The sequence below is a fragment of the Balaenoptera ricei genome, chromosome 10 (assembly GCF_028023285.1).
Source record: "Balaenoptera ricei isolate mBalRic1 chromosome 10, mBalRic1.hap2, whole genome shotgun sequence".
Taxonomy (NCBI): Eukaryota; Metazoa; Chordata; class Mammalia; order Artiodactyla; family Balaenopteridae; genus Balaenoptera; species Balaenoptera ricei.
Genome location: NC_082648.1, coordinates 26,716,480 through 26,860,658, shown reverse-complemented (window position 1 = coordinate 26,860,658; position 144,179 = coordinate 26,716,480). Strand labels below are relative to the sequence as shown.

Genomic DNA, 144,179 nt, shown 5'->3' with positions numbered 1-144,179 from the left:
GTGTTGTTGGATTCTGTTTGGTAGTATTCTGTTGACGATTTTTGCATCTATATTCATCAGTGATATTGGTCTGTAATTTTCTTTTTTTGTAGTATCTTTGTCTTGTTTTGGTATCAGGGTGATGGTGGCCTCATAGAATGAGTTCGGGAGTGTTCCTTCCTACGCAAATTTTTGGAAGAGTTTGAGAAGGATGGGTGTTAGCTCTTCTCTAAATGTTTGATAGAATTCACCTGTGAAGCCATCTGGTCCTGGACTTTGGTTTGTTGGAAGATTTTTAATCACAGTTTCAATTTCATTACTTGTAATTGGTCTGTTCATATTTTCTGTTTCTTCCTGGTTCAGTCTTGGAAGGTTATACCTTTCTAAGAATTTGTCCATTTCTTCCAGGTTGTCCATTTTATTGGCATAGAGTTGCTGGTAGTAGTCTCTTAGGATGCTTTGTATTTCTGCAGTGTCTTTTGTAACTTCTCCTTTTTCATTTCAAATCATTTCACTGATTTGAGTCTTATCCCTCTTTTTCTTCATGAGTCTGGCTAATGGTTTATCAATTTTGTTTATGTTCTCCAAGAACCAGCTTTTAGTGTTATTGATTTTTGCTATTGTTTTCTTTGTTTCTATTTCATTTATTTCTGCTCTGATCTTTATGATTTCTTTCCTTCTGCTAACTTTGGGTTTTGTTTGTTTTTCTTTCTCTAATTCCTTTAGGTGTAAGGTTAGATTGTTTAAGATTTTTCTTGTTTCTTGAGGTAGGGTTGTATAACTATAAACTTCCCTCTTAGAACTGCTTTTGCTGCATCCCATAGGTTTTGGATCATCGTGTTTTCATCGTCATTTGTCTCTAGGTATTTTTTGATTTCCTCTGATTTCTTCAGTGATCTCTTGGTTATTTAGTAACGTATTGTTTGGCTCCATGTGTTTGTGTTTTTTACAGTTTTTTCCCTGTAATTGATTTCTAATCTCATAGCGTTGTGGTCAGAAAAGATGCTTGACATGATTTCAGTTTTCTTAAATTTACTGAGGCTTGATTTGTGACCCAAGATGTGATCTATCCTGGAGAATGTTCCATGCACACTTGAGAAGAAAGTGTAATCTGCTGTTTTTGGATGGAATGTCCTATAAATTTCAGTTAAATCTATCTGGTCTCTTGTGTCATTTAAAGCTTCTGTTTCCTTATTTATTTTCATTTTGGATGATCTGTCCATTGGTGTAAGTGAGGTGTTAAAGTCCCCCACTATTATTGTGTTACTGTCGATTCCCTCTTTTATAGCTGTTAGCAGTTTCCTTATGTATTGAGGTGCTCCTATGTTGGGTGCATATATAATTATAATTGTTATATCTTCTTCTTGGATTTATCCCTTGATCATTATGTAGTGTCCTTCCCTGTCTCTTGTAATATTCTTTATTTTAAAGTCTATTTTATCTGATATGAGTATTGCTACTCCAGCTTTCCTTTGATTTCCATTTGCATGGAATATCTTTTTCCATCCCCTCACTTTCAGTCTGTATGTGTCCCTAGGTCTGAAGTGGGTCTCTTGTAGACAGCATATATATGGGTCTTGTTTTTATATCCATTCAGCAAACCTGTGTCTTTTGGTTGGAGCATTTAATCCATTCACATTTAAGGTAATTATCGATATGTATGTTCCTATGACCATTTTCTTAATTGTTTTGGGTTTGTTTTTGTAGGTCCCTTTCTTCTCTTGTGTTTCCCACTTAGAGAAGTTCCTTTAGCATTTGTTGTAAAGCTGGTTTGGTGGTGCTCAATTCTCTTAGCTTTTGCTTGTCTGTAAAGCTTTTGAGTTCTCCATCGAATCTGAATGAGATCCTTGCCGGGTAGAGTAATCTTGGTTGTAGGTTCTTCCCTTTCATCACTTTAAGTATATCATGCCACTCCCTTCTGGCTTGTAGAGTTTCTGCTGAGAAATCAGCTGTTAACCTTATGGGAGTTCCGTTGTGTGTTATTTGTCATTTTTCCCTTGTTGCTTTCAATAATTTTTCTTTGTCTTTAATTTTTGCCAATTTGATTACTATGTTCTCAGTGTGTTTCTCCTTGGGTTTATCCTGTATGGGACTCTCTGCACTTCCTGGACTTGGGTGACTATTTCCTTTCCCATGTTAGGGAAGTTTTTGACTATAATCTCTTCAAATATTTTCTCTGCTCCTTTCTCTCTCTCTTCACCTTCTGGGACCCCTATAATGCGAATGTTGTTGCATTTAATGTTGTCCCAGAGGTCTCTTAGGCTGTCTTCATTTCTTTTCATTCTTTTTTCTTTATTCTGTTCTGCAGCAGTGATTTCCACCATTCTGTCTTCCAGGTCACTTATCCGTTCTTCTGTCTCAGTTATTCTGCTACTGATTCTTTCTAATGTAGTTTTCATTTCAGTTATTGTACTGTTCATCTCTGTTTGTTTGTTCTTTAATTCTTCTAGGTTTTTGTTAAACATTTCTTGCATCTCCTCAATCTTTGCCTCCATTCTTATTCCGAGGTCCTGGATCATCTTCACTATCATTATTCTGAAATATTTTTCTGGAAAGTTGCCTATCTCCACTTCATTTAGTTGTTTTTCTGCGGTTTTATCTTTTTCCTTCATCTGGTACATAGCTCTCTACTTTTTCATCTTGTTTATCTTTCTGTGAATGTGGTTTTTGTTCCACAGGCTGCAGGATTGTAGTTCTTCTTGCTTCTGCCATCTGCCCTCTCTAAATAATAGTTTTGTTACTACTATTTTGTAGTCATTTAATAGATCATATAGGTACTGGGAAATTTTCACTTAAATATCAGTTTACAGGCTTTAACCCACATTAATTTTCAATGTTAAATTTATTTTTAAATATATGCAATATATCCAAATAGCTCCAACTTCAAAAGGAACAAAAGGTACAGTGAAGTCTTTACTTGCCACCCTGTCCCTCAACCCCCAGTTTCTTTCCCAGAGGAGCCAGTGTTGTGAATTTAGCTACCTTATTCTTTTTAACAGCTTACATGGTAAGTATTTAATCGTATATATATTTTGGTACTTTAACTAGTATCCTAGTGATGGACATTTAGCTTTTGAGCTCTTTCCCTATTACAAATAATGAAGTAATGAAAAATCTTGTTTGCATCACTTTACACATGTGCGAGTGTCTTAGGTCTGTCTCCCTAGAAGCAGAGATTCTGGTGGAGACTCTTGTGTAAGGGATTTGTTAGGAGAAAGCTCTGAGGAGAAACCAAGGAAAGCGAGGGAAGCAGGACTCGGAAGAGGAAGAAGTGAAGCAAGAATGTGGTTTCAGGCGGAGTCTAGATTCAGTCTCCCTACAGGGAGCTCTGAAGCATAAACTCCAAGCAGAGTCTTTTTGCCCTCAGGCTAGGGATCAGAACATTGTACCCCAACATACAGTCACCAACTGGGGGCTATCCAGTGGGTGGAGTGGGGAGTATGGCAGCAGCACAGGACTCTAGGCACTTCAGGTCCAGGTGGCTCTAATCATCTCAGGGCAGCCCTGGGGGGATGGGCACACCAAAATGGTAGCAGAGATCCCCAGGGATCTAGCTGGGGACACCAACAGGTTCTGCAACAGTGAGTATAACTGTAGGATAAATTCCTAGAAGTAAAATTGCTGTATGGGGTGAACGTTGCTAGTCGTCTACTCAAACAATATCCACCCCCTACTCCCAACCCAATCCTTCTTCCTAATAGAGCCCTGATTTTATTTGAAGTAGCTGTATGCCCAATTAAAAACACTTTCCCATCCTCCTTGGCATCTGGGCTGGTCATGTTGCACATTTTTACACACTGAGATGAAGGTAGTAGTTTCTGAGTGTCCTTTCCTGAATAAAAAGACAAAACTTATTTTGCCCTCTTCACCCTTTACTTCACATCCTTCTTTCTGCGAGGAGTGTATGTTAACATGAGTCTGGAGGTATAGCAGCCATCTCATGATCATGAGACAGAAAACAGGAAAATAAAGGCCTGTGTCCTACATGCCAACACAAGCCATGAACAGAAATACAGTGTCTTCCTGTACCCAGGCTTCAGTGTAGTATTGGTAATTATTATTATACAAACTGACATTCATTTTTATGGTATTTTACAAATTACAAGTGTGCTTTCACAAACTTTACCTCACTTCATTCTTTCAATCCCTTCACCTCTGTGTGATAGATATTGGTACTCTTTAAAAAATCTCCTGCACTATTAAGAGCATAGAACTCATTGATAGCTAATTTTGAATTAGTTTGCTTTCCTTCTAACAACTAGCTAAAGTTCACTGCCCTAAACGTATGGGACATTTAAATTTGGGACACGAACATGTCTTGTAACAGAGTATTTGCAGAAGGGGCTTCATGCCCCAAAATTGAAGTGATAGGGTAGAGTCTCACAAGAGCACCAAAGGTCAAAGAAAAGATGCATTACATGGGAAAGAAATAGTGAAGAAAGGATGTCTACATGTTACCAAAGGCAAATTTTACCCATTCTGAAATTTTGCACAGTCCTGTGTAGGAAAATAAATGTTCCCCGTGTTCCTGCAAAATCCCAGCCTCTTGAGCATGGATACTGATCTACTGTGAAGATGAGAATGTTTGCTTTTATGTCCCCCTGGAACATTTGCTCTTTATAGCCTTGAATTGCCAAGCCATTTGCTGCCATTTAAAGGGTAATAAAACTTCTGTATCTTACCTGGGGTCAAAGCCTTTCATTCCAGGATAGAGAACTTTCTCTCTTCCCTAGGGAGACCTTGGGAAGGATAGAGAGCTATCTCCCTACGTGCATACATGTCAAAAGAGGAGAAAACCCTGGTTGTAATCTCAGAGAGGCTGGTTTTGTCTTCTCCATAAAGACAATTTAGATACTTTAGCTTCCAAAGGGTAAGAATCCAAGACTCTTCCTCTCCTATTCCTAAGGAAAATTAGTTTACATCAGGGGCAAAGATTTCTCTCCTTTCTTCGAGGAGGGGAAAGAGGAATTGTTGTCTCTTCCCATGTAAACTCCCAGATCCATATTTGTGTTCCTCTACTACAGTTTGATCCCTTCATGTATATAGGCTTAGCCACCTCACTCTCACTGTGTCATCTGAGGGGTGCTAGGCCTGAGGGACAAAGCTGCAGTGTTATTCTGGCACTATGAGTAAATAAAGTTCTGATCTCTGATCCAGAAACCTTAGCCTGCCTCTCTCTCTCTTCCTCTCTCTCCCTCTCTCTCTCTCTGTCTCTCTCTCTCTCAATCTCTCTATCTCTCTCCCTCTCTCAATCCCTCTCTCTCCCTCCCTTCCTCCCTCCCTCCCTCCCTATCTCTATGCAGGTAGGTGACCATCTCAGACCCCTCACAGTTTCTGACTTGACATCTTCCTTTAAGAAATCAATGAATTACTTTCTTTATTAGTGATTCAACCAACATTGAGTTTCTCATTTGTATACAATATCACTTATGTATTGTCCTGCCTAAAATGGAGGAAATCTAAAAACGAGGAAACATCAAGAAACTCCAAATCTACTCTAAAAACCTGTTGATCTTTGTGCTTCAGAAATGTCAATGCTAAAAAAAAAAAAAAATGTCAATGTTATAGAAGACAAAGTCTGAGGAACTGTTCCAGATTAAGGGAGATGGAAGACACACAGGGACTGGAACTAAATGAAATGTGTGAAGGGGAAGGATTGTTACAGAGGTTATTAGAACAATTGGCAAGATTTGCATATGGACTGTAGATTGATAACAACACTGCATCAATGTTAAATTTCCTACATTTGGCAATTACACTGTGGTTTTGTAAGAGAATATCTTTTTCTTCGACAATAGATGCTAAATTATTTAGGTGTGACAGGTCATGATGTCTGTAACTCAGTTTCAAAGGGAGAGACAGAAAGAAAAGCAAATGGCATAATATTTACTGATAATTGGTGACCCAGGTGAAGGGGGTTCCAGAGTTCATGGTACTATTCTTGCAACTTTTCTCTAATTTACATTTTTTCCCAAAATAAAAAGTTTTATTAAAAGAAAAAAGAAAAAAAAAGAAAAGTATTCCCATCAGGAAGAAGTCTGACATGTGGCAGGCACTGAGCTAACTATAGTCCTAAAGATAGAGAAATGGATGTAATATATCCCCAGGCCTCAAAAACCTGACATCTAGTGAAGGAGATAAGCAAGTAAATTTATATCATGTGATGAAATGTAAAAGTATATTATTGTAGAGTATGATTATGATCATTTTCTTCACTTAGCTTGTGTGACATCACTCTCTCGATTCCCCTCCTGTCTCATTGGTTGCTACTTCTCAGTATCCTTTGCTAATTTCTCTACATCTCCCCAAACTCTAAATTCTTGTGTGCCACAAAACTCACACTTTGAACCTCTTCCTGTCTTTGACTTCTATTGCTCCTTAGGTGGGCTTAACTAGTTGTACGGCTTTAAAGATCATCTGCAAGCTAATTCCCCCAATTTATATATCCAAGCCTTGGCCTCTCCACTGAACTCCTGCTTATTAAGCATATCCACTTGGATGTCAGACTGGCATCAAAAACTCAACTTATCTAAACACAAACCCTTGATTTCCTCCCAAACCTATTCCTTCTATAGCATTACCCATCTCAGTGAAGAAAAACTTTTCTCTTACATGTTTAGAGCAGAAATCTTGGAGTCATCTTTGATGTCTCTCTTTTTCTCAAACTGTACATGAATCCTTTACAAATTTTATTGTCTTTAAATTAAAAATGCAATATATCCATAATCTGGCCATTTTGTAACACTTTACTGCTACCATTCTGTTCCCAATCATCATCATTTCTTGCCCAGATTTTAGCAATAACTTTCCAACTAATCTCTATACTTCTCTGTATCTATCCTTCCTACTGTTATAATGTAAGCCAGATCATGTCACTTTGTCTCAAAACCTCCAGCAACATCCTATTTCACTCCTGATCTTAAAAACAAAGACCCAGGCCTAATCTTCCTGACCTCATTTCCTTATATTCTTCCCCTTGGACCCTCAGCTCCAGCCACACTGGCTTCCTTTCTGTTCCCTGAATGCAAACATGCTTCCACCTCAGGACTTTTGCACTTACTCTTCCTTCTGTTTGGAACACTCTTTCATCACATCTCCATATGGCTTCCTCCCTCACTTCCTTTGGGTCTTTATTCAGATGTCACCTTCATTGTAAAGCTTTCCTTGAGCACCCTATATACTATTTTGTATTTCTGCTCCCCACCCCTGGACTGCCTATTCCCCTTGCTCTATCTTATTTTTTCTCCATAACAACTATTACCATTCGATATAGTATCTATTAATTAATTTGTAGTTTTTTGTGTTCCCCAATTGAAGTAAATTCCTTGAGAGCAAAAACTTAGTTTCTCATTCACTATTTTATCCCTAGACCTAGACCAATGCCTGTCATATACTAGGTGCTCAATGGACATTTGTTGAATATATGAATAAATGAATCATAATTGTATGTAAGAAACACACATAGAATTGAAAATATGTGTGGTTTCATAGAATTGAAACCAAATTTTATTTGGTTAAAAGCCTTGGAAAAATAGAGAACAAGGTCATGTAGATGTGGGTATTTGCAGGATTTTCAGTTCTATGGGAAAATTGTCCTGGTCAGCAATACAGAAGAAGGGAGTTGAATAGCTGGCCCTCATACATGAGATAAGAGAATGAAAACCAAATTAAGTTTCAGACTTGAGACTACCAGATCTCCCGTAAGCCAAGGACACATTGGAAGCTGGCCAAAGGAGTGCGTGAAGTCCACAAAATGGACTCCCCAGGCATGTACTGGTTACTGTAGAAATGGGCTTCCTCCTGAAGATATTACAATGAGAAATAATGAACAGTCAACAAAGGCTGAAAAGCACATTGGTCTAATTAGTGCCACCTTGGAGGAAGATCTGGGGAAGATGTTTGAACAATAGCCAGAGGGTAAGCTAACCTGAGCACAGAGTTTAGGTAAACTCGGCTCACTTGAGACTTGGGCTCAAGGACTTCGTGGTGACTGAATATCCATGAACCTTTCTCTGACTGGCATGGTGATTGGGGTTTATGTTTATAAATTTGATGTTTCACTCACCAACATCGATTCACTTTGTACTTCAATAAAAACAAAGTGTCACTGACCCAGGTTCGATTGACTGACTTGCAGCAAACTGAACACAGAGACGCTGAGGTTTGCAGCAGAGAAAAGGTTTATTTACAAGGCAGCCAAGCAAGGAGACAGCAGAACAAGTCTCAAATCCACCTCCACCAAGAGAGGGTTTAGGGATATTTATGGGATAAAGAGGTAGGGTGGTGAGGCATGGGGAAAGATGGTTGGAGGTAAGAAAAGTGAGGTAATTGGTGGTCTGCACAAATGTAGTTGAGCTCATGGCTTGTCTTGGGATGCATGTTCAGAAAATGGCGTCATTAGCATGTTCTCGGGGTGGAATTTTTGGCCTTCTGACGTCACAAGATCATCCATCGGACACTCATCAGGCCCAGTTGAATGGTCAGTGGTCTCAACCGGTCTGAACCAGGCAAGAATTATCTCCAAGTTCCTGAAAAACAACTTAGGCAACTGTTACCTAAGTTGACGGTAGTGACCCATACGTCAGAGGTGTTATCTATAGTGGCGGTCAAAGGAGTCTTGTGATAATATTGTCTAAGCTAAGTGAAGCTTGAGGGGTATGCAGTTTGCAAGAACAATTAAAGCGAACTTGATCAGTGAAGACAGGTTACAAATTACTATTTATTAGACAAGCAAGTTATAGTTTAATGGATCTAGCAGTATTCAGTTTCAAAAGTGGTTTTTTGTTTTGGTTTGGTTTGATTTGGTTTCTGGAAGGAAATAGAATTTATTCTCTAGGTACTTGGTGTGCCCTGGTGCGGGGATGGAGTGCCTATGTCCTCTTACTGTTTGGTTGCTTTCTCTGCCTCTCACCACAGTTGAAAAGAGAGTATCAAAGAGGAGAGCAACTTGAATCCACAATTAATATACAGTGTGATAGTGTTCTAACATACCAAAGACCTCAGGTCAGTATATTAGCAATAATTATTATGAAAAAGTTATTTTTCTATGGTACTTTATAAATTCAAGTGTGTACTATACACTCTCATTCTCACAACCACCCCATGAGCTAGTGTCAACCCTCCCATTTTACAATGAAGAAATTGAGGCTCAAGCAGGGTAGGATGACTTGCTCAAAGTCATTCAGTTGTGACCTAAACCTAGAGAATAAATATGTCCTGGTGTGTCCAGGAGAGTCCCAGTTTATACCTATAGTCCCAGTGTAATTATTAATAGCACCTCTTTCCCTCTCCAAAGTCTCCTAGTTGGACAATAAATTATATGGTCATCCTGCCAAAACTTCTTTCATTCACTCAATTCCAATCTTTCATTATTGCTTTGTTTCCTCCACTTATGGCAGATCAGGGTGGTTATACCAGCCTAAAGAGCTGGCTTCAGACCTTGAAATCGCTTCTATGAGAAAGGGCATTTCAAACTGCAAACAAATAATTCAACAAGTAACTTTTAAAATTGAAAGTTTCCAGTATAGTGTAGCAAATAAATGGTCGGGATCTGAATCATAGTTCTATTACTTCCCAGGCATGTGGCTTTGGGGAAATTAATGTGGAAAAATATCAGCCAGAGCACCATTAGCATAAGAGTTTATTTTTAAAATGTCAGGCTTGAGAAGGCTCCTGAAGGAGCTAAGGAATGTTCTATCTTGGGGAAAGAAGGAGCAAGAATTTTATAGAATTTTAGCTAGGGTCGGGGAGGGGATTGTCAGCCAAAATTCAGCTAGTTTTGGGAATAGCTGGTCAGAAAAGTTTCTTGGAAAAGGAGGGAATTGTTGCAGATTAGCAGCCATTGTTTGGGCTACTTGGATCCATCAGAATGAGTGGGAGGAACAGTTAGGGGCTAAGATGCTGTGCAAGAAGGAATGGGAGGAACAACTTCAGGCAGAGACACGCAGGGGCCACGTTAGAAATTCTCAGGACTTCAGGGTCTCTTACATTAATTAACCTCTCCAAGCCTCATTTTACAGATTTATAGGTGGTTCTGAGGATTGAAGGTACTCAGTACAAATTGTTCAATAAATGACAGCTGTTATTATTTCTTTGAGCCCCCTCTTCCACCCTACCACTTACCCCCACCCCTTGTTCCTAGTGTAGTAGCTAAGCGTGTAGATTCTGAAGCCTTACTACCTGGGTTAGAATCCTGGCTCTACCAGTTATTAGCTTTGTGACTGTTAGCTGAAAGGACCCCAAGCTATAAAGAGGGCAAAAAGGCAGATTATTTGGGGTCTTAGAATTGCAGTTCAGGGATCTCAGATTCCCCTCTGGAGGAAAATGGGTAAGCATTTTATGGGAAAAAGGGGGAAGTTTACCAAGAGTTGTTTGGTAAACTCTTGTTTACCAAGAGTTTGGATTGGAGGGTAAAATTGTTCTATACATACAATTGGGTTATGGAACACATCTCATCCTTAGTCCAGACAAAGTCCAGTTCTCAACATTCTTCCTTCCTTTTGCCAACTCAGCAACTATTCAGCAGTTTAATTTAGAGTGTTCAGCAAAAGTCCAGCACGGGTGCAAAGGTGGAGGTCCTCAGGTCACATTTCAGTCGTTCCTGACATAGCTTTTTTTCTTTTTGCTTTTTTTTTAAATTATTAGCACCTTTAATTATTATTTATTTATTTATTTATTTGGCTGTGTTGGGTCTTCTTTTCTGTGCGAGGGCTTTCTCCAGCTGCGGCAAGTGGGGGCCACTCTTCATCGCGGTGCGCCGGCCTCTCACTATCGTGGCCTCTCTTGTTGCGGAGCACAGGCTCCAGACGCGCAGGCTCAGTAGTTGTGGCTCACGGGCCCAGTCGCTCCGCGGCATGTGGGATCCTCCCAGACCAGGGCTCGAACCCGTGTCCCCTGCATTAGCAGGCAGATTCTCAACCACTGCGCCACCAGGGAAGCCCCCTGACATAGCTTTTTTAACAGTGACCTTAAACAGGCTAATTAGTTTGTCTGTACCTCAGTTTCCTCATCTGCAAAATTAAAACCAATAAAACATAAATTGTTCAGAAGAATAAATGTGTTATTAAATATAAAGCAGATACAATAGCATCTGACACATATTCAGTGCTTAATAAACGTTATTGTTTTCTTTCTTCACTTACCTCTGCCATCTGAAGGAGGGTAGAGTGAAAATGAGGGTGAAGATACATTTGCCAGAGAGATTTACAGCAGTGCCATCTCCAGAATTTTTACGTAGTTGGGCTTGGGGCTGACAATTTGTTTGGAAGGGGAAGAGTGACAAGAGGGGGCTTCGATTGGCATTTGTGCTTCCATAAGTTTAATGAACTCTCTCACATACCTCCTTTGAGGTGGGCAAAAGACTATTTTCTCAAAGAATTAGCCCAACACAAATTTCCATCATGCTGCACTGTTCACCACTTCTCTCACCCCAACCAAGTTGCCATCCCTAAACACCAACATTCTTGATCTGGAAGGGAGGGCAACAGGACTTTCTCAACACTTTCTTGGATTTGCACACTAAGTTCACCATTTTCTACTTAGATTACATGTTCTAGGTCAATAAATAGAACAAAATGTACTAAAGAAGCTTTTACTTACACTTTACATAAGCTTGAGAAAATTGTTTGTAACAGAGGATGAAAACTCTTAGCGGCATCTGGGGTGGGGTCTAGAGAGTGTGCAGAGAAATTACGGAAGCAGGGAACCTCCCCAATTGGACTTGGACCTCACCCACTCAACAGATGTCAATTCATAGTAGTTTTGAAACAGGAGTGAAGGGGGCAGGGGACAACCTTTGAAAGAATAACATAGCCTGAGGACATGACATAAACTGATTAAAACCAAATGGGTCCAAGATGGCGGACAAGTCGACTTCCACTAGACCTTGAGCCTCAGTATACGCTCACTGTAACACATCAGTAAGTTAAATGACACACCCACAGGCGCCATGACAGTTCCAAGGATCCCTAAGGATCAAAAAGTGGGCAGTGGTCAATTCTTGGAAATCCCCGCCCCTTCTTGAAATAGCTGGAATACTCCTCTCACTCATTAGCCATGAAATTACCCGCCTCTATAAAAACTGACAACCCCCATATCCTGGTGACTTTCTCACCTTCTGAGATGGCCCACAATCTGTCTGTGGAGTGTGTTTCTCTCTAAATGAATCCACTTTTACCTATCGCTTTTTCTCTCACTGAATTCTTTCTGCAATAGGACATCAAGAACTTGAGCTTCATTAAGTCCTGAAACCAGGTGTGTGATCTCAGTTGAAAGACTGTGGGTTTTGGCTGGGTTTGAGTCCCAGCCACATGGGTTCAAGTCCCAATCTGGGTTTTGGCCAGGTTCGAGTCCCGGCTGCGTGGGTTCAAGTCCCAGTCAGGGTTTTGGCCGGGTTTGAGTCCCAGCATGTAGGTTCAAGTCCCAATCTGAGGTGCACGGTTTCAGTTTAAAGGTGCTTTATTTGTTACAAATTACTCAGATTTTACTATATTTTCCTTGGGGTGGGGGGAATCTTCCTTTTTTGGCTTCTTGAAAATAACGTAGATTTCTTCATTTGTCAAAAGTATTAATGACCAGTCCAACAGCTTTTCTTTAGCCCTAAGACTAGAAGAATAGTGATTAACTCCCATCTACTGTTTAGTAGTTTCATTCCCTACATTCATAAAATTTCCGTTATATTCTTGCTGTAACTGTTCAGATTCTGTCTAAAACCAAAGGCTCTAGTAATACTGACAGTTTTGTTTGTTTGTTGTTTTTGTTTTTTTTGGCTGCACCTAGGCCCTTGGCAGTGAAATCTATCATAAGTATCAATGTTCTACACATTTTTACTCTCTTTACAATGGCAACCGTGCTTTATAGAGATATGTGCTGCTGTTAATCAAGGCCCTGAAAGGCTGGCCATTTTTTCCCCATGTTATGGACAAGGAAATTAGCCCCTTCTGAAATCAACACAACAGCACAGGCACATTTCTAAAAGTTGAAAAGCCACCTGACAAAAAAAGATACTTCATGTTTTACTCCATGGAACAAATATACAGAAATGTAACACTTCTACGAAGTCAAATTGTTGTTTCTAAATTTAAGGTTTATACCTTTTGGCATCAGACTAGAGGGCTCTATCCATCCCAAGATAATGCAAATATTCAACTAGTTTTTTTTGGTATTTATTGTATTATTACAAGTGTTTCAACATTTCATTTTGCTCCTCTATATTTTTGTATTTTAACTTGAAAGATAATTAAAAATGAATAAGAAAAATAAAAATACATATAGGAGGTACACCATGTCAAATAAATAATAAAGTAGACAATAAGGGCAGAAAGAGGGAAAAAAGGATGAAAACTAAAGGGTGCTAGATACAAAGTCCTTGCAATCTTGAGAAGATAAATATTTAGTGTTTTCCAGTAATGCAGATTTGTTTTAGGCATTATTATCTTAAAATAAGGCTTCGTGAAGGAGGTAGGATTGATATAGGTCTTAGAGAATGGAAGTAATGTAAGTTAAGAGGAGAGGAAAAGGAGAGCAGAAAGATCAGAGGAAGGAAAAATGCAACAAAGAATTGAGATTATCTTAAGAGGGAAATAAGTCAGTTTGTCTCAAGTATAATATTTAGGCAAGGAGAAAACTAGGGTCATAGGGTCCACATTAGAACTTGGAATTAGGATTTAAGGACTTTTACACTTTAATCTGCAAAACTCAGAGACAAATTGAAGAACTGACTAGAGTTTTAACTTGCATTTGCAAAGGAGACACCTAATCAAGAAAATAAGATGCATTTGCGTAGAAAACCACAAGGTCAGGCGATAACTCAGATTGTTACATGGTAGTGGACAATTCTGATTGGGTAACATTTGGCTCCATTTTGATAAAAAAAGGAACAAAATGTTTCTGTCTTTTGAATAAAAAACAACTTTATGGCTTATCTTGGAATTCAAGGCTTTTAGAATATTCCTGTTTTTCATGGCTTATCTTAAGGTGCAAGGCTTTTAGGAATGTCAGCCTTTTCCAGGCTGTGGTACAGGATGGGCTTGATTAGCTGTTATGGTGGACAGGGTTAGACAAGATATCAGTTTTCTTTCTCATGTTGTATAGACTACAGTGTAGAACCTCAAATGCCCATAGGCTTTAGCAAGACCACCAGGTAGAGCGATGCTGACTGTACACGTTGTGCACAACTCTAGGGAGTGCTACGCGCACAGTCCCCCTGGAGTTATACAGTGCAGTCTGCTCAGCCATACTTGGAAACCTGGAGGCCAGGCAGGTAACACAAATCAGTGAAGCATCTAAAGGATTCCAACTAATTAAAAAAAAATGTTCAGAACACTGAACACAGAACACAGAGCACAATTTGCAGACTATGTCCAGCCTTGGAGCTCCAGTTTGGGACCTCTGCTACAGAATGTAGAGTCAGTCAATATTTTTGAGCAGGGTAATGATACATTAAAGAGGTTTATAAAATAGATTACAGAGAAAAGAGACTAGAAAGAAGGAGACCAGTCAAAAACCTACTTCAGTGATTTAGTGTTGAGGAAACAGGGACCACCTGGGCCAGGGCCATGGTAATAGGAATAGAAAGGAAAGAATTACTAGGATAGAATTCAGATTTGATTCAGAATCAAGTCAATTCAGATGATTTCCCATAAGAAAAAAAGAGAAGTAGTTCAGAGTAGTGCAAGGTTTTGAACTTGAGTCCTTAGAAATATACTTGGAGGGAAAATATTTAACTTTGAAACAAATTCAGATATTTTCTTAAAAGGTTTTTAGATTTTAGATCTAAAAAAAATTAAATTTTACAAGCAAAAAAAAAATTGAGTTTTGAAAGATTATGTAGGACTTCCCTGTTGGCACAGTGGTTAAGAATACGCCTGCCAGGGCTTCCCTGGTGGTGCAGTGGTTAAGAATCCACCTGTCAATGCAGGGGACACGGGTTCGAGCCCTGGTCCGAGAAGATCCCACATGCCGCGGGGCAACTAATCCTGTGTGCCACAACTACTGAGCCTGCGTTCTAGACCCTGCGAGCCACAACTACTGAGCCCATGTGCCACAACTACTGAAGCCCACGCACCTAGAGCCCGTGCTCTGCAACAAGAGAGACCACCACAGTGAGAAGCGCCATGCACCACAACGAAGATTAGCCCCCACTTGCTGCAACTAAAGAAAGCCCGTGTGCAGCAATGAAGACCCAACGCAGCCAAAAATAAATAAATAATTAATTTTAAAAAATTATATAATGTTATGGTACTGCTTACAATTAAATATGTGGAGGGAATTCCCTGGCGGTCCAGTGGTTAGGACTCTGCCCTGTCACTGCCGAGGGCCAGGGTTCAGTACCTGGCCCAGGAACTAAAATTCCTCAAGCTGAGCAGTGCTGCCAAAAAAAAAAAAAAAAAAGTGGAAAAAAAAAAAGCAGATGAGGGCTTCCCTGGTGGCGCAGTGGTTAAGAATCCGCCTGCCAGTGCAGGGGACACGGGTTCAAGCCCTGGTCCGGGAAGATACCACATGCCGCGGAGCAACTAAGCCCGTGCACCACAACTACTGAGCCTGCACTCTAGAGCCCGCGAGCCACAACTACTGAAGCCCACGCGCCTAGAGCCCATGCTCTGCAACAAGAGAAGCCACCGCAATGAGAAGCCCGCGCACCGCAACGAAGAGTAGCCTCCCTTCCACGCAACTAGAGAAAGCCCACGCGCAGCAACGAAGACCCAACACAGCCAAAGATAAATAAAGTTCATAAAAAAAAAAAAAAAAAGCAGATGAGAGGGAGAAGGAAATTGGAAAAACTATGCAGAAATGTTAACAGGGACTATCTATGCAAAATGTGATTACAAGTTATAATAATTCTCTTTTTTATGCATATATGGAGTGTCCAAAATTTCTACAATGAATGTGTTATATTTATAATCAGAAAAAATATTTGTAAATATCCTAAGGGATTTGCCTTTCACATAGTCCATAAATTAAATCTCCACTATTGGTTTTGGTGGCAACCATTTGCAATAGCAAATGCTAATAGGTCAGCTTTTTGGTGCTGGGAAAATAGGTCCTATTCTAGGGTGCTAGATACAAAGTCCTTGCAATCTCAAGGAGATAAATATTTAATGTTTTGCTGTAATGTAGATTTGCTTTAGGCATTACCTTCTGATTCAAAAATTAATTTCAAATGTGTTAATATTTTCAAAGACATAGTTTTTCTTTTTTTCAGCATTAGCTATTAACTATTAGCCTTTCTCAAGCTGTATTCAAGACTTAAAGCCTATCATAGCTTTTGCCAAGAACATAAAGATTCAAGGTAATAAGGAATGATAATAGTATCAAAAATAAAAATAATAATATGTTTATAATACTGTAAAGTTTTAAAAAAATGGCTTCACATATATTTGATGTGAGGCTCATATGACCTTTAAGAAAAAAATCAGGATGTGGTAATAGCAGGGTTTTTTTATCTCTGTTTTGTGGAAGAGACATTGAGACCCAGGTAAAGACTCTTGTTCAGTATCACTACTAAATAGTAAAACCAGAATTCAGGGAATTCCCCAGTGGTCCAGTGGTTAGGACTCTGCGCTTTCACTGCTGAGAGCTTGGGTTCAATCCCTGGTTAGGGAACTAAGATCCTGCAAGCTGTGTAGCTTGGCCAAAAAAAAAAAAACAAAAACAAAAAAAAACAAACAATTAAAATCAAGGTCTTCCATTTTCAAGCACTGTAACTTTTCCTACAGATTATGAATGGGAAACCATGAAAACCATGCCTTGCCCACTGGGTTAGACGTTTCTCTGAAATGACAGTGGAGCCTGTTAATCTTGCCCCCTTTGCCCAGCCTCATGACCTGGTCAAGCTCCAGGCTCTCACAATGGTCCAGCCTGTTCCAACCTAGCGAAATCCAAAATACAATAAAGGAAAATAGAAATTGGTTAAAAACTCTTTCATTAAGGAAAAAACCCACTTTCTTTAAAATTTTTAAGGCATATTTGTCATTTTAAAATTTTCACAATGGTTTGCACATAAGTCCTTACTAAAATGAATAAAAGAGTAAAGGTCTGAGATAAATAATGGAAATGATTGAAAAATTTGCAAGTTTAGTACTGTAGTAAGTCACATCCACCAGCAAAATAATTTTTTATGCTTGACTCTTTTACTTATCATAAATGGTTAAAAGGGGAGGACAACTCTCTTGGATAATCTGAAGCAGAACTTCAAGAATCAGTTTCAGTTCCACCTGGTTATACCCTCAAAATTAGTTTTCCCTTCATACCTTTTTTATATGATCCCTTTTGGCAGTCACACCCTCTTGCTGGAAGAATTTCTCATTGTTCTGTGATCAAGGGTATTCATTTGTCTTAACTGGTACTCTACTGTTCGTCATGCAAACATGATTTTTGCTTTGAACACAATTTTGATTTGATACATTCTTAGATTGTTCTTCACGCATGTGTGGGTTTTTAGTATATATCATTTTTCTCTGCCTGGATAATTCTCACGTATGCTATCTGGTTATTTGTTCATGCTTTTATGCTAACACCCATACTGCTTTGTTCAGTAAAGGCTTATTGCTGGATAATTTGAATATAGTAGCAAATAGTTCACCTATCACTCACTCTACTAACCACTTTAAAAGCAAAATTGCTTTCTCTAAAGTTTATAATAATGTCACATAACACATCTTTATCAAATGAATGATTAAATGGATATCAGCTAAGAGAAGAAGTATTATGGCCAACTTTGAGTGGGATGTTACAAAACGTAGGAGATTCTAATGTTTTAAATATTTTTTGAAGAGCAATAAAAATGGTTTAAGTCTAGTTGTAGGTTAGAATTTGAAACATTTTAAGAAATCATGCCTAAGCAATAAAGGGTGAGCAGGAGGCTCGCCCTAATAATTAGTTTCTGCAGAGAATGGTAAAAGTAAGAGCTGCGCCCAACTTCATGTCAACTCCTATGTGCCAGCACCTCCTTCAGATGCTTCCTGGTGGCTGTCCCAAGACTCCAAGAACCTTGCTGCATTCTGTCCTCCTAGACAAAATTGCTCAACTAAGACAAAGTTCTCCCTGGAATGCTCAGGGTTTCCTACGTAAACTTCTCCTCAATCACGGTCATAAGACCAAATTCTAAGAGTTATGTCCCACAGTGTGTTGTTAGCATAGACACTGAGTCCACATCCTGCAGCTGTTACTACTACAGCTACTCCTGCTGTCCCTACATTTCTACCTATAAATGTGCTGCACACAAGGGTTCATCATGCTCAATATTACCATAATGCCCAATCGCAGGGTACCAGGGAGCAGCCCGCTGTTCATAGGCATACAAGATCAGATATTTTAACATTTCCATGTTGGTATGTGCCCTTCCTCAAGAGCAAAACCAGATGTCAGGTGGACAGGTGTTTTCTCTTATTCAAGACTTGATCCTTATTTTTGCCAGTGTAATCACTGGCATTGAGACTGAGCACTCAGAACTTCTTATGCTGCCCTCTCCAGAGCCTCCATTCTAAGAATGATGAAACCATCTCTGTACTTCAAGCCCATCTAGTCAAAAAGACTGCCCAGAAGCCAGTCAGCAGTGCTACTGCAGTCCTGAGGTTTAAAACTGATCGGGGGAGGGACTTCCCTGGTGGCGCAGTGGTTAAGAATCTGCCTGCCAATTCAAGGGACATGGGTTCGAGCCCTGGTCCGGAAAGATCCCACATGCTGCAGAGCAACTAAGCCCGTGTGCCACAACTACTGAGCGTGCACTCTACAGCCCGTGAGCCACAACTACTGAGCCAAAGTGCCACAACTACTGAAGCCCGCGTGCCTAGAGCCCATGCTCCGCGACAAGAGAGGTCACTGCAATGAGAAACCCGCGCACCGCAGCGAAGAGTAGCCCCTGCTCACCGCAACTAGAGAAAGCCCGCGTGCAGCAATGAAGACCTAACGCAGCCAAAAATAAATAAATAAAATAAACAATTAAAAAAAAAACTGATCAGAGGTAACAAGAAGAAACTCATGTTTCATCCAAGAAAAATATCTGAACACTGAAAAACTTCAATAGTGTGTGTGGGGGGGTGATTACAAAATAAAATGAAATTTTAAGTAGAAAAAAAATTGGAACACATAGACTGAGAAAATGCCATGTCTAACAAACAATGCTAGTCCTAGATTATTTATGTAGCTTTAAAAAAGCAGAGAGGAAGGAAGGAGGGAGGGAAAGGAAAAATATAAAAAGGGAGCCTCTTTATCCAGAAATCAATGAGAAAGGTACAAGCCTTGGTTCTATATACCCTGAAACTACCTTTCCAAGTTAGTTAACGTTCCTTCATAGCATAGTGCTACTTCTTTATTTATCATTGGTATTGCATAAATTTACGGCTGATGTGCTTTATACTGATATGTTTGTATTTTTGTTGAGAATGCTTTATAGACTCTTTTGTAACTAAGACATAATTCACATCCTTTACTACATAAATTATTTGTAGCCATATGTAATCTTGATGTTCTGATGATTGACTGGGAAAAAGGCACAAAATTTCAAATAGTATCTCTGGTGCCAGGACAAACCAGGAGCATTCTGATCCTAACAGTTGTTCAAAGACTGAATAGTACTGACTTCCACAGCATACCAGAAGCCCACAGTAAGAAGATAAGCTACCAGATATGACCTTCACATCTGACATCATCAAATTAGGAGGAAGAATTTCAGCAGCAAAGCAAATTACAACCTCACTCCATTGATCTACCCAGTTAACACTGCATATTACAGAGTGGTGCATATGTGCAAAAGGAACCACTTCAAGTATCACAAACACTTACTATAGGATGCAGATAATGGTAAGGAGACTCTGATTAATGTTGTAAATTTGGGATGGCTTTAATTATATATGTTATTTCAAAAAGTTCTTCTTACGAGCAGGGCTTAAGAAATCACGACACCGACGTGAATCACAAGATCAATAAAACCTTCGAAGATTCTGCAAACCTCGCACCTCTGTCTCCTTGACATTCTCCTGTTACACTTGAGACAGGCTGTTGAGATTGAGGGGGAGGCTGAATGGACAGCTTGAAGAAAATTGTAAATGTTTGTTAAAACCTGAATGAGGGAATTTTGGAGAAGCAGATGGCTCAGAACAAGTAAAAAGATTGCTAAGCTCTGTTGGAGGTTCACCTGAGTTTAGAGGTCACAGATTTATTGTGGTGTTTGCATGCCAGACCCCTTAAGTTTGTTTTCTCATTTAATCCTCATGACATCCATATATGTAAATATAATTTTCTTGATTATACAGAATTTAAGTCACTAATATAAGCTTCCACTGCTAGTTAGTTAGGGTTTTATGGTTGTAGACAACAGAAAATTACTCTGGCTAATATAAGATAAAAGGAATTTCTTTTAAAGGATGTGTGCAAGCTGACAAAACAAAGAGGAGGCTAGTGAACCAATATGTAAAGGATGAAACTAAAGCATTTTCACAGGTCTCACTAGTAGAAATGGATAGACTGATTCTTTAGGTCATAGCTGCCTGTGTAAATCACTTAATGTCTTTGGATCACTCCACTCCAGAGTCCAATTCCAGAGAGAGAGAGAGAGAGACTGTTTGCCCTAGCAAATGTCATATGCTTACTTAGCAGTGTGCCTCCAAGATTGGAACACAGTGTTGGAGAGTTAATTCACCAAAGGAGAATTGGGATGCTGTCACCAAAAGAAAAGGGGCTGCGATCTCTTACCATACTAAGATATTACATAGTTATTGACTAAATTCCCAAGTTGTGCATTTTATCCCTGTGACTCATTTATTTTGTAATTGGAAGTTTGTAACTCTTAATCTACTTCATCTATTTCTCTTCTCCTACACCATACCCTTGCCCTCTGGCGTCCACCTGTTTCTTCTCTGTTCTATGATTCTGTTTCTGTTTTGTTATGTTATGATAATTTTGAAATGTATAGAAATATTGAATCACTATGTTGTACAATAGGAACTAACATAGTGTTGTAGGTTAATTACACTTTGAAAACAAACAAAAAACCAAACAAACTCATAGAAAAAGAGATCAGATCTGTTACCAGAGGCAGGGGGTGGGGGAGGGGGAATTGAATGAAGGTGGTCAAAAGGTAAAAACTTCCAGTTATAATATACATAAGCACTAGGGGTGTAATGTACAACATGATAAATACAATTAACATTGCTGTATGTTATACACAAAAGCTGTTAGGACACACACCTATGGTCCATTCATCTGTGACAAAGGAGGCAAGAATATACAATGGAGGAAAGACAGTCTCTTCAATAAGTGGTGCTAGGAAAACTGGACAGCTACATGTAAAAGAATAAAATTAGAACATTCTCTAACACCATACACAAAAATAAACTCAAAATGGATCAAAGACCTAAATGTAAGGCTGGACACTATAAAACTCTTAGAGGAAAACATAGAACACTCTTTGACATAAATTGCAGCAGTAACTTCTTTGATCCACCTCCTAGAGTAATGAAAATAAAAATAAAAATAAACAAATGGGACCTAACTAAACTTAAAAGCTTCTTCACAGCAAAGGAAACCATAAATAAAATGAAGACAACCCAGTGAATGGGAAAAAATATTTGCAAACAAAGCGACTGACAGGGATTAATCTCCAAAATATACAAACAACTAATGCAGCTCTATATCAAAAAATAAGCCAAACAATCTAATCAAAAAATGGGCAGAAGATCTAAATAGACATTTCTCCAAAGACATATCAATGGCCAACAAACACATGAAAAGATGCTCAACATCACTAACTATTAGAGAAATGCAAATCAAAACTACTGTGAGATATCACCTCACACTGGTCAGAATGGCTGTCATCAAAAAATCTACAAACAGTAAATACTGGAGAGGGCGTGGAGAAAAGGGAAACTTCTTGCACTGTTGCTGGGAGTGTAATTTGATACAGCCACTATGGAAAACAGTATGGAGGTTCCTTAAAAAGCTAAAAATAGAACTACCATATGACTCAGCAATCCCACTCCTGGGCATATACTTGGAGATTCAAAAAATATATGCACCCCAATGTTCATTGCAGCACTATTTACGATAGCCAAGACATGGAAGCAAGCTAAATGTCCATTGACAGAAGAATGGATAAAGAAGATGTGGTACATATATACAATGGAATATTACTCAGCCATAAAAAAGAATGAAATAATGCCCTATGCAGCCACATGGATGGACCTAGAGATTATCATACTAAGTGAAGTAAGTCAGACAGAGAAAGACAAATATACGATATCACTCATATATGGAATCTAATTTTTAAAAAATGACAAAAATGAACTATTTACAAAACAGAAACAGACTTACAGATATCGAAAACAAACTTATGGTTACCAAAGGGGAAATGTGGGGGGCAGGGAGGGAATAAATCAGGAGCTTGCGATTAACATACACACACTACTATATGCAAGATAGATAACCAACAAGGACCCACTGTATTGCACAGAGAACTCTACTCAATATTCTGTGATAAACTCTATGAGGAAAGAATCTGAAAAAGAATGAATATATGCATATATATAACTGAATCACTTTGCTGTACACCTGAAACTAACACAACATTGTAAATCAACAATACTCCAATAAAATTTAAAAAAGAAAGAAAGAAAGTTGTTAGGAGAGTACATTCTAAGACTTCTCATCACGAGGAAAAAGTTTTTTTTCTATTTCTTTAACTTTGTATGAAATGATTGATGTACTTAGTGTGGTAATCATTTCATGATGTATATAAGTCATATCATTATGCTGTACACCTTAAATTTACAGAGTGCTGTATGCCAATTATATCTCAACAGAACTGGAAGAAAAGAAACAAAGAAAAGGGGTTGGATGATGGTGAGCAAAAGTTAGTAAATGTCCACGGCAGATAAAATAGCAAAATTAAGATGTGAATTTTTCAGATGTAAAACCTAATGTTGTATGTCCTTTACCAAGTTGCCTCCTGATAGGAATGGAGAAGGTAGATTGCCATTGTGAGGTTAGAGCACAAGTGAAACAGAAGAGTAAGAATGTGCAAACTTTGAGAATGCAGGAAATGATGATGGCTGATGGGGTCTCTGAGTGAGGGAAGAGAGTGAGGCCAGGAGGGGACTGGAAAACCAGGAGAAGTGGAGGGACAAGGCAGTAAGACATGCGAAGTGAGGACATTTCTGAGAATGTTCTGAAATGATGCCAGAAATTCTATTATGTAAACCAAGCTAGAGATGTCCTGAGAAGTTGAGTATGTCATGAAGGGTCATCAAAGAACAAATACATTTCTCATTGTGTTTTAGTTTCTGATATGATCAAAAGCACACTAGTTATTTGGTTTATTGAAAAGTTTAGCAGGAGGGAGACAGTTAATGGCCATAGACATCTTAAAAATAAAAGCTGCCCCAGAAATATTAAATATTATGGCTTTGTGTTAAACAAAAAATGAAAACTATATTGATCATGAGATATATATATATATATATATATATTTATTTATTTATTTATTTATGTATTTATTGACTGTGTTGGGTCTTTGTTGCTGTGCACGGGCTTTCTCTAGCTGTGGCGAGCGGGGGCTACTCTTCGTTGCGGTGCATGGGCTTCTCATTGCAGTGGCTTCTCTTGTTGCGGAGCACGGACTCTAGGCGTGTGGGCTTCAGTAGTTGTGGCACGTGGGCTCAGTAGTTGTGCTTCCCGGGCTCTAGAGCGCAGGCTCAGTAGTTGTGGTTCATGGGCTTAGTTGCCCTGCGACATGTGGGATCTTCCTGGACCAGGGCTCAAACCAGTGTCCCCTGCATTGGCAGGAGGATTCTTAACAGCTGCGCCACGAGGGAAGTCCTTGATCATGATATTTAAAAAGTAAAGAATGTCTGAAGAATATTTTATGAATGAACTTATTTTTCTACCCACCCCCTTTCCCAAAGAACTGTGCTATGATTCTAGGTAATCCTCTCAAACAACAGAAGTGTTAACAGAAACCTAGAGGCAATAGGTTTTAGGTGCCTAAAGATAGTCTTACTGGTTGGAAAAAAAAAAATGTAAAAAGGTGTCTTCATTTGCTTTGTATGAAAGAAAGGAAAATACATCAGAGGAAACCTGCCATTTATGAAAAGAGCGGAGCATACTTAAAATGAACCTTCCTAGAGAGTAGAGAAATGGCTGTGGCTATAAAAAGGCAACATGAAGGATCCTTGTGGGGATGGAAACACTGAATCTTGCCTGTATCAATGTCAATATCCTGGTTGTGATATTGTGCTATAGTTTTGCAAGATGTTCTTATTGGGGAAAACTAGATAAAGACTATATGGGTTCTTCTCTCTGTATTATTTCTTATAACTGCATGTGAATCTATAATTATCTCAAAAGAAAAAGTTTAATTAGAAAGGAAAACTACACACACACACACACACACACACACACACACACACAGAGTGAACTTTCTCTCTGGCTGCACATTTGTTGCCTGGGTGACCACACACACAGAGTGAACTTTCTCTCTGGCTGCACATTTGTTGCCTGGGTGACTTCAAATTGCCAGGAGGGCTGAGAATCACTCAGCCTCTCCCCACCACTCCTTTACTCCTCTCCAGGGGAATAGGAACAACTAGTTGGGCACATGAGTTGGGGAGAACAAGCAACTCGGCCCTTCCTCCCCACTTTCTAGACCTATGTCTTGGAGACAGTGGGTCTGCTCTCCTAACATGAGCCTCTATTGTTCTACCGGGAAGCCTGTGTTTTTCAACTGTGCCAGTGAGTAGTGCATAAGTCTGGGGAAAGTGTGAGTGTGCCCACTTGGCCACGTCTTACAGTCAGCTTTATTAAGACAAAATTTTGACCTTCATCTGTCTGACTCATATCTCAATTGATTCTGAATTCAGGAGGAAGAATGGGACAATATTTATTAGGTACCTGGTGCTTGCAAGGAAAGTTTTTTCAGCTGGTCTGAATTCTTAGATCAGACCCAGCGACCCTGTGGATATAACCTTAGATTTGCCTTCTTGCCACTCTGTTCTCCAGAATGTCGTGATGTAAGATAACTGTGGAATGTTAGTGGGTCAGATTACACCTGGTTTACAGAAGCACTCACTGTGAAATCTCTGACTGATGGGTTGCAGCTGCACTGGGAGGCATGTGCCTTGGCACTCACTCCTAGAGAGACCATGCAGCAAGCATAGGACACACACAGGCAGGTGAGAGGAAGGGTGGCTGCCCTAAGGTGAAGTTGCCTGCACCGGGCTCTCCCTCATTCTTGGGACTGAGCCCTGAGGTGTGGAGGAGAGTAGAAGCTGCACCTAACCTGTTGCCAGATGTCAGAAGGCCTCTGCTATTTGGCTTTGCGCATTGTTACTGTGTATCTTTCAAAGCTAAGTAAACTGGTGTAGGTGTGGGGAACATGTCTTGATCTGTGAGTCTTTTTATCAATTTTGAACATAGGACCAACCAATATTGAGTAACACTTGTAGCAAATAGTCCATGAAAATTCCAATACCTGCTACCTGCTCTTCAACAACGAGATAAAGTTCTTTTTTAAGTTCACTTGGTTGTTGCAGTCCTTCTGTAGGTTAGCACATATATCACTCATTTCAACCTTTATTTCAATTTTCCTCCTTTTTTTAGAGAAGCAGGAAAATAAAAAACTCACCTTCTCAGATTTCCTTTCCGTTAGAGGTGATCTCATGATTCAATTCTGGCTAATAAGATATAAACTGAATTTTTCTGGTACTGCCCCTTCTACTTCATTATTCTTCCCCGGAATACATGTGTGATGCTTGAGGCTTGGCAATCATTGCTAAGTATGGTAAAGTGCAAGACAAAAGGGGATGGTTTCCTTGATGGCATTATTGAACTACCATACCAGTCTTGGACCTCCCCTTTCCCAGACTTCCTGGTACATGAGACAAAGAGATCCTTTACTGTTTTAAGCAGTCAAGTGCAGTCTTAACTGATATATTCATCAGTTCCATGTGTCGTAGGCAAAATAGCGGTCCCCTAAAATGTCTATGTCCTAATCTCTTGAATTTATGAATATATCACCTTACATGGCAAAAGGGACTTTGCAGCCAGGATTAAGGAGCACCAGGTGAGAAAAGTATCCTGGATTCTCTGGGTGGACCCAATATGATCATAAAATTCCTTATAAGTGAAAGAGAGATGTGACAACAGAAACAAGGTCAGAGGAATGCTATGTTGCTGGCTTTATAGGAGGAAGGGAGCCATAAGCCAAGGAATGTGGGCATCCCCTAGAAGCTGAAAAAAGAAAGGAAATATTTATTTTTCCCCAGAGCCTCCAGAAGAAACTCAGGCTTTCCAAAACCCTGATCTTAGCCTAGTAAGGCCTGTGTCAGACTTCTAACCTTTTATTTTTGGCTGCGTTGGGTCTTCGTTGCTGCACGGGCTTTCTCTAGTTGCAGTGAGCGGGGGCTACTCTTCATTGCGGTGCACAGGCTTCTCATTACGGTGGCTTCTCTTGTTGCAGAGCATGGGCTCTAGGTGTGAGGGCTTCAGTAGTTGCAGCACGTGGGCCCAGTAGCTGTGGTGTGTAGGCTCAGTAGTTGTGGCGCACGGACATGTCCTCATTTAATCTTTTCCTGTATAAACTTTTTTTTTTTTTGGCTGCATCAGGTCTTGGTTCCAGCATGCAGGATCTTTTTGTTACTATGAGCGGGCTTCTCTCTAGTCGTGACGCACAGGCTCCAGAGTGCACGGGCTCAGTAGTTGCGGCACACAGGCTTAGTTGCCCTGCAGCATGTGGGATCTTAGTTCCCCAACCAGGGATCGAACCCACGTACCCTGCATTGGAAGGCAGATTCTTAACCACTGGACCACCAGGGAAGTCCCTGTGTATAAACTTTAGAATTAGTCTGTCTCTTAAAATTATTTTCTTAAAATAGGGGTGGGTTTTATAGATGAATTTAGAAAGAATTTTAAGTTTTATGATGTTAAGTTATCCTATCCTATGCCTTTGCATTTATTCAAATCTTCTTTTGTTTCCCTTGGTAGTTAGTTAAAAGTTTTCTTTGTTTATTGCACATTTTCTGTTAGATTATTCCCAGGAATTCAGTCTTACTTTTGCTATTGTAAGTAGAGCTTTTTGAACGGCTTGTTGTTTATATGTATGAAAATGAGTGATTTCTGAATATTAATTTCATACTAACCCACCTCAATTGTCTGATGATCTGTAAGATTTTGTGTTTTCCTCTTAGATTTTCTGGGTATATAATCATATCATCTGCAAATAATTTATAAATTTACCACTTCCTTTCCCTCAAAATTATTTTTTTCCTTTTTTGAAAAGTTGGCTACTATACAATAACTTAAAGCTTGGCAATGTTTTCGAGATATAATTAAAATACAATAAAATTTATGATTTTAAAGTGTGTAAGTTAGTGATTTTTAGGATATGCACAAAGTTATACAACTATCACCACTATCTAATCCCAGAAGATTTTGTCACCCCAAAATAAACCCCATAGCCATTAACAGGCATTTCCCATTCCTCCCTCCCGCTAACCTCTGGCAACCACTAATCTACTTTCTGTCTCTATGAATTTGCCTATTCTGGACATTTCATATAAATGGAATCATAAAATATGTGCCTGTTTGGCTTCTTTTACTTAGCATAATATTTTCAAGACTCATCCACATTAGCAAGGTTCATTACTTTTTTTTTTAATTTTTATTTTTGGCTGCACTGGGTCTTTGTTGCTGCGTGCAGGACTTCTCTAGTTGCAGCGAGCTGGGACTACTCTTCATTGTGGTGGGCAGGCTTCTCATTGCAGTGGCTTCTCTTGTTGTGGAGCATGGGCTTTAGGTGTGCGGGCTTCAGTAGTTGCAGCATGTGGGCTCAGTAGTTGTGGCTCATGGGCTCTAGAGTGCAGGCTCAGTAGTCGTGGCACACGGGTTTAGTTGCTCTGCAGCATGTGGGATCTTCCTGGGCCAAGGATCAAACCCGTGTCCCCTGCTTTGGCAGGTGAATTCTTAACCACTGCACCACCAGGAACCAGGAAGTCCCAGTTTCATTATTTTTATGGCTAAATAACACTCCATTTTTTGGATATGCCACTTTTTTATCTGTTCATCAGTTAATAAACGTTTGGGTTGTTTCCACTTTTTGACTACTATGGATAATGCTGCTGTGAACATTTGTGTACAAGAGCTTGTATGACTATATGTCTTCATTTCCCTAAGGTACATACCTAGAAGAATTCCTTGGTTATGTAATAACACAAGGTTTTACTTTTTAAGGAACTGCTAAACTGTTTTCTATAGGTGCTGAACCATTTTTCATTCCCACCACAATGTATGAGGGTTCCTATTTCTCCACCTCTTTGCCAACACTTGTTATTGTCCTTTTTTAAAATGACTATAGCCATCATTGTGGGTGTGAGGTGGTATCTCATTTTATTTTATTTTATAAATTTATTTATTTATTTAATTATTTTTGGCTACATTGGGTCTTTGTTGCTGCGCATGGGCTTTCTCTAGTTGCGGCAAGTGGGGGCTGTTCTTTTTTGTGGTGTGCAGGCGGCTTCTCTTGTTGTGGAGCGCAAGCTCTAGGCACACAGGCTTCAGTAGTTGTGGCACACAGGCTTGGTAGTTTTGGCTCATGGGCTCTAGAGCACAAGCTCAGTAGTTGTGGCACATGGGCTTAGTTGCTCCGTGGCATGTGGGATCTTCCCAGACCAGGGCTCGAACCCGTGTCCCCTGTGTTGGCAGGAGGATTCTTTTTTCTTTTCTTTTTTTTAATTTTATTTATTTATTTATTTTTGGCTGTGTTGGGTCTTCGTTTCTGTGCGAGGGCTTTCTCTAGTTGCGGCAAGTGGAGGCCACTCTTCATCGCGGTGCGCGGGCCTCTCACTGTCACGGCCTCTCTTGTTGAGGAGCACAGGCTCCAGACGCGCAGGCTCAGTAGTTGTGGCTCATGGGCCTAGTTGCTCCGCGGCATGTGGGATCTTCCCAGACCAGGGCTCGAACCCGTGTCCCCTGCATTGGCAGGCAGATTCTCAACCACTGCACCACCAGGGAAGCCCGCAGGAGGATTCTTAACCACTGTGCCAACAGGGAAGCCCCCTCATTTTAGTTTTGATTTGCATCTCCCTGATGATTAGTGGTGATGAGCATATCTTCATGTGCTTATTGCCCCTTTGTATTTGGAGAAATGCCTATTCAAATACTTTGCCCATTTTTTAAGTTACGTTGTCCTTTATTGTTAGGTTGTTAGAGTTCTTTATATATTCAAGATACTTATCCCTTACCAGACATATGACTTGGAAATACTTTATCCCATTCCGTAGGTTGTCTTTTCAGTTTCTGGATAGTGACCTTTGAAGCACAAAAAATTTTAATTTTAATGAAGTCCAATCTATCTTTTGTGTGTGTGTGTGGCTTGTGCTCCTGGTGTCATATCTAAGAAACCATTGCTTAAAGCAAGGTCACAGAGATTTATATCTATGTTTTCTTATAAGAGTTTTATATATATATATTTTTTTGACTGTCCCTTTGGCTTGGAGGATCTTAGTTCCTTGACCCAGGCCCATAGCAGTGAAAGTGCCAAGTCCTAACCACTGGACCACCAGGGAATTCCCAAGAGTTTTACCTCATATTTAGGTCTTGATCCATTTTGAGTTAATTTTTGTATATAACGTGTGGTACTTGGGTTCCAAATCGTTCTTTTGTTTGTAGATAATCCAGTTGTCCCAGAACTGTTTGCTAAAGACTATTCTTTCCCCTATTGAATTGTCTTGACACTTTTATCGAAAATGAATTTATCATAAGTGTGTGGGTTATTTCTCAATTCATTCCATTTATGCCAGTACCACACAGTTTGATTACAGCAGCTTTGAAATAAGCTTTGAAATGTGGAACTGTGAGTCCTCCAACTTTTAACTTCTTTTCCAAGATTGTTTTGGTCATTCAGGGCCCCCTGCAGTTCTATTCAAATTTAAGGGCCAGATTTTCCATTTCTGCAAAAAAGACTATTGGAATTTTCGTAGATTAATTTGGGTGAATATCATCAATATTAGGTCTTCCAATCCATGAACACAGATATCTTTTCAATTTCAAGTTTTCTTTAATTTCTTTCAGTGGTGTTTTGTTTTTTGAGTATAAGCCATACACTTTTTTTTGGTTAAATTTAAGTATCTTATTCTTTTTTATGTTATTGTAAATGAAATTGTTTCCTTAATTTCATTTTTGGATTGTTATTACTAGTGTATGGAAATACAACTATTTTAGGGACTTCCCTGGTGGCACAGTGGTTAAGAATCCTCCTGCCAGTGCAGGGGACACGGGTTTGAGCCCTGGTCCAGGAAGATCCCACATGTCGTGGAGCAACTAAGCCCATGTGCCACAATTACTGAGCCTGCACTCTAGAGCCCGTGAGCCACAACCACTGAGCTCACACGCCTAGAGCCCCTGCTCCACAACGAGAGAAGCCACTGCAATGAGAAGACTGTGCACCACAACGAAGAGTTGTCCCTGCTCACTGCGACTAGAGAAAGCCCGCACGCAGCAACGAAGACCCAATGCAGCCAAAAATAAATAAAGTAATAAAAAAAAGAATTAAAAAAAAAAGAAATACAACTATTTTTGTATATTGATATTATATCTCCACAACATTGCTAAACTCATTTATTAGCCCTAATGGATTTCTAAATTTTTCAGAATTTTCTTTAAATAAGATTGTTATCTGCAAAAAGAGATAATTTTACTAGTTCTTTTCCAATCCAGATGTCATTTATTTTATTTTCTTGCCTAATTGCCCTGGCTAGAACCTTCAATGCAATGCTGAATAGAAGTGAAGAGAGCAGGTATCCTTGTGTCCAGTATTTTTATACTTCTAATTTTTCTTCAAATTATAAAGATAATCACATTAGCTAGATAATGTTAGTGGAAATAGTAGTCATCATTTTTTAAAACTTTTGTTAATGAGAGTGGCTCTAATATTTTCCTATTGAACATAAGCTGGCTTGGGGGTTAAAACAGATTCATGTTAAGGAAGTGTTCTATATTGTTATTCTTCTTTTTTTTTTTTTTTTTTTTTTAAATTTCCTTCAGGTACCTGGGGGAGCTGGTATAAAAGTGCACTGATGGGATGTGACATTGAGAAGGGTAGCTCTTTTTTTTTTTAAATAAATTTATTTATTTATTTATTTATTTTTGGCTGTGTTGGGTCTTCGTTTCTGTGCGAGGGCTTTCTCCAGTTGCGGCGAGCAGGGGCCACTCTTCATCGCGGTGCGCGGGCCTCTCACTATCGCGGCCTCTCCCGTTGTGGAGCACAGGCTCCAGGTGCGCAGGCTCAGTAGTTGTGGCTCACGGGCCTAGTTGCTCTGCGGCGTGTGGGATCTTCCCAGACCAGGGCTCGAACCCGTGTCCCCTGCATTAGCAGGCAGGTTCTCAACCACTGCGCCACCAGGGAAGCCACCTCTTCTTTTTTTAAAACATCTTTATTGGAGTATAATTGCTTTACAATGGTGTGTTAGTTTCTGCTTTATAACAAAGTGAATCAGCTATACATATACATATATCCCCATATCTCCTTCCTCTTGCGTCTCCCTCCCACCCTCCGTATCCCACCCCCCTAGGTGGGCACAAAGCATGGAGCTGATCTCCCTGTGCTATGTGGCTGCTTCCCACTAGCTATCTATTTTACATTTGGTAGTGTATATATGTCCATGCCACTCTCTCACTTCGTCCCAGCTTACCCTTCCCCCTCCCCATGTCCTCAAGTCCATCTTCTATGTCTGCATCTTTATTCCTGTCCTGCCTCTAGGTTCTTCAGAACCTTTTTTTTTTCAGATTCCATATATATGTGTTAGCATACAGTATTTGTTTTTCTCTTTCTGACTTACTTCACTCTGTATGACAGACTCTAGGTCCATCCACCTCACTGGACAGCTACATGTAAAAGAATGAAATTAGAACACTCCTTAACACCATACACAAAAATAAACTCAAAATGGATTAAAGACCTAAATGTAAGGGCTGACACTATAAAACTTTTAGAGGAAAACATAGGCAGAACACTCTATGACATAAATCACAGCAAGGTCCTTTTTGACCCCTCTCCTAGAGAAATGGAAATAAAAACAAAAATAAACAAATGGGACCTAATGAAACTTCAAAGCTTTTGCACAGCAAAGGAAACCATAAACAAGATGAAAAGACAACCCTCAGAATGGGAGAAAATATTTGCAAATGAATCAACTGACAAAGGATTAATCTCCAAAATATACAAGCAGCTCATGCAGCTCAATATCAAAAAAACAAACAACCCAATCCAAAAATGGGCAGAAGACCTAAATAGACATTTCTCCAAAAAAGATATACAGATTGCCAGCAAACACATGAAAGGATGCTCAACATCACTAATCATTAGAAAAATGCAAACCAAAACTACAATGATGTATCACCTCACAGCAGTCAGAATGGCCATCATCAAAAAATCTACAAACAATAAATGCTGGAGAGGGTGTGGAGAAAAGGGAACCCTCTTGCACTGTTGGTGGGAGTGTAAATTGATACAGCCACTATGGAGAACAGTATGGAGGTTCCTTAAAAACTAAAAATAGAACTACCATATGACCCACCAATCCCACTACTGGGCATATACCCTGAGAAAACCATAATTCAGAAAGAGTCATGTACTGCAATATTCACTGCAGCTCTATTTACAATAACCAGGACATGGAAGCAAGTTAAGTGTCCATTGACAGATGAATGGATAAAGAAGATGTGGCACATATATACAGTGGAATATTACTCAGCCATATTCTTATTCTTTTAATGACATTTTTTATTCAAAAGTAGATGTTAAATGTTTTTATCAAATTCTTTTCAAAGTCTGTAGAATTGATCTTTCTCAGATCTATTCATAAAATATATGTCCTAATATTTAATCATCCTTGTACTCCTGAAATAAACCCGATTTTGTCATGTTATTTCTTTAAGATATTGCAGGATTCCCTTTCCTAATATTTTATTTAGTATTATTTCATCAGTATTTACAAGTGAGATTAATGACCAGGTTTTTTTCCCTATAGTCTTTGTCAGATTTAGTATTGAAATTATTCTTGCTTTGTATAAAGAATTTGGAAGGTTTCTTTCTTTATATGATGGGATAGCTTAAATAATCTTGGCATTATGTGTTCCTGAAAGGTGCAGCATAACCACCTATGAAAAGCACCTGGTGCTTTTTTTGTGCTTTCTTTTATGGTGATTAATTCATTTAGACTTTCTTTTGAGATCAGTTTTGGTAAATGATAGTTCCTTTAAAAAGAATCCATTTTGGGACTTCCCTGGTGGCCCAGAGGCTAAAACTCCATGCTCCCAATGCCAGGGGCCTGGGTTCGATCCTTAAGTCAGGAAACTAGATCCCACATGCCGCAACTAAGAGTTTGCATGCCGCAACTCAAGATCCCGCATACCTCAACTAAAGATCCTGTGTGCCACAACTAAGACCTGGAGCAACCAAATAAATAAATGAAATAAATAAATATTAATTCATTAATTAATTAAAAAATAAAAAGTATCCATTTTATCTAGAATTTCCAAATTTTTGCACGAAGTATATTTTTGCTTTTTTTCTTAACTTAGCCAAAAGTTTACTTTTTCAAGCAACCAGCTCTTGGGTTATTTAATTCTACCATTTTTGTTTGTTTGCTTTCTAATTAAGTAATTTCTACTTTTATCTTTTTAATCTCCTCTTTCTGTTTTCTTAATTTTTCTGATCTTTGTTCAACTTCATTTGGATACCTCATTTGTTTTCATTCTTTCTTATTAGTTGATATAGTGAAATTTTCTAGATGCTGTGTGATTTATTCACCTGTGAATAAGACCTAGTTTGGAATATTTGTAGAGCAAGATTCTAGGATATGTTTGTGTCAGCATAACGTGGAATATATGCAATTTATATCTGCTTAAAAACCAAAATCATTTAAGAAGGCACTGACAGCCAGTGAAAAGGCTGGTCAAACTTAGCTTGATATAACTTTACTACCTCTACTTTGAACATATATCAGGCACTTCAGAACATCTAGAAAGGCTAGATATTTCAAAAAAGTACTTATTGTCAACTACATTACAGTAGTAAGGAATAAAATGCACACACAAAACAATGGTTCTAATATGGAAAAGTCTTCTAACTGTGACCAGTCTGGCATAGAACCTTCTTTTCTTCCTCCTCAACGTCTGCCATTCCATGTCCTCTAACCCACTGGACAAACGTGGACCTCTGTGGCTCCTGATGTCGCCTCTAGAGGTGGTCAAACAACTCCATTTCGAAAAGTCATTTCCAGAAGACATTTCTTTTCTACGGTTTTTTTAAAGAAACAAATGGGCATTTACAAGACATGTGACTTTAACTCTATCATACGTCGGCAACCTCTTCACATCTAGAAGGCCTATATGTAGCGAAAAGTTTTCTTTCGAAAGGTTGAGGGGAAAGTTGAGAGCAGCTTTTTCATATTATATACACAGGCCTTCTATAAATGGCCAGTAAATCTTCCCAAAGGGTGGCGGGCACTTCCTATTGGCCGCATGTGGTACGTTATTCTACCATTTCTATCTTCCGACATCGAGGTCTTGGTAGAACGACGACCAACCGCCCGATGACCCGCTAACGTTCCACCCGTCGTCGACCGGGGCTCCGCTCACCTTCCGGGCCCGTTCAGGCCTTTGTCCGTAGTTGTCCAGACGAGGTGAGGTCTCGTCCAACTGGGACAGAGAGGTCACCTCAGGTCCCGGATCCGCGCGGGCTCCAAGGCCTAAGGGTGGCTGAGCTGGCGTCCACGCAGAGCCCCTTCCCGGGCCCTCGAAACTCTAAGGGCCCTCCGCGGCGTTCCAGTGGCCGCCATTCTTCTCGCCCTGCCACGCCCGACGCCCAAAGGCGCCACGTCCTCGGTGGCCTGCCGGAGGCTTTGCCTAACCCCTGCAGCGTGGGGTCAAGAGACCTGGCGGTGGGCGTGATCTGGGCTCCAAGGGGCCGCCGCCATTAGGTCGCGGACGTGGGGGTGGGGGAGAAGTTCGTTGCTGCTTCCAGGCTCGGGCCCTGCCAGTGGGCGGCTGCGGCGAGGGCTCTGGGGCTCGGCAAGACACAGCCTGAGCCTGTCCCAGGGGCCCCCCAGTTCACCTGCCGACCGGAGGCCGGAGGGCCTGGAGGGCCCCGGGCTAGAAGGCCGCGATCCACTTCTCACCGCGCTCTCTGCCGGAACTCTTGATATAACTTTAGTCTGTTAAAGGAAGGTTAGGCCCTGAACTTTATGCAAACTTTCTACACTGTAATTTGTTTGCTCTATCTAAGACCCAAACTCCACCCCATGTGCCTAACCACTGACTAATATTTCCTGCCTTGATCTTCCTGTTTTTGCAATATTTGACATAGTTCATTAAGTTCAGGACTTTCCTTACCAATTTTAATACACCACTTCTTCTTTCCACAGCCACCTGTCCCATGGTCTCTGCATATAAAGCTATGCTTGGGCACTCCTTCTCAGAGATGTTTCTGGCTTCAGTTTTGAGTATCTCCCTATTGCAATAGTCTCCCTTAACGAAATGTTGCTTTGCAGGCTCACAGTTTTGCCTTGATACCAGAAGAGTTTGAAAGACACTTTGATTCCTAGAATTACATTGACTTTTCTCTAAGTTGAAGTATAGTTGGTTTACTATATTATTTATATTAGTTTCAGGTGTACAGCATAGTGATTCAGTATTTTTCCAGATTATACTCCATTAAAAGTTATTACAAGATAATGGCTCTAATTCACTGTGCTATTCTTGTTCCTTACCATTTTATACATAGTAGTTTGTATCTCTTAATCCCATTCCCCTAATTTGCCCCTCTCCACTTCCTTCTCCCCTTTGGTAACCACTAGTTTGTTTTCTATATCTGTGAGTCTGTTTCCATTTTGCATATACATTCATTTGTATTATTTTTTTAGATTCCACACATAAGTGATATCACATAGTATATGTCTTTCTCTGTCTGAGTTATTTCACTTAGCATAATACCCTCCAATTCCATCCATATTGCAAATGGCAAAATTTCATTCTTTTTTATGGCTGAGTAATATTCCATTGTATACATATATACATAGCATGTCTTCTTAATCCAATAGTCTATTGATGGGCATTTGGTTTGCTTCCATATCTTGGCTATTATAAATAGTGCTGCTATGAACATTGAGGTGCATATATCTTTTCAAATTCGTGATTTTGTATATTTGCTGGATCATATAGTGGTTCTATTTTTAGGTTGTTTTTTTTTTTTTTGGCTGCACCATGTGGCTTGTGGGATCCTAGTTCCCCAACCACAGATTGAACCTGGGCCCCGGCAATGAAAGTGCTGAGTCCTAACCACTGGACTGCCAGGGAATTCCCTATTTTTAGTTTTTTGAGGAACCTCCATACTGTTTTCCATAGAGGCTGCACCAATTTCATTCCTAGCAGGTACAACGGTTTCCTTTTCTCCATATCCTCTCCAACATTTGTTATTTGTAGACTTTTTGACAGGTGTGAAGTATTACCTCATCATTGTTTTGACTTGCATTTCTCTAATAATTAGTGGATTGAGCATCTTTTCATGTGCCTCCTGACCATCTGTCTGTCTTCTTTGGAAAAATATTTATTCAGTTCTTCTGCTCACTTTTTGATTGTGTTGTTTGGTTTTTTGATATTGAGTAGTATGAGCTGTTTATGTATTTTGAATATTAACCCCTTATCAGTCATATCATTTGCAAATATTTTCTCCCACTCCATAGGTTGTCTTTTTGTTATGTCAATGGTTTCCTTTGCTGTTGCATAAGCTTTTAAATTAATTAGGTCCCATTTGTTTATTTTTGCTTTTATTTCTTTTGCCTTAGGAGACAGATCCTCCATTGATTCTTGGATTATAATTTTGCTGCTAGTGATTTTTGCATTAACTAGTATGTTTATATATGTAGTAGGTTTTTGGAATCCCCTAGTACAATCCCTAGCTATTCTGAACAAATCCAGGTCAATATATCTGCTAGTATGGCATACTATAAAAGTACTTAAAGTATGTTTCCTCTGAACACTGCTTTAGCAATATCACATATGTTTTGATATGTAATGTTTTCATTGTCACTATTTTCTAAATAGTTGTAATTCTATGAGGATTTTTCTCTTGGGCTCAAGAACTGTTTAACCTAAGATATTTTACTTCCAGATGGATGGAGGATTTTGTTTTCTTGTTACGCCTTCTAGTTTTATTGCATTGCTACTAGAGAAAGTTGTCTGTACTGTTTTATCTTTTTTAGAATTTATTGAGGTTTCCTTTTTAATTGGGAATATAAATAGGAGGTATATTCTCTATTTTCAGAATCACAGAATTTGATATCTATCAATTAATTTTACCTTATTAATTATGTTATTTAAGCCCACTATATCCTTCTTTTTTTTTTAATATGCTTTGTCTGTCATGGACTGAGGGGATGAATTAAAGTATCTTGCCACTAATGTGTTTCTGTTCATTTCTCTGTGTAGACTTTAACTTTTACTTTAAGGGGTATGTTTAAATTGATGCTATGTTATTTGTACATAGATATCTGTAAACACTCTCTCTCTAAATTGGGCCCTTTAGCATATGAAGTGCCCTTCTTCTTATTTAATGCTTTTTGTCCCAAACTCAACCATATTTGAAATGAAGAGCATGACCACTTTTTTTTGCATTAGCCTATTCAGGTTTGCCCACTTATCATTTTTTTCTTTTCATTTTCTATTCTTTTGATGGTTTTAAGTTTCTCGTTCTTTACAGTGTTGAATTATTTTTGTTTTGTATCTAAATTTGACTTTTCCCCTTTTACTGGATGAGTTTAACTCATTTATAATTATCATAATTATTGATATGAAAGATATATTTAGTCATGGTTATGTCATGTTATTTTGTGTTATGATTCATGTTTTCAAGGTTAAAAAGTAATTTCCTGTGTGAGATTTTGCATGGTTTTATGTTCAGTCTTCTGATGATTATGAATGTTTGTATTTTTATGTAATGTTTAATCTTCTTTCTTTAGACATTATAAATGCCCTATTCTGAACAATAATTAAATTAGTAGCTTTCCTCTTCCTTCTCCCCTTTCTCTCCACAACTTCCCAATTTTAGTTAATTATATTATCTTTCTTAATATTATCTTTCTGTTGAATAACAATTATCCCCACATTTGTTTTAGTTTTAGTCTTATTTATCTGCAGTCCTTATGCTATCTACCTTATACTTTCTAGTCATCTCTTTGATAAAATGTGTCCACTGGCAGATTATTCAAATGAGTTCATGGAAACAGTACCCCTAAAATCTTGTGTTTTCAAAATTGTTTGCCTTTATACCTAAGCAACAGTTTGACTGGTTATAGAATTCCTGGGTCACACCTCTTTCCTTGAGGATTTTGTCTGTATTGCTATATCTACAATGTCTTCTAGGAGTGAATATTGTGATGAAATACAAAGTCAGCCTAAGTTTTCCTAATTATAAGTAACTTATTTTCTTTAACTTTCAAAGAATACTTTATTTTTGAAATCTAATAATGTTATGAGGACATATACTGGTGTTGACCATGTGGGATCATTTTTTAAATTAATATATGTCCTTTTACATTTTCAGACTCAAGTCTCCTTTCATTTCTGCAGTTTTTTCTTGAATTATTTTTTTCCTATTCCATTATTTTTTTCTTCTTTGCTTTCAAGATCTGGATTTATGTTTCTCATCAGTTCTGGAACGTTCACAGTGATTATCTCTTTATATATTACTTCTATTCCTTTCTCATTTTTCTTTCTATTTGGAACTCTAACAATTGTTAGATCATATCATTCTATCTTCCATGTCCTTTAATCTTTCTTTCATATTTTCCTTTTTTGTTGTTGTTTCTCTTTCCTGCAGTTCTTCAGATATATCTTTTGGTTCACAAATTCTCACTTGAGTTATCTAATCTAGTTAATCTCTCCACTGAGGATTTTTTTTTTTCTGCCAACAATTATATTTTTTATTTCTGATTTCTTTTGAATTGTTTCCAAAATATTTCTGTTCATTCCTGAGTGTTTTCAGTTGAATGTTCACTTTTTAAATTGCATGCTTTATTTAACACACTTCCCATATATGTGTTTTATGTTATATGTATGTAATTATAACTCCAATACTTGAAATCTTCGGGAAATTTAAATCTGTTGTTTCTTGTTTCTGCTGACTCTCACTCATGGTTATTGCCTTCTTGCGTGTTTGGTAGTCCTGTTTGTGAGTTCATTGCTTGATCATAATATGTGGGAGTCTCTGAACCAAACTTGGAGAGCTCTCCTTCAGACAAGGTTTGCTTCTGTTTCTGTCAGTAACCAAGACCACTCAATCCTTCTTGGAGTTTGGGCTTAGAGTGTTCCAGGTTCAGTTTGTCCATACAGCTGCCATTCCAAGGTTTGATACCCACTACAATTGTATTGCTATAGGAATACTTCCTCAGGCCAACACTGTACTTTCTGGCTTCCTGCCCACCCAGGCAGCTTCCTGCTACTCTGGCTCTCTATTGTTTTTCAAGCCATCAGGAATTTGGATTATGACCCAGCATTCTGTGTGTGAGTTTGTTTGACCTTGACTTCTCCCCAGCCAATGGAGATAGGCCATTTACAGGGATGTTTGCAATGTAAAGTCTCTCTTCTCCCTGACTGTCACAGATGCAGACTGTTTTCTGCAAAAACAACTTGTCCGTGTGATACGTATGTTGCTACACTTTCTCTGCTTCTTGGAACTGTATGGGGTCTAGAGAAGCTCCTCCAAACAGCCTGTGAATCTCATTCCTGCCTCTGAAATGAAAGATTTAGGCTCTAACAAGAGATTTAAGTTATGTCCTTACCCTTCATGCAGTATATTTAGCTACTTAATCCTAACCCTGACCCATATCCAATCCCAAACCCTAAATCTAGCAAGATCTTTCTAAAATATGCACTCTTAACATCCTCCCATACTCAGCCCTTCTACTTTTTGTAATTTAGGGATTTGTCTCATAGTTTCTTCTGCTCATTCTTGTCACTTCTGAGTGATACTCCCCCAAAGAGGAAAAATTCTAACTTTACACCGCTGTCTTCAAATCTTAAGTCCCACTATATCTTTTGTGATAATTTCATTTTTGAAGGTACAAGATGCACTTTAAAAACTGTGTTTGGTAGTTTGTCTCCACTAACATTCAATTACCAGGTGCAACTCATCTTGGTTTAAAATATTTTCACAAGACTTTAACTTTTCGTGTGATTACTGTTGTGTGGACTTCAGTGTTTAAAAAAAAATGTTATCAAGGATTTTGAAAGTGTTTTACTAAAGCAAAAACATAATGATAAAAATAGTAATGTAAACATTAAAGTTCAGAATGTCATAAATGTAAAAAAATGAACAGGACTTCCATTTTTAGGTAAATCAAGAGGCAAATATAATAATTTCATACAAACAAGTGAAAAAGAAAAAATATAAACACAAGTATGAGAGTGGATATCTAAAAACTCACAATCCAGCTATTTTTTTCCTCACTGTATTATCTTCTGAGAAAGTTGGTAAAATTTTGGCATGAAATTAATGCTTTCATCTCAATTTCTAACAAAACACTGTGGCTTCTGGTAACCCAATTAAATTTTTCATTACTAAAACAAAAAATATGGTACAAAATTAAATAATTATTTTGCTAAAGTCAGAAAGAGACCCAAACTGCAGATATTTTATACAAAGTTGCACTCCTTATACACTAAAAGAGGTAGTTCTTACTGTTCTTGAAAGGTTTGTAAAAATCAGCTGCAAAGTTATTGAAAATACACTCAGAGAGAAAGCAAAACAAGCTATTGGCAAAATGCCATTGTCGTATTATTTACCATTGTGTAATGTCAATGCCGTACAATGTGAAAGAGGAATTATCGTCCTGTGTGTATCCTACCAAGTATTGTTTAGAGCTGGATGAAGCCACTAACCACTAGAAAATGAATCAGTTCTTGGCATATATGTGGTATATGAAGGAGAAGTGCTAAAGTAATTTTTGCTCTGCTCATTACTAAAATCCATTGCTTCAGGAGAAAATATTTTTATTTAGATTATCAGTATTTTGTAGGCTATAACATAGACTGGAGTAGTATGCTGGATTCAGTTCTGATGCTACACCAGCTAAATACATGTAACAATGCAAGGTGCACTTTAATGCCAATACATGCGTTGTTTTATGGAGAAGAACAGGTGGTCAATAATATGCCTACAGATCTTATTTAAAAGAAACTGTAAAAAACGTGAATAAACCAAAGGTTGGCCACTTGTCCAACTCCCCAGTGTGTCGTGTAAAGCCAGTCAGGCTTTTATCTGCATCACCAATGAAATATCTCTTATCAAAGTCGCCAAACATTTTTATCTTGTCAAATCTAATGATTAGTTCTCTGTCCAAATCATAGTTAATCTCTTAGCAATATTTGACCATTCTTTTTTCTTTGAAACATTTTTCTCTCTATGACACATTTTTTTTCTCTAAGCCACAGTCTCCAAAATTCTTCATCACTGGCTGTTCCTTCTTAGTCTCCTTTCTAGTACCTACCTCTTTCTCTGCCTATCTTCTAAATATTAGCACACTCTAGAGCTGGGTCCATGATACTCTCCTCTTCTTTGTCTATACTCTTTCTCTATGTAATCTCAACCAGTCCCATGGCTTTAGGACAACAATATGGTATAGATTCCTATAGCCCTGCTTCCCTCACTAAACTCCAGATTCATTTATCCAATTGTTTGTCTTTTTTTTTTTTTAAGAGCTTTTATTTATTTACTTATTTGGCCACATTATGTGGCATGCAGAATCTTAGTTCCCCGACCAGAGATCGAATCCATGCCCCCCTGCAGTGGAAGCACGGAGTCTTAACCACTGGACGGCCAGGGAAGTCCCTCCAATTGCTTTTTTGACTTCTCTGCTTGGGTATTGAAAAAGCTACTCAAAATTAACATATCCTGAAGATAATTTTGTTTCTCCCCCCCAAACCTTGCTCTTTCTGCATTCATTGCTGTCTCAGTTATGGCACCACCATCCACCCTTTTGCTTCATCCAAAAACCCATGAGACATTCCAAATGGTGTTCCTGATTTGTCTCTTGTTCCACTACAACTTGCTCTCCACACACAGTATCCAAAGTGATCATTTCTTATTTATACTTTTAAATCTATGAAATACAGTCTACATACAGAAGAGTATATACAATACGTTATAAAGTAAATGTCCATGTATCTACACACAGCTTTAGAAATTGAACACTATATTCAAAAGAATTATGTTGAACTCTCTACCTCCCACTATATACAAAAATTAACTTAAGATGTACCAAAGATCTGAATGTATGAGCTACAACTGTAAAACTCTTTGAAGAAAATATAGGGATAAATCTTTGTGTCTGTGGATTAAAATATGACACCCAAAGTATAAGCAACCAAAGGAAAAATATATATAAATTGAACTTCATCATAATTAAAAACTTTTGTGCTTCATAGAAATGGAAGTTCTATGCTTCATAAGGCTACTTCCTACTCATATCTCCTCCCTCCTGTTGAGATAACCACAGTACTTATTTATTTGTGTTTTGGATCATTCTGTTGCTTTACTTCAGTTTTACCATATATATATAAGTACAATATAGTTTAGTTTTATCAATCTTGAAATTACATAAATGGAATCCAACTGTATATGTTCTTTTGTGACTTGCTTCTTTTTTCTCAGTATTATGTTCGTAAGCTCCATCCATCCTGATGGATATAGCTGTAGCTCTGTATAAAATTTTATAATATAACATACCATAATTAATACCATTAGATTATACTAGTCATGGACTTTGGGATGTTTTCAGTTATTAACAGTGCTACAATGAACATTCTGATACATGTCTCCTGGTACTTATGTGCAAGTTTCTCTAAGATCTTTATCTACGAGACTGTAGATATTGCACTGTCTAATAAACATGAAGGTATGCATCCTCATTTTTCCAAAATAGTTACACCAATTTAATACTCTGACAACTAGTAGAGGGTGAGTTTGCATTGATATTGTCAATGTTTTGGTAATGTCACATTTTTTCCCACTTTTACCAAGCTAGTGGCTTATACAGTTATGTTATTGCAGTTTTTTTTGGGGGGGTTGTGGCTAATAAAGAGCTGGCCTTTATTTGCCTCAGAGATCTCCAGGCATAAGTCTCCTCACATAAATTAGGTCTGAACCATTTGACCAAAGGTTAAGGTAAGAGGGGGCTTATAATTAGACACAGAACGGGCCAAGCATCTGAGTAACTGAATGTGCGTGTTTCTGAGAGAAGCAGTCTCCAAACTAACCAGAAATGACTATCAAGTCTTCTCTTGTTTGGAGTTTTTGCCTTACTATTTCTCTCTTCCTTTGTTATAGACAATCAGTAGCTTAATGCGCAGGGAGAATTGCAGGCGTGGAAGCTTTGTATGCTTTTATGACGGAACCCAGCCCTCTACTGGGAGTCTATTTGAGATGATTCCAGAGCAACTAGCTGAATGAAGCAGATTTGATTGTTATAATGAGTAGAGCAGAACTATCCAGAAAACTGTCCTTTACATCACATCTCCCCCTTTGGAGTTTTCTCAGTGTTAGTGGAGGTCGTTGTCTTTGAGACTCAGCTTCTTGAAACCTTGAAGAGCATACATCCCACCCCAGATTTGATAGACTCTTCTCCTTTACCCTGCTCCAGTATTGAGCTCTAGGCCCTGGGCAAGATCTCAGAAGGAGAAGAGCTGACCATGTCCTATATCGACTTCCTTAACGTCAGCTAAGAATGCAAGAAGCAACTGAAGAAGCAGTACTACTTTGACTGCACATGTGAGCGCTGCCAGAAAGGGCTGAAGGACAACCTCTTCCTGGGTGTGAAAGACGACCCGAAGGTACAGGCAGCCCCACTACTGGGGTGCTTCTGGACATCTTCCCCAAGAGCCAGGCAAAGGCAGATTCCACAGCTAACCAAGGTACCGCCGCCCTTATGGGTGGTGGACAGAGCACTGCAGATGGGTCCCAGCTAGCGTCCTGGTACCACTGCTTGCCAGGTGTTTGAGTTTGGGGAAGTTACTCTGTTTTCTCATTTGTAGAATAGGAATGATGGCCCCCACTACAAGGGGTTGTTATGAGGATTAAACAAGATGATATATGTAAAAGGAGTGGCATAGAGAGTAGACACTCAGTAAATTTAAGTTCCTCTTCTTGCGCCTTTGCAGGTTAAGTGATGCTGAGAATTTCATATAAAGAGACAAGATGGGCAAAGAGATTTGTTGTCTGGTTATCACAAAGATAGTCCTAGTCCCGTGGAAATGGGCAATGTGGAGATCGGGCAATGTTTAGGTTGCTTAATATGCTTAACTCCTGAGTAGCTGTTGCTTAATTGATGGTGAGGCCACTGAGCATTGGAAGTCTTACCAAGGGGGATGTCAGGGGCTCTGCTGAGTTGGGAGAGAGCTAGGCTGCCAGGTGTCAGATTAGTCGATTAAAGCAGCAAGGCTTTAATCACTTCCTATGATGGTAAAGCAGGAGGCTGAGACTAGAGCAGGTGCCAACTACCCGTGGTCCATTTTTCCCCCATGGGAAGGCACACAGGTAGAGGGTCAGATGGATCAGCACAGATGTGAGGGTCAGCTCACTGCGGAGGGACCCAGAACAAAAGGCTCCAGCAGTTTTAGGGACCCTGAGGAGCGTGTGTTGGGGAGGAAGGTGGGGGAAGGGTGAGGAGTGGAAAAGTACTGGGTACAGAGTCAGAGTGGGGAAAAGTGTCTTCAAATCTCTCCCAACCCTCCCTTCACAATAAGCAGGCCTTAGTAGAGCCTCCTGAAAAAGACCTCAAGACCTCAGATAATCAACTATATTTCAATTAAAAAAAGAGAGAGAGAGAGACTTAGGAATGAAGGCACCTGGGCCAGGAATGCAAATATGCAAAGAGCATGACCTGCCAGGGGGACCTGAGTCCTTGGCTGCATCTCCCTTCACAGACTGCGGTGCACTGGCCCTGCACCAAATCCCTTGTGGGGAGGGCAGCTTTCCCCCCACCCATGAGGCCTGCCAGGTAGAGCCTTTGTAATTGCCTATGGCCAGGTCTGAAAAATCACACATAGGTTTTTAACCGGGAGCCATTCTCCTCGGGGAGGCTAGCCCTGCACTTCTATATAATTCACAGTTCACCAGAGCATTTAAGATACAAATATACTTCTGAATTAACTTCTGCATCCTAAGTGTGGGCAGAAACTTGTCTCTGGTTAGAGCAAAGGCTACAAGCAAAACTGACTTCTAGGTTCAGATGGTGGGACCCCTCTCAATAACTTCATTACCCAGTAGTGTCAGTGCTACTGTCCAGATAACTAACTCTATTCCCCCACTTGATTCACCTCTCTTTCATTTTCTGGCTATTCGAGGCTTCTTTTGCCACTAACTTATTTTTATTCTTAATATATAATATTTTTTACCCTTTGGCCAAGCAGTTCTAAGAATTTACCCTGCAGATATACTTGCATATGTGCACAAAGATATATGTATAAAGAGAGTACATTATGGCATTGTAGGGAACAACAAAATATTGAAAAAAAACCTAAATAACCACCAATAGGGAAATATTTAAGTTAAGAAAATAAACTAATGAGGTAGATCTTTGTGTAGAGACATGGAATGAGCTCTATTTCTTTTTTTCCATTTATATTATTTTTTTAAATTGAAGTATAGTTGATTTACAGTGTTGTGTTAGTTTCTGGTATACAGCAAAGTGACTCAGTTATAAGTAAATATATATATTCTTCTTCGTATTCTTTTCCATGATGATTTATTACAGAATATTGAATATAGTTCCCTGTGCTATACAGTAGGACCTTGTTGTTTATCATTCTACATGTAATAATTTGCATCTGCTAGTCTCAAACTCCCAATACCTCCTTCCCCCTTGGCAACCACAAGTCTCTTCTCGATGTCTGTGAGTCTGTTTCTGTTTTGTAGATAAGTTCATTTGTGTCATATTTTAGATTCCACATATAAGTGGTATCATACGGTATTTGTCTTTCTCTTTCTGACTTACTTTGCTTAGTATGATAATCTCTAGGTCCATCCATGTAGCTGCAAATGGCATTATTTCATTCTTTTTTATGGCTAATATTCCATTGTATATATGTACCACATCTTCTTTATCCATTCCTCTGTCAATGGACATTTAGATTGTTTCCATGTCTTGGCTAATATAAATAGTTGAGTTCTATTTATTAAGGGAAAAGAGTTAAGGGGCTGAACATTGACATATGAATACGTTTCCTAGGGCTGCCATAACACAGTACCCCAAACTGAGTGGCTTACAATAGAAATGTATTGTTTTTCAGTTCTGGAGGCTAAAATCTGAAATCAAGGTCTTGGCAGGGCTGGTTCCTTTTGAGGGCTGTGAAAGAAGGATCTGTTCTAGGCCTCTTTCTTTGGCTTGTAGCTGGCCCTGGGCCTTTTCACATGGTCTTCCCCTCATGTGTGTAGCTTTCTCTTCACCTGGCATTCTTTTTTTTTTTTTAACATCTTTATTGGAGTATAATTGCTTTACAATGGTGTGTTAGTTTCTGCTGTATAACAAAGTGAGTCAGCTATACACATACGTATATCCTGATATCCCTTCCCTCTTGCGTCTCCCTCCCACCCTCCTTATCCCACCCCTCTAGGTGGTCACAAAGCACCGAGCTGATCTCCCTGTGCCATGCAGCTGCTTCCCACTAGCTATCTATTTTACATTTGGTAGTGTATATATGTCAATGCTACTCTCTCAGTTCATCCCAGCTTAGCCTTCCCCCTCCCTGTGTCCTCAACTCCATTCTCTACATCTGTGTCTTTATTGCTGTCCTGCCTCTAGGTTCATCAGAACCTTTTTTTTTTTTTTAGATTCCATATATATGTGTTAGCATATGGCATTTGTTTTTCTCTTTCTGACTTCACTCTATATGACAGACTCTAGGTCCATCCACCTCACTACAAATAACTCAATTTCGTTTCTTTTTATGGCTGAGTAATATTCCATTGTATATATGTGTCACATCTTCTTTATCCATTCATCTGTCAATCGACACTTAGGTTGCTTCCATGTCCTGTTACTGTAAATAGTGCTGCAGGAAATATTGTGGTACATGACTCTTTTTCAATTATGGTTTTTTCAGGATATATGCCCAGTAGTGGGATTGCTAGGTTGTATGGTAGTTCTATTTTTAGTTTTTTAAGGAACCTCTATACTGTTCTCCATAGTGGCTGTATCAATTTACATTCCCACCAACAGTGCAAGAGTGTTCCCTTTCCTCCACACCCTCTCCAGCATTTATTGTTTCTAGATTTTTTGATGAAGGTCATTCAGACTGGTGTGAGGTGATACCTCATTGTAGTTTTGATTTGCATTTCTCTAACGATTAGTGATGTTGAGCATCCTTCATGTGTTTGTTGGCAATCTGTATATCTTCTTTGGAGAAATGTCTATTTAGGTCTTCTGCCCATTTTTGGATTGGGTTGTTTGTTTTTTTGATATTGAGCTGCATGAGCTGCTTGTATATTTTGGAGATTAATCCTTTGTCCATTGTTTCGTTTGCAAATATTTTCTCCCATCCTGAGGGTTGTCTTTTCATCTTGTTTATGGTTTCCTTTGCTGTGCAAAAGCTTTGAAGTTTCATTAGGTCTCATTTGTTTATTTTTGTTTTTATTTCCATTTCTCTAGGAGGTGGGTCAAAAGGATCTTGCTGTGATTTATGCCAAAGAGTGTTCTTCCTATGTTTTCCTCCAAGAGTTTTATAGTGTCTAGATTTACATTTAGGTTTTTAATCCATTTTGAATTTATTTTTGTGTATAGTGTTAGGGAGTGTTCTAATTTCATTCTTTTACATGTAGCTGTCCAGTTTTCCCAGCACCACTTATTGAAGAGGCTGTCTTGTCTCCATTGTATACTCTTGCCTCCTTTATCAAAGATAAGATGACCATAGGTGCGTGGGTTTATCTCTGGGCTATCTATCCTTTTCCATTGGTCTATATTTCTGTTTTTGTGCCAGTACCATACTGTCTTGATTACTGTAGCTTTGTAGTATAGTCTGAAGTCTGGGAGCCTGATTCCTCCAGCTCCGTTTTTCTTTCTCCAGATTTTTTTGGCTATTCAGGGTCTTTCATGTTTCCATACAAATTGTGCAATTTTTTCTTCTAGTTCTGTGAAAAATGCCATTGGTTGTTTGATAGGGATTGCATTGAATCTGTAGATTGCTTTGGGTAGAATAGTCTTTTTCACAATGTTGTTTCTTCCAGTCCAAGAACATGGTATTCTTCCAGTCCAAGAACAAACATCTGTTTGTTTCGTCTTTAATTTCTTTCATCAGCGTCTTATAGTTTTCTGCATACAGGTCTTTTGTCTCCTTAGGTAGGTTTATTCCTAGGTATTTTATTATTTTTGTTGCAGTGGTAAATGGGAGTGTTTCCTTAATTTCTCTTACAGATTTTTCATCATTAGTGTATAGGAATGCAAGAGATTTCTGTGCATTAATTTTGTATTCTGCTACTATACCAGATTCATTGATTAGCTCTAGTAGTTTTCTGGTAGCCTCTTTAGGATTCTCTATGTATAGTATCATGTCATCTGCAAACGGTGACGATTTTACTTCTTTTCCAATTTTGATTCCTTTTATTTCTTTTTCTTCTCTGATTGCTGTGGCTAAAACTTCCAAAACTATGTTGAATAATAGTGGTAAGAGTGGGCAACCTTGTCTTGTTCCTGATCCTAGAGGAAATGGTTTCAGTTTTTCACCATTGAAAACAATGTTGGCTGTGGGTTTCTCATATATGGCCTTTATTATGTTGAGGTTAGTGTCCTCTATGCCTACTTTCTGGAGAGTTTTTATCACTAATGGGTGTTGAATTTTGTCAAAAGCTATTTCTGCATCTACTGAGATTATCATATGGTTCTTATCCTTCAATTTGTTAATATGGTGTATCACATTGATTTGTGTGTATTGAAGAATCCTTGCATTCCTGGGATAAACCCCACTTGATCATGGTGTATGATTCTTTTAATGTGCTGTTGGATTCTGTTTGTTAGTATTTTGTTGAGGATTTTTGCATCTATGATCATCAGAGATATTGGCCTGTAGTTTTCTTTTTTTGTAGTATCTTTGTCTGGTTTGGGTATCAGGGTGATGGTGGCCTCATAGAATGAATTTGGGAGTGTTCCTTCCTCTGCAATATTTTGGAAGAGTTTGAGAATGATGGGTGTTAGCTCTTCTCTAAATACTTGATAGAATTCACCTGCGACACCATCTGGTCCTGGACTTTTGTTTGTTGGAAGATTTTTAATCACAGTTTCAATTTCATTACTTGTGATTGGTCTGTTCATATTTTCTATTTCTTCCAGGTTCAGTCTTGGAAGGTTATACCTTTCTAAGAATTTGTCCATTTCTTCCAGGTTGTCCATTTTATTGGCATATAGTTGCTTGTAGTAATCTCTCATGATCCTTTGTATTTCTGCAGTGTCAGTTGTTACTTCTCCTTTTTCATTTCCAATTCTATTGATTTGAGTCTTCTCCCTTTTTTTCTTGGTGAGTCTGGCTAATGGTTTATCAATTTTGTTTATCTTCTCAAAGAACCAGCATTTAGTTTTATTGATCTTTGTTATTGTTTCCTTCATTTCTTTTTCATTTATTTCTGATCTGATCTTTATGATTTCTTTCCTTCTGCTAACTTTGGGGTTTTCTTGTTCTTCTTTCTCTAATTGCTTTAGGTATAAGTTTAGGTTGTTTATTTGAGTTTTTTCTTGTTTCTTGAGGTAGGATTGTATTGCTATAAACCTCCCTCTTAGAACTGCTTTTGCTGCATCCCATAAGTTTTGGGTCATCATGTTTTCATTGTCATTTGTTTCTAGGTATTTTTTGATTTCCTCTTTGATTTCTTCAGTGATCTCCTTGTTTTTTAGTAGCATATTGTTTAGCCTCCATGTGTTTGTATTTTTAACATTTTTTTTTCCTGTAATTGATATCTAGTCTCATAGCATTGTGGTCGGAAAAATACTTGAGATGATTTCAAGTTTCTTGAATTTACCAGGGCTTGATTTGTGACCCAAGATATGATCTATCCTGGAGAATGTTCCATGAGCTCTTGAGAAGAAAGTGTATTCTGTTGTTTTTGGATGGAATGTCCTATAAATATCAATTAAGTCCATCTTGTTTAATGTGTCATTTAAAGCTTGTGTTTCCTTATTTATTTTCATCTTGGATGATCTGTCCATTGGTGAAAGTTGGGTGTTAAAGTCCCCTACTATGATTGTGTTACTGTCGATTTCCCCTTTTATGGCTGTTAGCAATTGCCTTATGTATTGAGGTGCTCCTATGTTGGGTGCATAAATATTTACCATTGTTATATCTTATTCTTGGATTGATCCCTTGATCATTATTAGTGTCCTTCTTTATCTCTTGTAATAGTCTTTATTTTAAAGTCTATTTTGTCTGATATGAGAATTGCTACTCCAGCTTTTTTTTGATTTCTATTTGCATGGAGTATCTTTTTCCATCCCCTCACTATCAGTCTGTATGTGTCCCTAGGTCTGAAGTGGGTCTCTTGTAGACAGCATATGTACAGGTCTTATTTTATTTATTTATTTATTTTTGGCTGTGTTCGGTGTTTGTTGCTGTGCACAGGCTTTCTCTAGTTGCAGCGAGTGGTGGCTACTCTTTGTTGTGGTGCGTGAGCTTCTCATTGTGGTGGCTTCTCTTGTTGTGGAACACGGGCTCTAGGCGTGCGGGCTTCACTAGTTGTGGCACACGGGTTTAGTTGCTCCACAGCATGTGGGATCTTCCCGGACCAGGGCCGAATCTGTGTCCCCTGCGTTGGCAGGCAGACTCTTAACCACTGTGCCACCAGGGAGTCCCCATGTCTTGTTTTTGTATCCATTCAGCCAGTCTATGTCTTTTGGTTGGAACATTTAGTCCATTTACATTTAAGGTAATTATCGATATGTATGTTCCTATTACCATTTTCTTAATTGTTTTGGGTTTGTTATTGTAGGTCTTTTCCTTCTCTTCTGTTTCCTGCCTAGAGAAGTTCCTCTAGCATTTGTTGTATAGCTGGTTTGGTGGTGCTGAATTCTCTTAACTTTTGCTTCTCTGTAAAGGTTTTAATTTCTCCGTGGAATCTGAATGAGATCCTTACTGGGTAGAGTAATCTTGGTTGTAGGTTTTTCCCTTTCATCACTTTAAATATGCCCTGCCACTCTCTTCTGGCTTTCAGAGTTTCTGCTGAAAAATCAGCTGTTAACCTTGTGGATATTCTGTTGTATGTTATTTGTTGCTTTTCCCTTCCTGCTTTTAATATTTTTTCTTTGTATTTAATTTTTGATAGTTTGATTAATATGTGTATTGGCGTGTTTCTCTTTGGGTTTATCCTATATGGTACTCTCTGTGTCACTTGAGTGACTATTTCCTTTCCCATGTTAGGGAAGTTTTCGATTATAATGTCTTCAAATATTTTCTCAGACCCTTTCTTTTTCTCTTCTTCTTCTGGGACCCCTATAATTCGAATGTTGGTATATTTAATGTTGTTCCAGAGGTCTCTGATACTGTCCTCAATTCTTTTCATTTTTCTTTCTTTATTCTGTTCCCTGGCATTTATTTCCACCATTTTATCTTCCAGCTCACTTATCCGTTTTTCTGCCTCAGTTATTCTGTTATTGATTCCTTCTAGAGTATTTTTAATTTGAGTAATTGTGTTGTTCATCACTGTTTGTTTGCTCTTTAGTTCTTCTAGATCCTTCTTAAATGTTTCTTGTATTTTCTTCTTTCTGTTTCCGAGATTTTGGATCATCTTTACTATCATTACTCTGAATTCATTTTCAGGTAGTTTGCCTATTTTGTCTTCATTTATTTGGTTTGTAGGTTTTTACCTTGCTCCTTCGTCAGTAAGATATTTTTTGTCGTTTCTTTTATTTATTTATTTATTTTTGATGGGTGGTGCTGTATTCCTGTCTTACTGGTTGTTTGGCCTGAGTCATCCAGCCCTGGAGTTTGCAGGCAGTTAGATAGAGCTGGGTCTTGGTGCTGAGATGAGGACCTCTGGGAGGCCTCACTCTGATTAATATTCCCTGGGGTTTGAGGTTCTCTGTTAGTCCAGTGGTTTGGATTTGGAGGTCCCACCACAGGAGCTCAGGCCTTACCTCCAGCCTGGGAACCAAGATCCCACAAGCTTTGTGGCACGGTAAAAAAATTAAAAAATAAAAAGGGCTTCCCTGGTGGCTCAGTGGTTAAAAATCCACCTGCCAATGAAGGGGACACAGGTTCGAGCCCTTTTCAGGGAAGATCCCACATGCCACGGAGTAACTAAGCCTGTGTGCCACAATTACTGAGCCTGTGCTCTAGAGTCTGTGAGCCACAACTACTGAGCCCACGTGCCACAATTACTGTAGCCCACGTGCCACAACTACTGAAGCCCACGTGCCTAGAGCCTGTGCTCCACAACAAGAGAAGCCACCTCAATGAGAAGCCTGTGCACTGCAATGAAGAGTAGCCCCTGCTCACTGCAACTAGAGGAAGCCTATGCACAGCAACAAAGACCCAATGCAGCCAAAAATAGATAAGTAAATAAATTTTAACACTTATTTGAATAAAAATGGTTAAGATGGTCAATTTAATGTTATAAAAAAAGGAAGAAAGAAAGAAAAAAAGGAGCAGTACAATATCAAATAACAAAATTAAATTAGAAAGATAAAAAAATTTTTGGAAAAATAAAAGCATAATTGAAACAACTGCAACAAGGTAAAATAAAACCACAGCAGAAAAAAGAAAAAAAAAGGGTGGGGGGCAACAAGCCAAAAGGAGAGATCACTAACAAAGTATAAACAATAAAATAAAATTAGAAAAATAAAAGCTTCATTTGGAAAAATAGAAATATAAAAGAATCAACAACAATGAATCAACAAGGTAAAACAGAACCCCGATCTAACAGAGGAAGAAAGAAGAAAAAAAAAAAAGCCTTGGCTATAGAGGGGCGGAGTTTAGTTGGGTGGTGGAACTTAGGCAGGGGCGGGGTTTAGGTGGGGCGGGACCTAGGCGGGTGGGGGGGTGATGTTTGAGCGTGGGGCGGGGCCTAGGCAGGGCAACGTTCAAGCATGGGGTGGGGCCTCTGCTTAGGACCTGTGCAGAAGGAGAGAGGCAGCATGTGGAAAGGAGGGCCTCTGGAGTGTGGAGTTCCGGAGTTTGGAGGTAGGGCCCTGTGTGAGGGTGTGTGGGTGGGGTTTAGGCCCAGCTCTGTTGGAGGGGCTCTCCGAGTGTAGAGGTAGAGCCCTGGGTGGGGGTGTATGGGGGGGCTTGGGCTCTGTGCGGCAGAAGGGAGGCTCCGAGGGCAGAGGATTAGGCCTGGGAGCTCAACAGGCTCCCCAGTGCCTAAGTGGACAGGGAAGGCGCTGGCTCCGCTCTGTTCTGTTCCTTCGCACCCCTCCCCCACCGTCTCCCCCAGGGTCTCCCCCTTCCCCACTGGACCTCTAACCGTGGGTGGATCCCTCTGGGTGTAGGAACTCCTCCCCTCCCCCAGCTGCCCCTCAGGGGTGCCGTCCCAGAGGCCCAGCCTTTACTTTTGCTCCCCCTTCCCTCCCTCAGGACCCACCTGGCTGCAGGGGGCCTAGGTGGGCAGAGGATCAGGCCCAGGATCTCAGCAGGTTTCTGGGGATCCAAGTGGTCAGGGGAAACCTGACCACGCTCCCTTTTGATCCTCTGTCCTCCCAATGGTTCCCCATTTTCCCGCCTTCTGGGGTGGGATCCCTTCCCCTCCCCAAGCTGCCCCTCAGGGGTGCCAGTCCCATCCCACCTCCAGTTCTCCTCCCCTTTCACTCCCCCCACACCTCACATCCTACCTGGTCGCTGGGGTTTCCTCCCATCCCCTTAGGTGTCTATGGTCCCCCACAGGTGCCTGGTAGATGCCCTAGTTGTGAGGAGATGCTAATTCCATGTCCTCCTACTACACCATCTTGACTCTGCCCCCATTATTGCAGTTTTAATACGTATTTCCCTGGTTAATTAATAAGATTGAACATTTTTCATGTCTTTATTGACTATCTGCATTTCCTCTTTTGGAGAACTGCTTACTCAAGTACTTTGCAAATTTTCTAATTGTGTTCTTTTTCTTTTATCATACTGATTTGTAGGAGTACTTTTAATACTCTAGGTACTAGTCTTCTTCAGTTATTTGTTTTGCAGATACTCTTCCCAAATTTATGGCTCCAAATTGATCTGTTAAAAATGCCTATCAGATCTAGTCATATCCTTGTAAAGTATATAATTTAATAGATTTTAACATATTCAGAGTTGTGCAAGCATCACCGCAGTCAATTTTGGAACATCTTTATCCCCCTAAAAAGAAACCCTGTACCCATAAGCAGAGCATTTGCTCTTTACACGTGAATGCTAGTCTCCAGGTTTCATAAGACTGACAACTTCTTGACAAGTCTCAAGTAAAACATTACCATCTCTAGGGAGACCAACTTACTGCCCCTTTTAATTATTCCCTGACTCTCTGTGGATGACAGTGTTTGTTGCTTACACTAATTCCCTGGGCCCTCCTCTTCTCTTTTAACAGAACCCTGATTTTGTTCAAGTGGCCATATGCTACAGGGGCAGTCAGGCCCATCCCCAACCCAAGAGATAAAGCACAACTGATCTAAGCCAAAGGTGATGTCTCATTTCCCTTGGCAATAATTAGTTTAGTCATGGTATGTGCTATAATACAAGGGTACTGCTGGGGGTTCTTATAGGCAAATATTTTGTGCTCTTAGAAAGGGAGATGTGAGAAAACACAGTTCCATTTTCCCTGCCTCCAGACACCTTAGCTTGAGAATATATTGCTTAGACCCACAGAACCATCTTACAAGCATGAGAGGAAAACTCAAGAGAATCACAGAGATGCTGAGCTGGAGTCACAATGCCATTGAGCCACTGAGTAACCAGCCCTGGAACCATCCTCCTTTGACTTTTCATGTGAGATAAAAACCTTAAAGTTAAAGCATTTTGCATTGGGTTTTCAGCCACATCTATCCTACCTCATAATCTGTTGCATCGCCCTCTTTTGTTTTCCTCTTAGCACTTAGTTTCTGTAATATTTTGTTTATTGCTTATCTCCATCAATTAGAATGAAAGCTCCTTGAGATCAGGGTCCTTCTCTTGTTTGCCACTGTACCTGAAGCATCTTAGGTAGTACCTGGTATCTAGTCAATAACCAGTAATTATTAGTTGAAAATGAATGAATGAACAACACCTTTATTTCTCTCTTTCCCTTACTTCCAGTCCTTCAGCAACTCTATTGGTTCAATCTTCAAAATATAACCAACTTTGACTACTCTGACCATCCCTGGGGCTGTCATCAGTACATGTCCAGGTGGGAAGTGTTGTCTCACCCTCCTGTTCACCTGGTAAACTCCCCACTCTTCCTATTTTCACTGAGTCTACTTTTGCCAAGGTACATGCAGGGCATTGGGCTGCCTGTATGAACCCACAGTCTAGTGGGGGAAGTGGGAGAGGGGTACTGACACAGATCTTTTCTGTGTGAGATATGAGGAATGCAGAGGTGGGTATGGTGTTCTGGGCAGGTGGAGAACTGCAGTCCCCACTCCAGTTGCACAGAAGACTAGGCAAGAAGAAAGGAGCCCCTCCTCTGTGCTCTGTGTGGGGGTAGGGGTGGGGCTTAGGATTAGGGTCAGGAACATTTCTGTTTCCTTTGTGTATATGAGGAGAGGCCAGGCAAACCCTTGCACCTGTTCTTCCCCTCAAATAATATTCAAGACAAAAATAATCCCTCAGTCCAGAGTGAGTATATCTTGTCATACAAATAATTAAGTGGGAAGGCCCAACCAGCTCCATTTGACAGACAGAAAAACTGAGACTCATCAAGAAGCCATTTCCCCAGGGTTGTGCATCTCTTCTGCAGTAAGGCCACAAGCAGACCATAGGCCTTTTCATTCAAGAGCAATTCACATTACAGCTCACTGAGCACCCAGCCCAGAGGCTCCCCAGAGCAGGGGCTCAACACCTAGGTGTTTCTGACCCTTTCTGGACTCCTCTGAGAGGCCCTCCTGTTAGAGATGGGGAACCTGAGAGGAAAAGTGACTTGGCAAGGAATAACAGAGCAGACAGGCTGACCTGCCCCAGAAGCTCTGATTCTAATCATAAGAGTGGCCAATATTTATGGAGTACTCCTGGGTGGTAAATCCTATTCCAAGCGCATTACACATGGGATCTTTTTTCATCCAACAGCAACCCCGCAAATTTATATACCTCAAGCTCACAATCCCTAATCTGTAATTCAGAAACAAAAAACCTCTGAAAACCAACAGACTTTTCCTATATTTGCTGCCCAAACTCTTTTGGTGGCAAAATTTGTCTCAAACAGATGTGAGGCTATTTCAATTATTTATAATTTTTTATATCTTTTATTTATTAATTTTAAAGATCAGGGAAAAGCATGAATAGCCATACCTTTATTCGTTTTCTATTGCTGTGTAATGATATTACTACAAAGTTAGTGATTTAAACCAACACATATTAACTGTCTCTAAGTTTCTGTTGGTCAGGAGTCTGAGTGTGGCTTAGCTGGGTCCTCTGCTTAGGGACTCACCAGGCTTCAATCAAGGTGTCAGCTGGGACTGCAGTCTCTTCTGAATTCAGATGGGGAAGGATCCACTTCCAAGCTCACTTGTGTTATTGGCAGAATGCATACCTTGAGTTAGTAGAACTGAGGGCTTCAGTTCAGGTGTTTTTGTTTTTGTTTTTGTTTTTTTCTGCCTGTCAGCCAGAGATTGCCTACATCCTGATTGTGTGGGGTCCCCTAATGTCATCACATGACAAAGCCGGGAAGAAGTGGGGCGAGGGGAGGCGGAGACTGAGACTCCAGCAAGATGAGTGCTGCAATCCTACATAACATAATCACATAATCACATATGTCTAATCATATACATCCTATTACCTTTGCCTTATTCTTTCAGTCAGAAGAAAGTTACAGGTCCTGCCCAACACTTGAAGGGACAAGATCACATACCACCAGGAGGTGGGGATTGTGGGGCCATCTTAAGAGTCTGTCCACCATAATTTTGATATCTTTCAATGCAGAAACGTTAATGTTTTGATTATGCCCTAGACCCCCATGGGGGTGTCTCATAATATCTGGTATATGTACCATGACATCTTTCTAAAATCCTGAAAGTTTTGAATTCTGAGACATACTTGTCCTCATGGGTTTTAGGTATGGTACTATATTACTATTGCCATTTTACAAGTGAAGAAATTGAATTACTTAGGAGTCAAGTGACTCAGTCTAAGGAAAACTCACTTCTGTGTTTTTCTCCTCTACTCTCAATACTATGGTACTCCAAGGACAAAGAACAAGATAAACTCAAAGGCCAACATCGCAGGGACAGAGAGTTACCAGACTCTTATCACTCTGTCACATAGTGACCATTACAATATCCCTGAGCCCTCCCAAGCAGCATGCCCTGCTCCTTTCCCAGCCCATATAAGGAAAGGTATTTGTCCTGTTCTTCTCCCGCTCTGCACACTGGAAGGATGCATACCATGCCCAATCAGCAGGTGAGTCGCATGTTCCTTTGTTCCCTGGCTATAAAAACAGGCCAGTAACCGTTGCTTGGGGTCGGCTCTCCTGGATTATCAGGAAGTCGGCCCGCTGTTCTGGCAGTGACCCTTCCCTTTAATAAATTCTATCTTCTTTATATTCTGCCTTGTGTCTGGAAATTCTTTTCCAATCCACATTTGGACCATGACAAATACTACACTACTACACTACTTCACTTCTGACCCCAGCTGTGTAGGTTTTCCACACATCAAGCAGTTCTGCAATTCCAGCTGGGTGTCCTATAATTAAACTGAATTCTGACACTATTTACCTGGAGACAGCATCAGATCCCATAGGTTAAGGATTCAGTCCCACAAGACTGCCTTCCCACCAGATGCCAATTGCAAGTCCAGGTTGTCACCTGGGCTTCTGACCTTCTAGCTATAAATTGGAGGTTCCCCTCCCTGGGTTCAATTATACTTGCTAAAGTGGCTCATAGAACTCTGGAAAATATTTTACGTACTACCTGTTTATTATGAAAGGATATAACTCAGGAACAACCAATGGAAGAGATATATAGAGCAAGTTTTAGGGGAAGAGGCATTGATCTTCCATGCTCTCTCTGGATGTGCCACCCTCCCCAAATCTCCATGTGTTCACCAACCTGGAAGCTTTCTGAACCTCTTCCTTTGGATCTGTATGAACGCTTCACTACACAAGCACAATTGATTAAATCATTGGTCATTGGTGATTGATTCAGTCCCAGGCCACTCTCCCCTCCCCAGAGGTTGGGGGGGCAGGGGCTGAAAGTTCCAACCATCTAATCACTAGCTGGTTCCCTTGGCAACCAGCCCCCATCCTTAGGAGCTTTCCAAAAGTCAACTCATTAACATAAACTCAGGTGTAGTTGAAACGGGCTTTTTATCAATAACAATGTTACCGAACTCAGGTCCCTGTGCCTAACTCACAGTGAGGCCAAACAATACTGAAGTTCGGAGTTTGGAGCAGAGAAAGGTTTACTGCAGGGCCATGCAAGGAGATGGGTGGCTCACGCCTTAAAAAGCCCAAACTCCCCGAAGGCTTTCAGCAAAGCCCTTCTAAAGGCAAGTTGAGAGAGGGCCATGGTTAGTTGTTGCAAACTTCTTGGTGTTGGACCCTTTGTTCTTGCAACTGTCCATGTTGGTCAGGTCACCATGTTCCTGTAAACCTGGAACAAGACAGATGTTATTCTCTGTTCAGGTCAAGTCACAGGTTATCCTGTATATTTCAAGCTATAGGCAACATTCTTTTACAAAAGGTGCAGAGCCAGCATGACTAAGCACAGGCAACAGAGCACAAAGGTTAAAGTAAGGTTAAAGCAAAAGGAACAGATCTAATATGGTGTCAGTTTAAAGTAAGGTTAAAGCAAAAGGAACAGGTCTAATATGGTGTCAGTTTAAAGTAAGGTTAAAGCAAAAGGAACAGATCTAATATGGTGTCAGATTTGTTCTTCTCTATTAGAACAAGATGTTCCTCTGAAGCTGTTTCAGGAACAAAGACCAAATACTATAACAAAAGATGCTTCCCTTGCTCTTATTGCTTAGGAAAGTACAAGGGTTTTAGGAGCTCTTTGCCAGAAACAGGACAAAGAACAAATATATATTTCTTGCTATAAATCACAATATCACACTAATCTTGGGCCAAAATAAGGGTTCAGACTCTGAGGTCAGAGCCCAACCATGCAGGTTCCATGTTTCTGAGATTTAGGGGTCTATGATGAAGAGATTACAAGTGTTATCACTGCCATGACAGCAACCCAGGGTCAAAGGCTTCAGAGCCCCAGGCACTGAGGTCCTGTAGATACACAGGCTTCCTGATGCCATTGTAATAAGGAAGAACAAATCTGACTCCATATTAGATCTGTTCCATTTTACTTTAAACTTTGTGCTTTGTTGCCTGTGCTTAGTCATGCTCGCTCTGCACCTTTTGTAAAAGAATGTTGCCTATAGCCTGAAATATACAGGATAGCTTATTCTCAAGGCTCTGACTTTTAAGAGTTCATTCATATAGAGATAAAAAGTTGCAGAACAGAGATTAACATTTATCTTGTTGGAGGTTTACAGGAACATCATGACTTGCCCTACGTGGACAGCTGCCAGAACAAAGGCTCCAACACAAAGAAGTCTGCAACAACTAACCATGCCCCTCCCTCGCCTGGGCTTTAAACAGGCTTTGCTGAAAGCCTTTGGGGAGTTCAAGGTTTTTCTAATGCATGAGCTGCCGGTCTCCTTGTGTGGCCTTGCAATAAACTTTTCTCTGCTCTAAACTCTGTCATTTCAGTATTATTTGGCCTCACTGTGTGTCAGGCACATGGACTTGTGTTCGGTAACACCATCACCACTACCACCATCTCCAGCAGCACCACTGACACCACCACCACCACCACTACGGTTCTTTTTCCCTGGAGGGCACCTTCCACCTGCTTGTAAGGGTGTTGAGGATTCTAGGTGGGGGCTCTGGAGAGGTGTAGCCTTTGGGGAAACCACCACCAGGCTCAGCTCTGTTCAAGACATGCTGTGATTCACTCCCCACAGCTTCCTCCATTCTTCACACTGCAGCCCAAATGGTAACAATCCCCTTCTTTAAACCTTTAGTGGTTTTCATTGCATCTTTTTTCTTGGACAGTTTTTAGTTGTACCTTTATTCACCTTAGTTCATTAAAAATGTACTTGTTTTAAAGATCCTATAGGGACTTCCCTGGTGGTGCAGTGGTTAAGAATCCACCTGCCAATGCAGGGGACACGGGTTCGAGCCCTGGTCCAGGAATATCCCACATGCCGTGGAGCAACTAAGCCCGTGCGCCACAACTAATGAGCCTGGGCTCTAGAGCCCACGAGCCACAACTACTGAGCCCACGTGCCACAACTACTGAAACCCCCGCACCTAGAACCTGTGCTCTGCAACAAGAGAAGCCACCACAATGAGAAGACTGTGCACTGCAACAAAGCGTAACCCCCGCTCGCCACCACTAGAGAAAGCCTGCACGCAGCAATGAAGACCCAATGCAGCCAAAAATAAATAAATAAATAAATAATAAAGATCCTATAAATAGTGTCTACCCACTAATGTGGGGTATAAGTCACCCCTCTCAGCATGGTATTTTTGTCTTTAGAAAGCAGAATTCTTATAGGAATCTTATTGATCACACAGTGGTTACAAGAATGTCAGATATAATGATGTATACAATCTAAACAGGACAGGCTGATTAAAAATGTACATAATGCAAAAATATACTTATTAAAAGTTAGCCAGGGGGACTTCCCTTGTGGCGCAGTGGATAAGACTCTGCACTCCCAATGCAGGGGGCCCGGGTTCGATCCCTGGTCAGGGAACTAGATCCCACATGCATGCCGTAACTAAGGGTTCGCATGCCACAACTAAGGAGCCCATGTGCCACAACTAAGACCCAGCACAACCAAATAAATAAATATATATGTATATATTAAAAAAAAATTAGCCATGAGGACAGATGAATGCAGTGGGAAGAGTAGTTGATTGAGGTTGATGGTCCATATACAGTGATACTGCTTTTTCTTCCTCCATTATAGTAAAAAACTGCCACTAATAGATACAGGTATTCCACACACATCTAACTACACAAGGGTAAGTGGTGACCTGCTACGTGTATATTCTGAGGTGGGTCTGTGATCCTTCTGTGATAAGTCTCACAAAAATAGTACATAGTGAACCCCATGCAGGTAGTAGGAAACACTGGTTATTTATTCTAGTTAGACTTTGAAAATGTTTAACTTTTGACATTATTATCTGTAAAGAACATGTTTCCTTTTGCTGTTTTCAAAATTAACAGGCACATAGAGTGGAGGAATTTTGACGGTTGCTTTTCCTAATAGTGATAACTGAAATACTCTTTTTAAATTTGTTTGAATTTATTTATTTATTTATTTTTCACTGCATTGGGTCTTCACTGCTGCACACAGGCTTTCTGTAGTTGCAGCAAGCAGGGGCTTCTCTTTGTTGCGGTGCACGTGCTTCTCATTGTGGTGGCTTCTCTTATTGTGGAGCATGGGCTCTAGGCACAGGGGTTTCAGTAGTTGTGGCACATGGGCTTAGTTGCTCTGCAGCATGTGGGATCTTCCCAGACCAGGGCTCAAACCCGTGTCCCCTGATTTGGCAGGCAGATTCTTAACCACTACGCCGCCAGGGAAGTCCCTAAAATACTCTTTAAAATACTTTTTAATAACATATTTCAGTCATATACAACATAAAACATGGATCATCTACAGCTTTAAGCCGAAAGGGAGAGGACATGCATCTGAATTTTAATGCTTTTACTTTCAGTATTCTGCAGTTTTCTACCTTTGCCCTGAAGAATGAAACTGATGTAACTGCTTGTTTATTTTCCATTTCATTTTGAATAACGTTCAAATTCAGTTCTTTGGTCATCAAGGTTTTACCTGGTCTGGCTTCTGACTTTTCCAATCTTATCTCCTACTATTCCCCGCTCCACACTGACCTCTTTCAGTCCTTCAAACTTTACTAAGTGCATTTTTTGCGTCAGAGTGTCAACCAAAAAAATAATGCAGGAGGCTGCAAATAAGAAAGGAGTTTATTTGGGGTCTTAAGAACTGCAATTCGAGAGACACAGATTCAGGTGAACCCAAAGGAGAGTTCTGAGGAAGAGAAAGAGTCAGGAGCTTATAAAGACAAAAAGACAAGGCTGTTAAAAGTTGCCTGGCAAGAACTGTGATTGACTCTGATATGAGTCAGAAAATATTTGTCCTTAGGAATTACAAGTTGTTTTAGGGTAGAGGTCCAATAATTAGATAGACTATCACGAGTTATTTTAGGGTCCAATAAGTATCTTGGGTTTCTGGCAGGTGTTCTGGATTACTTCATCAGGTCAAAAGGTCAGATTCCATCCAGGCTGAGATGTGCATAAGCCATACTTCCTTAATGGTCTCCTGGCTCCATTTTAGAGAGCTCTCTTAGCAATGCTGACTCCATTTTTATTTTCCTTTCACGAGAGTCTTTCTCTTCCCTCTGTCCCCAGATCTCTGCATGGTTAGCTCCTTTTTATAGTTCAGGTCTGAAGTATAAAACAATTAAATAGGGAAACAATTAGATTGGGGTTGGCTTTAATGCCATGGCATCCTATGTAAGCAAACCAAAATCTAAGCCTGTAAACGCCTCAAAGTTATGATATCAAAACACTTAACCAATCACAAAGAGCCAACTAAGCTTTAAGCTATAGCCAACCAAATAATTTCCTTCTTTGCTTTTTCTGTGTAAGTCTTTCCTCCCAAATCCTATTAGCAGAGCACTCCTAACCACTTCTAGTTTGGCACTACCCAATTCTAAGCAGTTTTGCTCAAATAAACTCTCAAAATTTTTAATAAGCTTCAGGTTATCTTTTAATAGGTTTCAGCAAAAATGTCACAGCCTCAGAGATGCCTCCCTTGACCATCCGAGCAAAAGTAATCCTTCTCTCATCTCTCTGCCTCTCCCGACACCCTCTCTCTCCCTGATCCTATCTTGTTCTTTATAGTCCTTATCTTATCTCCACATATTGTTTGCTTGTGTGCTTGTTTTCTATCTCTCACACTAAAATCTATACTCCAAGAGGACATGTTTGTTTACTGATACATGCACCCTGGCACATAGTAGGTATTAAATATCTGTTTGAATGAATGTAATTAATGGATTTTAAAAGTATGACTGTCTGACAGAAGTACCAAGCATTTGCTCCCATTTAAATGAACAATAAATGTGAGTTAGGAATCATATAATTTTGTAAAAATAAAAATAACTGGTGACGCTAACTAGAAAAAGACAAGGTTATCTTTGCAGTGGGTCAGCATCCTGATGAAGGACAACAATTGCCATCCCTCTCATTGTTACAAAACTGATCATTATTATGTTGGCTTTACTAAGCTATTATTCTTAATTTTTAAAATGTTAATGATATTTAATTACTTTATCTAAAAATCAGTGGTCTGTTTATGAACTGGTTACTTTCCACTCTATCCTTCTCTACTCTGGGCTCTAACAAGCTGACCTTTATAGATTGCATAAACTGGGATCCCTTGACCTCTGAGTTCTGGTTGGGTTGAGGACATGACCGCATCAGCAGATCAAAAGGAGAGATAGAGAATGGGTTAGAGTATTTATTCTTCCAGCTCCCTCCTGGCTGGGTTGCCACAGGCTGTTTTCCCTTACTGACCCAAAGGCCATAGCTCCTTTTAGGTGGGTATGGCCATTCTCTCCAGGTTTTGGTGACTTTCCCTCCCTGCCCTTTCAGGACTAGGAGAGGTAAGGGCTTCCTGGTATTGCTAGTCCTAAGGTATTGAAACATTATTACCCCTGCTTTCCCTTAACTGTGCGCAAACCTTTGTAAGCAGCCCCTTTATTAACACCTCCTTGCTTATCCTGTTTGAATTTGCCCAGCTGTTTCCTGCCCTGGATCTGGAGTCACACACTGTATGCCTCAAACTCATGAGAATTTGAAAGACATGGATCTATAGCCTAGAAACAAATTAAATCAAGGTCGAGCTAATGGAAAATTTTAACAATGCCAAGAACTCATGATCATGGGCACTATTGTTTCCAATTTGGAGTAAGACATAAGATGAGATATAAAAAGAAATTAAATAAAAAGAACGCATGTTATTTTCACATTACCTTGAATTAAGGACACTCCTACTGGGAAATAACCTGCGCATGGTAGGATAATAAAGTAGTGACTCATTTGGCTTATCTTTATTCTATTTGCCCTTAGCCCTCTTCAAAGTTATAACCTAAAGATCAGGTTTTAAAAAGGTACCAGACAAGGGATTGGCTACTTTTACTACCATCTTTGCCATTTTCCTGCTCGGAAGTCATAGATGTGGTCAAGATGGCAGAGTAGGGAGACCCTGAGCTCACCTCCTCCCATGGGCATACAAAAATTAAACCTATTTATAGAGCAACTATCTATGAGAATGACCTGAAGACTAGCAGAAATGATTTTCCACAACTAAAATATAAACAAGCAACCACAGTGAGATGGGTAGGAGGAGTGGAGACACAATATAGTCCAGACTCATACCCCTAGGTAGGCAACTCACAAACAGGAGGATAATCACAATTTCAGAGATTCTCCCCAGGGAGTGAGGGGTCTGAGTTCCACATTAGGCTTCCCAGCCCAGGGGTCTTATACCAGGAAGATGAGCCCCCAGAACATGTGGCTTTGAAGTCCAGTGGGGCTTGGTTATGGAAGAGCCAGAGGGCTGTAGGAAACAGAGACTACACTCTTAAAGGGAGCATGCAAAATATCACATGCTCTAAGATCTAGCACAGAGGCAGTAATTTGAAAGAAGCCTGGGTCAGACCCACTTGCTGATCTTGGAGAGCCTCTGGGAGAGGCAGGAGGCAACTGGGAATCACCCCTGGAGACAGAAACTTGTGGCAGCCATTCTTCTAAGTTCATTCTGCTATGAAGACAATGATGTTGACAAGCACCAATTTAGAGTCTTCCCTCTAGCCTATTAGCACCAGGGGTTACCTGCCCACCAGTGGGAAGGCATCAATCAGTCCTGGACCCCCTCACCCCCAAGACCCAGCCTCTCTCATCAGTGGGCCAAGGGCACTCCCATAAGACTGTCAGCTGACTTTTCAAGCAGAAACTTTGCCGGCCAGAAGGGAGTAGCATGATATTCAAAGTGAATTAAAGGAAAAAAACCTATAACCAAGAATACTCTACCTGGCAAGGCTATCATTCAGATTTGAAGGAGAGATAAAGAGTTTACAGACAAGCAAAAGCTAAAAGTTCAGCATCAATAAATTGGCTTTATAAGAAATGTTAAAGGGACTTCTCTAAGCAGAAAATAAAAGACCACAGCAAGACATGTGAAAAGTACGAAAAGGAAAAATCTCATTGGTAAAGGCAAACATACAGTAAAGTTAACAGATCAACCACTTGTAAAGCTGGTAGGAAGGTTAAAAAACAAAAGTAGTAAAAGCATCTATACCCGCACTAAGTATTTAAGGGATATACAAAACAAAAAGATGTAAAATATGATGTCAAAAGTATTAAACGTTGGTTGAAAAGACAAAAGAAAAAGAAAAAAGGAGGAAAAAAGAAAAAGAAAAAAAGAAGAAAAAAAGTTAAACATTGGGGGCAGAGTAAAACTGCAAGGTTGTTAGAATGCATTCAAACTTGAGATCATCAACTTAAAATAATCAAGTATATGTATATAGGTAATTATATATAAACCTCATGGTAACCAAAAACCAAAAACCTACAACAGATACACACTCATGAAAAGAGAAAGGAATCCAAACATAACACTAAGGATAATCATCAAATCACAAAGGAAGAGTGCAAAAGAAGAAAGGGAAAAAAAGAACAATAAAAACAACCAGAAAACAAGAAACAAAATGGCAATGAGTACATACCTATCAATAATTACTTTAAATGTTAATGGACTAAATGCTCCAACCAAAAGACACAGAGTGCCTGAATGGATACAATACCAAGACCTATATATATGCTACCATCAAGAGACTCACTTCAGATCTAAATATACACACAGACTGACAGTGAGGGAATGGAAAAGATATTCCATGCAAATGGAAATGAAAAGAAGGCCTGGGTTAAAAATACTTATATCAGACAAAATAGACTTTAAAAAAAGACTGTAGGACTTCCCTGGTGGCGCAGTGGTTAAGAATCCACCTACCAATGCAGGGGACAAGGGTTCAATCCTGGTTTAGGATGCCACGGAGCAACTATGCCCACAAGCCACAACTACTGAACCTGCGCTGTAGAGCCCACAAGCCACAACTACTGAGCCTGTGCACCACAACTACTGAAGCCTATGCACCTAGAGCCCGTGTTCCACAACAAGAGAAGCCGCTGCAAAGAGAAGCCCATGCACCGCAACAAAGAGTAGCCCCTGCTTGCGGCAACTAGAGAAAGCCCGCGTGCAGCAACAAAGATCCAATGCAGCCAAAAATAATGTTTATAATAAATAAATAAATAAATTTATGTATTTTTTAAAAAAAGACTAACAAGAGACAAAGAAGGATATTACATAATGATAAAGCAATCAATCCAACAATAAATATAACTTATTATATTTATAATAATTGTAAATATTTTTGCACCCAACATAGGAGCACCTAAATACATAAAGCAAATATTAACAAACATAACGGGAGAACTTGACAATAACACAATAGTAAAGGACTTTATTATTTTTCTTCCAATTTTATTGAGATATAATTGACATACAGCACATATAAGTTTAAGGTATACAGCAAAATAATTTGATTTACATCATGAAATGATTACCACAAAAAGTTTAGTGCACATCCATCATCTCATGAGATATGAAATTAAACAGAAAAAATGTTTTTCCTTGTGATGAAAAAAATCTTAGAATTTACTCAACTTAGCTTTCTTTTTCTCTTTTTTCTTTCTTTTTTTTCTTTTTCTGCAAAACGCTTTACTGTTTTCATTTGGTCCAAGGCTTGGGAGAGGGTTCCAGGGTGGTTAAAAAGCTGCCTAGAGGCTGCAGAGAAGGGCTTCAGGTAGAAGCCCTGACACCAGAGGGGCTCCTCAAATGTTTCTGGGCTTCAGAGGCTCCTAGTCATGCTTGCGGTTAAGCTTTTTAAGACTTTCGAAGAGATACTCACCCAGCCCAGCCTGGGGACCAGCCAGCCTGCAGATGTTGGTCAGGTGGTCGCCCAATTTCTAGATGAGTTTCACCTCCTCATCTAGGAAGTGACTCTTCAGGAAGTCACAGAGGTAGGGGTCTGCACGGGCAGAACCCAGGGCATGCAGATCCAAAAGGGCCTGGTTCAGGTTGTTTGCCATGAGTATAGCAGCTTCCATAACATCGTGGGTTTTACCCCTCTCATCTTGAGGTGGCTTCTGCACATCCTGGAAGAGGGCGTGGCTGCCAGGATGGTTTTGCATTTTCAAGAGACGGTCCCTCAGTGCCCTTGTGATTCTCCTTGGCCAGTTCGTGGAAATAGTGGCCCACGACCTCCAGGGCCACATAGTCACGGAGGAAATAGAAGCCCAGAGAGAGGTAGATGTGAGAGGCCCACACATGCATGTTAATTCTGACGAATCTGGGAGGTCATGTTTGTAAGGAGTTGAGGTAAAAAAATGGTGTTGGCTGGTGCCAGTGGCTGATTCTGAAGGTTGCAACTGGAAAAAAGGTTGGAGGATGGTCGCAGAGGCTGGAGCAAGGGGGCGTCCCGGGGTCTGTTCAGTCCAGACACTGTTGAAGCAAGAGACAGATCCATGGGACCCCAAGCGCACTGCGACTTAACTTTCATATATAATATTCAGCAGTGATAATTATATTTATCAAGTTGTACATTACACCCCTAGTACTTATTTATCTTATAACTGGAAGACTGCCTTCATCCACTTTCCCCTCCACACTCACTGCCTCTGGTAACCACAAATCTGATCTCTTTTTCTATGAGTTTGTTTGTTTATGAAATATAATTGACCCAAAATGATATGTTAGTTGCTGTTACACAACATAGTGATTAGATATTTCTATACATTTCAAAATGATCGCTATGATAAATATAGTTACCATCTGTCACCATACAAAGATATTACACAATTATTGACTATATTCCCCACAGTGTACAACTCATACCCATGACTCATTTATTTTATAACCAGAAACTTGCACCTCTTAATCTCCCTCACCTATTTCTCTCTTCTCCTCCCCACAAGTCCTCACCTCTGGCAACCACCTGTTTGTTCTCTGTATCTATGACTCTGTTTCTGTTTTGTTATGTTTGCTCACTTGTTTTGGTTTTCAGTTTCCATATATAAGTGAAATTATATAGTATTTGTCTTTCTCTGTCTGATTTAATTAATTTCACTTAGCACAATATCCTCTAAGTCCATCTATGTTGCAAATTACAAGATTTCACTATTTTTTATACCACATCTTCTTTATCCATTCATCTATTGATAAGCATTTAGGTTGCTTCCATATCCTGGCTATTGTAAATAACACTGCAGTGAACATAGTGGTGTATATTTTTTTGAATTAGTGTTTTTGTTTTCTATAGATAAATATCCAGGAGTGGAATTGTTGGATCATATGCTAATTCTATTTTTAATTCTTTGAGGAATCTCCATACTGTTTTCCATAGTGGCTGCACTAATCTACATTCCCAACAGCACTGCGTGAGGGTTCCCTTTTCTCCACATCCTCACCAACACTTGTTACTTGTCTTTTTGATAATAGCCATTCTGACATGTGTCAGGTGATAGCTCACTGTGATTTTGATTTGTATTTCCCTCATGATTAGTGATGTTGAGCATCTTTTCATATATCTGTTGGCTATCTGTGTGTCTTCTTTGGATAAATATCTATTCAGGTCCTCTGCTCATTTTTTAATCTGACTGTTTTTTTTGTTGTTGAGTTGCATGAGCTCTTTGGATATTTTGGATATTAACCCCTTATCAGATATACTGTTTGCAAATATCTTTATATTCAGTAGATGGTCTTTTTGTTTTGTTGATAGTTTCCTTTGCTGTGAAAAGCTTTTTAGCTTGATGTATATAGTCCCACTTGTTTATTTTGCTTTTGTTTCCCTTGCCTGAGGAGACATACCCCCCCCCCAAATATTGTTAACACCAATGTCAAAGAGCATACTGCCTATGTTTTCTTCCAGGATTATTATGGTTTAGGACTACATTTAAGTCTTTAATCCATTTTGAGTTATTCAAATATATGGTGTGAGAAAGCAGTCGTTTGATTCTTTTGCACGTAGCTCATGACTACATGCTTAAGAATCCAGCTGTACAGCCTGATTGCTTGGCTTCAAATACCAGCTTTATCACTGATAAGCCATGTGGACTTGTGCATGTTTCTTAATCTCTTTCGACCTCTGTTTCCTCATTTGGAAAATGGGTGATAATGATAACAATACCTACCAATCAGGGTTACTTTGAGGATTATATGAGTTAGAACTTGTAAAATGCTTACTGTGTGCAAGGAATTATTGTAACCACTCAATAAATATTCATAGTTGTCATCGATACTGTTAAAATTTTCCAGAGATAATTTACTGATCAAGTAGGCTTTTATTCAGCAATTCATAAATGGGGCAGCATCTAATCTAGCAGACAGAAAGGAGCTCAAAAGAGCCATACAAGGCAAGAAATGTTTACAGACCAAAGCAAGGAGGTATAAGGAAGTGAAACTGGGCATTTGCTGATTGGTTTTAACCAATGGCAGTGTTACTTCCATTACATGGAGCAAAGGGAAATCTTGGAGCCAGGTCAGGTTAACTTCTACTGAGCAGGCAAGCGTTGACTGGTTGGCCTAGGTCTTCCGTTGGGAGAGCAGAGGATAGAAACTAAGTTAAACCCTGGTTTGCAAATGTGGGGGCTTTACATAAATGATTCTATCTTGGGCCTAACTTGGTCACTTTAACAATAGCCAACTGAAATGACTTGGGGTTAGTAATAGATGATGATGTACATGTTATACTGAATTGAAAATTAATATTAGAGGAGCAATTGCTGTTTTTTTTAAAAATTAATTAATTAATTAATTTATGGCTGTGGTGGGTCTTCGTTGCTGCGTGTGGGCTTTCTCTAGTTGCGGTGAGTGGGAGCTACCCTTCATTGTGGTGCGTGGGCTTCTCCTTACAGTGGCTTCTCTTGTTGCAGAGCACAGGCTCTAGGCATGCGGGCTTCAGTAGTTGTGGCTCGCGGGCTCTAGAGCGCAGGCTCAGTAGCTGTGGCGCATGGGCTTAGTTGCTCCGCGGCATGTGGGATCTTCCTGGACCAGGGCTCGAACCCATGTCCCCTGCCTTGGCAGGCGGATTCTTAACCACTGCACCACCAGGGAAGTCCACAATTGCTGTTTTGAATCCAGATATAATCAGTATGGCTTAAGAGTGAAGAACCTAACTCATGGCCTATTCTTATATTTTGAGATATGACATGTAAAGATGATTTGAACAATTTACTGCCATCTGCTTGTGTGCATACATGTTCTTATTATTGACCCAATATTCACTTATATATAGCATAAGAGATATACTTAATCATTTTATATATATACTTATTATATATTTGTATACACACACTAGGAATGAATAACATGATTTAAGGAAAGTAATATTGTTTATTATTTTTATATAACCTACCCAGAGGAACAAACTATAATAAAGTTTTCTTTATATGGTATCTAGGGAAGGAAATGGAGAGGGTTCTGAGCTACAGGTAACTACAGTAAAGTGGACACAGCAAGCAAAGAGGCGAGAAAGGAAAAATGACGTCTTACCCTTTGCCCAGCTTGTCCACAAATCACTGACCACGCACCAGAAAAGACTTCCATTCCTAATAACCTTGCATTCCAAGATAAACAATGAATAATAGGAACCTCCTAAAAGCCTTGACTAACAGGAAATCCTAAAAGCTTTGCCTCCTGAGATAAGCCACAAAAACAAGAACATCCTGTTTTCCTTACCAAAAGACAGGAACATCTTGTTCTTATCCAATCTGAATTGTCAACTGCTGTATCTGAACTATAAATATCTGCCATATCATCTGAGCTACAATTTCCTCTTATTCTATTTGATGAGCCACTATTTCCGAAGGCCTAGTTCCCTTGCACTGCTAGTAAAAATGTTTCCCTGTGTTCACATTCGTCTCTGAATTTTATTTTGACAGAGTTCTTGAATAGTCAGTAGTCGTAACTGATTCTCTTGGGAAGTCCTGAGGTCGGATGCACCAAGAGCCAGCTTCATGGGCGGGCCACTTGTGCAGCTGCACAGGCCCCACCCCTGGTTTAATGCTCTGCTATCACCGTCTTGAAATTCTTAATCACTTTTATATTGCTGGTCCTGGATGTACCATAAACCTCTCTCCTGAGCACCCGAAGAGAGTAGAAAGAGCATGGTCTTTAGAGTCTGACACACCTTTTTATTTGGGAAAGTTCTCACTTTATAAAATAGCATGATACCTCAGACTGATGATTACGTGAACTCATGTAAGTATTTATCATGTTTGACATCTGGGTAAATAGGTCCATAAATAATAGTTCTGAATTGCCCCATTTTACCTTCTTTGAAGTAGAGCTATATAGCCTTATACAATCTACTTTTCTTCTCAGCATGAGTCTACATAGAAGCAGCAATTCATTTGAACAAGTATTTATTTGAGTGCAAGTTGGGCTACAGTACTCAAAACTTCAAGTTGCGAGCTTTTAAAGATACAAACGTTCGTTCACACGTCCAATCACGCAAGTTAGTTCACGCGTCTGGCGTACATTGTCACATGCGTGCATCCTCTACAACTGGTTGTGGTTTTGTGTACTTTACTGTACAGTACTGTATAGCGTACAGTATCTTTATTTCAAGCCCACGATGTCTGGAAGCAAGAGTAAAAGCAGCAGTGATATAACTGGTACTACTGTACTTTTCAAGGTACCATACGGTAAGATTAAAAATGTTTTATTTTTTGTGTTTGTTTGTTTTTTATGTATTATTTGTGCAAAAAGTATTATAAACCTATTACAATACAGTACTATATAGCTGATTGTGTTAGTTGGGTACCTAGGCTGTTGGACTTACAAACAAATTGGACTTACGAACACACTCTTGGAATGGAACTCATTCATACGTAGGGGATTTACTGTACTTACGTGTTCATTCCCTCACCTCCCATTCATTCCTCTCATTACAATCAGGCTACATCCTCCACCACCACCTCAGTGACCCTCAGTGACCTCCTTGCTGCTAAATCATCTTCAAGTGTTATCTTAGTTGACCTCTCTGTAGCATGTGACAATTTTGATGATGTTTATCTTCCGTAGCACCCCACTATTTTTTCCCTTCCTCTTTGGCTATTCCTTCTCAGTGTCAATTGCCAGCCAATTGCTATTCCTCAGCTATCTCTCCAAGGACTGATTGTTCTCACTCTATATACACCTGTTGAGTGAGCTCATCTATTCCTATACCTTCAATTTCTGTCTATATGCTGGTGACTCCTGCCATGAATATGTAACTGTTAGGCTGTTTGAGGCAGCACGAAGCAGAAAACTCAAGTCAACCAATTTTATCAACAACAAAGGGGATTAACTGAATTATATAACAGAAAGTAGTGTTGAAATAAATTTCTAGGTCCAAGATGAGGCTGCTCCTGCCCAGGATGCCATGTCAACAAACCCAAACTTAGATAATTTTCATGTTCCTATAAATGCTCTGCTTGATCAGAAGCACAGTATATCCAGCCAGCCAATCCCCAACTGCCAAGAAACTGTGATGATTTCCTTGTGTTCAGATATGCAGCCCCAGCCAATCAACTTAAGCCATATACTCTTTCCTTATTCCCTGATTGACCTGCTAGCCTTATAAGGAAATCCCTGACCTCCTAGCCAATCATGCCATTTCCTCATTGTTGCTTCAAACACTGTGTAAAATGCACTGTTGCCCAAACATCCCTCAGGAAGAGTGCTCCACTGTTTGTGAAGTACTGTATTCCCCCAATCCATAGATTGTTTCCCCTTGAATAAAGGGTATCAAACTCCTTGCGAAATTGTTTTATTTTTGTCATCTGATAGTAAAGAGGAGGGGTGGTGTTCATGCATGTTTCATTCAGGTCTCTGGCTCTTTTCCTGTGATTCTCTTACTCTGTTTTCCTGTTTAACTTCATTCAAAATGACAATGATGAGAGAACAGAGTGTTGCTTCACAAAGCATCATACAAATAAATTTGAGGAAACTTCTTACCCAGAAATCTCCAGAAAAACTTTTCCTGCTTCTTATTGGCCACGAATGAGTCACATGCCCACGTGCCCATTCTTGAACCCATCTTGGTGGCTGAGGGAATATTGTGGTTTCTTGATTAATCTAGGCCTGCTAACCTTTGAATCAATTACTATAGTAATCACTGGTTAGCCTTAATCTGGACCCACCACTGAAGATGAAGTCAGTCCCCAAACCACATCGCTGCCAAAAGATAAGGTAGGAATGAGATGGGTACGTTAGGGCAACCACAACATACATCAGACCTATATTATTCAGTGGCAAGAAACTCAAATTCTTGACATAGTTATGCTAAGTACCTGAGAGGCTAGTTTGTAAATTGTAGGCCCTAAAATCTGCAGGAAATCATTGTAAAAACACTTCTAAGAATTGTGGTATCATGAGGGTTTACACATCTTTGACCTTTAAAATAATTGGCTAGAAATAACTAGGACTTTGTTATCTTACCTTTTTATATAATTGACATTTTCTTAAAAAGAAAAAAAAATTAAAAAGCAGCTGTGACATTTTCTTTTGACTATCTAGAAGAACGCAGGCACCCAAAGTTTAACACCTCATAATACTGGGGCAGTGACCTGCACTTTTCTGGTGTTGAAGAATCAAGTAATCAGCAGGAAGACCTAGATGGATAGGTGTGTAGCATTCAAGCTGGGCAGCACTCAACAAACAGATAAGAAGGACCATGAAGTCTGCCCTTAACTGATCTGACAAGGTCTTGCAAGGTCCAAATGACTCCCAGAGTAGCAGATGATTGTTCCCCCAAAGTACTGAATTCATAAGTAAATACATGTACTATTGCTGCTATTCAATCTCACCTTTAAAAGCAAACCAGCATAATCTCCAGATCTATAGCCCCAAGGCTATATCTTCCATAGACACTGCAAAATTCATATGTCCAAAACTTAATCTCCCCTTCTCTTCAAAAAACCCCTGTAATCCTCTCAGCGCATTAAAATGGCATCACCATATGTCACCCAATTCTCCAAACCCAAAGCCTAGAAATTAGCCTTGACTCTTCTCTTTTCCCTCAACTCCAACCAATCTCTAAATCCTATTGGCTCTATTTCCATTACCTCTTGAATCTGTCTATCCAGTCTGCTGCTATTACTTTAGTTTAGGCTATTAGCAAAAGACACCTTTCTGGTCTCCAAGTCTCCATCTGTGACCGCTACAATTCGTTTACTACTTAACAGCTAGAGTTCTTTCAAAAACTCATCCTTCCTATGCATGTACTGTCCTTGCTTAAAACCTATCTATGACTCTGCACAAAGTACTTCAGACAAAGCCTAAACTGTTTAACGTAACACATGCCATCATGCCCCCATTTTAGCTTTCTAGATCAGAAGGCAAACCACCACAGCCACCCAACCCAGGCCGCTGCCTGTTTTTGTACAGTTTTCAATGTAAGGTTTTTACATTTTTAAATGGTTGAAAAAAATCAGAAGATGAATGATATTTCATAACACTGACAACTACATGAAATTCAAACCTCAGTGTCCACAAAGTTTTATTGGAACACACCTCCCCCACCCCCGCCATTCATATGGTCTATGGCTGCTTTTGAGCTACAGGACCTTTCATCCTAAGGTCAAGGATGAAAACCAGTCCTCCTAAAACCGAGTTTTCCTGCCAAGTTTATGATTAACCTCTCTTGCCCAAAACTTATTCCCTTTCTTGTCCCGCCCCTGTTCCCCTCAGGATTGAGGAGTATCAAAGAAAAGTGGGACTGAAACAAAGCAGGACCCTGCGAGGCCTTCCTGGGTATAAACTCCTCGTATTCCCCTGCTTCTTGCTTGGCCTTCCATTGAGTTCCAGAGCAGACTCAAGCAGTTAATGATCAGAACAATAGCCACAGGACTCCTAGCTCTCCTGAAGGGATATAGGTAACAATCTGATGCATATCTTTGAGTTGTTCTGCAGAAACTAAGATCCCCAACCAGGTAGAGGATGTTGAACACACGCTGACCACAAGCACACAGACCCCCAGACTGGATGGAACCAGAAGGTTGATAATTAATATTCCCCAAACATCACCCTGTTACCTCACTACCAACCAATCAGAAAAACGTCCGTGAGCTGGTCATGCACCCTGCCACCCTTGCCTGTAGTGTTGCTGCCTTTAAAAACTCTTGCCTGAAAGCCATCAGGTGAGTTCCGGTCTTTTGAGCATCAGCTGCCGGTTCTTCTTGCTTGGCGCCCTGTACTTTCCCTCACCACAACCCAGTTGTCAGTAGATCAGCTTGGCTTCAGGTAGGACACGCAGAGCCCAGTTCGGTTCAGCAACAAGGGATGTCCAACAAAACCTAAAATATTTATTTTCTGCCCCCTTATAGAAAAAGTTTGCCTGTTCCCTCCTCTACACGCACCTCACCACTCTCCATGTAGCCATCCTGAACTATTTGCAGTCCCTAACAGACCACGTTTTTCTCTCGACCTGCTCCCCCCACCCTTCCATGGGTGCTCCGGTAGAACTAACTCCATCTTAGCATTTAACAGTTGTTCTGATTGTCTTTTTACTTGTCTGGTTCAAGTGTTCACCACTGAATCCTCAGCACCCAGCACAATCCCTGCCCTCCTTCAGTGCTTGGTAAATGCGTGCTGATTGAATAAGCAGCATCCTGAAGAGATGAACAAGACTGGGTTCCAACTTTCAAAAGCTTACAAAAGGAAGACATATAAACAACAAATTAATCTACAAGGAAGAATGAAAAAGCACCAAAAAGTAGCAAGTACTCTGCAGCATAACCAAGGAGAGAGAATTCCACCTGGGGAAACGTCCCTCTTCTTTAGAAACCTTTTTGATTTGAACACAAGCCCCTGTCTCCATGATGAAATTCTTACTGAGCTTTTTTGTAGGCACGTAGTGTCCTCATCTGTGAAATAAGGCTAAATAATTCCGACTTCACAGGATTAAAAGAACATGGTTAATTATTGAAAGCACGCAGCTCAGTGCGTGCTTTCTTACAGAAAGTGCTCGGTAAACGGCAGTCACTCTCGGATCCGCTAAAACTCTGTTTGACGGTCATGGAGTCTGTATCCAAAGGGGTCCCCGGTGTGCATCGCCAGATGCTCGGCCCAGCATCAAACGCACCCCTGTAGTAAGAGCAGCGACCTCGCAGCCACGCGCGGCTCCAGGGGTACCGGGCTAGGTCGCGCGCCGGGCTGGCCGACTCGGGAAACCGCTGGAGCCGGCCCGCGGGGCTGCAGAACGACAACTGCCGCATCGCTTCTCTGAGCGTAAGGCTCCTTTCCATTTTATCCCGCCGCCGCTCCGGCGCAGCGCGCCGGACTCCGCCCCAAAGGGGCTCGGCAGTCGTCAGCGCGCCCGCGCCTGGTCACCGGAAGAGGCGGGCGACGTCACGAGGGCCTACGCGTCTCGCGCGGGGCAGGAGTTGACAGACGGTCTCTGGCTGGATTTCGGCGGCCCCGGGACCGCGGAAGAGGCTTCCGAGGGCGGCCGCGATGCCGAGCCAGCAGCGAGTCAGTCAGCTCCTGGATCTGTGAGTCCGCCCCGGCCCGCCTCCCTGTCGCCCCGCCCCGGCGCCGCCCGCGCCCGCCGCCCCGCGCGGCTCCCCTTCCCCGCCCCCTTCTTGCCTCCCACCGAGGAGGCCCCGCGGGTGTTTCCAGACCTGGGTCTCTGATTTTGTCTTCTCCTCGCTGAGGACCGTCGTGCCAGGGGGGCTGCCCGGCAGGCTCGCCCCTCTGGCCCCCGATAGATGTCCTGTCATTCAGCCTTGACAGCTCCACGCCCGGGCGGTTCCTGGCAGCGGCCTGAAAAGGGAGCTGAAAGCCTTGGTGAAACAAAACAAAACAAAACACTAGATGGGGCTCTCAAAAGCCTTCAGCAGAGTTCCACCTAGTTACTGTAACAGGGATAAATATTGATTCTTTGACACATCGCTCAAATCCTTGATTGTGCTTGCTGGGTTCAGCTCCTGGTTTTGCTATTATCCTCCAGTTGTGTGACTATGGGAGAGTAACTTCACCTCTCTGGGCCCTAGTTCTTGATCTACAAAATTAGTATAATAACAGTACCTATTTCATGGCGTTGTAGTGAGCAATAAGCTTAACATATTTAAATCCTTAGAAGGCTACCTAGTATTAAAAGAAATTTCAGAGAGCTTTATTTGATATGAATATTTTATTGAGGGAGAAACCAGAAGCACAGAGGCATGTAGTTACAGGATGGCTTATAAAGTGAGCATGAGGAAGTTGTTTAACCTTTACAATGGTTATTACATTGGGAGTTAACAGACAGCAGGGGATTGGTTAAAAGTGATTATCTTATGCTATTTTAAGAAGACGATTTAGGTTGATTATTAGAGGCATTTACAAGAAATAACCTGTTAAGTGTCACTTATGTTCATGATATAAACTAGATTTGGTTTCGCTTATGCGGTCTAACTGGCTTGGTCAGCTTGGGGGATTTTCAAACCTGGTCTCCATTTATTTTATTTAAAAACTCCCCGACTTTTGGTCTTTCTGTCGGCAAGCTGAGAGTGTGAACCAATATGGTGTTACTCTCACTACCCCTTTGATGTAGTCCTTGGGATGGATGGTCATGTAATTGCTGTTACCGGCAGTTACATAGTCACCCTGGACACGGTCAGTGGGATCATTGAGTTCTTCCAGTTGTCTAATCCTGATGGATAACATTTGATGTGTGAGTAGTCGCTGAAAGACATTTAAACTCTTGAGAGGATACAAGGCACTAGGGAGGTTAATATAATGACTATGAGGAGAATAATAGCCAAGGATTGAAAGATTCTCCAGAGCAGAGAGTCCCAGGAGCCATGATTTAACCAACTAAATAAGGGAAGAAACGTTGCCTATTTGATTAAAGATTGGCATCTGATCTTTAAGATCTTTTTGATATAGTAACATAGAAACAACATTTTTTTTTACCAGTTACGGTACATGCACTTCTGTCTTGGGTGGTTAGGGTGTCTAAGGCTATGCAGTTGTCTAAAATAACTCTGGCTAAAGAATTTACAGATTCTTGCTGTAACTGTAGAGATTTTGCAGAGGATAAGGTCTCTCCCAGTGAGGTTTAAGTGCAGTCTTTTGTTGGTATCTTTTCCAATAAACTGAGTCTCTAGGTTCTAATATATGGGGCACATTGTCTTCTTTTGGAAGCAGATCACAGAAAGCTTTATGGACCTGTGGAAATAAGCCTTTCAATATTGCATTAGTGCCTTATAGTACTGAACTATGTCATGATTACTTAGGATGGGATAAACATGAGGATGTCTTATTTTAGGAGGTGGTGTTATAGGTAAGCTTCTATCTAAGTAGGCTTCTATATGGTGTGAGCAATCAAGTATTCAGTAAGAAGCATTTCTATGGAAACAAAAGAAAGGCAAAGATTAAAGATTAGTTGGAACAAATTATAAATGCAGTTGTTGAGTCTAGAGAGCAGCCAGTCGAGAAAATTTTTGGAGTTGAGCTCGGATTTTTAGATGAAGGTGGAATGAAGGTGGCAGTTTCAAACTGATAGATTTTCCTGGTTTGCAGTTTGAATGTCTTTGATGATGTCATCAGATGTTCTGCTGAGCTCTGAGTGGCCTACATAGAAGTAGGTATGAAGGTTGTCTTGTCTATACATGATCTGTTGTGACTTCTCTGAAGTCTATATCAAGACTGATAGCTTTTGCTTGTAGGGTTTGAGGAAAAGGACAGTTTTAGTTTTTACTTCAAGTCAGAAGGGTGGGAGAAAATTGAAAATATTAGTTTGGAGAGTCGTAGCCAGATATTGGAGAAAACTAGAAGAGTTCAGGACCCAGTCCAGTTTACAGTTAGATACAAAACCTCAAAGACAATAAACAGGACTCGAATTTGATTATGAATATGCCAAAATTTTCTGTTTAAACATAATTTTTCTCTCTGTAGTCACCTCATTTTTACCAAAGATAATCATAAGTAATTTGTTTGTAAAATAAGTCGTCTCTTTAAACTTGGCTTGTTATTTACATAAGTGCAACAAGAATAGTGATTTTATGCACATTCTCAAATACGATACTCCAGTCAAAGCTTTGGTAATATCCAAGGGGCTTTATTGGCTCCATAAAGTCAACTTTAGATCCTTAAAACTGTCTTTATAAGTAAACTCAGGTTAGATCTTTAAAAGCCTCTTTATGCTAAGAAGGCAAGCCAAGGACTTGTCCAGTTGTGTCCTGTTACAAAGAGAACAGATTCTTATTGAATTTATGCAAATATCTATATTGCCATGAAAATAAGAATACTCAGTAAGGGTTTTTTTTTTTTTTTTTTAATTTGTTTGTTTTAATTCCGAAGGGATCAGGTAAGGAGAAAAAGTAAATGTTTCATTTTTGCTTACAAAAGTATACTTTACCAAATTGTTTTAAGTTTAGATAGCTTAGAAGGAGAGGGAAAAAAGGGTTCTTTAAATCTGGAAGACAAGCATTGAAGAACTGACAGTGTTTCAAACAAAGTCATAAAAGTTATAATTATTTTCATCAGTTCATTTGGTCCCATGTAATTAATCCTTGTTTTGCTTGATCTTGGGTTAGCAGTTTTATGAATTAAGCAGTTTCTCCATTAGAGTTCTAGATATTCTTACTCAGTTTAGTGATATGAGCTTCAAGTTATCAGAAGCCTGTATTCCAGAGTACTTGTCAGGGTCCTTTCCATGAATCTCCATAAAGACAAAGCATTTTGGCTTGTAGTTGATTGTAAATGCTTAACTGTGAAGCAAAACTTAGTTACCTATTCAGCCAAAGTGACAAAAGATTTCAAAAGCCAATACAGAAAGTTACATAGTTAACTATGTAACTTTCTTTGTAACTTTTGTAAAGTTACAAAGTTACAAAACAAAACCAAAAAAACCTTACCTCTTGTAATGTTGTAAAGATTCAGTTTTCCTAAGTAGTTAAGGACCTGATAAAGATAACATGAAGCACAGGAAATTATTTTGCTAAGACACAGAATCTTTAGTTCCTAGACAGTTTACACAAAAGGTAAAGAAAAACCTTTTATAAAACAGTAAGTCTCCTACATACAAACAAGTTCTGTTCTGAGAACGCGTGTGTAAGACCAATTTGTTCATAAGTCCAACAAAGTTAGCCTAGGTACCCAACTAACACAATTGGCTGTATACTGCTGCTTTTACGCTTACTTCCGGACATCCTGGGCTTGAAATAAAGATACTGTACTACTGTACTCTATACAGTACTGTACAGTAAAGTACGCAAAAACACAGCCCTTGTAGAGGATGCACACATGTGACTATGTATGCCAGACACGTGAACTAACTTATGTGATTGGACATGCGAATGCACGTTCGCATCTTTGAAAGTTCGCAACTTGAGGGTTCATATGTAGGGGACTTACTGTATCTTATTAAGAGCAGACCAATAATTTAAGAAACTTTGTGCTTTTAACACAGAGGGGAAAAACGTTCTAGTTTGTTTCAGTTTATTACTGAGCTCATTTTTTAAAACCCTTATAAATAAATCCATTTAATTTTAGCTAACTTTGACCTTCCAACATAAAATTTCTAAATAAGCACTTTCTATATCCATTTAGAGTTTGTGTTATTCCTTTCCTCTTTCTCATTCTGGAATGAACAGTAATTTTACTTTACAAAATTACTGTACAAAATTACTCTCTTTTTTCCATAACAAAAATACAACCTATATTCTTTGCATGCTCTTCTTGTAAAAGTACATCCCATTTTCTTCTCATACTTTGTATACAAAGTTGTTTTCTTTCATTCTTGTTTCTAGTATTTTATTTTTATATATTGATTATAAATTTTAACCTTTATTAACATTTATTTTCCAGTGAAAACTAGGAAGCATGAAGTTGTGAACTGTCATAATAGCAGCAACCTATAGTAGATTAGCAAATTCATGAATGCATAATTACAAAAAATTATATTTTTTAGAGACGTTTTCTCACAGTACAATTTTTTCTTACAGTTTTGTGGAGATATAATTGACATACAGCACTGTGTAAGTCTGAAATGTACAGCATAATGACTTACATACACAATAAGTTTAGTGAACATCTATTGTCTTATACAGATACAAAATTAAAGAAATAGAAAAAAAGGTTTTTTTTCTTATGATAACTCTTAGAAATTATTCTCATAACAGCTTTCATATGTAACATACAGCAGGGTTAATTATATTTATCATGTTGTGCCTTATATCCCTAGTACTTATTTATCTTATAACTGGAAGTTTGTAGCTTTTGACTGCCTTCATCCAATTCCTCCTGCCTCTGGTAACCACAAATCTGATCTCTTTTTCTGTGAATTTGTTTGCTGTTTGTTTTTGAAGTATAATTAACCTACAACACTATGTTAGTTACTGTTACACAACATAGTGATTCAGTATTTCTATACATTTCAAAATGATAACCATGATAAATCTAGTTACAGTGTCACCATACAAAGATATTATATAGTTGTTGACTGTATTCGCCACACTGTACATTTCATACCCATGACTCATTTATTTTGCAGCTGGAAGTTTTGTACCTCTTAATCTTCCTCACCTATTTTTTTTCTGCCCCCCATCCCCTCCCTTCTGGCAACCAGCTCTTTGTTCTCTGTATTTATAACTATTTCTGTTTTGTTTGTTCAGTTTTGTTTTTTAGATTCCACGTGTAAGTGAAATCATACTGTATTTGTCTTTCTCTGTCTGACTTACTTCACTTAGGATAATGCCCTGTAGGTCCATCCATATTGTCGCAAATGGCTAGATTTCATTCTTTTTAATGGCTGAGTAATATTCCATTTTAAAATATATATCACGTCTTCTTTATCCATTCATATGTTGATGGGTGCTTAGGTCGCGTCCATGTCTTGGCTATTGTAAGTAATGCTGCAGTACCAACATAGGGGTGCATATATCTTTTTGAATTAGTGTTTCTGTTTTCTGTGGATAAATACCCAGCAGTGGAATTGCTGGATCATATGGTAGTTCTATTTTTAATTTCTTAAGGAATCTCCATACTGTTTTGCATAGTGGCTGCACCAATTTACATTCTCACCAACAGTGCACAAGGGTTCCCTTTTCTCCACATCCTTGCCTACACTTGTTATTTGTTGTTTTTTTGATAATAGCCATTCTGATAGGTGTGAAGTGATATCCTTCTCGTTTTGGTTTGCATTTCCCTGATGATTAGTGATATTGAACATCTTTTCATGTATCTGTTGGCTGTCTGTGTGTCTTCTTTGGAAAAATATCTATTCAGTTCCACTGCTCATTTTTTAATCGAGTTGTTTGTTTTTTTTAATGTTGAATTGTATGAGTTCTTTGTATATTTTGGATATTAACCCCTTATCAGATATACTGTTTGCAAATATCTTTATATTCAGTAGATGGCCTTTTTGTTTTGTTGATCATTTCCCTTGCTGTGCAAAACCTTTTTAGTTTGATGTATATAGTCCCACTTGTTTATTTTTGCTTTTGTTTCCTTTGCCTGAGGAGACGTACCCCAAAATATTGCTAAGACCAATGTCAAAGAGCATACTGCCTATATTTTCTTCTAGGAATTTTATGGTTTCAGGTCTTACATTAAAGTCTCTAATCCTTTTTTTTGTTTTTTGCTGCGTTGGGTCTTTGTTGCTGTGTGCGGGATTTCTCTAGTTGCGGTGAGTGGGGGCTACTCTTTGTTGTGGTGCCACGGGCTTCTCATTGCGGTGGCTTCTCTTGTTGCAGAGCACGGGCTCTAGGTGGACGGGCTTCAGTAGTTGTGGCTCGCGGGCTCTAGAGCACAGGCTCAGTAGTTGTGGCGCACAGGCTTAGTTGCTCCACAGCATGTGGGATCTTCCTGGACCAGGGCTCGAACCTGTGTCCCCTGTATTGGCAGGCAGATTCTTAACCACTGTGCTACCAGGGAAGCCCCTCTAATTCATTTTGAGTTTATTTTTAATATATGGTGTGAGAAAATGTTCTAATTTTATTCCTTTACATGTAGCTTCCAGTTTTCCCAGGAACACGTACTAGAGAGACTGTCTTTTCCACATTGTATATTCTTGCCTCCTTTGTCATAGATTAATTGACCAGAAATGTATATTTCTGGGCTCTCTATTCTGTTACATTAATCTATGCTTCTGTTTTTGTGCCAGTATCATACTCTTCTGATTTCTGTAGCTTTGTAGTATAGTTTGAAATCAGGAAGCATGATACCTCCATCTGTGACCTTCTTACTCAGGATTATTTTGGCTATTGGAGGGTCTTTTATGTTTCCATACAAAATTTAGGATTATATTTTCTAGTTCTGTGAAGAATGCCATTGGTATTTTGATAGGGATTGCACTGAATCTGTAGATTGCCTTGAGTAGTAAGGTCATTTTAACATTTTTAATTCTTTCAATTCATGAACACAGTGTATCTTTCCATCTATTTGTGTCGTCTTCAATTTCTTTCATCAGTGCCTTATAGTTTTCTGAGTACAGATCTTTTACCCCCTTAGTTATATTTATTCCTAGGTATTTTATTCTTTTTGATGCAGTTGTAAATGGGATTGTTTTCTTAATTTCTCTGTCTGATAGTTCATTGTTAGTATACAGAAATGCAACAGATTTCTGTATATTTATTTGTATCTTGCAACTTTACTGAATTCATTGATGAATAATGGTAGGATTTTGGACAGTGTCTTCTGGGTTTTCTATGTGTAGTATCATGTCATCTGCAAACAGTGATGGTTTTACTTCTTCCTTTCTGATTTGGATTCCTTTTATTTCTTTTTCTTGTCTGATTGCTGTGGCTAGGACTTCCAATACTATGTTGAATAGAAGTGGTGAGAGTGAGCATCCTTGTCTTGTTTCTTATCTTAGAGGAGATGCCTTCAGCTTTTCACTATTGAGTATGATGTTAGATGTGGGCTTGTCATATATGGCCTTTATTATGTTGAGGTATATTTCCTCTGTACCCACTTTGTTGAGAGTTTTTTATCATTATGATTGTTGGATTTTGTCAAAAGCTTTTTCTGCATCTATTGAGATGATATGATTTTCTTCTTCAATTTGTTAATGTGGTGTATCACATTAATTGCTTTGTGGATATTGAAACATTCAAGGATGAGATTGGTTCAATCTCATCCCTGGGTTAAATCCCTATTGATCATAGTGTGTGACCCTTTTCATGTATTGTTGAATTCAGCTTGCTAATATTTTGTTGAGGATTTTTGTGTTTATGTTCATCAGTGATATTGGCCTGTAATTTTCTTTTTTTGTGATATCTTTGTCTGGTTTGGGTATCAGAGTGATGCTGGCCTCACAGAATGAGTTTGGAAGCATTCCTCCTTCTGCAGTTTTTTGGAATAATTTGAGAAGGACAGGTGTTAACTTTTTTCAAAATGTTTCGTAGAATTCACCTGTAAAGCCATCTGGTCCTGAACTTTTGGGAGGTTTTTAAATTACTGATTCAACTTCATTCACATTCATAATTGACCTGTTCATATTTTCAATAGTACAGTTTTTTAATCTAGCAAAAGACATGTTTATTATAACCCCAAGTAGCTTTTATCTGTAAAAATTAAGAAGCCAAAAACTTCTGATAAATTTATGTTTAGCAATTAATGTTTCAGTATATTATCTTATTTGGAAATGATCTAGATATGATAGACTAGATAATGAATATCCATCATTTAAGTTAACTTAGTATAAACTTTTATCTTACATCTATTTAATTTACTTGTTTTTAGTAAGTATGCTTGGATTAAACATTAAACAGCTAATCATCATCTTATATTGTTTTTCTTGCTGCCAAATTTTGTAATGTAGGGATAGCACGAGCTTATTTTACTAGTAAACCTGGGTAGAAATGTTTGTATATTTGCATTATATTTAATGATGACAACCCTGAGGACAAGCCTATTTTATTAAACCAATACATTTCAATTAGCTTTTATTTACCAAAAATCATTCCAGATCACACAAACTTGAAAAGCATTTGGATTGGTTTCTATATTTCTGAGAGTTTTAAGAGCACTTAATTTATATAAGTGCTTATTTTCCTTTAAGCAGATTAAATAGAGCTCTTTAAAAAATATCACAGACCATACATGAATTCGTATATACATAAATATATAGACAGACACAAACAGATTGTATAATTTTCATTTTTAAATTTTAACCATGTGTCAGGCACAGTAATATAAAACTCAGAAGAATAGCTGGATCCAAATTATTTCTGGCAGATGGAATAAATTAAGGTTACCTGCTTATGGCTAGAGCTTTTTACCAAAATTTTTTTTATTTGTGTGCTGTAAGGATTCTTTTAGAGAAGCTATTTTTGGAGTTATTTTGTCTTTTAGAAGCTTTTGCCTACCATTGTCTCTGAGAAGTTTGGAATAGTCTCTTTTTAAGGGTGTCCCTAAAGTGGACTATCTTATCTAAATTAAAGGTTCCACAAAGTGGCTACTGCAATTCCAGTCGTCCTTCATAAAGTTCACCCATTTTTCCAAAAGGCACAAGATCCTGGTCTGTGATTTGGACCAGGTGGAACCCATCTTCACCTTAGATTCTCTAGGACATCTTAACTCTGAGGGGTCCTGTTTTTGAACAGCTGTTCTGAAACACAGGGAATTACACTTCCCTCTCTTTTTCAACAGAATAGGGTGACTTATCAAAAAGTTTCAACAATAGTTGCGCAATAAAATTGGCGAGCTCAACACGAAAGGGAGTGAAGCTTGGATTCAAGAGAGGTTTACTGTGAAACTTCTTGGTCAGTGAGAAAACAGTGAGCATAATGGGCTCCATGAATACTGGCACTTGTTTACTCACCAGCCTCTTGACTAATCAGGGATCTTCTGTAGGTCCCACTTCTGACACCAAAAACCGTCAAGAGAAAATTCAGAGAGATTTATTTGATATGAATATTTTATTGAATGAGAAATAAGCTATTCGTGAACAGAGAGACTTCAAACTGAAAGTGGTTAGAAGCTCAGAGGCATGTAGTTACAGGATGGTTTATAAAGTGAGAATGAGGAAGTTGTTTAACATTTATGATGATTCGTTGTTACAGTGGGAGTTTACAGATGACAGGAGACTGGTTAAAAGTGTTTATCTTATACTATTTTAGAAGATGATTTAAGTTCTGCTTATTGTTATCAGAGGCATATACAAGAAATAATCTGTTACCTTTTGCTTATGTTCATGAAATAAGCTATCAATAGATTAAGTTTAACTTATGCAGCCTAACTGGTTTTGTTTGCTTGGAGGATTTTCAAGCTTGGTCTCCATTTTATTTTACTTTAACACTAGCAAATAATAAACACCACTAAATGTTAGTTATTGTTATTATTGGTTATTTCACACCAGAAATTGTGCTGAAAATTACAGTTATAATGGCAATTGCTTCTCTCCAGGAGCTTTCAGTCCATTATTATTCCCATGTAGAAAAGTTAAGGCTAAGGAGAACAATCACTATAATCTACTGAATGCCTTCTAAAACAGTAGGATTTGACATTTGTGTTATATCTCATAAACTTCTGGCCCTTGGTCCACAGTCAGTTTTCATAAAAGGGAAATCTGTTGATTCTCCTTTGTGTAGACTCAGACTTGTGTAGAGTCCTGAGAAAAGTATCTCGCTTTAGTTCTTGGCGAAACTTTTACACCTCATCCAAACAGAATATCCTTTCTGTCAGTAAAGATAGAGTAGGTTAAGGGTGCAAGTTAGGAAAACAGACTACATGGGTTCTATACATACACCTAACATTTACTAGTTATACAATCTTGAGCAAATGTTATAACTTATCTGGGATTCAGTTTTCTCATCTGTAAATGGAAGATGATGATATTATTACCTACCTTACTGAACTGCTGTGAAGATTAAAAGCCAGTACATGTAAATTCACCTAACATTTACTAGTTATACAATCTTGAGCAAATGTTATAACTTATCTGGGATTCAGTTTTCTCATCTGTAAATGGAAGATGATGATATTATTACCTACCTTACTGAACTGCTGTGAAGATTAAAAGCCAGTACATGTAAATTCCATAAAACAGTGCTTGGCACATAGTAAGTATTCATTTACGTTAGTTATTAATGTTATATCATACCTACCATGGAAAGCACTGTAACAAGGAATATGTTACCTAATACCTGACCTTTTTTCTAAGACCTAGCTTAATTCCTGCTCTTAGTTCCAATCTCTATTCTAAGGCTCCTTGAGGGTTCCATGCAAATGATCCTATGAACTCTTGGGACCAGAATCAAGTCTTTTGTCTCTTTGTACCCACAGTTCCTTATTTTTAGGAGTTACTATTCAGTTAAGCATGTATTTAAAGAGGACATGTGGCCTGTGAAGCACTATGCTGATGATTGTTGGAAATAACTAGCATATAAAAGAGATGTAGTCTTATGGGACTAGCACAAAACAAGTATATGAATAAATATAATCTAGGTATAATAATACCACAAAAGCTGGATTTACAAATGGGAGGAAATGCATTCAAGAGGGAGTACAGGAATTTCCCTGGTGGCTCAGTGGTTGAGAATCCGTTTGCCAATGCAGGGGACACGAGTTTGATCCCTGGTCCGGGAAGGTCCCACATGCCGCGGAGCAACTAAGCCTATGCGCCACAACTACTGAGCCTGTGCTCTAGAGCCCACAAGCCACAACTACTGAGCCTGCATGCCACGACTACTGAAGCCTATGCACCTAGAGCCCGTGCTCCGCAACAAGAGAAGCCACCGCAATGAGAAGCCTGCGCACCGCAACGAAGAGTAGCCCCTGCTCGCCGCAACTAGAGAAAGCCCACATGCAGCAACAAAGACCCAATGCAGCCAAAAATAAATAAATTAATTAATTAATTTTTTTAAAAAGGATAATAAGAGCAAAGCCTTGATGAACAGGAAAGTTAGGAATATATGAGAAGACCAGAAAATAATATTTCTATTTGGCTGGAGAATACAATATGAATAGTGTAATAGTCAGACATAAAGCCAGATAATTAGGAGCAGAACCTTGGCCACCAAAATGAAATAAGAGTGTTTAATTCTGTAACATGGGAAGCCATCAAAGGTTTTGGAACTCTTGGGAGCAGAGGGAGAGTTGAATTAGGGAGCAATTAAGAATAAGAGGACAGGAAACTTTTAAAATTTTGGAAAGGAGTAAGGAGAGCCCAAACTAGGAGACATATGTGAAGATGTTCTTGCAGAATTCATTCTGGTAAAAGAGAATTGGAATGTCCATCACTGGGAGAGGTGCCATGGAATGTTATGCAGCTATTAGAAAAGTAAAGAGTATATGTGTATATATTCACATGGATGGAACTTGAAAACATAGTGCTTAGTGAAAAAAAGAGGAAACGAATATATTAAGAAAAATTATCCAAAAACTGGAATTAAAACAAAAAGATGACCCTATGACCTTCATTGTCATACTAGAGTGTTGTCTCCCATGTAAAGGTCCACATTTGCCTTTAGGATAATATTTTCTAACCTTTTTTGGGATGAGATAGTCAGACTGACAGTTGTTCAGCAGGCTATTTCTGGGTTACCTTGGGTTTCTGTTACTTTGGTAACAAGGTAAGGAGCTTGATCCAGAATAGCAATCAACTGTTTTACTAAGTGCACTGTTAAGTACACAGGAATGGGACTTCTCTGTGATGGAAAACTGCTTGGTTTACATCCTTGCATAAGTTCCTAACCTCTTCACTGGACCAGCACTTTGAGTAGCACTGCCTTGGAGAATCCTTTGAATCTGTGATATGGTGAACAATTTTGAATTAGGGGAGCAAGGAAAGGCAAAAATTAAAAATTACTGTAAAGTTTTTAGCTTCGTTGACCAGGAGAATGGTGATATCATTAGATAATTGTGGAGGAGTAAGTATCTTTTCAGGAAAATTAATCAGAACATCCAGTTGAAATAGGCAGTTAGAAATATAATTTAAAACATTTTTAATTCAGTTTATTTAAACTAAAAAAACCCCAACAATTAACCCATTTCTCCCACCCCCCACCTCTGAGAACCACCAATCTGTTTTCGGTAGCTATGAACTTTTGTTTGGGGGTTTTTTGTTCTTAGACTTCACATATAAGAGAAGTCATATGGTATCTGTCTTTCTCTATCTGACTTATTTCACTTAGCATAATGCTCTCTAGGTCCATCCATGTTGTTGCAAATGGCAAGATTTCACTCTTTTTTATGGCTGAATAATATTCCACTGTATATATACCACATCTTCTTTATACATTCATCCACTGATGGACACTTTTGTTATTTCCATATTTTGGCTATTGTAAATAACGTTGCAGTGAACATGGGAGTGCAGATACCTTTTCAAATAGTATTTTCATATTCTTTGGATAAATACCCAGAAGTAGAATTGCTGGATCATATGGTAGTTCTATTTTTAATTTTTTGAGGAACCTTTATACTGTTTTCCATAGCACCTACACCGATTTACATTCCCACCAACAGTGCACAAGGATTCCCATTTCTCCACATCCTTGCCAACACTTATTTGTTTTCTTTTTGATAATAGCCATTCTGACAGGTGTGAGGTGATATCTCATTGTGATTTTGATTTGTATTTTTCAGATGATTAGTGATATTGAGCATCTTTTCATGTATTGGTCATCTGTGTGTCTTCCTCGGAAAAATATAATTTTTAATTTGAAAGAGATATCAAGGAGTAAGTCTAAGATTAGGAGTAAACTCCTTATAGATAGTAGGTGAAGCCATGGTTAAGTTTAAGGAAGAGGATATAGAGAGAAGAAAAGGAGACCAAAGACCAAATTTTATGCAACACTTACATTAGAAGCAGACCAATTTGCCCAAAGTCATTTCTTTGTTAGATTAATTTACCGTATAATTGATTGGCTAAATATTAATAAGTTGTTTCTTTTAACTATAAAATTTAGAGCAATTCATAATGGGTGAGATATCTATCTCTCCTCCCACACCCACACCCTTTTTTTTACAGCTTTTGAAGATTTGTTTAGTTTTAGCTGACCACTTTTCATTTTTGTCTTGAGAACTGAGACCACCTGTGTTAACCTTTGGGATTGAGAACTAAAATTGCTTATGTCAATATAACTTTTTGCTCCTGGAAATTTTTGCAGTTTATCTAAGTAAACATTTGGTTATTAGGATAAACATTTTGATTGTTAGGGCGAACATTATATCTATCAGGATAGATTATTCATGAGGCTTACTTCAAGACCCCATGTCCATCATTCTTAAACCGTTACATCACAAATTTTGCCTAATCCTATCCCATTCCCCATCTTGGAGGGGGAGAACCCTCTTAAACTACTTGAGCTTTCATCCCCAAATCCTGAATGTACTCTTCCCTACCTTTCCCCTATTAAGACACTATCAAAACCCTGTTAAACCCTCACTGCAGCGAATTTAATAAACTTGCTTTGTTTGACCAACAGGCTTTTTGGGTGGTCTTTGTGAGCCATTTAATAGTTCTCATAGCAGCATATTAAGAAATATTTAATTTGTTTCTGTCCCGGCTCTCTGCTAGTGCTGCTGTAGGGAACTGGAACAGAAAGAGGAAACCCTTTATTCTGTGGAACACATGGCACAGCCTGAGCTCAGAGAAGAGACCAAGAACAAAATGGAAAAGACTGAGAGGAAGAGGGAGGGGGGAGAAAAAAGGGTGTTATCATGGAAAGAAGAAAACATTTAAAATATAGCTGAAATCTGTATAAAGGAAAATATAAGAGGAGTGATTGTGGAATTTGAGTTTTCTCTTTTTCAAGCTAAAATGCTTTTAGCTTGGTCTTGTTTCGCGAATGCTGGTAGAAGACCAAAGGCTTGGGTCTTGGGTCAGAGACCCTAAGGACTTTATTATTCATTGCACAACAAGCAGCATGAGCATTAGCATGTTTATGTCACTTCCCCTTGACCTCCAAGACACACGCCAGCAACACAGAAGGCCAAGTTGGATACCTACACAAAGGGCAGGTTGTGTTATAGGAGACAGACTCTGAATTTGGGGACTCTGCATTTTATAGCAAGCAGTAAGCAACCTCTTTGTTCTGGAGGGAGACATTATCTCACAGTGTTGCTCATTGTAAACACAACCCTGAGAGTGGCCCAGATAGAGTGTCAGGGCCTTGTAATCTTGTCATTCCCAGCAAGAATGGTAAGACCATGAAAAACCTGTAGAGAACTGCCTTTCCCAACATTTCACCTTTTGGCCCTACCACCTTGGCTTCTGACAAATTATCACATGAGTATGACGCTTCTTCACCACGCTGATTCATTTAATCAGCGGAGGCTAGGACCAAATGTATTCAATTTGTGTTATACAGCAATCAACTAAGACTATTAATATTGCTCCCAAAAGGAGGATGAGGCCAACTGGCAATATTGACTTCAGCTATGACTCCAGAGTCCCAGACTCAGGCAACTGTGACTAAATCCAAGGGGAGACCAGTAGGTCTTATTTCAGACATCCAAGATGTAGTGTAAGCCCAGTATATTCTCCATTATGACCTGCACAAGGAAATTTAAGTTTACCTGTTAATCTTTGGTGCTGTTATCTGTAATTACGGGGACAATAGATGGGCCAAAAAACGAAACCCAACTGAGAGATATTCTGTGGCCTCTTCTCTATATACAAGCATATAAAACAAAGAGACACAGGTCACTCTAGTTTGGATTTATTGTTAAACTTGATTTGGATCACCATGACATTGTTTTGCCTATATCACATGGGAAAATGTCACTGAGTAGTTGCAGCCTCGATTGTTAACACATAGCTCAAGATCACTTGGACATCAAGGAAAACATGCATTTGTATTTGTCATATTGAAACAAGTTGTGCTGGTCCATGTTTTTATACCCTTATGAAGAGAGGCTAGGCAAAGCAGAATAGTTCAGCGCCTTCCATATTTACATGAATTATTCGGTTATCATATAGCACAAAGTCAATGATGAGAAATCCAGCAGTAGGTCAGATTGTCAGCTGCAGCAGCTGCTTGCCTCAGGTGGACCATATAATTGTTTTGCCAAGGTGCAGTGCTGGATCTAGAGGAGGAAGGGAGCATTAATTCCTCCCCTTTCTTAAGTACTTCCCAGGGTCTAAAGTGTTCCTCCCCAGGTTCTGGAGTTATTGCCGTCCCTTATGATCATGAAATTGGTGTGCCTCATACCAATGCAAATGATTTCACTTTTTTCCAATCACCTGCTACTCACAGTGGTCAAGTGCAGGAGGGACATGGGGATTTTTATTTTTGTTATTTTTTTTTTTTTTTTTTTTAATTTTTTATTGTTTATTTTTGGCTGTGTTGGGTCTTCGTTTCTGTGCGAGGGCTTTCTCTAGTTGTGGCAAGCGGGGGCCACTCTTCATCGCGGTGCGCGGGCCTCACTATCGCGGCCTCTCTTGTTGCGGAGCACAGGCTCCAGACGCGCAGGCTCAGTAGTTGTGGCTCACGGGCCCAGTTGCTCCGCGGCATGTGGGATCTTCCCAGACCAGGGCTCGAACCCGTGTGCCCTGCATTGGCAGGCAGATTCTCAACCACTGCGCCACCAGGGAAGCCCTTGTTATTTTTTTAATGTATTTTTTGTTACTTTTTAAAAACATCTTTATTGGAGTATAATTGCTTTACAATGTTCTGTTAGTTTCTGCTGTATAACAAAGTGAAAGAGCTATATGTATACATATATCCCCATACCCCTCCCTCTTGCATCTCCCTCCCACCCTCCCTATCCCACCCCTCTAGGTGGTCACAAAGCACCGAGCTGATCTCCCCCCGTGTGATGCAGCTGCTTCCCACTAACTATCTGTTTTACATTTGGTAGTGTATATATGTCACTGCTACTCTCTCACTTTGTCCCAGCTTACCCTTCCCCCTCTCCATGTCCTCAAGTCCATTCTCTACGTCTGCTTTATTCCTGTCCTGCCCCTAGGTTCTTCAGAACCTTATTTTTTTTTTAGATTCCATGTATATGTGTTAGCATATGGTATTTGTTTTACTCTTTCTGACTTACTTCACTCTGTATGACAGACTCTAGGTCCATCCACCTCACTACAAATAACTCAATTTCATTTCTTTTCATGGCTGAGTAATATTCCATTGTATATATGTACCACATCTTCTTTATCTATTCATCTGTCAGTGGACACGTAGGTTGCTTCCATGTCCTGGCTATTGTAAATAGTGCTGCAATGAACATTGTGGTACATGACTCTTTTTCAATTATGGTTTTCTCAGGGTATATGCCCAGTAGTGGGATTGCTGGGTCATATGGTAGTTCTATTTTTAGTTTTTTAAGGAACCTCCATACTGTTCTCCATAGTGGCTGTATCAATTTACATTCCCACCAACAGTGCAAGAGGGTTTGCTTTTCTCCACACCCTCTCCAGCATTTATTGTTCGCAGATTTTTTGATGACGACCATTCTACCTGTATGAGGTGATACCTCATTGTAGTTTTGATTTACATTTCTCTAATGATTAGTGATTTTGAGCATCCTTTCATGTGTTTGTTGGCAATATGTATATTTTCATTGGAGAAATGTCTATTTAGATCTTTTGCCCATTTTTGGATTGGGTTGTTTGTTTTTTTGATATTGAGCTGCATGAGCTGCTTGTATATTTTGGAGATTAATCCTTTGTCCATTGCTTCGTTTGCAAATATTTTCTCCCATTCTGAGGGTTGTCTTTTCATCTTGTTTATGGTTTCCTTTGCTGTGCAAAAGCTTTTAAGTTTCTTTTGGTCTCATTTGTTTATTTTTGGTTTTATTTCCATTTCCTTAGGAGGTGGGTCAAAAAGGATCTTGCTCTGATTTATGTCAAAGAGTGTTCTTCCTATGTTTTCCACTGAGAGTTTTATAGTGTCTGGCCTTACATTTAGGTCTTTAATCCATTTTGAGTTTATTTTTGTGTATGGTGTTAGAAAGTGTTCTAATTTCATTCTTTTACATGTAGCTCTTCAGTTTTCCCAGCACCACTTATTGAAGAGGCTGTCTTTTCTCCATTGTATATTCTTGCCTCCTTTATCAGAGATAAGGTGACCATATGTGCATGGGTTTATCTCTGGGCTTTCTATCCTGTTCCATTGATCTATATTTCTGTTTTTGTTGCAGTACCATACTGTCTTGATTACTGTAGCTTTGCAGTGTAGTCTGAAGTCAGGGAGCCAGATTCCTCCAGCTGCATTTTTCTTTCTCAAGATTTTTTTGGCTATTCGGGGTCATTTGTGTTCCCAAACACACTGTGAAATTTTTTGTTATAGTTCCGTGAGAAATGTCATTGGTAGTTTGATAGGGATTGCATTGAATCTGTAGATTTCTTTGGGTAGTGTAGTCATTTTCGCAATGTTGATTCTTCCAATCCAAGATCATGGTATATCTCTCCATCGGTTTGTATCATCTTTAATTTCTTTCATCAGTATCTTATAGTTTTCTGCATACAGGTCTTTTGTCTCCTTAGGTAGGTTTATTCCTAGGTATTTTATTGTTTTTGTTGCAGTGGTAAATGGGAGTGGTTCCTTAATTTCTCTTTCAGATTTTGCATCATTAGTGTATAGGAATGCAAGAGATTTCTATGCATTAATTTTGTATCCTGCTACTTTACCAAATTCGTTGATTAATTCTAGTAGTTTTCTGGTAGCATCTTTAGGATTCTCTATGTATAGTATCATGTTATCTGCAAACACTGACAGGTTTACTTCTTCTTTTCTGATTTGGATTCCTTTTATTTCTTTTTCTTCTCTGATTGCTGTGGCTAAAACTTCCAAAACTATGTTGAATAATAGTGATGAGGGTGGACAACCTTGTCTTGTTACTGATTTTAGAGGAAATGGTTTAAGTTTTTCACCATTGAGAACGATGTGGGCTGTAGGTTTGTCATATATGGCCTTTATTAATTTGAGGTAAGTGCCCTCTATGCCCACTTTCTGGAGAGTTTTTATCATAAATGGGTGTTGAATTTTGTAAAAAGCTTTTTCTGCATCTATTGAGTTTATCATATGGTTTTTATCCTTTAGTTTGTTAATATGGTGTATCACATTGATTGACGTGCGTATATTGAGGAATCCTTGCATTCCTGGGATAAACCCGACTTGATCATGGTGTATGATCCTTTTAATGTGCTGTTGGATTCTGTTTGCTAATATTTTGTTGAGGATTTTTGCATCTATGTTCATCAGTGATATTGGTCTGTAGTTTTCTTTTTTTGTGACATCTTTGTCTGGTTTTGGTATCAGGGTGATGGTGGCTTGTAGAATGAGTTTGAGAGTGTTCCTCCCTCTGCTGTATTTTGGAAGAGTTTGAGAAGGATGGGTGTTAGCTCTTCTCTAAATGTTTGATAGAATTCGCTTGTGAAGCCATGTGGTCCTGGGCTTTTGTTTGTTGGAAAATTTTTTTTTTAAGACATCAGGTTTTTTTTGTTTTTATTTATTTATTTATTTTTATTTATGGCTGTGTTGGGTCTTCGTTTCTGTGCGAGGGCTTTCTCTAGTTGCGGCAAGCGGGGACCACTCTTCATCGTGGTGCACGGGCCTCTCACTATCGCGGCCTCTCTTGTCGCGGAGCACAGGCTCCAGATGCGCAGGCTCAGCAGTTGTGGCTCACGGGCCCAGTCGCTCCACGGCATGTGGGATCCTCCCAGACCAGGGCTCAAACCTGTGTCCCCTGCATTGGCAGGCAGATTCTCAACCACTGCGCCACCAGGGAAGCCCTGTTGGAAGATTTTTAATCACAGTTTCAATTTCAGTGCTTGTGATTGGTCTGTTTATACTTTCTATTTCTTCCTGGTTCCATCTTGGAAGGTTGTGCTTTTCTAAGAATTTGTCCATTTCTTCCAGGTTGTCCATTTTATTGGCATTTAGTTGCTTGTAGTAGTCCCTCATGATTCTTCGGATTTCTACAGTGCCAGTTGTTACTTCTCCTTTTTCATTTCTAATTTTGTTGATTTGCGTCTTCTCCCTTTTTTTCTTGGTGAGTCCGGCTAATGGCTTATCAATTTTGTTTATCTTCTCAAAGAACCAGCTTTTCATTTTATTGATCTTTACTATTGTTTTCTTCATTTCTTTTTCATTTATTTCTGATCTGATCTTTTTGATTTCTTTCCTTCTGCTAACTTTAGGGTTTTTTTGTTTTTCTTTCTCTAATTGCTTTAGGTGTAAGGTTAGGTTGTTTATTTGAGATTTTTCTTGTTTCTCGAGGTAGGATTGTATTGCTATAAACTTCCCTCGTAGAACTGCTTTCGCTGCATCCTGTAGATTTTGGGTCATCGTGTTTTCATTGTCATTTGTTTCTAGGTATTTTTTGATTTCCTATTTAATTTCTTCAGTGATATCTTGGTTATTTAGTAGCATATTGTTTAGCCTCCACGTGTTTGTATTTTTTACAGTTTTTTTCTTGTAATTGATATCTAGTCTCATAGCATTGTGGTCGGAAAAGATACTTGATACAATTTCAAGTTTATTAAATTTACCAAGGCTTGATGTGTGACCCAAGATATGATCTATCCTGGAGAATGTTCCCTGAGCTCTTGAGAAGAAAGTGTGTTCTGTTGTTTTTGGATGGAATGTCCTATAAATATCAGTTAAGTCCATCTTGTTTAATGTGTCATTTAAAGCTTGTGTTTCCTTATTTATTTTCATTTTGGATGATCTGTCCATTGGTGAAAGTGGGGTGTTAAAGTCCCCTACTATGATTGTGTTACTGTCGATGTCCCCTTTTATGGCAGTTAGCATTTGCCTTATGTATTGAGGTGCTCCTATGTCGGGTGCATAAATATTTACAATTGTTATATCTTCTTCTTGGAATGATCCTTGATCATTATGTAGTGTCCTTCTTTGTCTCTTGTAATAGTCTTTAAGTCTATTTTGCCTGATATGAGAATTGCTACTCCAGCTCTCTTTTGATTTCCATTTGCATGGAATATCTTTTTCCATCCCCTCACTTTCAGTCTGTATGTGTCCCTAGGTCTGAAGTCAGTCTCTTGTAGGCAGCATATATATGGGTCTTGTTTTTGTATCCATTCAGCCAGTCTGTGTCTTTTGATTGGAGCATTTAATCCATTTACATTTAAGGTAATTGTCAATATGTATGTTACTATTAGCATTTTCTTAATTGTTTTTGGTTTGTTTTTCTATGTCTTTTTCTTCTCTTGTGTTTCCTGCCTAAAGAAGTTCCTTTAGCATTTGTTGTAAAGCTGGTTTGGTGGTGCTGAATGCTCTTAACTTTTGCTTGTCTGTAAAGATTTTAATTTCTCTGTCGAGTCTGAATGAGATCCTTGCTGGGTAGAGTAATCTTGGTTGTAGGTATTTCCCTTTCATCACTTTAAATATGTCCTGCTACTCCCGTCTGTCTTGCAGAGTTTCTGCTGAAAGATTAGCTGTTAACCTTATGGGGGTTCCCTTGTATGTTATTTGTTGCTTTATCCTGCTGCTTTTAATATTTTTTCTTTGTATTTAATTTTTGATAATTTGATTAATATGTGTCTTGGCGTGTTTCTCCTTGGATTTATCCTGTATGGGACTCTCTGCGCTTCCTGGGCTTGACTATTTCCTTTCCCATGTTAGGGAAGTTTTCAACTATAATGTCTTCAAATGTTTTCTCAGACCCTTTCTTTTTCTCTTCATCTTCTGGGACGCCTATAATATGAATGTTGGTGCATTTAATGTTGTCCCAGAGGTCTCTGAGACTGTCCTCAATTCTTTTCATTCTTTTTTCTTTATTCTGCTCTGTGGTAGTTATTTCCACTATTTTATCTTCCAGGTCACTTATCCGTTCTTCTGCCTCAGTTATTCTGTTATTGATTCCTTCTAGAGAGTTTTTAATTTCATTTATTGTGTTGTTCATCATTGTGTTTTTACTCTTTAGTTCTTCTAGGTCCTTGTTAAAGGTTTCCTCTTTTTTTTCTCCATTCTATTTCCAAGATTTTGGATTATCTTTACTATCATTACTCGGAATTCTTTTTCAGGTCGACTGCCTATTTCCTGTTCATTTGTTTGTTCTGATGGGTTTTTACCTTGCTCCTTCATCTCTGCATATTTCTCTGTCTTCTCATTTTGTTTAACTTACTGTTTGGCATGTCCTTTTCACAGCCTGCAGGTTCCTAATTTCCATTGTTTTTGGTGTCTGCCCCAAGTGGGTAAGGTTGGTTCAGTGGCTTGTGTAGGCTTCCTGGTGGAGGGGACTGGTGCCTGTGTTCTGGTGGGTGGGGCTGGATCTTGTCTTTCTGGTGGGCAGAGCTGAGTCCAGTGGTGTGTTTTGGGGTGTCTGTGAACTTAGTATGATTTGGGGCAGCGTCTGTACTAATGGGTGGGGTTGTGTTCCTGTCATGCTAGTTGTTTGGCATGGGGCGTCCAGCTCTGGAGCTTGCTGGCCGTTGGGGGGAGCTCGGTCTTAGCATTGAGATGGAGATCGCTTGGAGAGCTCTCGCCAATTGATATTACGTGGGGCCGGGAGGTCTCTGGTAGTCCAATGTCCTGAACTCGGCTCTTCCACCTCAGAGGCTCAGGCCTGACACCAGGCCGGAGCACCAAGACCCTGTCAGCCAAGTGGCTCAGGCGAAAAGGGAGAAAAAAAAGAAAGAAAATAAATAAAAAATAAGTAAAATAAAACTATTAAAATTAAAAAAATTTTTAATTATTAAAATAAAAAAGTAATAAAAAAAAAGAGCAACAAAACCAATAAACAAATCCACCAGTGATAACAAGCGCTAAAAACCATACTACAATAACATAAAAATCAGAAAGAAGTCAGTTGCAGGCAGCAAACCCCAAGTCTACAGTTGCTCCCAAAGTCCTCCGCCTCAATTTTGGGTTGATTTGTTGTCTATTCAGGTATTCCAAAGATGCAGCGTACCTCAAGTTGATTGTGGGGATTTAAACTGCTGCTCCTGAGGCTGCACAGAGAAATTTCCCTTTCTCTTCTTTGTTTGCACAGCTCCTGGGGTTCAGCTTTGGTTTTGGCCCCACCTCTGCCTTTAGGTTGCCCTCAGGCTTCTGTTCCTGCCCAGACAAGATGTGGTTAAAGCAGAGGCTGATTAGGGGCTCTGGCTCACTCATGCCAGGAGGAGGGAGGGGTACAGTAGTTATAATTGGAATGCGGGATGAGCCAGCGGTGGCAGAGGCCGGCGTGACATTGCAACAGCCTGAGGCGCACCATGTGTGTTCTCCCAGGGAAGTTGTCCCTGGATCATGGGACCCTGGTAGTGGTGGGCTGCACAGGCCCCCGGGGTGGGTATGGATAGTGACCTGTGCTTGCACACAGGATCCTTGGTGGCTGCAGCAGCAGCGTTAGTGTTTCATGCCCGTCTCTGGTGTCTGAGCTGATAGCCGCAGCTCGCGCAAGTTTCTGGAGCTCCTTTAGGCGGTGCTCTGCCTTCTGTGGGCAGACAGGTAAGGAATCCCCTCTCCTCGTGCACCCCAAAGCAATGGTCTCTTGCCTCTTAGGCAGGTCCACACTTTTTCCCTGACTCCCTCCTGGCTAGCTGTGGCTCATTAGCCCCCTTCAGGCTGTGTTCATGCAGCCAACCCCAGTCCTCTCCCTGGGATATGAACTCCGAAGCCCAAGCCTCAGCTCCCAGCGCCCACCCATCCCAGCAGGTGAGCAGACAACCCTCTCAGGCTGGTGAGTGCTGGTTGGCACTGATCCTCTGTGCGGGAATGTCTCTACTTTGCTCTCTGCACCCTTGTTGCTGTGCTCTCCTTCATGGCTCCGAAGCTTCCCCCCCACCCACCCCCCATCTCCGCCAGTGAAGGGGCTTCCTAGTATGTGGGAACTTTTCTTCCTTCACAGCTCCCTCCCAGAGGTGCAGGTTCCATCCCTATTCTTTAATATCTGTTTTTTCTTTTTTCTTTTGCTCTACCCAGGTACGTGGATATTTTCTTGCTTTTGGTGAAGTCTGAGGTCTTCTGCCAGCATTCAGTAGGTGTTCTGTAGGAGTTGTTCCACATGTAGATGTATTTTTGATGTATTTGTGGGGAGGAAGGTGATCGCCATGTCTTACTCCTCCGCCATCTTGAAGGTCCCCCTAATTTATTTTTTGGGGGGCCACGCTGTGCAACATGCAAGATCTTAGTTCCCTGACCAGCGATTGAACCTAGGCCCCCTGCATTGGGAGTGTGGAGTCTTAACCACTGGACCACCAGGGTAGTCCGGCAAGGATATTTTTCCAAAATTTATAGGGATCCATCATATTTCCCACCTTCATGGGCATGGGCTACTGTAGGGGAACTTGGTGAGCAGTTTACTCAACCAAATGGTCATTATCTTCATAGGATAGAGGTTGGGAAACTTTTTCTGTAAAGGGCCGAAGAGAAATATTTTCAGTTTTGTAGGCTTCTGTCACAATTACTCAACTCTGCCTTTGTAGAGCAAAAGCAGCCATAGACAATACATAATAAAGAAACAGTCATGACTGTGATTCAGTAAAACTTTATTTACAAAAGCAGGCAGCAGACCAGGCTCAGCCCATGGGTTATAGTTTGCTGACTCTGATCTAGAACCAGTTCAGTCCAAAAGGAGAATCCAGGTGACTAAACCAAGATTAAGTTTGAATTCTGTAAGCTCCTTTTTGGCCAGGCTGCCACCCAGCTGTACCAACCAGGCTGGCTTGGGGTAACTGTTAGGGAAAAGAAAGATGCATCATGCTCAGGAAATGTCAGAGTAGAATTCTAAAATTTCAGAATAGGTCAAGATAACCCCCCACCCCTTTTATCCTGATCATTATCTAGAAGGTGGCCAAGGGGATGTGAACTCTTTCAGTGGATGCTTGCATTTAATTAAGATGTGTGGACCAGGAGAAACTGAAGGAGGTAGAGTCAGAAATCTCTTTAGTTGACTTTTAAAAAAATCCATTTACATCTTGTTGGAACCAGCAGCTTGAGGATGATAAGGGATATGAAATGTCCATTGAATGCCTTGACTATTGGTCCAGTGTTGAGTGAACCTTTGCAATAAGAGACATCATACTGTCCAAATGAATATGGCCTGAAAGGCCAAAAACATAACACATTTTATGTTATGGCCAATGTGGCTTGAGTTGGTTGATCAGACTGGAACAGTGACACCATAACCTGAAAACATATCAACAACAGTAAGGCATCAATGGAGGACCCAAGGCAAGTGGTCAAAGGCTCAATATAGTTAGCTTGTCAGAAGTTAGAGGGGACAACACTCCATGTATTGTGGCCTATTTCACTAGAAAACAAACAGGCAAACTTTTTTTTTTAAATTTATTTTATTTATTTATTTTTGGCTGTGTTGGGTCTTCATTGCTGTGCGCGGGCTTTCTCTAGTTGCAGCAAGCGGGGGCTACTCTTCGTTGAGGTGCAGAGGCTTCTCATTGTGGTGGCTTTTCTTGTTGCGGAGCACAGGCTCTAGGCGCATGGGCTTCAGTAGTTGTGGCATGTGGGTTCAGTAGTTGTGGGTCATGGGCCCTAGAGCGCAGGCTCAGTAGTTTGGCACACGGGCTTAGTTGCTCTGCAGCATGTGGGATCTTCCCGGACCAGGGCTTGAACCCATCCCCTGCATTGGCAGGCAGATTCTTAACCACCACACCACCAGGGAAGCCCAACAGGTAGACTTTTGAAAGGAGGCACAAGACTGGCATGCAGTGGTAGCTTTAACATCAGACACAGATAATCCTTACTTTCCTTGGCCATGATGATGGATGTGTTGCCATGTTCAGTGTGATGATGGATTCCCAGTAGCAATGACAGGGATCTGGGTGGGGCATACTTAATTAACAGCATGAACCCAGCCCATTCTATTAGGGAATGAGCCATTGCCATGTATATCAGCTACAATTTGTTTCTACAATTCACAGTCCTAAAGAAGATTTGATCTTTAATCTACCAATCTGTGGTCTTCCAAGTGGCAGACCAGGTGACTAGGCAATTGGCAATAGTCCAAGAGTCAGTAAAAATATAAGCCTTAATCTTAATAGTATTACCATTATCTAAGGTAGATATTGGCAAACTTCTGTAAGTCTAGACAATGAATATTTTCAGACTTGCAGGCCATACGGTCTCAGCTCTGCCATTATAGTGTGTAAAAGCAGCCATAGACAGTACATAAATGAACAGACATGGCTGTGTTCCAAGAAAACTTTATACACAAAAGCAGATAACAGGCCAGATTTGGCCCATTGGCCATAGTTTTCTGACCCCTGGTCTAAGACAGTGGTAACAGCTTTTATTGTATTTACCCAGAAACTGCCTTTGAGGGGACCCAGATGTTGGACTTAGCAAAGACTTAAAGAAACTACTATAAACCTGTTCAAAGAACTAAAGGATACCATACTTACAGAAGTCAAAGGAGAAACAGCTTGGCAGTTCCTCAAAAAGTTAAACATAGAATTACCATATTACCCAGCAATTCCACTCCTAGGTATGTACCCAACAGAATTGAAACTAGGTACTCAAACAAATAGTTGTACACAAATGTTCATAGCAATACTGTTCACAACAGCCAAAATGTAGAAGCAACCAAAATGTCCATCACCAATGAATCAATAAGCAAAATGTGGTATATCCATACAATGAAATATCATTCAGCCATAAAAAGGAATAAAGTGCTGATACATGAGCATGGATGAACCTCAGAAGCATTATGCTAAGTGGAAGAAGCCAGACACAAAAGTTCACATTTATATGAATTAATTTATATGAAATACTTGAAACAGAAAATTCCATAGTGAAAGAAAGCATATTGGTAGTTGCCAGGTACTGGGGAAAAAGAGGAATGGAAATTGACTCCTTAATAAGTGTAAGTTTTCTTTTGAGCTAATGAAAATGTTTTAAAGGTAGATAGAGGTGGTGGTTACACAACATGAATATACAAAATGCCACTGAATTGTACACTTTAAATGATCAATTTTATATTATGCGAATTTCACCTCAATTTCAAAAAAAGGAAAATAAAAGAAGTAAAGAAAGGTATGATGACAATGTCTCATACAGTAGATACAATAGAGAATATTTATATAGAGATAGAAATTATATATAAAAAAGAACCAAATGGAAATTCTGGAATTGAAAAAGTACAATAACTGAAATTTTAAAATCACTAGAGGGACTCAGTAGTAGATTTGAACTGGCAGAAGAAAGAATTATGAACTTGAAGATAAATAATAGTATGCAATCTGAAGAATGGAAAGAAAATAGGATGAAGAAAATGGAACAGAACCTCAGAGAAGTATGGGATAAGCATGTCAACATACATGTGATGGGAATACCAGAACAAAAGGAGAGAAAGGAGCAGAAAAAAATTCTTGAAGAAATAATAGCTAAAAGCCAGATTTAATGAGAAATATTAATCTACACATCCAATAAACTCAGTGAATTGAAATTAACTCAATGAATTTGTAGGATAAATACAAAGAGATCTAAACACAAATATCATAGTAAAAATGCTGAGGCCAAAGACCAGAAGAAAATCCTGTAAGCAGCAAGAGAAAAACTACTCATGTATAAAGGAAGCCTAATTAGATTAACAGTGGACTTCTCATCAGAAACAATGGAGGCAGAAGGTAATGGGATGACATATTTAAAGTGCTGAAAGAAAAACCTCAACTAAGAATCCTATAAATAGCAAAACCCAACTTAAAAGTGGAAGCAGGATCTAAGCAGATGGTTCTATAAAGGAGATATACAGATGGCCGACAAGCACATGCAAAGATGCTCAATATCATCAGCCAGCAGTGAAATGCAAATCAAAACCACAATGAGCTATTACTTCATAGCCACTGGGATGGCTATATTAAAAAAAGATAGATTAGGGACTTCCCTGGCAGTCCAGTGGTTAAGACTCCACACTCCCAATGTAGGGGGCCCGGGTTCAATCCCTGTTCAAGGAACTAGATCCCACGTGCATGCCGCCACTAAGAGTCCGCATGCCACAACTAAGAGCCTGCATCCCATGATGAAGATCCTACGTGTCACAACTAAGACCTGGTGCAGCCAAAAAAATAAATAAATAAATTTTTTTTTTTTAAAAAAAGATTAAAGAAAAAAGATAACATCAAATATTGAAAAGGATGTTGAGCAATTGGAACCCTCACACACTGCTGGTAGGAACATAAAATGGTGTAGCCACTTTGGAAAATAGTTCAGCAGTTCCTCAAATGTTTACACATAGAGTTACCATATGACCCAACAGTTTTATGTGACCCAGCAACTGAGCTCTTAGATATGTCCCCAAAAGAAATGAAAACATATGTCCATCCAAAAACTCATACACAAATGTTTATAGCAGCATTATCCATAATAGCCCCAAAGCAGAGACAACCCAAGTACCCATAAGCTGATGCATGGATAAACGAAAGGTGGTATATACATATAATGGAGTATTATTTGACGGTAAAAAGGAATGAAGTGCTGATACATGTTACAATGTAGATGAACTTGAAAATGTTATGCTAAGTGAAGGAAGCCAGTAATAAAATACCACATATTTTATGATTCCATTTATATGAAATGTGCAGATACGCTAATCTAGAGATACAGAAAATAGCACCCTGTCTCGATGTGTCCTCACATGGTAGAAGGGGCTAGGGATTTCTGTGGAGCTTCTGGTAGTTCCCTAGGTTGTGGAAGATGGGCAGAATTGACAGTTGACTGCTAATGGGTACAAGATTTCTTTTTAGTGTATTGAAAATCTTCTGGAATTAGATAATGATGATGGATGCACAACTCTGTGGATTCACTAAAAACCACTGTTATATCAGTTATATCTTAATAAAGCAGTTACTCCCCAAATGATCCTTTTTAGTTAAGCTTTTAACTTTTAGAATAAATGACATAAATTTATGTTGATGGTAGAGCATCTGATTTCAATATCATAACAGAGTTGAGGATAATGAGAGCTGAGAGAGTCTAAACTCGTTACCCTTCTTATTTCTTGTAGTCCATCCAGTATGAATTACTTAAAATGTGTAAACAACCTAAATAATACATAGTTTTGGAAAACGGGAGTGAAACCCATGGAGATGTGCCACCCAGCTCACCCTTCAGGGAAGGACTTTCTGCCCTCCTGTGGGAGGAGGGTGAGCAGATGGCTTCCATTACTCAGCTCCATCAGAATCTACCTCTGTTGCAGAGCCACCTAGCCTAAGGTCACACTCTTCCCAGAGCAGCCCACATCAATGTCAAGGATATAAAGTCCCAGCCAAAAATAGAATTCCTGTTTAAAAACTAGTCTCTTATGCATTTATTATGCACAGATGTAAGGTTTGAATTTTCACTGTTAATATCCTCAAGATGGATAGATAATAGTTAACTATGCTTTGGAATTTGTGAATACTTATGAGGTCTGCTATGGTCTGAATGTTTTTGTACCTCTAAAATTCATATGTTGCAATCCTGCCCCTAAAGGTATGCTGTTAGTAGCTGGGGCCTTTGGGAGGTGTTTAAATCATGAGTGTGGAGCCTTATGAATGGGATTAGTGCCTTTACAAAAGAATCTCCAGAGAAATCCCTAGCTCCTTCCACCATGTGAGGACACATAGAGAAGGTCCCAGCTGTGAATCAGGAAGAGAGCCCTTACCTAACCATGCTGGCACTTTGATCTTGGACTTCCAGCATCCAGAACTGTAAAAATTAAAGTTCTTTTGTTTTTAAGCTACCCAGTCTATGGTATTTTGTTATTGCAGTTCAACAAGATAAAGACAGGGTCCTTAAGCAGAGGAAAACTGAAACCTTCGCTATGAGGTTTGCGTTCACAACGCAAAGAACACAGGACTCTCAAGCAAAACTACTTGTGCAAAGAAGCGTTAACAGTCAAAATTTACAAAGTATCTAAAGAAAAAAATAGCATGAAAGAGACTCAACAGAAAATAGGAGAATTGACACTTTAAGAACTAGACAATAGAATTTTGAAAAATATTTTAAAACAAAGATATTGGAAATGTTCAAAAACAAAGGAACAGTTATCCTTAAGGGAAGGAGTTAGATAAAATAATGGACAGATCTTTTAAAACTTAAAAGCCCTAAGAAAGAAAAATGTAGTCATTGAAATAACCACCTAAATTCCTTTGCATGTTTCATAATGGATGATAGACTGGATTTTGACCAAATCCTGTCTTAAAATAAGACCTACTAGTTCCCCCCCTCCATTCCATACTTTTTCACAGTTAGCTGAGTCTGGGACCCTGTAGGCACTTTTTTTTTTTTTTAACTTCTTTATTAGAGTATAATTGCTTTACAATGGTGTGTTAGTTTCTGCTTTATAACAAAGGGAATCAGCTATACATATACACATATCCCCATATCCCCTCCCTCTTGCGTCTCCCTCCCAACCTCCCTATCCCACCCCTCTAGGTGGTCAAAAACACTGAACTGATCTCCCTGTGCCATGTGGCTGCTTCCCACTAGCTATTTTACATTTGGTAGTGTATATATGTCCATGCCACTCTCTCACTTCGTCGCAGCTTACCCTTTCCCCTCCCTGTGTCCTCAAGTCCATTCTCTACATCTGCGTCTTTATTCCTGTCTTGCCCCTAGGTTCTTCAGAACCTTTTTTTTTTTTTTAATTCCATATATATGTGTTAGCATACGGTATTTGTTTTTCTCTTTCTGACTTACTTCACTCTGTATGGCAGACAGAGTCCATCCACCTCACTACAAATAACTCAATTTCGTTTCTTTTTATGGCTGCCTGCAGGCACTTTTGAGGTCATCATTACTGCAGGTTGGCCTTATCCTGCTACTTGGAGTACTATTGATAGTAGCTTTAATTAAATGCTTTAAGTGACAAATTGAACAGATTTGGTTTTAGCCTCTGTTGGTCAAATTAATTAAAATGACTGACAGAGTGGCATACTTACATGAATATTTGAATTCAGCCAAGAACATGTTGGGGTAGATTGTTGGGAGAGGCAGTGCTGTAGACTTGCACATTCTTGCCGGGTATACCAAGAATGCGGGGCCTTGATTACCTAGGACATTTCTCAAGGTTGTGCTTGTAGCAAACAGACTTGAGGGATGAAGTATTTTCTCCTTCCAAAAAGGGCAGGCTTGCTTCAGTTTGATATAAAAATGGTGAATTCCCCCAAGCTCAGTGTTCCTCTCCTGTAACACAACCCACTGCATGGGCAAACATCTATCTGGACCTACCTACATTATATCTGCAGGACTTGGAGGGCATGGGGAACCAACAGAAACATGAAGCTCTGGCTACTGCTCTTGTCATGAGTAATAAAGTCCTTTTTCTCTGACCCAGGGATCTCATGTCTTCTGCTAGCATTCATGAAATGGTAATAAAGTTAACTCATAAACTAGTAAGTAGGGTAAACTCTCAGACTCTGCACAGTTCTTGACAGTTGCAAAAATCAATTACAAGAGGGTTTTGAAGTCAAAAAGTGAAAGGCAAAACAATGAATGAATTTTTTCTAGAAGAAAGCATAGGAGACTATTTTCATGAATGTAGAACAGTGAAAGAGTTCATAAACAGAACACAAAAAATACTTGCTATAAAGAAAACACATAGTGGACCTCATTAAATGTACTTCTCTACAACATAAAACATGATTAAGAGAATGAAAAGGCAAACCACAGAATGGGAGTCTATAATTGCAACATATATAATCAACAGAAGGCTCATGTCTGTAATATAAGAGGAACTCCTACATACCACTAAGTAAAACAGTCAACCCAAAAGAAAACTGGACATGATACTTGAACAGAAACCCCAAGAGACTATCCAAATGTATCAGTACAATAAAGGAATGAAAATGTGCTCAAATTAAAAATCTGGGATTGCAATTTAAAGCCACAATGCATTGTTACTATACCCTCACTATACTGGCAAAAATTAAAGAGACTGACAATGCCAAATGTTGACAAGGATATGGATTCCAGGAACTTTCATTGACTGATGGTAGGATTTTGAATCAGTACAAACACTTTGGAAAACTGTTGGGCATTAAGCTAAACATATGCATACCATATGAGTCAGCAGTTCCACTCCCAGGTATATACTTGATTGAAACATAGGCACATGTGTACCAAGAGACATGTCCCAAAATATTCATATTAATATTCCTAATAGTAAAAACTTATAAACCACCATACTGTACATCAACAGTCGAATAGATAAATAAATTGTACAGTGGAATATTATGCAGCAGTGAAAATGGGCATGAACAAACTATAGCTATCTACAACAATGCAGATGAATCTTGCAAAGATGTTAGCAAAAGAAGCCAAAGAAAGATGGTGGAGCAATAGTAAAACCAGACTGAATGGTTTTACTGAAGTGAAAAACATCAATATAGATAGAGACATTACTTAAGGGTAAAAGGAATGTTCCACGAGAAGATAAAATGATCATGAATTTGCAACCAACACCATAGTCTTATAAAAAGGAAAACTGTCACAATTACAAGGACAATTGTCAAATTTAGTCATGGTAGGAAACTTAATACACAATATTTTATAAGTACAGAAAGAATACTATATGCTCTTTATGCATATATACTTTAGTATTAAAAGTATAATAAAATCATGGACAGAAACTATTTTTAAAACTTCATGGTAGTAGTTGTTTCTGCAAAGGGAGATAAAAAGAGTCAACCTGAATAGGTGGACAGAGGCTTTAATTTTGTCTGAAATGTTATATAATGGATTTAATCTTATTAATCTTATTAGTATTAATATAATTATATTATTAATAATTATATTATTAATAATATTATTAATATAATGTTTTGAAATGGATTAAAGACCTAAACATAAGGCTGGATACTATAAAACTCTTAGAGGAAAACATAGGCAGAACACTCGTTGACATAAATCACAACAAGATCTTTTTCGATCCACCTCCTAGATTAATGAAAATAAAAACAAAAATAAATGATTGGGACCTAATTAAACTTAGAAGCTTTTTCACAGCAAAGGAAACCATCAACAAAATGAAAAGACAACCCTCAGAATGGGAGAAAATATTTGCAAACAAAGCAACCAACAAGGGATTAATCTCCAAAATATACAAACAGCTCATGCAGCTCAATATCAAAAAACCAACCCAATCAAAAAATTGGCAGAAGATCTACATAGACATTTCTCCAAAGAAGACAAACAGGTGGCCAAAAAGCACATGAAATAATGCTCAGCATCACTAATTATTAGAGAAATGCAAATCAAAACTACAATGAGGTATCACCTCATACCAGTCAGAATGGCCATCATCAAAAAAAATCTACAAACAGGGACTTCCCTGGTGGTCCAGTGGTAAAGAATCTGCCTTACAATGCAGGGGACGTGGGTTCGATCACTGGTCAGGGAACTAAGATCCCACATGCCACGGGGCAACTAAGCCCACATGCCACAACTACTGAGCTTGCGCGCCTCAACTAGAGAGCCCGCGTGCCGCAAACTACAGAGCCCATGTGCTCTGGAACCCGTGCACCACAGCTACAGAGCCCACATGCCCTGGAGCCAGTGCACCACAACTAGAGAAGGGAAAACGCACATGCCACAACTAGAGAGAAGCCTGGTCGCTGCAATGAAAGATCCTGCATGCCTCAATGAAGATCTTGCGCGCTGCAACTAAGACCTGATGCAGCCAAAAATAAATTAAAAAAAAAAATCTACAAACAGTAAATGCTGGAGGTGGTGTGGAGAAAAGGGAACCCTCTTACAATGTTGGTGGCAATGTAAATTGGTACAACCTCTATGGAGAACAGTATGGAGGTTCCTTATAAAACTAAAAATAGAACTACCATACGAGCCAGCAATCCCACGCCTGGGCATATATCCAGAGAAAACCATAATTCAAAAAAATACATACACCCCAGTGTTCATTGCAGCACTATTTACAATAGCCAGGACATGGCAACAACCTGAATGTCCATCGACAGAGGAATGGATAAAGAAGATGTGGTACATATATACAATGGAATATTACTCAGCCATAAAAAAGAACGAAATAATGCCATTTGCAGCAACATGGATGAACCTAGAGATTGTCATACTAAATGAGGTAAGTCAGACAGAGAAAGACAAATATATCACTTATATGTGGAATCTAAAAATAGGGTACAAATGAACTTATCTACAAGACAAAAATAGAGTTACAGTCATAGAAAACAAACTTATGGTTACCAGGGGGTAGGGAGAGAGGGAGAGATAAATTGGGAGGTTTGGATTGACATATACACATGACTGTATATAAAACAGATAACTAATAAGGACCTACTGTATAGCACAGGGAACTCTACTCAATACTCTGTAATGGCCTATGTGGGAAAAGAATCTAAAAAAGAGTGGATATATGTATATGTATAACTGATACACTTTGCTGTACACCTGAAACTAACACAGCATTCTAAATCAGTTATACTCCAATAAAAATTTTTTAAAAAAAGAACAACAACTTCATGGTAGTAGTTGTTTCTGCAAAGGGAGATAAAGTAAACCTGAATAGGCAGACAAAGGAGGCTTTAATTTTATCTGAAGTGTTTTATATCTTATGAAAGATATCTGACACAAAATGATAAAATAAATTTTAAAATTCTTGGTTTTGGGTACATGATTTATATCATTCTATTTTATTTTTCTGTATTTTTGAAAATTTTCATTATAAAACGGTAATGTACATAAACTAGCAAAAACTTGTAGAAATAAAAAGAAAAGTTGATTTCAAAATACAAGTATTGCACACTAAGAATTCTACGGATTTAGTAGAAAAAATAAGAACATAGAAGAATTAAATGATACTCATCAATAAATAATCATATACACATAATATATTTGTGTATACATACGCGGAGAGATATTTAGACACACATATATAATACACAGAAAGAGAACATTACATCTCTCAGATAGAGAATATACATTCTCTGAATATTTATAGAGCATATACAAAATCAGTCATGTATTTGGCCACAAAAACACCTCTTACAAATTTAAGTAAAAAACAGCAAAATAGACAAAGGATATGAATAGACAATCCTGAGAAAAGAATATCTAGATAGCCAGCATGTTTATGAAAAGATATTAAATTTACTAGTAATTAAAGAAATACGAATTAAAGTAATGAGATACCACTTTTCACCCATGAGATCTTCCAACATTTAAGAGTAAGTCGATCTTAAAAACAGTGCTAAGGGATTTCCCTGGTGGGGCAGTGGTTAAGAATCCACCTGCCAATGCAGGGGACATGGGTTCGAGCCCTGGTCCGGGAAGATCCCACATGCCACGGAGCAGCTAAGCCTGTGAGTCACAACTACTGAAGCCCATGCACCTAGAGCCTGTGCTTTGCAACAAGAGAAGCCACCACAATAAGAAGCCCTTGCACCGCAACGAAGAGTAGCCCCCACTCGCTGCAGCTAGAGAAAGCCCACGCATAGCAACGAAGACACAATGCAGCCAAAAATAAATAAATAAATAACAAAAAACCAAACCAAAACAAAAAAAACAGTGCTGAGTGAAAGACTAAGCAAATCTATGACAAATACCACATACATAAATTAGAAATACATCCATATAACAATCATGTTAAGAGGGCACATACAACAAAAGTTTACATATTAGACATTAGAATGGTTTCCTGGAGTGGTGGGGGATGAGATTGGGAAATGGACATAATGGAAAAATAAATAAAACGAACAATAATACCTACTGCTTAAGGATGTAGAGGAAAGGGAACCCTCCAACACTGCTGATGGAAATATGAAGAAAACAATCTGACACCATATGTTAACATATCCTAGAAACAGTGGAATTCTCATCAATAGGGGATGACTAAAGTCATCCACACTGTGAAATATTATATCGGCATTAAAGCAGAGTTAAAACCACACTTGATGCTTTAAAGAATTTCCTAAGGTATTATTGAATGAAAGAGGGTGTAGAAAAGTGAGTATACAGTGATGCCATTCTAGGAAACAGTGATCTCTCCCCACCCCCAATCTAACCCTTTCGATGTATGTTTGAGTACATACATACATGTGTGAGTAAACGTGTGTGTGTACAAGCACAGAGAAAAAATAAGAGGGAACATACACAGAATAGGGTGAGGAACTAAATAGTGGAAGGGGGAAGGAAAGGAGAGGGAAAGGCAGAGGCAACCAAAAGAAGAAAAAATAAAGATTGCACTAAAAAATTCAAGTGTATGATCATATTTATTCATGAACGTAAAAGTGTATATATGAGGGAGTATTTGTAGGCAGAAATTAAGTAAGGTTTGTATTTATTTGTTTAACATATGAGTGTCTCAGATAGTTGGAATCTCAGGCCACATATGAGGTATGTTGGTCATGTAGGTCTCGGTTGTTGCCTGCTTTGATAACTCTGTGCATATGCAATACTGGCACTAAGTTTATTATCTCTGTGATTTGTACTATTTGTGGAATCTTTGTGGTTACAGTTCTTTCTTGAGTGATTCTAATACCTGAATAATTTTTAAGAAAAATAGTGAAAGCAAGATTGTTGGATTAACAAATAAAATTTGTCAATCCATAGGCGCTAGTTTAATGTTTACTTAGAAATATGTGACTAAAAACTTGGTGGAAACTGTGTCTTAGGAATTAGAGAGACTGACTTAAGAAAAATATCTTGTCATCAGACTGCATTTTAGTAAATGAGGTATGCTGAGAAAAAGTCATAGAGGAAAAGAAACTTGCCCATAACTGAGGACAGACTAGGCTTTTGCATCTTACCAGGCTTAAGTTGTAAATATTCATATAAAATGTACACCCTGTTTATGAAAGGACTAAGTACTAACAAATAACATTTGGAGGTTCCTTAAAAAACTAAAAATAGAACTACCATATGACCCAGCAATCCTACTACTGGGCATATACCCTGAGAAAATTATAATTCAAAAAGAGACATGTACCACAATGTTCATTGCAGCACTATTTACAATAGCCAGGACATGGAACCAAACCTAAATGTCCATTGACAGATGAATGGATAAAGAAGATGTGGCACATATACACAATGGAATATTACTCAGCCATGAAAAGAAACGAAATTGAGTTATTTGTAGTGAAGTGGATGGACCTAGAGTCTGTCATACAGAGTTAAGTCAGTCAGAAAGAGAAAAACAGATAACATGCTAACGCATATATATGGAATCTAAAAAAAAAAAAAATGGTACTGATGAACCTAGTTGCAGGGCAGGAATAAAGATGTAGACATAGAGAGTGGACTTGAGGACACAGGATGGGAGGGGGAAGCTGGGATGAAGTGAGAGTAGCATCGACATATATACACTACCAAATGTAAAACAGTTAGCTAGTGGGAAGCAGCAGCATAGCACAGGGCAATCAGCTCCGTGCTTTGCAATGACCTAGAGGGGTGGGATAGGGAGGATGGGAGGGAGGCTCAAGAGGGAGGGGATATGGGGATATATGTATGCATATGGCTGATTCACTTTGGTGTACAACAGAAACTAACACAGTATTGTGAAGCAATTATTCTCCAATAAAGATCTATTTAAAAAAAACAACAACAAATATTAGGAATCAGTACCTGTACAGTGTAATTTACTATATTGTATTTGTATTTCAGATGCCTTTGGTGCTTCATGAAGAATATTTCTAGATACATCACAGACATCAAGCCTTTGCCACCCAACATAAAAGATAGACTGATCAAAATAATGAGCGTGCAGGGGCAGATAACAGATTCAAATATAAGTGAGGTAAGAGCATATACAAAGAGCATGTATAGCCTGTAAAGCAGGCTATTATATTTTACTGTTTAGCTGTGGTTTCAGATTTTTGGAACAGTGGTTTATAGTAGGATTAGTAATAATTTTAAAATATAATAAAGTGTTGGGGTTCTTTTTTCTCCAGATAACCAGAATGTCCATGTGTAATAGTTTCTAAAAAATCTTCTCCCACTATTCTTTCAGGTGTTTCTCTTGTCTTCATGGTACCAGCATCCATGAACTCCATATTTTCAGGAAGTCTAAACTTTTTGATTGAGTACACCTTAATAAAGCTGGAAAAAAATTAAAATTCAGGGTGAATAAACAAACGACAAAAAAAAAGACCCACAGTAAGAAATATATATGTTACATTGTGATGCTAGCACACAAGCCACACCTATGTGTAACAGTACTCTGTACAGTACACTTGGATATTTTCTGTTTTATTCTAGTACGTCTTATTCCATTTAAAAAATGATCGTAGGGACTTCCCTGGTGGCGCAGTGGTTAAGAATCTGCCTGCCAAGGCGGGGGACACGGGTTCGAGCCCTGGCCCGGGAAGATCCCACATGCTGCGGAGCAGCTAAGCCTCTGCTCCACAACTGCTGAGCAACCCCCGCTCTCTACAACTAGAGAAAGCCCGCACACAGCAACGAAGACCCAGTGCAGCCAAAATTAAATAAATAAAAATAAATTTATTTTAAAAAAAAAAATGATCGTAGCCTATTGATTTTGTCCATTCATGGTTAGCAGTCAGTTAAAAATCACTCTTCTAAATTCTTCTCATTCTTCTTGGGTACCTCACTCCAGCTAATTTATACTTATTCCCCTTCGCTAACTAAGCTAAAATTAACTATTCTGTAAGGGAATAAGTATAGTAAAGGCCTCCAACCTGAATTAAAATTCCAGCCGTGCTACTCCTTCTGACATTGAACCACAGTTGTCTTAACTATAAAATGGGTTTGCAGCTATCATCACTCACTGCCTACAGAGACTGGAACTACTTATTGCTGACTTTACTACATATTCTGCCCAAAGCCTGGGATCAAAAGGAAGCAAGCTCTGATGGTAGCACTCCCCATATGTCTACAGTGGTGACTTCACATTGGAATTATGCTTCAGTGTGCCATAGTGTTTCCTCTACATTAACCTGATGTGCCTTTAATGCTTTATTTTCTTCCTGATAGCTTGCATTTGAACACAGACATTTTAGTGTTGTAGTCTGCTTTGCTCTTTGGAGGTAGAATCCAGTTCTTATTGTTGATGGTTCTGTGGATGTATATAATGTATGTGTGGCTCACAGATGAAACATTATGACGCTACAGAAAACGTGGTTTTCTTCACTTCCCCACATTCCTTTAACCTGTATTTCAGTGACTTAAATTTTTGTTTTATGACAATCCTGAACATTCATTTAAACCTAATTTTACCTGAATAAAAAAGGGCTAAGGGGGTAAATGAGATAGAAAAATCAAAAGCATTATTTCCCTTGGTGTTTCCGTCTAATCCCCATCCTTATGAAAGTCCTGCTTATGAAATTATTTAAAAGACCAGATCTAACATTTTTTTTAAAGTTGCACACATCTGGGGATGGCTTTTTTTGAAAAATTTACTAAATCTTTTTATAGTCTCTGGGCAGAGAAGGCCTTTTTAAACATGACACCAAGTTAGAAAACAAGAAGAAAAAGATTGATAGATTTAAATATATAAAAATATAAACTTCTTTATGGCAAGAAGAAAAAAATAAAGTAACAAACTAGGAAAAATATTTGCAATATGTATGAAATTCTATTTTTTTTTTTATCTTGCCAATGTAAAGCATGCCTGCAAACCACTAAGAAAAATCAAAACAAACAAATAATAAAACAGAAGAATCAGGAAATACTCCAAGGAAAAAATATAAATCACCAATAATACGTAAAAGGATATTTAACCTTGTTAGTAATCAAAGTCACAGTTTGTCTTTCAGTTTAGCAGAGACTTAAAAAATAGTAATACCTGGTGCTGGCAATAGTGTGGGGAGCAATCACTTTTATCCCCTGCTGTGACAGTGTAAATTCATTTAAGAAAACCTTTTAGGAGGACAGTTTGGCATTCTATCAAAAGTCCTAAAAATTTGCTTACCATTGACTCAAAAATTTCACTTCGGTTATTTTTTTCCAGCTTTATTGAGATATAAGTGACATATAACCTGGTGTACGTTTAAGGTGTACAACACACGTGATGACTTGATACACTTAGATATTGTGAAATGGTTACCACGGTAGGTTAGTTAACATCTCCATCACCTCACATAATTACCATTTACTGGTGTTAATCTCAAGAAAATAATAATTTAAAAAGCACGCAAGAATGCTCACCATAACATTTTCGTAATAATAAAATAGCTAACAGTTATATATAGCATATATTATAAGCAAGGCACCTTTATTTCTCACAAATATTATCCTCATCTTAATGAGGATGGTGAGGCACAAAAAGAAAGCAGAGCTTGACCACAATCACAGGGCTGGAACTCAGGCAGCCTGCCTCCAGAGTGCATGCTCTTATACACTGTACTATATTGCCTCTTAAAATCAGTCTGAATGTTCAACTTAAGTGTTTGCCAGTGTAGGATGCATTTAATAAGTTACGGTGCATGCATAAAATAAAATAGTATGCAACCACAATTTATTTTTATAAAAAGTGCCCATTTATAAATATATGTGATCTGATCCCATTTTTCTTCAAATGTTTTTTTAAAAACTCAAAAAACATCAAAACTAATATTATGTTTGTCACTGGGTGTTGATATTATGGGTAATTTTAGCTGTAACTAGTTAAACGCATGGCCTTCGGAATTAGGAAGACCTGGCTTCCAATCCTAGCTCTGCTCCTTTTTTAGCTGTGTACTTTGTGTTGCTACTTAAGCTCTGGGTGCCTCAATTTCCTCTTTTATAAAATAGCAATGACCAGTCTCTTAGGGTAGTGTGTGTGTGTATGTATATGTGTATGTAAGAGAGAGAGAAAGAGAGAGAGAGAGAATATTAAATGACATATTTGTTATTTGTATCATTTCTATAATTTTTCTGTGCTGTCTGAATGTTTTACAATAACAGTACATTACTTTCATGTTCAGAAAAGTATAAGCCATTTCTGTTTTCATAAAAATAAAGCAAAAGAGAAGGAAAATACCCCCAGAGAAAGAGCTCAGAATGCTTTGAAATTGATCTGCTATTTGTTGCCCTCAAGTAAACATTCAGTAATACTGGGTTTGTTTGTACAAGCTCCCAAAAATAAAAATGAAGGAGGTAAATATTCTAGATAAGCATTTGGTATATAAGTGCTTAAAGACTCATACTTGCTGAGCAAAGAGACACATAGTTAGAATCTCTAATAATAGGAACCACTGGAAGAGGATAAGCTCCCCCCACCACCTTGGTTCTGCTTGCAGCTCTAGTGGGTCCTTACTCTGTACCAGCTGTCTCAACAGTGCTCTGTGTCCCAGTAAGACTTTGGGGACACTAGAAGCTGCACCTCCAGTTGGAAGTAGGTTGGTTTTTTCCTGCTTTATGTATCTGTCTTCACACAGATATGTTTCTGTATTCTTTACTGTATTTTCCACCTGCTGTTTGTCTGTTATGACCATCAAAACACTGAATATGGAATAAACATTTATATTTATAGGAAATATTAATTTCTCAAAATCATGTATTTATTATAGATTTTACATCCTGAAGTCCAAACTCTAGATCTACGAAGCTGTGATATTTCAGATACTGCTCTCCTGCACCTATGTAACTGCAGAAAATTGAAGAAATTAATTTTAAATTCCTCAAAAGAAAACAGAATTTCCATAACTTCAAAAGGTATGTTTATTGGTTGAGTACTGTTCACCATCTGGCATAATTTTGGAGCAGAGAAGGGGAAAATATGTTAAAAGAGAGTATAAAGATGTCAAAGAAATAGGAACTATATTTATCAATAAAATATTCAAGCTAAGCTAAAGAATCCGAATTAGAATTCTTGCTTATAATCAGTGCTGAAAGTTGGGAAATACACTAAGTCACTACCTTGAAGTTTAAACATATTTAAAATAAACATGGATAGATACCTCTATATTTTAAATATTTTGCCTAGTATAGTGAAACAAGAAATGACCAGTTCATACTTTGTTAAGGCTTTCTTGTAATATTACAACAGAAAGTTAAATCATCATCAGATTAAATTTACTAGGCATTCTCCTATCAGCCTGTTCAATGCATAGTTTTGTAGCCAGAGCATAAGCTGCCCCATTTTGAACAGCACAAAACTAATCATATATTTTCCACTTCTGCTGCCATAAAACTATTTTAGACAATGACTGATTGACTAGGAAAGAACTAATCCTGCTTGCTTAATTCCAGATACTAACTTCAAGGACATGGGCCCGGAAGATGGCGACAATTTACAGAATAAGCCAGTCACATAGCAAAACCACAAAGCTCCCAGTTCCCTGAAAGATATAAAGGTCTAACACACACTCCTAAGTTGTTTTTACAGGAAGCATACCCCCACGAGATGAAAACTGCTGACCATCAGCACGTAGACCCCAGACTGGTTGAAACCAGAAGATTGGTGTTGCTTGAAACTTCACCTTGATGCCAACCAATCTGAAAATTGTGTACAAACTGCTCATGTACCCTGCAGCTCCCTCCCTCACACTGCCTATAAAACCTCTGTCTCTAAACCGGCAACTTGGAGATGGTCTTAGGACAGTAGTCCACCAGCTTCCCAGGTTGCTGGCCTCCTGAATAAAGCAAACTTTTCCTTTTCCACCAACACTTGTCTCTGGAGTATTGGCCTTTTGAGCAGCAAGCAGCAGAACTTGGTACCGGCCTTGTCCAGTTACAGTTTTTTATAGCCAGACAAACTGCGTTTTTCAGTGTGACTGTTACATAAATTAATGGATTTTTTTTCAATACAGGATTTTTATCTTTTTCTTCAGTATAAGAAAGAAGGAGTTATTTGGCTACATAGGTTTCTGAAAAATTTTGTGGGTAGTTAGCTCTATTTTACAATCAGCTTGGTTAGCAAGTTAGGATATTCATAATACTGCAAAGAAGCATAAGTTTTAAAATGTTCACACAAATATTGATTCACTAAAAAGAACTTTCATGCTGGACACTAATGAATAAAATAAGAGTTCTTTCTTAAGATATGGAAAACAATAAAAATGACCTACACACGAATTTACCATCTTCCCTTTTGTGTATTTTGCCCATGAAAGTGTCTTTTAACAGTGCAATAATGTTTGTTCATGACTGAAGGGCCCAGGATTCCTGAAGTACGTTTCTGTTTATGTGGCACATTATCACGTACCTGTCACCAAAGTGCTTTTACATCAGTTGAATTGGATTTAAGGGCTTCTCTTTTCTTGACCCTTGATAAAATGTAAGATTGGTCCAGGCTAACAAAGAAGGAGCATGGTGGTAGCAAAGGGCAGAATCAGAGGGAAGAGAGAACGAAGAGATTACAGGTATGATTTGTAAGGATAAGCATGAAAACTATTACTTAAGACATTTGGGCCATTTAACTTTTGATTTCAGAGTCCATGAGAAAATTAATTTTATTTAAAACTTTTAACAAAAAGGAGAATCATCTACTATTTAATTACCTATTTTGGTTCTGAATGACTTTTGGCTATTTCCTAAAAGCAAGTCTAATCATAAACAAAAAAGTCTTGTCATTAATTGCAGATATTCTGAAGAATATACTACAGATTATGTAGAGAATTCTTGAAACATTCCGAAAGAGTTTTAAATAATGACAACATCACTGGAAATAAAGTATATCCCCACATGCACTACTTTGAAAAAGGCTAACATGCACTTGGATGTATCAGTAGTGGTGATTGCTGAAATGAAAATCAGTCACATTTCTCATATATAAACATATATAGCTCATTGATACAGAATTATGTTTTCCCTCAGGAATAAAAGCTGTGGCTTCATCTTGTTCTTACCTGCACGAAGCTTCTTTGAAAAGATGCTGCAATCTCACTGATGAAGGAGTCCTTGCTCTTGCACTCAATTGCCGGCTGCTAAAGATCATTGATTTAGGTGGCTGCTTAGGTATTACTGATGTGTCCTTGCAGGCATTAGGAGAAAACTGCCCATTTTTGCAGTGTGTTGATTTTTCAGCTACTCAGGTAAATGAAATACAGACTTGAAATGTAGAGACTGTATGTATTTGCCCAGAGTATTTCCATAACTCATCAGAACATAATTCTTTTTGTTGTTGCTAAAATTTTTTTTTATTTATTTGTTTATTTATGTATTTATTTATTTATTTTTGGCTGTGTGGAGTCTTCGTTGCTGCACGCGGGCTTTCTCTAGTTGCGGAGAGTGGGGGCTACTCTTCATTGCGGTGCGCGGGCTTCTCATTGCGGTGGCTTCTCTTGTTGTGGAGCACGGGCTCTAAGGTGCGCGGGCTTCACTAGTTGTGGTGTGTGGGCTTCAGTAGTTGTGGCTCGCGGCCTCTAGAACGCAGGCTCAGTAGTTGTGGCGTACGGGCTCAGTTGCTCCACAACGTGTGGGATCTTCCTGGACCAGGGCTCGAACCCATGTCCCCTGCATTGGCAGGTGGATTCTTAACCACCGCGCCACCAGGGAAGTCCACTAAAATTGTTGGCTTCATGCTTTGGTAGTTAAATAATTGCAGTATAATTTGGCACAACCCCCTTCAATTATTTTCAGTAAGGGTGGAAGTTATGTGTGGCTAAGACACGTTTGCCAAACGGGAGGAAATAAAACTATATCTAAATAATTAATAATTTTTATAAAAGTTTGCTTCCATCATCTCCATTTACGTGCTATGTTCCTTTTTTCCTTTGCTCAGGTATCTGACAGCGGTGTGGTTGCACTTGTTAGTGGACCTTGTGCCAAGAAATTAGAGGTAATTTTAAAATATCTGTAAAGATGATGATTACCTGAATTCATATTATCCTCAGAAATTCTTTTTTAAACCTAGAAGACAACCAGTGCCTTATTCTCAATTAGGTATTTCCATGGACTTTTTTTTTTTTTTTTTTGCCTCCACCTCTTTATTCCCAGAGTGAAGAAAAACTGGTTAAAGTTAGGAGATAAAGTTTGCTTTATAATAAAACCCATTTTACTTCCAATAAAAGTTCTTATTCTCCAGAAATTTTAGCTTCTAATACATTTAAAGATAGTCTTATTATGGATGAAAATACTGAAAATTTATCAATGTAAAATGACATTCTTTAGAATTTTCATGTCTGACTGATATTTTTACCAGGACTACTTATTCTCTTGCCAGTGTATTTTTCTTGACATCATATTTATTCTCTTGCCATCATCTTTTTCTCAGTCCATGAAGGGATCCAGAATATACCACTGTGGCGTAAAAATTATTTTGATCTGAAGATGTCTGAGAAACAAGGGTTAAAAAAAAAAAAAAAGACTTTGTCTTAAACCCCACCTTCCCCCATCTGCCTAAAAGCAGACCCTTCCAAAACAATTCAACTGCCTCAAACCCCCTTTAAGGTAGACTTCCCATACATGGGGAAGTCAGATGAGAAATTGCATTAAATAAACATTGTCACAAGATTATCGTTAAGTCCCATCTAGTCTCCTAAAGGTCATTGTGTCTTCCCTAAAAAGTCACCTGTTCTTCTATGAGTATCCTTTCTCCCCCTCCCCTATTAAGATGGTATGTAAACTCTAAATTCTAGCCATTTCTTTGAGCCACTTTCTTTGTGAACTTGTGAATAAACTTCGTCTTTTCTCTTGCTAATCTTATTGTCAGTTTAATTCGAAGGCTTCCAAAGACAAACATAAGAGGATAGAGAAAAGGTTTTTCCTCTCCAGAAGCCACATTGTGCAGCTGTTTAAAAAGATCTTAAATTAGTGTTCGGCCTTTGTATTCAATGACTGATGTGACACCTGTAACCTATTTCTAAATATTAAGAAGCCTTTTGTCCCAAGATTTTGTTTTTTTCCTTTTTCAGTTTACAGTGTTTTATTTTGTTTTTACTCATAATTAATATAGCTGTGCTTTTCAACAATAAGTCACATCAACTCCTTTTTGGAAGTAAGCTGGCTATAAATGAATTATAAAAGTTAGTAATCACTATTATAATAGAATGGTGGTGCCATGTTTTTGCCAAAATATTTCTGCTTGATTTAATGCTCAAAGAGTTTTTTTGGTGATATTTATATATTTGCATCCTGCTTGTATGTATGTATGTATGTGTATGTGTGTATATAAAATAGCATATATATTTTTACAAGTCTTTTAATTAAGAAATTCCTTTCTTTAAAATATGAAGTTCCAAATTCCAAATTGCATTCTAACTGTAGGGACAACAACTGCCCTAATTTTTACTGTTTTAAATACTAACATTTGTTGAGCACTTACTACATTCTAGCCTCCATGCTACTGCCTTATATTCATTAGGTTATTCAATTTTTACATTATCCTATAATCACCATCATTTTTTTTTAACATCTTTATTGGAGTATAGTTGCTTTACAATGGTGTGTTAGTCACCATCATTTTTAACAAAGTTCTCAAACAGTTAACCTAGTTTATCACTTCCTAATAAAACCACCAGGAAATTAGTTGTTATGCAGTGGTAGGAAATATACCTACATATTTACTTCAGCTTTATAAAATTAGGAGCACCAACCTAAGCAGACTTAGGAAAAAATCCAGTAACCAATGTGTTGGTCATTGTAGTGTCATTGAATTTTTCACTTTTTCAGTTTTCCAAAGCTTATTTCTGTAAGTGCCAACACATTTTAACGGAAATCTTTCTGAAATTTGTTAGAACTTAATTCCTTCCTTAAAGGAATATATTTTAACCTTTGGCTCATAGCATCTTTCTGACCACAATTTCTGACTGAAACTGAAATACAAAAGTCTTCATCTTTTTAACTGATTCTTCTCTTTTGGGTAACATGTATGCCTGCTATTTATTAGATACCCTGTTTTAATCTGTTGCTTTTAATTTGTTCAATTCTGGAAAATTAAATTACCAATGTTGCTAAATAGTTTATAATTTGAAAATAAATTTGATTAAAAGTCTAAGGACCTCTCCTAAAGATTGACATTTAGTACAAACGTATGCTACAGCATTTGTTGAATGTCAGGATTGCCTCTGAAATCTCTGTTGATCTGAGTTCTCAGTGAGCATGGACCATTTTGTTCATCACTTTGTCATCATTTTATCCCCAGGTTTGACTGCAGTTCCAGACATATGGTAGCAGCTAATAAATGTTATCATATTCTTAACTTCATATTACAGTCATTTTATAGTTTTCTGTAGTCTTCATGATTAAAAGTTTAATTTGCTGTATAAAATTATTCATTTATTAAACAAATATTTATTGAGTATCTGCTATGTTCTAGGTACTGGCATATCAGAGAACAAAATCTGTCCATGTTATGTATCACTTTCCTTTAATCATTTTTCTAATGTTGGTAATTCAGATTATTTACAGCTTTTAGCTACTGGAAATATTCATATGTTGGGACATATCACTTTTTTCTTCCATTGCTATAATGAACTCTCCAAAATGAAACAAGTGGATCAATAGGTATGAATCCTTTTTTTAATGGTCCCAAATTCATATTGCTAAATTGTTTCCCATAAAGGTTGTGATGTGAATTCACAGTTTTTGCTAGGACCCCAATTTGCCAGAGTTGAATATTTTCTTTTTTTTAATGCCTTAATATATTTTAAATGAAACCTGACTTGAACACTGTTCCTTCCATCTGTTGTTCTCAGTTGTATTTCATTGTCTGTAGCCTTTGCCAATTCATATCATAGGATGCCTTTGCCAATGTATAATATACAATGCTTTCTGCCTCAATTTTTATGAGTTTTCAATATATTCAAGTTTCCTTTATTTCTAAGATATGATTAATTATAATATGTACACCAACATAGTATTTCTTTTCTCCTGAAAAGTTGATATTACCATAAGTATACGTATCAATTACCACATGAATCTTATTTCCAGAATTGTTAAATTTTTTTAATGTGGGCAAATATACATAAAAATTGCTATTTTAACCATTTTTAGTGTACAATTCAGTGGAATTAAGTACATTCACATCATTGTGCAGCCATCACCATTAACTATCTCCAGAACTTTTTCATCATCCCAAATTGAAACTCTTTACCCTTTAAACAATAACTCCCCATTATCTTCTCCCTCAGCCTCTGGCAACCTCTGTTCTATCTTCTGTCTTTATGAATTTGCCCATTATAATCACATTTTTTTTTAACCCATTCATCCATTGATACGTTTCTACCTTTTGGCCATTGTGAATACTGCTGCTATGAACATAGGTGTACAGATATCTGTTTGGGTCCCTGCTTTCAATTCTTTTGGGTATATCCCTAGAAGTGAAATAGCTAGATCATATGCTAATTCTATATATAATTGTTTGAGAAACTGCCATACTGTTTCCATAGCAACTGTACCCTTTTGCATTCTCACCAGCAATGCAAAGGGTTCTGAATTAGAACATTAAACAAAAGATAGATGTTTCAAATATATGAAAAAGTATAGAAAGTAATATAACAGAGACCTGTGGACCAACCACTTGAATTTTAACATTTTCTGCATTTGTTCCAGTTCTTTTTTAAAAAATTATTATATGTTATATCTAAAGCTCCCTCCCCTCATTTATTCCCCCTTTCTTCCTTCAGAGGTAACCACTCTTCTGTGTATCTTTCCTTGCATATTTGAATACTTCGTCTCTCTCTCTATGCATATGTGTGTGTGTGTGTATATATATCCATAAATAAGATATTGTATTGTTTTATATGTTTTTAAATAGTACATAATAGTTTCATAGTGTGTGTGTTGTTTTACAATTTGCTTTTTTATTCAAAATTATGTTTTAAAATTTTTTCAAGCTTTATTGAGGTTTAATTTACATACAATAAAACTCACCTATTTTAAGTGTACAGTGTGATGAATTTTGGTAATTGTTATACAGCCTTGTAACCACAACCACAGTTAAGTATAGAATATTTCCATCACCCTAAGAGGTTTTCTCCCATCCCTTTGCAGTCAGTGCCCTGCTGTGGCCCTCTCCCAAGCAACCACTGATTTTGTCAGTATAGTTTTGCCTTTTCTATACTTTTATATGAATGGAATCATGCAGTAAATTGTCTTTTGGTTTTTTACTTTTTTCTTTTACTTCTTTCACTTGGCATAATGTTTTTGAGATTCACCCATGTTGTTGCATGTGTTAATATTTCATTCCTTTTTTTTTGCTGAGTAGTATTCCATAGTCTGGAATATGACACAGTTTGTTCATACATTCACCATTTGATGGACATTCAGGTTGTTCCAATTTTGGACTATTATAAATACTGCTATGTACATTTGCATACAAGTCTTTGTGTAGACATATGGTTTCATTTTGGGGGGGGTAAATACCTAGAATGAAATTGCTGGGTCATATAGTTGAGTACATGTTTAGCTTTATAAGATGCTGCCATACTGTTTTCTAAAGTGTCTGAACTAACATTATGTTTAAGATTTATGTCTATTAATACAAATAGATATTTTTCATTGTAACTGTTTTATCTTATTACAATATATTAATGGACCACCATTTATTTACCCAGTCTCCACTTCTTTACTATTACAGATAATATTGCAATTGGCATACTTATAAGTTGTTTCCTTACTCACATGTACAAGAGTTTCTCTCTATATAGTGGACATCTGCAGTTGGAATTGCTGGGTTCTGGGGGATACTTATTGTCAGTTTTAATAGATACTGCCAAATTGCCTTATAAAGTGGTTGGGCATTTAATCTTAAAGCTGCTGCTATACCTTCCAAATTACTACAGACTTTCACTGGTCCTTTCTATAGAGTTTTTCTTGCAAGTAGATATTTGGGTTTTTTGTTATCAGAGTACAGTATTTCCCAAGCTTTTTCACACTGTTATTATTGTCCTATTTTTTCTTTTGATTATACTTTCTTTATTTTTAAATAGGAGATTCATATGGGATATTGTGTGAATCTGACTGATGAGGCTGTAGAAGCTGTCCTTACTTGCTGTCCTCAGATATGTATATTACTCTTCCATGGATGCCCCCTGGTAACAGGTTAGTATTAGGCTGCTTGGGTTCAAATCTTGGTTTCACCTTTTAATAACCATGTGACCTTGAGTAAATTACTTAACCCATTCCATTATTCAGTTTCCTCACATTAAGTGCGTATAATGACAGTATCTACCTCATAAACTTGGTCATGATGATTATCTGACAACACTTCATATGGTGCCTAGCACATAGTGAGGGCTCAGTAAATGTTAAGTCATGATGATGATGGTGATGGTGGTGATGGCAAATGCTCACTAAATGTTAACCGCCTTGAGGATGATGATGGTGGCAGTGGTAGTGGTCATGATATTAAACATTATGCTTTATGAAGTCAAGTTTATAATATTACATCTTTCAAATATGCTAAATGACCTGTTAACTGTAATCTCATCAAGCTGTAGCCATTGAGATTCAGAATCATTTGGCTAATGTGGTACTTCACTAAAGTAGTCACAGCCCTTTTGGCTTGTATAAGAGCCATGATACCCCTTTCACATCACCCCTACAGTGGGTCCCATACCACAATATAACCAGAATCTTACGTGTGAGTCAGTACTTATGCCCAGCCCTTCCAGCTCATTTTCCTAATTACAGTCTAATAGTTACTATCCTAGAAGTCCTTTTGACATCTTCTGGTTTTTCTTGTGTTTGGACTGCCAATCTAAACTAAGCCTGTAATGGGTTATATCTGGTTATCAGTGACATCTATAATGAAGACTAAATCTTATTTTAGGCAGACATTTCTCAGAACGCTAAAATCAAAAGTGACGTTAGAAACTGTTACCAGTGGGTACCTCTAGGGAAGGTTGTGGAGGAACAAGACTAGGAAAAAGCTTTCACCATATACCCGTTTGTCCTTTTGAATTTTGTATCATGTGAATGATTTTACCTATTAAAAATTAGTGATCATAATTTTAAGAAAATAACTTAGAACCAGAAAAATTCATGTGACTGAGTACAGGGAATTGGTACATGTGAACACTATTCTGGGGGTTATGAGAAGGCAGGCAGAGGCTCTCTGGCCATCAAACAAGGCAGAAAATTATATTCTAACAAGTAGGCTATTATTGTAAGGTGGAGGAGACCACAATATATGAAGTGTAATAACAGCAATTTTTGATAATTTCAGAATACCAACTAAAAGTATGTAAATCTACTCACTGAGCTATATGTACATTTAATCAATACACTGAACAAGAAAGTGGTACTCATAAAGTGACTCCATTTTCCTCACACTATTTTAATTACAATTTTGCTCTAAAGGGCCTAATTTTTCCCAAAGCCAAATGAAAATCTCCGACATGTGCCACTGACTTTTCTTATCATTCTCAGACAGTTAAAAGTCTGGTCATTTCATATCACTGAAACCCTCTCATTTCAGTAATTAAAACGTCTTAGACCCATGTAATACTCCAAACAAGTTCAAATTAAAGCTTTTTGCTCCTCCAGTCAGCTCAAGTTTGCTGTGGGTGGAAAGGCTGCTGCGGGTTAGGGGACGCTGTTAGTTTCTCTGTTTTACTACCTCGCGCTTCTCTTCCCCCTTTCCCAGCTGGCCCACCATGGTTTCTGACCCCACCAGTGTCAGTACAGGGTGGGGCTGCAGTGAGCAGAAGGGAAGGGAAGGGAAAGAAAAGTCTAACTTGACTACCGCCACTGTGATCTAGTGGCAGCACTGAGGGCTCTGCGGGTGAGCTGATCCCGATCCGTACTCTCTCAGAAGTGGGGCACTTTGGATCTTCTTCAGGGTCCACTTTCCACCACTCGCCTCATCACTGCATATATCTCCTATATCTACAGTTCTCTTGATTCAAGCAAATGTGTCTCTTCTGGCTAGTAGCTAGCATTTTCTTCCTCTGCGCCCAGGCAGCTGGCAGTACACCTTCAGTCTCTTTCTGTTGAGGCTTCCTAGACCATCCAAGTTGCTTTCATGAGCAAACTACAAGGCAACCCATGCCAGCCCACATCTGTCCACAGGAAACACAATACTTTAGACAGTAAGAGTGCAGGTATTTCCCAACGTCAGTTCTCTCTTTAGCCACATGGACTCTTACCATAGCCTTTTGCTTTTTAGTTTTCTTAGGTCTGATATTAGTGTAATGTGTCTCCCAAGCTCCAAGGGACGAATCAGATTCTCCAACTGATCTCCTTAGAGCCCCCTCTCACTAGGCTTGAAGGCAAGAGTAAGCACCTGCAACCCTCTTTCTACAACTCGAATCATAACTGTCTTCAAAGAAATCCTTTCTTCAATTTCCAGTTTTCCGTCACTTCCCACTTTAACACTTTTATATCTTTGAATGGATGAGGCACCATGGATTCCAAAATGAGTTTTCAGCCAAGCATTTGCAAGTCATTTACAAGTGGTCTGGTGTCTCATTTTGGAATGAGAGAGTAGCTGGTACCTCTAGTCCTGGAACCTTAGCTAAAATAGTTAATGTTTTAATGTTCTGTTATGCTTGTCTCAGGATAACGTGGCTACATAACATGTTATAAACTCAGCCTTTGCTAATTTTATCTTGATTATCTTTCTGGTTACAATTTGGAAATAGTTAATTTGGCATTTTCCCTCTACTTTTAATAGAAGTGAAGACAAACTATACACACAGTCAACCAGAAAAACTTAACATTAGGCAAACTGCTTAAAGCAATCATCAAAGACCCTATAGGTAATGAAATCTTTAGAAGGTACAAGCAAAAACTTAAAATTTGAGTACAACAAGGCCAATAATAAAATGCTTAAAGGTGCCTGTATCAATATAGAAATGACTAACAGATATGAATTTTGAAGTCTGGAAAATATGTTGCAGTGATTAGTCTGATTTTTAAAGCAGAAGACTTTTGAGATAAATTATATAATTACTGAGATCACTGGAAACCAAAGATGTATTATCAGTTGGTGAATTCAAGAGAAATGCCTACCTGGTATGATTATAGATACTAGGAAAGCTTAATCCCACTAAATCTTTCCCTACCCACATAATGGCTCAGAATACTGAATTTACCAACTATCTTGCTGCTGAGCAACAGCTACATAACCCCCCTCCTCAGCTCAGTCTTCTGGGAATTCCCTTACCTTACTCCCTTTCTGTGTAAATGGAAGTTCTTCTGTTGTGAGGGACTCCTCTTCCATGCAAACCTATCAAAGTGCTGCCCAATTAAAGCTCGTTGTGTGCTACTGCCACCTTGTGGTCGTATCTTTTTCCTAGATCTGCCCCACAATCCCTTGATCTCACTAACTACAGTTATATGGTATGGTGTTCTAACATGGTATGGTGTTCTAGAAGACATCAAAGGATAAAGCATAAAACAAAATATGTTTATATGTCCAAATGTTTGGGAAATGCAACATACCACTATAATGAATATTAATTTCTCAAAGGCTCTGAGAAATACTATTGCTAAGAAACTTAACTTTTTTTATCTAAGTGCCAGGGAGTTAGACGTTTTCCTCTACCCTTTTAGGTTCTTCCGGCTGGTCTAAGAATTAAATTGATAGGAGGCAGATTAAGAGGCAAAAATCAAACAAAGTTTAATAACATGTATACATGGAAGAGACCCAGGAGAACTGAGTAACTCACCAAAATGGCTGAAACCCTCACCTTAAATAACATTTTCAGCAGCTAAAGAGGATGTTGGGGGTAGAGGTTTGGGACTTCAAAGGGGAGGAAGGCAATTCACATGAAAGATGAAAAAGCAAATGTTTGGTAAACAAATATTTGTTGGGCCATGCAGAGCAATTGTGCCATAAAGGTACTCTCATCTCTAGGCCCTGCTGAGTTCCCACCACCACACCTAGCCCATATTCTTTGCAGACAACCTCTGGCGATAACTTGATCTATACTTCTTTTAGGCAGTAAGGGGGAAGGTCAAAATTTCTTCTTGAGTCTTTCGGGCCTTGATTGTTATCAGCTTGAAATAATCCTCATGCCAGAGAGACATTTTGGGGTGGCACGTTTTGTCCCCCCCACCCAAGCATTTCCCACATATTTTTTAACACAGAATAATTCATATATTATTATTTTGATCCCTCCTTTCACAGAAGAGGAAAGTGAGAAACTGAAATGTTATTTGTCCATTGTGACATAGTTTTTAATAACAGTGCTAAGATTAAACAAAAATCTCAAGACAAAGTGAAATGAGCACCAATCCCTAGTCTCCTACCATCTCTCCAAAACATTGAATAACTTAACTTCTATGGACCTCAACTTTTCCTTACATATAATTGCCAGTCATAAAATTGGGTGATCTCATAATAATATAAGAGTTCACATACAATGGCTTTTACCAATAAAGTTTCTTAAAGAGAAAAAAAGCTGAAGTTTTTCAACTACGCAGATCATCTCTACTCTTCCCGCTTTCCCGTCAGCACGTACCATTGTATATTTTTGCTGCCATCATTGAATGAAAATAAAGTGGGCTAATATATTCACCTTATATTTATTTGTTAATTTCTCTTTTTTCCAGAGAAGACAAATGCTTTTTTTTTTTGCCTGATAAATAAATGTTCTTTCTTCTTTCATGACACCTTATGTTTCCTCTTACGTATTCATGTGATTGCTCACATCTGACTAGATAAGACAATAACGATACATATTCTATAAAAAGAATGTATGTATATCATATGTTTGTGCAATTCTAGTGTTACGTTATCCTCAAAGCAACCTGACCCCCAAATTGGCAGTGTCAACTGTAGTTACCCATCAGATTCCCTGAATTAATAGGTTTATCTTCTCCACTGTATTTCTAAGTTTTTATAAAATTTCTTAACATTACAATCAGACGGTAAGCAAAGCTCCACATTATAAATTAAGTCTTGAAACTGTTAGAAGCACTCTGATTTTATTTCTGCAGAAGAGACAAAAAAACTAAGCTGCTATTTAAAATACTGTAAATCATAGACATTATGGAAGCAGAAAAGAATTTTTAAATGTATTAAATTATTTTAATTTCAATTACGTCTGCAATGATTTTCAGTAATTTCAACTCACACAGTTTTGTTAATCTCCTACAGTGGACATGCATTTCAGTTTCTATCATTATCTAGATGTGTTTCACAGTAATCACAGGCATCTAAGTTTAGGTTTTAGAAGGGCAATAAAGCAATTAGCACTAGAGTCTTTATGTTTACATTGAAAGGCAGGAAAACCCAACAGGACATCTGCCACTTTGATTGAATCGACTCAAATTTTAGTGATATCAGAGGATTTGTTTCAGCTTGATTACTTTATAAGCAAGTTCTTTACTTAGATTCCTGGATAATAAATATGTCAAGATATACCACAAAGAGCCAAGTGGTTTGCTTCAGAGTTTCCCTGTAATTAAAGCTGATTCCTTGCTTCAAGGACAACTACTTCTTAAATTTCATAGATTTTATTTTCTAAATCCTATATTATTCTCTTTCCTTATCACTATTTATTCATCCATTACTAATCCAGAATTACGAAACTTCTTTATGCCATACACTGTAATGAAGCATTAGAACCTTGATCATTGTTTGTAAAAATGTGTCCAGCCTCACTTTTTTCACTGTGTATTCTATAAAAATGTCTAAATTACATTTTCCTTGATCATTTGAAAAACTTAGTTTGTTCATTTATATTTCCCATAGTTTCTTCTTTTTCTTGGGGCTCCAAAAGCTCCCGTTATGAATCTCTTTCAAAAAGTGGTCTCCAGGGCTTCCCTGGTGGCGCAGTGGTTGAGAATCCGCCTGCCGATGCAGGGTACACGGGTTCGAGCCCTGGTCTGGGAGGATCCCACATGCCGCGGAGCGACTAGGCCCGTGAGCCACAATTGCTGAGCCTGCGTGTCTGGAGCCTGTGCTCCGCAACAGGAGGGGCCGCGATAGTGGGAGGCCCACGCATCGCGATGAGGAGTGGCCCCCGCTTGCCGCAACTGGGGAAAGCCCTCGCACAGAGACAAAGACCCAACACAGCCAAAAATAAATAATAAATAAATTAAAAAAAAAAAAGTGGTCTCCAACTACATTAGTCAAGAGATTTTTAGAAAGATGGTAAAAGGTTCCTTAGAAGTCATCTACGCAACTCCCTTGTTTTAAAGATAAGGGAACAGAGATACAATGAATTTAGGTGGCTTGCCCCAAATCTTAGAAATAGTTAATAGTAGAACTGGAAGTAAAAACCTAAATCACCTAATCCACAGTTTCTACTTCTTTCCCCAGTAGAGCAATTTCCTAAGCCTTTGGTGTCAAGTGGTTTCACTGTTAATAGAAAAGGGAAGGAAGTAGGAGAGCGACATCAAGCATCAGTAGTGCGATTGGTATAAACGACCTTTAGAGTCTTTTTCAGTCCTGAGAGTCTGTGTTTTGGTGAGTGGCAGAATAAGCCACCCCAAAATATGCCTCTTTGGCATAAAGATTATTTTAAGCTAATTTTTCTTGAGAAACAGCAGACACTGGAGGAGCTCTGAAAGCAGTAGAAGTTACCCTTTTGTAAGGAAAGTTTACATTTATAAAGGAAATCTCCATTTGTAAAGTGTCTCCCTCTCTGTACTAAGAAGGGAAGGGTGACTCTAAATCAGAATCATATTCAGTGAAGGCACTGACTTAAATGTGTATAGTGAATCTTACTGTTACCGAACCGAAATCAGGTCTCCTTGCTCCATGTGCAGCAAAGCCAATCTGCTGACACCGGGTTGTGGTGCAGGGTGCAAGCAAGGAGAAAGGACAGCTGATGCTCAAAAGACTGGAACTCCCTGATGGCTTTCAGTCAGGGGTTTTGAAGACAACGTTAGGGATGAGGGTCACAGGGTGTGCGATCAACTCGTGGACATTTTTCTGATTGGTTGGTGGTGAAATAACAGGGTGATGTTCTGGGAATCTTAATCATCAGTCTCCTGGTTCCAGCCAGTCTGGCTGGGGTCTGTGTGCTGGTGGTCAGCATGTAGTCAACATCCTTCACCTGGTGGGGTGGGGGGGGGGGGCGGTCCTAGTTTCTGCAGAACAACTCAAAGATATGTCAGATTGTTATCTCTATCCCTTCAGGAGGAACTAGGCGTCCTGTGACTCTATTGTTCAAGCTATTATTACTTTTCTTGCTTGCCTGCTTTCTTTGTTTCTGCATTTTCTACTTCTCTAATCATTAACTGTTTGAGTCTGCTCTTTGGAACTTGGGGAAGGCCTAGGAGAGGAAAGCTTTTTCTGCAAACAGGAAGTGGGAGACATGGAGGGGCTTGTACCCAGGAGGGTCCTGCCTGGTTTCATTACCCTTGTTTACTATGCTTTTCCTGGTAACTTCCCATAACCGGTCTCCCAACAACCCCAAAATCTTTCTTTTGTCTTTAGCTGAAGATGGTATTTAAGGTGGTGGCTTGGGCCGTCTCAGGGAGTTTACTCATTTTTCCCGGGTATCTCCCATGTATACATGAAGTATACTTGTTGATAAACTTCTGTTTGTTTTTCTCTTGTTAATCTGTCTTTGGTCACAGGGGATCTCAGCCAAGAACTCAGAAGGGTAAAGAAAATTCTTTTTCCTCCTCCACAGTTTCTACAGAGTATTCTGGCAAGAGATCATGAAATACTTAGAGACCCCCCAGTTTCTCCCTACAGCGTAATAAACTTACAGGCATCGAATATTCCTACTACTGACTCACTGCTCTAAATACTCTATACTTTTTATGGGGAAAAGAAAAGCTGCCTGAGGAGAATTTGAGTAATGTAATACTGCCCTCTAGCATCCAGTTTTTAAAATTACATAAAAATATACTGTATGCTCACAACTAGAGGGAAAAATGTTTTTCTATTTATGTGCAATAATAAATTCCTACAGAAGAGTCACAAATATAGTCAGAAAACAAATATTTACATATCATATTTGATAATATATTCATAACTAGTAAAAATGCCAAAATAGTCTTAGAATCACCAGCTAAAGTGAAATCGGGAAGTACACGTTTCCAATTTTGTTCTTTTTCAAAACTGTGTTGGCTCTTCTGGGTCCCTTGAACTCCTATGTAAATATTAGGATCGTTTTGTCAATTTCTTTTTAAAAAGTTTGCTGGGATTTTGCTAGGGATTGCATTGAATCTGTAGATCAGTTTGGGGAGTACTGCCATCTTAATACTAAGTCTTCTGATCTATGAACATGGACATCTTTCCATTTATTAGATCTTCTTTGATTTCTTTCAACAATGTTTTGTAGTTTTCAGAGTATAAGCTTTTCACTTCTTTTGTTAAACGTATTCCTAAGTATTTTATTCTTTTTGATGGTAATGTGGATGAAATTATTTTCTTAATTTCATTTTGTAACGGAAACCAGGTTTGGCTGCTTGCCACTCATATGCCAGTAATTCAAGAGGCAAGTGTCAGTAGAAAAGAAAGGTGCTTTGGCACTTCCCTGGTGGCGCAGTGGTTAAGAATCCACCTGCCAATGCAGGGGACATGGGTTCGAGCCCTGGTTTGGGAAGATCCCACATGCCGCGGAGCAACTAAGCCCTTGCGCCACAACTACTGAGCCTGTGCTCTAGGGCCCGCGAGCCACAACTGCTGAAGCCCGTGCACCTAGAGCCTGTGCTCTGCAACAAAGAGAAGCCACCTCAATGAAAAGCCTGCACACCACAAGGAAGAGTAGCCCCCTCTCACCGCAACTAGAGAAAGCCCGCGTGCAGCAACGAAGGCTCAACGCAGCCAAAAATAAATAATAGAAAAAATAAAAAGATATCACCATTAAAAAAAGAAAAGAAAAGCTGCTTTAATCAGAAAAGCCAGGGGAATTCCCTGGCAGTCCAGTGGTTAGGACTCTGTGCTTTCACTGCCAAGCACCCCGGTTCAATCCCTGCTCGGGGAACTAAGATTATGCAAGCCACACGGTGTGACCAAAAATAAGAAGAAGAAGAAGAAAGAAAAAGAAAAGCTGGCAATCTGGGGAGACGGTAAACTCGTGTCCAGAGGCCAACTCCAAAGATTCTGCTCAGCCATGAGAGTTTTTAATGGAAAAATGGGGGAAAGAATCTCATTGAATCATTGAGGCATGAGGTTGGGTTTTGCATCATTCTCCATTGAGTGCAGACTGGCTGACTCTTTCTTCAGAGAGAAGAAAACCTTGCCTGCGTGGTCTGCCTGCAGGATTGCTAAGGGAGCTGTTGGGGGTAGAAAGCAAGTCATTTTTTTAACTGCTTAATTCTTCATTCTTACTTCTTTTTATCTAGGAAAAGAATCAACAGGTTAGACAAGGCATGGTGTGCATTCAGGAGAGCATAAGTCAGGAGTTAGTTTCAATTGCTTAGTGATCTCATTCCTATAATTAGGTTCTTTTAAGGTTAGAGGGGAACACAAATGGGCAAACAGGAAAAGGGCAAAGAGCTGCTTTTAATTTTTGGATTGTTCATTGTGTAGAAATAAATTGATTTTTGTATATTGATCTTGTGCCCTGCAACCTTGCTGAACTCATTTATTAGTTCTAATTTTTAGTGGATTCCTTAGTACCATATTACCTAACTACAAATAGTTTTACTTTTTCCTTTCCAACATGAATTCCTTTTCTTTTTCTTCCCTAATTTCCATGGCTGGAACCTCCAGTGCAGTGTTGCATAGAAGTGGCAAAAGGAGAAATCCTTATCTTTGTTCCTGATCTTAGGGGGAAAATATTTAGTCTCTCACCATTAAGGATGATGTTAGTGGTGGGTTTTTCATAGTTGCCCTTTATCAGGTTGAGGAAGTTCCTTTCTGTTTCTGGTTTGTTGAATGTTTTTATCATGAATGTCGGATTTTATCAAATGCCTTTTCTGTGTCTATTGAAATGATTATGTCGTTTTTGTCCTTTATTCTATAATATGGGTGCCACAGGCAGAAAAATGCCCCCACTCAAAGATGTCCATGTTCTAATGCTCAGAACCTACAAGTATATTGACCTTAAAATAGGGAGATTATCCTGGATTACCCAGGTGGGCCCAATGTAATCATAAGGGTCTTTAAAAGTAGAAGAGGGAGACAGAAGAAGGAGAACCATAGAGATGGCAGCATAAGAAAGACTTTGTCCAATGTTGCTCACTTTGAATATGGAGGAATACAAGGAATGTGGTGGCCTTTAGAAGCTGGAAGAGTCAGGGAGGTGGATTCTCCCCTAGAGCCTCCAAAAAGAATGCTAACCTCCTAATACCTGCTTTTAGCCCAGTAAAACCCATTTTGAAATTCTGACTTTCAAAACTGTACAATAATAAATTTGTGTTGTTTTAAGCCATTAAGGTTGTGATTATTTGTTACAGCAGCAAGAGGAAACAAATACAGTGTACTACATTAATTAATTTCCAGATGTTTAACCTTGCATTCCTGGGATAAATCCCAGTTGATCATGGCATATAACCCTTTCTGTGTTGCTAGATTTGGTTTGCTTGTGTTTTATTGAGGATTTTTGAGTACATATTCATAAGAAATATTGGTCTGTTGTTTTCTGTGTATGTGATGTTTTTGTCTGGCTTTGGTGTCAAGGTAATACTGTCCTCATAGAATAAGTTGGAAAGTGTTCCTCCCTCTTCTATTAGTATAACCACTACAGCTTTGTTACAGTTGCTGTCTGCATGATATATCTTTATCCATCCTTTTACTTTCAACCTATTTGAAACCTGTCCTTAATCTAGATCTCCTGTAATAACAGACTTCCTCTATAATAACTGATATTTTTTATGACAATGAAAACTGCATTTGTTATATTTTTAGCTGCTTTTAAAAAAATTAGCTGCTGAAGTAAACCTTTGTTTTCACAACTATAACTTCTTGTTTCCAAACACTCTCTAGTTCTCTTTCTTGCACTAAATCTTTAATGTTTTGGCTTATTTTTGTTTTACTTAAAATAAAACTTAGTAACCATATGTTGGGCCTGCTTTTTTTCCTAGTGGTCTATGAAATCTTTAAGTCTGAGAACGACTAAACTAAGAAATTTCCCAAGACTAGGTTAGAGATATGTTATACATACAACATAGGTTGTATCTATGGAACAAGTTTATTAAACTCCTGAATAATTTTTAAAGTAATAAAATTTTAGCAGTGTTTTTGCATTAAAGCATTAAAAGCATTAAAAATATTGTAAAACTGACTTTGCAAAAGATATGTAAACCATATTAAAATCACTGCTATTATATATTGTGAATAATTGAAAACCATCTAAATGTCCAGTCATACAGATTGGTTAAATTACAAGGAATTCATGTAATAGTTATCTATTTAAAATCATGTTTTATAAATATTACATGACATGGAAAAATGTTCAACTACAGGTTAAGTTGTCCTGTTCTAGTAACTACTCTGTCCCCTAACCTTTATGGGCATGTTGCATACCTGTTGGCTTTCTTTAATCATGCTTGCTTTAATCACTCCTTTATAGTTAAAACCTGTTCAAGCACCCTAGTTTAGTGTGTCATCTACTTCCTGCCAGGACCCTGAGAAACTTTAACCCTATTACTCTCTGGTTGGTGAAATTAAGATGAAATTACAGAGAAAACAGTAAATACCTGTTTTTTAGAAGTATTACTATGATATGTTTACTGCAGCTAATAATAGTGATGGTTACCACTAATTAAATGTATTTTTAGCTTATAGTATGCTTTATATATCATCTCATTTAATCCTTTAAATAACCCTATGAGATATAATAGTTATCATCATCCCCAGTTTATACATGAGGACACATTCAAGATCTTTGATTACTATGAATTAATATATTGTCATTGTTTTCTTTTGTAGATCATTCACGAGAAGTCTTGGAGCAATTGGTAGGCCCAAACAAACTAAAGCAAGTGACGTGGACTGTATATTGATGCTTACTGAAGCTTATCAAAGCTATGATCTTCATACTACTTTCCCAGGAAACAATGATCTAGAGATTGGCTTTCCAATAATATGATTTATGCTTTGAAGTTAACCAGGCTCTTAAACATTTTAATAGTGCTATTATTTCTAAGTTTGTTTGAGGAGTGATTGTTCTTGAAATGGCAATCCTAGCATGCCCTCTGATGTATTTGGGGAGGGTATTGTGTTTGTTTCCTTAATAGCAAAGTTTTAAATTACCTGTTTGCCTGGAAATTTCCTTCTCCTACCTAGATATTTGAGCTGCTGTAAGAGAGATTTACCAATATGGATAAACATTAGGAGAATTCTAAGTAAAGATATTTCTAAAAGCATAATTACCTTCCTAGCTATTTTTTGGCTGCTACCTTCCAAATTATTTAAATGTCCACTGGCCAAAAAGCAAAGCTGAACATCAGGCCTGTAACTTCTTCACAGAATTTATTATTTCAATGAAAGAAAGAAATATAATAGTTTAATGTCATAATCCAGGACATCATATACCTTAGCCATTCAGCATATGAATGTTACTGAGTATGGCTACTTTTCCCAAATACATGCTATTCATCTACAAACTTTCATCCTTAAAAACTGCAGTCAAGAATGCGTAAGAATGAGTAAACACGAAATGTCATCACGGAAGTTGTATTCTGAAGCTCTACTGGTTTCACATTGTGAAATAAACACACAGGTCTTAGTTTTCAAATGAAATGTATTACTCTCTATAATCACAAAATTCTCTGAAGTGTACTGTGCTTAAACTACCCCAAAATTCAGCATATTCCCTGTGCCATGAGCCTGTCTCAGTGGGACTTCCTTAAAGATTTCCTATTTTTACTGTGATGTAGTGAATAACAGGGAAAGTGTGGTATGGTAGATTTCTTGTATATGTTTAGAGGGAAGGGTTTACATATTCAACTCTACGTCTTGTCCTTACTATTAACTACTTTATAAATGTGATATGTTTATAGCGTAGATACATATATTGCCACTGCAAAGGTGGTACATATGTATATATGTGTAAAATGGGTAAGGCCTGTTCCATCTATGAAATTTTTCTAAAGACAAATTCAGTAAGATTTAATATTGAACACCTAACCAAGTCAGTAGCTTTTTCTGCTTTTGGGAAAACTAGTTTCAAGATCTAAGGTATCAGATTTTTAGAGTCTGTAAAGGATTTATCATCCTAAAGCAGTTGGCAGCTTGATCTTTTTTTTCATACTGCTAGTTATCTTAGCTGTTTCTCAGCACTCTGTTTAAAATTTGGGTCTCCCGTCTCTATCCTGCCTATCCCTGTCACCCTTACCTGTCACTCTAAACTCTGTTTTTCCCCTTTCCATCTGTCACCATCTGACATCTGTTTTATTTTTTATTTATTATCTGTCTCCCCACCCTAGTATATAAGCTTCATGAAGACAGAAATTATTTCTCTTTTTTTCACTGCTGTACCTCCAATGCCTAGAACAGTGTCTGGTACATAATAAGCACCCAAATATTTGTTGACTTAATAGACAAGAAAATAAATAAAAGTAATACCCATACTTCGAGTTTCTGGTCTGTGACATGTACAGAGATTGGAAGTCATCACTCCTGTCCTCACAAGATAAAAGCTGAACAAACTGAAAATCATGAAGCAGTACAGTGTTTGTTATTTCAAAGTGGACTTGTATTAGTTGTAAATATACACTGCAAACTCTAGGGCAACTGCTAAAAAAATTTTTTTAATAAATATAACTGACATCCTAAGGGAGGAGAGAAGATGGAATCACATAAAATCCTCAATTAAAACCAGAAAAGGGGGAATTCCCTGGTGGTCCAGTGGTTAAGGACTCTGTGCTCGCACCACCGAGGGCCCGGGGGTTTGATTCCTAGTCAGGGAACTAAGATCCCACAAGCCGTGAGATGCAGCACACACAAAAAAGATAAAACCAGAAAAGGCAGAAAAAGTAGAACACAAAAAAGAAACAAAGAACAAAGGCAACAGTTATAAATATGGTAGAAATTAATCCAACTATATCAATAATCTCTTTAAACGTGAACAGTCTTAATACAAACGTTTGTTATGCTATGAAGTCATTTCAAGGATCACTGTTATATATATGGGCGATTTAAAAATATTTTAAGTAATATTTGGATGTCTCAAAGACCTTCTTGTACCTTCCTCATAAATAATCAAGAAAGAATAACAGAAACAGTGTTGTAGATATTTATTTTTTAATTAATTAATTTATTTATTTATTTTTGGCTGTGTTGGGTCTTAGTTGCGGCGCTCAGGCTTTTCATTGTGGCGCCTGGGCTTCTCTCTTGTTGTGATGCGTGGGCTTAGTTGCCCTGCGGCATATGGCATCATAGTTCCCCAACCAGGGATTGGAAGGCAGATTGTCAACCACTGGACCACCGGGGAAGTCCCATGTAGATATTTAAAATTAAATCTACTCTTCGCCTCTTCAAGCTGATTTCCAACAGTGCTCCAGAGTATAATTTCCTTTAATTTTCTTTCTTATCTTGCTGAGAAGGACAATACCCAGAAGACTATCCTGAATTTTCAAGGAATATGTCAACAAAACTCTTTCCTCTCAAATGCCACCCAGTGCCACTGTAGCCTATAATTTCCATTAATTTTAACCAATGCTGAATCAAAATTTTGAGTTTATAATTAAGCCCCAGTAGACCAATGGAAATTGGATACAACAAGAGTTGATTCATTGGGTTGTAATAAACTCTGACTTCCAGAGTTCAAGAATCACAAGATCCTCTGTGACCCAGCTCCAAAACTCCCACCTAATGATACCGTTTTCCTCCCTAAGCAACAACCTGCCCTTAACTGCTTTCTCTACATTTCTTTTGAAAGACTATAGCTCTGATCATGTCTCCCTGGTATCCTAATCCCACTGGCATGTGTGTATTATTAGAAAGCATATAATGCAAGTGTCATAAACAATTCCTAAGCAGTATATGAGAACACGAGAGTACAGCTGACCCTTGAACAACACGGGTTTGAACTGCACTTATATGTGTTTTTTGTTTGGTTTGTTTCAATAAATACTACAGTACTACGCAATCCATCCCCAGATGCAGAAACTTGGATGTGGACTGTAAAGTTATACATAGATTTTCAACTCCAGGGGGTGGGTGGGGTAGTCAGCACCCCTAACGCCCATGTTGTACAAGGGTCAACGGTACAATCGCAAGGCTGCGTTTTATACCTGTAACATATATCGTGGTCACGTTTTGTTTTAAATTGGAGAATAAGAAATATAGTATGTATAATCGGTACAAAATTACACGACCCAAAAGTAAGAACTAGGTCTCCCTACTACCCTCATCCACCAGCCATCTGGTACCCTCTCAGAAGACAACCACTGTTACCAGTTTCTTACTTATCTTTCCAGGGATATTCTATATCTACTACAAGTAAATATGTATTCTTTACATATACATTCACATGTAGGTATATACATGCATCTTTTTTACATAAATAGTGTATACTATACACATTCTTCTTCACATTGTTTTTCATTTATGTCCTAATGTTCTTATTGACATATAAGATCCTGACAAGCTGGGGCATGTAGTGGTGGCATAACCAATTTCTAGCTGACCTTAGTAAACCATAAAGAGGCATCATAAGGTATCACAGTACTGAGTATGTAGGAAATTATAAAATCTTTATCTGTGTTTCTTAATTGATGCCCTATTATATACTTATCCTATATTATACACTTTATACTTTCATTTATTATAATAACCCTTTGAGGTGCAGTTTATTAAATTTTATTAGTATTTTATAGGTGAAGAAATGAAAGCCCAGAGAGCTTAAGTAGCCCAAAATCCCAACTAGAAAGTGACAGAGTGGCCTCACTCCGAAGCCCATGTACAGTAAGTCCCCTACATATGAACGAGTTCCATTACGAGAGTGGGTTCATAAGTCCAACAAAGTTAGCCTAGGTACCCAACTAACACAATCAACTATATAGTACTCTACTGTAATAGGCCTATAATACTTTTCACACAAATAATCATAAAAAAACAAACACAAAAAATAAAACATTTTTAATCTTACAGTAGAGTACCTTGAAAAGTACGGTAGTACAGCACAACAGCTGGCATACAGGGGCACTGTAACATCTTTGAAAGTTCACAACTTGAAGGTTCGTATGTAGGGGACTGTATTCTGTACCATACCAACTGCATCTCTGATCTTAACAGATAATTTTTTAAAATATAGTGTTCTTCTGTAATTTTTATTTTGTTTAATTCAAAGATACATCATAGTTGTCCTCAACTATAGAAAGAGACTGTGCTAAAATATCTAATTCCTCTCAGCTACTTAAACTACATGTGGATATTGCCTTCTATAATTATATTCTAGCAGTAAAACTAGAAAAAAAATTTCAGATAGAGATTTCTATATTTGGCTTACTGCAGAACAAGTTACATGACAAAGGGTGACAAAACTTTAACCTTCATATTTTGGAAACAAGATTTTCCATTTAACACGAGTTGCCTTCTTTGAACTGGACAGTCTTATAGGGTTAAACACAAACATAGCTATATCCATATCGGAGGTACTTCAACAGCTCAAGGCTGAAAATCCCACACCGTGCTTGTTGTCAGTCCATTGTTCTCCTGCCTAGTAGGCTCTGGGAGTGAATATTCTGCTACTTTGTGCAGTTGATGCTGAATGCTATGTCCACTGAACTGGGGTCGCCCAGGGTCACCAATAAGTACTCGAGTTCTGTAGACCCAAAAGCAATTTTTCAGCCATTGATGTAGACTGTCTGCAAGGTCTTCATCATAAAACATATCTCCAAGCACAACAAGGTCCCACTTATCTTGTTCCAAATCCAGTATGTTTTTGGTTAAAATGGGAAAAGGATTCAGTTGGTTCAACTCACAGTTTAGTGTAATAGCCATTCCTGCAACTTTAAAAAAGCACATAGTGAATTGGTATATGCTAGGTTGTTTTAATTCCCTATTAATTAATTTAAATAATCTAGAAAATCTCCAACAATGTTTTTTTTCCCTTTCTGTTGAAAGTTGTTTTTTAGGTAAAGAAGCCTAAAGTATATGCCAATATAAGCTATTTCCTGCAATTCTCAAATATATGAATATCCTGAAAATAAAACAATACCAAACACCTGGAAATGTTGAGGTTTTAAGGAACATTTGCTGATCTACAAGCCTTGTGCTTGAGCAGGATGACAAGTTGGAACTGAGACCCCATATACAATAAGGCTCCTCAAGGGCTAGATCCTCAGTGAAAGGGAAGACTAGAAGAAAATCAGATAAAATTAAAACTTACCTGTCTCAACTTGGGTTCGAATGGAATAAAATCTCCCTCAAAGACACAGGCCTATCTTCACTTGGGTTTTGGTCAAATAAACACTACCTACATATTTCAGGAAATCCCTAGCCCAGCAATGACCAACAGTAAGTGCTCCCAGGTTGGTATCACTTTGGTATATCTGCCAGACACAAATGGAAGTCCTCCTGTGAAAAATGCACCATCAACTCAGGCCTCACAGGATTCCCACAGATAATGTCCCACTGAGTAAGTTCACAATATCAGATTATAAGATTCACATGGAAATGGGCTAGGCTATGATGGGTTGAGGCATCTGTAGATATTTATCCTGGAAGAAAAAAAGATGAGCTTCAAATATTTTAAAATGTGAAATTCTTATTAGGGTCTATGTCATTGGCCAAGATCCTTAAAGCTCCACTCATCTTAGCAGCGATAGCTGTAGCTCCACATCCACTCCCAATATCTAACACAGATTTTCCTCTGACAACGTCAGGATTATCCAAAAGATACCTAAATTAGAAAGAAAAGGGAAAACATTATCTAAGATAGGAGAAGGTCAATAAGAGGTGTACCAAAATTTTCCTTTGGATTGACTGGACAAAGAAATGGTGAAACTTAGAAGAATTTGGTCCAACATTGGCAAGTTTGGCCTGACTAGAATGAGATAAAATGTCAATCTTAAGAGCTGGGCAGAGGTGGCAGAGAGAGGACCTAGTCATTTTCTTTCTCTTTAGCAGGTGTGAAGAGCAGTTCCATACAACTGACTAATCGTGCTCTTCAAGTCAACTTTTTAGAAGTACTGAGCACTTACTATGACCCAGAAACTACTAAGCACCAAAAACATAGACTGACAAAACACTGCTAAAATCAGGACTCAGTAAGCTAGATGCAAAATTCACAGTCTCCTCTTCATTGTTCAACAGAGAATGGTTTTACCTACTGCTTGAACTGTTTTATAATGACCTCTCTGGTAAGGTACGATCAAAGTCCAGTTCAACCAAAGAATTTGGACCTGGGCTAAGTAGTTACCAAGCAAGTGAAGATGAATGGGAAAACACTGAAATAATAA

The 144,179-nt window shown here is 38.7% G+C and overlaps 2 protein-coding genes across 6 annotated transcripts in view; one reads left to right on the top strand and one right to left on the bottom strand.

Annotated features, from left to right (window-relative positions):
• Positions 1-53,157: 53,157 nt before the first annotated feature.
• Positions 53,158-138,140, top strand: AMN1 (antagonist of mitotic exit network 1 homolog). Of its 5 annotated transcripts, XM_059935604.1 has the most exons (8): positions 76,661-76,826; positions 100,104-100,158; positions 113,754-113,886; positions 117,599-117,743; positions 119,847-120,064; positions 120,754-120,810; positions 125,903-126,014; positions 137,701-138,140. In XM_059935604.1, exons 3-8 carry the CDS (start codon positions 113,770-113,772, stop codon positions 137,772-137,774), a joined length of 723 nt encoding a protein of 240 aa, XP_059791587.1. In that variant the 5' UTR covers positions 76,661-76,826; positions 100,104-100,158; positions 113,754-113,769; the 3' UTR covers positions 137,775-138,140. The 5 variants fall into 5 exon arrangements, with proteins under 5 accessions (XP_059791589.1, XP_059791587.1, XP_059791585.1 ...); XM_059935606.1 differs by lacking the exons at positions 76,661-76,826; positions 100,104-100,158 and adding an exon at positions 53,158-53,175; XM_059935602.1 differs by lacking the exon at positions 100,104-100,158 and having other exon boundaries at positions 76,662-76,826.
• A 3,700-nt stretch (positions 138,141-141,840) lies between these two features.
• Positions 141,841-144,179, bottom strand: part of ETFBKMT (electron transfer flavoprotein subunit beta lysine methyltransferase) — a 4,423-nt gene continuing 2,084 nt past the window's right edge. The window contains 2 exon segments of the mRNA XM_059935601.1: positions 141,841-142,727; positions 143,490-143,620. Coding sequence (XP_059791584.1) covers positions 142,384-142,727; positions 143,490-143,620 — 475 coding nt within the window. The 3' untranslated portion in view covers positions 141,841-142,383.

What these genes read in the sequence shown, in the direction of transcription:
- AMN1 (XM_059935602.1), top strand. Translation starts at nt 76,789, where the DNA reads ATGCCGAGCCAGCAGCGAGTCAGTCAGCTCCTGGATCT. An exon ending in CTTGTGCCAAGAAATTAGAG is followed by an intron (nt 120,811 to 125,902) that starts GTAATTTTAAAA and finishes ATTTTTAAATAG; the next exon opens with GAGATTCATATGGGATATTG. An exon ending in TGGATGCCCCCTGGTAACAG is followed by an intron (nt 126,015 to 137,700) that starts GTTAGTATTAGG and finishes TTTCTTTTGTAG; the next exon opens with ATCATTCACGAGAAGTCTTG.